The sequence below is a fragment of the Phalangium opilio genome, unplaced genomic scaffold (genome assembly GCF_054372755.1).
Source record: "Phalangium opilio isolate 3A_F unplaced genomic scaffold, DU_Popi_V2 ptg000082l_1, whole genome shotgun sequence".
NCBI classification, from domain to species: Eukaryota; Metazoa; Arthropoda; class Arachnida; order Opiliones; family Phalangiidae; genus Phalangium; species Phalangium opilio.
Genome location: NW_028324189.1, coordinates 17,543,153 through 17,682,946, shown reverse-complemented (window position 1 = coordinate 17,682,946; position 139,794 = coordinate 17,543,153). Strand labels below are relative to the sequence as shown.

General features: G+C 39.7%; 2 protein-coding genes, 61 non-coding genes and 1 pseudogene across 64 annotated transcripts in view; 61 read left to right on the top strand and 3 right to left on the bottom strand.

Annotated features, from left to right (window-relative positions):
- Window positions 1-28,231: 28,231 nt before the first annotated feature.
- LOC149653505 (uncharacterized) lies at window positions 28,232-32,153 on the bottom strand. The gene is made up of 2 exons (XM_089848986.1): window positions 28,445-32,153; window positions 28,232-28,368 (listed from the first exon to the last, which is right to left on the bottom strand). Exon 1 carries the CDS (start codon window positions 32,128-32,130, stop codon window positions 28,948-28,950), a length of 3,183 nt encoding a protein of 1,060 aa, XP_089705112.1. The 5' UTR covers window positions 32,131-32,153; the 3' UTR covers window positions 28,232-28,368; window positions 28,445-28,947.
- A 567-nt stretch (window positions 32,154-32,720) lies between these two features.
- Window positions 32,721-35,378, bottom strand: LOC149653504 (uncharacterized). Its single transcript, XM_089847003.1, has 4 exons — window positions 35,268-35,378; window positions 34,278-35,201; window positions 33,217-33,359; window positions 32,721-32,729 (listed from the first exon to the last, which is right to left on the bottom strand). Exons 2-4 carry the CDS (start codon window positions 35,083-35,085, stop codon window positions 32,721-32,723), a joined length of 960 nt encoding a protein of 319 aa, XP_089703129.1. The 5' UTR covers window positions 35,086-35,201; window positions 35,268-35,378.
- Window positions 35,379-58,598: 23,220 nt separating this feature from the next.
- TRNAP-CGG (transfer RNA proline (anticodon CGG)) lies at window positions 58,599-58,670 on the top strand. Its single transcript has one exon. It is a non-coding gene; the product is annotated as a tRNA-Pro (tRNA).
- An 89-nt stretch (window positions 58,671-58,759) lies between these two features.
- On the top strand, window positions 58,760-58,831 carry TRNAR-ACG (transfer RNA arginine (anticodon ACG)). The gene has a single exon. It is a non-coding gene; the product is annotated as a tRNA-Arg (tRNA).
- A 1,051-nt stretch (window positions 58,832-59,882) lies between these two features.
- On the top strand, window positions 59,883-59,955 carry TRNAP-AGG (transfer RNA proline (anticodon AGG)). Its single transcript has one exon. It is a non-coding gene; the product is annotated as a tRNA-Pro (tRNA).
- An 87-nt stretch (window positions 59,956-60,042) lies between these two features.
- Window positions 60,043-60,114, top strand: TRNAP-AGG (transfer RNA proline (anticodon AGG)). The gene has a single exon. It is a non-coding gene; the product is annotated as a tRNA-Pro (tRNA).
- Window positions 60,115-60,202: 88 nt separating this feature from the next.
- TRNAP-AGG (transfer RNA proline (anticodon AGG)) lies at window positions 60,203-60,274 on the top strand. The gene has a single exon. It is a non-coding gene; the product is annotated as a tRNA-Pro (tRNA).
- A 248-nt stretch (window positions 60,275-60,522) lies between these two features.
- On the top strand, window positions 60,523-60,595 carry TRNAP-CGG (transfer RNA proline (anticodon CGG)). Its single transcript has one exon. It is a non-coding gene; the product is annotated as a tRNA-Pro (tRNA).
- Window positions 60,596-60,682: 87 nt separating this feature from the next.
- TRNAP-AGG (transfer RNA proline (anticodon AGG)) lies at window positions 60,683-60,754 on the top strand. The gene has a single exon. It is a non-coding gene; the product is annotated as a tRNA-Pro (tRNA).
- Window positions 60,755-60,842: 88 nt separating this feature from the next.
- On the top strand, window positions 60,843-60,914 carry TRNAP-AGG (transfer RNA proline (anticodon AGG)). The gene has a single exon. It is a non-coding gene; the product is annotated as a tRNA-Pro (tRNA).
- Window positions 60,915-61,162: 248 nt separating this feature from the next.
- Window positions 61,163-61,235, top strand: TRNAP-CGG (transfer RNA proline (anticodon CGG)). The gene has a single exon. It is a non-coding gene; the product is annotated as a tRNA-Pro (tRNA).
- A 567-nt stretch (window positions 61,236-61,802) lies between these two features.
- Window positions 61,803-61,874, top strand: TRNAP-AGG (transfer RNA proline (anticodon AGG)). The gene has a single exon. It is a non-coding gene; the product is annotated as a tRNA-Pro (tRNA).
- Window positions 61,875-62,602: 728 nt separating this feature from the next.
- On the top strand, window positions 62,603-62,674 carry TRNAP-AGG (transfer RNA proline (anticodon AGG)). The gene has a single exon. It is a non-coding gene; the product is annotated as a tRNA-Pro (tRNA).
- Window positions 62,675-62,922: 248 nt separating this feature from the next.
- Window positions 62,923-62,994, top strand: TRNAP-CGG (transfer RNA proline (anticodon CGG)). Its single transcript has one exon. It is a non-coding gene; the product is annotated as a tRNA-Pro (tRNA).
- Window positions 62,995-63,563: 569 nt separating this feature from the next.
- TRNAP-AGG (transfer RNA proline (anticodon AGG)) lies at window positions 63,564-63,635 on the top strand. The gene has a single exon. It is a non-coding gene; the product is annotated as a tRNA-Pro (tRNA).
- Window positions 63,636-63,723: 88 nt separating this feature from the next.
- On the top strand, window positions 63,724-63,796 carry TRNAP-AGG (transfer RNA proline (anticodon AGG)). Its single transcript has one exon. It is a non-coding gene; the product is annotated as a tRNA-Pro (tRNA).
- An 87-nt stretch (window positions 63,797-63,883) lies between these two features.
- Window positions 63,884-63,955, top strand: TRNAP-AGG (transfer RNA proline (anticodon AGG)). Its single transcript has one exon. It is a non-coding gene; the product is annotated as a tRNA-Pro (tRNA).
- Window positions 63,956-64,043: 88 nt separating this feature from the next.
- Window positions 64,044-64,115, top strand: TRNAH-AUG (transfer RNA histidin (anticodon AUG)). Its single transcript has one exon. It is a non-coding gene; the product is annotated as a tRNA-His (tRNA).
- A 248-nt stretch (window positions 64,116-64,363) lies between these two features.
- On the top strand, window positions 64,364-64,435 carry TRNAY-AUA (transfer RNA tyrosine (anticodon AUA)). The gene has a single exon. It is a non-coding gene; the product is annotated as a tRNA-Tyr (tRNA).
- Window positions 64,436-64,683: 248 nt separating this feature from the next.
- Window positions 64,684-64,755, top strand: TRNAP-CGG (transfer RNA proline (anticodon CGG)). The gene has a single exon. It is a non-coding gene; the product is annotated as a tRNA-Pro (tRNA).
- Window positions 64,756-64,843: 88 nt separating this feature from the next.
- On the top strand, window positions 64,844-64,916 carry TRNAP-AGG (transfer RNA proline (anticodon AGG)). Its single transcript has one exon. It is a non-coding gene; the product is annotated as a tRNA-Pro (tRNA).
- Window positions 64,917-65,003: 87 nt separating this feature from the next.
- TRNAP-AGG (transfer RNA proline (anticodon AGG)) lies at window positions 65,004-65,076 on the top strand. The gene has a single exon. It is a non-coding gene; the product is annotated as a tRNA-Pro (tRNA).
- Window positions 65,077-65,163: 87 nt separating this feature from the next.
- TRNAH-AUG (transfer RNA histidin (anticodon AUG)) lies at window positions 65,164-65,235 on the top strand. Its single transcript has one exon. It is a non-coding gene; the product is annotated as a tRNA-His (tRNA).
- A 248-nt stretch (window positions 65,236-65,483) lies between these two features.
- On the top strand, window positions 65,484-65,555 carry TRNAP-AGG (transfer RNA proline (anticodon AGG)). Its single transcript has one exon. It is a non-coding gene; the product is annotated as a tRNA-Pro (tRNA).
- Window positions 65,556-65,963: 408 nt separating this feature from the next.
- Window positions 65,964-66,035, top strand: TRNAP-AGG (transfer RNA proline (anticodon AGG)). The gene has a single exon. It is a non-coding gene; the product is annotated as a tRNA-Pro (tRNA).
- A 248-nt stretch (window positions 66,036-66,283) lies between these two features.
- TRNAP-AGG (transfer RNA proline (anticodon AGG)) lies at window positions 66,284-66,355 on the top strand. The gene has a single exon. It is a non-coding gene; the product is annotated as a tRNA-Pro (tRNA).
- A 569-nt stretch (window positions 66,356-66,924) lies between these two features.
- Window positions 66,925-66,996, top strand: TRNAP-AGG (transfer RNA proline (anticodon AGG)). Its single transcript has one exon. It is a non-coding gene; the product is annotated as a tRNA-Pro (tRNA).
- Window positions 66,997-67,244: 248 nt separating this feature from the next.
- On the top strand, window positions 67,245-67,316 carry TRNAP-AGG (transfer RNA proline (anticodon AGG)). Its single transcript has one exon. It is a non-coding gene; the product is annotated as a tRNA-Pro (tRNA).
- A 568-nt stretch (window positions 67,317-67,884) lies between these two features.
- TRNAP-CGG (transfer RNA proline (anticodon CGG)) lies at window positions 67,885-67,956 on the top strand. The gene has a single exon. It is a non-coding gene; the product is annotated as a tRNA-Pro (tRNA).
- Window positions 67,957-68,522: 566 nt separating this feature from the next.
- On the top strand, window positions 68,523-68,594 carry TRNAP-AGG (transfer RNA proline (anticodon AGG)). Its single transcript has one exon. It is a non-coding gene; the product is annotated as a tRNA-Pro (tRNA).
- A 726-nt stretch (window positions 68,595-69,320) lies between these two features.
- On the top strand, window positions 69,321-69,392 carry TRNAP-AGG (transfer RNA proline (anticodon AGG)). The gene has a single exon. It is a non-coding gene; the product is annotated as a tRNA-Pro (tRNA).
- A 248-nt stretch (window positions 69,393-69,640) lies between these two features.
- On the top strand, window positions 69,641-69,712 carry TRNAP-AGG (transfer RNA proline (anticodon AGG)). The gene has a single exon. It is a non-coding gene; the product is annotated as a tRNA-Pro (tRNA).
- Window positions 69,713-70,438: 726 nt separating this feature from the next.
- Window positions 70,439-70,510, top strand: TRNAP-AGG (transfer RNA proline (anticodon AGG)). Its single transcript has one exon. It is a non-coding gene; the product is annotated as a tRNA-Pro (tRNA).
- A 248-nt stretch (window positions 70,511-70,758) lies between these two features.
- Window positions 70,759-70,830, top strand: TRNAP-AGG (transfer RNA proline (anticodon AGG)). The gene has a single exon. It is a non-coding gene; the product is annotated as a tRNA-Pro (tRNA).
- Window positions 70,831-71,078: 248 nt separating this feature from the next.
- Window positions 71,079-71,150, top strand: TRNAP-CGG (transfer RNA proline (anticodon CGG)). The gene has a single exon. It is a non-coding gene; the product is annotated as a tRNA-Pro (tRNA).
- A 569-nt stretch (window positions 71,151-71,719) lies between these two features.
- TRNAP-AGG (transfer RNA proline (anticodon AGG)) lies at window positions 71,720-71,791 on the top strand. The gene has a single exon. It is a non-coding gene; the product is annotated as a tRNA-Pro (tRNA).
- An 88-nt stretch (window positions 71,792-71,879) lies between these two features.
- Window positions 71,880-71,952, top strand: TRNAP-AGG (transfer RNA proline (anticodon AGG)). The gene has a single exon. It is a non-coding gene; the product is annotated as a tRNA-Pro (tRNA).
- Window positions 71,953-72,039: 87 nt separating this feature from the next.
- On the top strand, window positions 72,040-72,111 carry TRNAP-AGG (transfer RNA proline (anticodon AGG)). The gene has a single exon. It is a non-coding gene; the product is annotated as a tRNA-Pro (tRNA).
- Window positions 72,112-72,199: 88 nt separating this feature from the next.
- Window positions 72,200-72,271, top strand: TRNAH-AUG (transfer RNA histidin (anticodon AUG)). Its single transcript has one exon. It is a non-coding gene; the product is annotated as a tRNA-His (tRNA).
- Window positions 72,272-72,519: 248 nt separating this feature from the next.
- Window positions 72,520-72,591, top strand: TRNAP-AGG (transfer RNA proline (anticodon AGG)). Its single transcript has one exon. It is a non-coding gene; the product is annotated as a tRNA-Pro (tRNA).
- A 248-nt stretch (window positions 72,592-72,839) lies between these two features.
- On the top strand, window positions 72,840-72,911 carry TRNAP-CGG (transfer RNA proline (anticodon CGG)). The gene has a single exon. It is a non-coding gene; the product is annotated as a tRNA-Pro (tRNA).
- Window positions 72,912-72,999: 88 nt separating this feature from the next.
- On the top strand, window positions 73,000-73,072 carry TRNAP-AGG (transfer RNA proline (anticodon AGG)). The gene has a single exon. It is a non-coding gene; the product is annotated as a tRNA-Pro (tRNA).
- Window positions 73,073-73,159: 87 nt separating this feature from the next.
- TRNAP-AGG (transfer RNA proline (anticodon AGG)) lies at window positions 73,160-73,232 on the top strand. The gene has a single exon. It is a non-coding gene; the product is annotated as a tRNA-Pro (tRNA).
- Window positions 73,233-73,319: 87 nt separating this feature from the next.
- Window positions 73,320-73,391, top strand: TRNAH-AUG (transfer RNA histidin (anticodon AUG)). Its single transcript has one exon. It is a non-coding gene; the product is annotated as a tRNA-His (tRNA).
- Window positions 73,392-73,639: 248 nt separating this feature from the next.
- Window positions 73,640-73,711, top strand: TRNAP-AGG (transfer RNA proline (anticodon AGG)). Its single transcript has one exon. It is a non-coding gene; the product is annotated as a tRNA-Pro (tRNA).
- A 408-nt stretch (window positions 73,712-74,119) lies between these two features.
- TRNAP-AGG (transfer RNA proline (anticodon AGG)) lies at window positions 74,120-74,191 on the top strand. The gene has a single exon. It is a non-coding gene; the product is annotated as a tRNA-Pro (tRNA).
- Window positions 74,192-74,439: 248 nt separating this feature from the next.
- TRNAP-AGG (transfer RNA proline (anticodon AGG)) lies at window positions 74,440-74,511 on the top strand. The gene has a single exon. It is a non-coding gene; the product is annotated as a tRNA-Pro (tRNA).
- Window positions 74,512-75,080: 569 nt separating this feature from the next.
- Window positions 75,081-75,152, top strand: TRNAP-AGG (transfer RNA proline (anticodon AGG)). The gene has a single exon. It is a non-coding gene; the product is annotated as a tRNA-Pro (tRNA).
- Window positions 75,153-75,400: 248 nt separating this feature from the next.
- Window positions 75,401-75,472, top strand: TRNAP-AGG (transfer RNA proline (anticodon AGG)). The gene has a single exon. It is a non-coding gene; the product is annotated as a tRNA-Pro (tRNA).
- A 248-nt stretch (window positions 75,473-75,720) lies between these two features.
- Window positions 75,721-75,792, top strand: TRNAP-AGG (transfer RNA proline (anticodon AGG)). The gene has a single exon. It is a non-coding gene; the product is annotated as a tRNA-Pro (tRNA).
- A 248-nt stretch (window positions 75,793-76,040) lies between these two features.
- Window positions 76,041-76,112, top strand: TRNAP-CGG (transfer RNA proline (anticodon CGG)). The gene has a single exon. It is a non-coding gene; the product is annotated as a tRNA-Pro (tRNA).
- A 566-nt stretch (window positions 76,113-76,678) lies between these two features.
- Window positions 76,679-76,750, top strand: TRNAP-AGG (transfer RNA proline (anticodon AGG)). The gene has a single exon. It is a non-coding gene; the product is annotated as a tRNA-Pro (tRNA).
- Window positions 76,751-77,476: 726 nt separating this feature from the next.
- On the top strand, window positions 77,477-77,548 carry TRNAP-AGG (transfer RNA proline (anticodon AGG)). Its single transcript has one exon. It is a non-coding gene; the product is annotated as a tRNA-Pro (tRNA).
- Window positions 77,549-78,116: 568 nt separating this feature from the next.
- On the top strand, window positions 78,117-78,188 carry TRNAP-CGG (transfer RNA proline (anticodon CGG)). Its single transcript has one exon. It is a non-coding gene; the product is annotated as a tRNA-Pro (tRNA).
- Window positions 78,189-78,436: 248 nt separating this feature from the next.
- TRNAP-AGG (transfer RNA proline (anticodon AGG)) lies at window positions 78,437-78,508 on the top strand. Its single transcript has one exon. It is a non-coding gene; the product is annotated as a tRNA-Pro (tRNA).
- Window positions 78,509-78,756: 248 nt separating this feature from the next.
- Window positions 78,757-78,828, top strand: TRNAP-AGG (transfer RNA proline (anticodon AGG)). Its single transcript has one exon. It is a non-coding gene; the product is annotated as a tRNA-Pro (tRNA).
- A 569-nt stretch (window positions 78,829-79,397) lies between these two features.
- Window positions 79,398-79,469, top strand: TRNAP-AGG (transfer RNA proline (anticodon AGG)). The gene has a single exon. It is a non-coding gene; the product is annotated as a tRNA-Pro (tRNA).
- Window positions 79,470-80,037: 568 nt separating this feature from the next.
- TRNAP-CGG (transfer RNA proline (anticodon CGG)) lies at window positions 80,038-80,109 on the top strand. Its single transcript has one exon. It is a non-coding gene; the product is annotated as a tRNA-Pro (tRNA).
- Window positions 80,110-80,357: 248 nt separating this feature from the next.
- Window positions 80,358-80,429, top strand: TRNAP-AGG (transfer RNA proline (anticodon AGG)). Its single transcript has one exon. It is a non-coding gene; the product is annotated as a tRNA-Pro (tRNA).
- A 248-nt stretch (window positions 80,430-80,677) lies between these two features.
- On the top strand, window positions 80,678-80,749 carry TRNAP-AGG (transfer RNA proline (anticodon AGG)). Its single transcript has one exon. It is a non-coding gene; the product is annotated as a tRNA-Pro (tRNA).
- Window positions 80,750-81,320: 571 nt separating this feature from the next.
- Window positions 81,321-81,392, top strand: TRNAP-AGG (transfer RNA proline (anticodon AGG)). The gene has a single exon. It is a non-coding gene; the product is annotated as a tRNA-Pro (tRNA).
- Window positions 81,393-81,640: 248 nt separating this feature from the next.
- On the top strand, window positions 81,641-81,712 carry TRNAP-AGG (transfer RNA proline (anticodon AGG)). Its single transcript has one exon. It is a non-coding gene; the product is annotated as a tRNA-Pro (tRNA).
- Window positions 81,713-82,281: 569 nt separating this feature from the next.
- Window positions 82,282-82,353, top strand: TRNAP-AGG (transfer RNA proline (anticodon AGG)). The gene has a single exon. It is a non-coding gene; the product is annotated as a tRNA-Pro (tRNA).
- A 56,336-nt stretch (window positions 82,354-138,689) lies between these two features.
- Window positions 138,690-139,794, bottom strand: part of LOC149653442 (uncharacterized) — a 4,277-nt pseudogene continuing 3,172 nt past the window's right edge. Inside the window, exon 2 of the transcript XR_016371366.1 lies at window positions 138,690-139,794. This exon is cut by the window's right edge and continues 1,996 nt beyond it. The product of XR_016371366.1 is annotated as an uncharacterized LOC149653442 (transcript).

Here is a 139,794-nt window from a genome sequence, read left to right as displayed (position 1 = left end):
GACAGGGAAAATGTGATGGCTTGCTATGACTTTTTAGAAGCGTGTCATGACATATTTGAAGAAGGCCTGCTCTCTAAGGAACGAGTTTATAGCCTAGAGTCGCCACCCATAAGATCCATGTTAAATGGACTAAAGTATTTTGAAAATTGGGCGATTGAACGAATGACTGATAGTAAGAAAATGACAAATAACCCCAAGTTTCTTGCATGGCAATCATTTGAGCTTCTTCGAATATCTATTTATGGTTTCATTGACTACTTGCAAGATTTCACGACGCGCCATCCTTCAAAATACATTTATCCTCTTTGGTTAAACGGCTCTGCGGTAGAAACTCTTTTCAGCCAAATGAAACATGTAACAGCCGGAAAATTAACAAGTTTAAACTATAGCAACGCGCGACGAGCCTTATTGATTAAGGGGTGCAAAAAAACCTCTCAAAATGCAGACGCATCTTACCGCAAAGTTGGCTTTGATATTTGTGAAAAATAGGAATTGAATTTTCGTATCTCCTTTCATTCCCTTCATTCCCAATGTAGTTGCATTTTCAGAAAACTTTACAACTTTATAAAAATAATAAAGGTTTTAGAAAAGTTTTGAAAAACATTTCATTGTTCTCGACTTTTATTCAATCTTCAAATTAATTAATTTTCAAATCATCAGCAATATTTTCTATTTGACATATTTTCAAATTGCATTGTAAGAGTCGAAATAAGATAGTTCTTATTTTCTATTTAACAATATATTTAGGTATTTTAACTTTTAACATTCAGTTAAAATGATAAAAATATTAACTAATTTGTTGGTGTTATAACTTTTAACATTCAATAAAATTATAAGAACAGGAACTTATATAACCAAACTATATAACAACCATCAAAACGTCAACAACTATACTTGATCTATATACGTTTGTTGACAATTACACATTTTAAAATAGTACCATAAAATTTTAATGGTAACAAAAGTCTTTTAATTGTTTTTTTTTAATATGTCTCCCTGATCTTGATCTCGTTATTTCCTCTACATGTCCGTCGATAGTAAACCCAGAAGTTGATGGCGTTGGGCTTACTATGCCTTTGTTGCTGCACTCGCTTTCCCCTGCTATTAATCTATTTTTTGACATTTTTTCAGCTTCTATTAATTTGTTTGGCGTAGTTGAATCATTGTTTATGCTGTTAATTTGAGAGTAAGTTATCTTCAATGTCTCTTAATTTTCTAGGTGCTCTGAAAGAACTTGACTTGAATGGCCTAGTTGGGCTTATTATTTGAGTTTTGCTGCAGTCTGTCTTGATTTGGAAGATCAGGATCAAAGATGTTTTGTTTATGGCAGTTTTTATCTTCATAAGGACTTTTTTGTTTTTGAGACTTATTTTGTTTATCATATTTTTTTTTGTCTATCACATTTTGTTTGTTTATCTCATTTTTTTGTTAATCTCATTTTTTTTGTTAATCACAATTTTTTTCCTAATCACATTTTTTTTGTTAATCACAATTTTTTTCTTAATCAGTTTTTTCTTAGTCCCATACAGCATACACCGTAAATTTTGCCCTCCTACACCTCGATTACCCCTCCTTTTGTTTCTCTGACGTGTTGCACCTCTTATGAGGTCAGCCAACTTGGCGTGGACCAATTTCCTTTGAAATATTATTCTGAAGTCTTCCAACTGACTAGTTGTAAATCCATGTTCCCGAACTTCAGGAATTTCCAGCACTATTGCGTGAAATTGTGCTTTCAAAGATTCACCCTCTCTTACAATTTTTGTGGTCTCCTCTGCAAAAGTAAAGGTTTCAAAATCAGGGATATAAAAGCTTACCAAAAGGACAAAAATTACTTTGCAACGGACTGCCCCTGGGAAAATTTAACTGGCCGGTCGTGAAGAGGGGAATTCCGTCACAGGACGTTAGGTAGCCCTGATTTAATAAAGGGGGACCTTGTGACAACGTTAAGTCTTAAAAGAGGGGTTTCTAAGATAGGCCTAATTTAATAACTTCCTCCCGGTGGAATCTAATAAAAGAAATTATTCATACCTTCGGTTCATGTTGAAATCAGAAAAACGGATTTAATGAAACTTTATAAATTTTACAAAAAGAAAATTTCGCCGGAGTTTCCCGAGGGACGACTGCGCGCGTGAACAAAAACTATCGCGGGACGTGGTAGGGCTTCTACCCGAGGACGGCTCCGGCTGCTTGAAGTGACGACGATGAGAGAGAGAGAGAACCGTGGGTTTTACACGGGCTTATATACAAAAAAATCATAAAGAAGGGGGGGAGAAGGTAGAAGGAGGTGACGTAGACGACAGAGGAGCGGACATATTCCGGAGAATACGTCTGTCCCTCTGTCGTCTACAACGATTTCTGGACGAAACCGTTGCAAACGCCCCCTCGAAAAAAAAGAGAGATAGAAAAATGTAAGGTAGAAGAAGGGGTTTGCGTAACCCGTTATAACGAACAAAATATGTTTTTTTTTCATGTTGAAATTAAGTTCTAATACGCGACGCGTGTGTTGTATATGCCAAGCAGGCGGTCTTTTTGGACGAATTTTCTTGGACATAGTGATGATCGATGTAGTCCCTCAGCGTTGCAGGCGATGCATTTGTAGTGAGGGGGAGGTCGGGTTATCACGGGGAATCCCTGGGGAGTGACGGGATATAAGCGCACTAAATCTCCCTGTGAGATGTTTTCCCAAGTGACCGGGAACTATTCCCTATTCCGTGGCGGGGCGCGTTGATAAGGTTGCTCTTGTAAGAAGAGCTTGGCGTACTCGTCTAGTTCATATATGTTTTCTTGGGGAATCGGAATCGGAATCGGCCCGTAATCCATGAAGTTCGTTTCTAGTTGGGAAACGGTGGGTCGAGGTCGGATCCTAGGGAGAACTGGAACAATGGCGGCGGCTTCTGGATTGGCTTGGAGTTCGATGGGGTTTTCTTCCCTTGCGACGGCTGTTTCGACTTGAATTTCTTCCAGGGCGATGGCTGGTTGTTCCGTTTGAATGTTTTCTGGAGCTATAGCTGCGGCAACAGGGAGTAACAGTGGGATCTCTTCTTCGGCGTTGGTGGCAGGGAGCTCTAATGGAATTATTTCAGAGGCGACGGTTGGAAGTTCCAAGGGGATTTCGCTTCTCGCGACGTTAGTAGCTGCAGGAAGTTCCCGGGGGACGTTTTCCTCCATGGCGATGGTTAAGGCGGCAGCAAGCTCCCCTGGCATTCTCCTTCGGCGACGGCTGGTATGGTGGGAGGTTCTCTGGTTTCGTCTTCCGCTTCAGCGGCTGCGATTGTGTTTGCTATTCTGATTTCGATTGGGATTTCATCCATCTCTTCTTCCTCTGGAATTTCCGCACCGGCGGCTCCTGCTTCCATGTCCGGTGTCTCTTCGGGGTCCGGGTGCAGTATTATTACGTCCTGAGGGTGAGGTCGGGGATTTCCAGTGGCGTTGTTGTGTGAAATTTCTTGGTCAAAAGCCGTGGCGGCTGGTAGCGACACTACCTCGAAGTCTCTCACTAGGGGGTCCAATAGGAAGTCTTCTGGCGCTACGGTGTTGATTTTTTTTCTGGTCATTCTGGGTCCCGTGGCCCAATACAACGGTTTTTTCGGGCTAGCTCTTAAAATTAACTATCATTAGAAAATGAGAACAGAAATAATAAATAAGAATAAATTCCCAAAGGAAGAAGTTAATGTATGTGTCAGGATTCGCGATATTAGACGGCCGTTAGTACGGTACGACGTGGGTGAGCCAACCTGACCATTTCCCAAGTAGGTTTTGCTATCGGTACTCGTTTGAAGTTAAAGTCTTCTGGGAGGCTATTCTCTAAGGTCCTTTTGGAGGAATTTCGATCCGAATCTTTTCATTCGGAGTCAATTTCCCCGAATGAAAATAAAACGTATTCTGTAAGCACCTTATCCTAATCATACGGTTATAACCTCTCCGAATCATTCGGCGGCCCTAAGAGACGACCGAATCGGGCATTCGGAGTTTTTACCGCCTCTCTTCCCTCCATCAATCTTAGATTCGCGGAACTTTCGCCGGAGTTTTGGCTGCGGTTCATATTTTTATTTAGTATGGCTGCTTTGTTTTTTCAACTCAAGCTTCATCGTTTGCTTTGAACATGGTAATCGCATTGCTCGTCGCGATTTACGAGTTCAAAGGGTTTTTCGAGACTTAAAATCAAGCGTGGGCTAAATTTTAGGTTAAAGCGGGAAATGGCTTTAGGCCTTGGCGGGCCTTGGCGAAATCGACAAGGTAGAATGGTAGATCGACGGCTTTTTGGTAGATTTAAAGGTAAAAAAACGTCGTTGAATTTATCCTACATTTAAGGGATAATTTCGCGAGATCCAATTACTTAACAAAGATTTAATTGTTCATTTTAATATTTCTTCTACCGGGGCTTGTAAGTTTGAGCCACCTATTTTTGACCAATTGCATCAATTATTAATAATTGCTAGATTAAATTTGGTTATTCCGTTTAGCATCTATTTAAATTATTAAATTTTGGTAGGTGTGTAACCATTGATGGAGGGCTAATGATCTACATTAATGAATTTATCATAATCTCACGAGTTCCACACAATTGGATTATAATTTGCGATTAATTAAAGTTGTTATTCTAGGTTCTCATTGCCTCATATTTAACCCTACTAAAACTTGCGCTAAGTTTCATTCAAAATTCGACGTATATTAACTGTTGTTTAGCGTGTTCTTTAATACCATTTTAAAAGAATATTATGAAGCAATAAGCAATTTAAAAATAAATAATTTTTTATCAAAAATAAATAAATAAAAAAGGGAAAAAAAACACTTGTTTCTATCTTAAGAAAAGAAATCGAAAAAGAGAAAATTTGCTTTGTATTGAATGTGTTCCCAATACAAAGACCATTTCCCAAAATTTTCACTCCTTGGGAAAAACCAAAGTTTCCATCCCTTCAATTTGAAAGCGCGCCAAATAAAATTGTCCAATAAAGAAAAAGTGGGCGTCAAAAAGTACCACTTGGCTCAAGAGGAAGTGACGTCCATTTGGATTGAGAGAAAATTTTCGAAGTATCCGAATGACGATAAGGATTGGGGTTTGACAATACGGTTTGTTCGGTCCACTCCGAATGAGCCCGATCCGAATCATAAGGATTCGGAGTGATCCGAATGATTTTCGATTTTTAGAGAATAGCCTCCCTGGTACTAAATCGATGATTCCTTTTTGTAAATATTGGGATATCTCGTTTCGTGAGCGTAGCATTAGGCTCTTTGGTCCTGGGGGATAGTAGTATACGTCCATATCTACCTTGCCAGGCTGGGTAGTGTGGCGGTAGCATAACTCGCGAACCCATCCCTTCTTGAATGGTTTCTCGTAATTGGTCGGATTTTGTTCCTGAGTAGAAGATGATATAAGAGGGTTAACTTCCGCGCTACTTTGGGATTCGGATATTTCATGGACGGGAACTAAACGTTCAGGGTCAAGGAGATGAGTGGTTCAGGACTTGTTTCTCGACGTTGTGGTTCTCCTTCCGGATTCGTCGATAGTGAATGAAGTTTTGGAGTCTTTTTCTTTGGTCTTGTTGACGAACTTCCTGTTGTTGGAACTCTGGCTCGTTTTCTCCTCTTTTCTCTATCGGCAACCCGGTCTATCTCGTCTGATGATGAACTAAGTTGATCTCGAAGTTGAGCTGGAGGACGTCTTTCTCTTCTTTGGATAGGTTGATTTGGAATAATTAAGGGTTCTTTAGTAGTGGTACTACTTGATAATTTTCTTAATTGTTTCTTCTTTCGTCCCATGGAAGAAGATGTGGTCGTTGGGTGACTTCTCTTTCGGAGATCGGGGACCTCGGGTTCGTCCCTGGGCAGGAGGGGGTTGTAAACTTCCTTGTGGGAAATTAGGTACCTGTCCCGCGGATCTCTGTGTCTGTCCTACAGATACTGGATTATTTATGTTTTGCCTAATTGGGGCATTTGTTTATGTTACCGAGCTACTATGTGGTATGGTTCCATACGGAGGGGTATTAGGAACTGTAATTGGTATAGTAGACATTATCGGGTTATTAACTTGACTACTTGGGGCCCAATTATTTATAAATATCTTGGCCCTAGTATATGCTTTATCTGGAACTATTTCGACTCTAGGGTTTGGTTGACTAGTTTGTGGGGGTTCAGTTAAATTAATCAAATCAGGGGTACTCCGTCCATGTCTAGATTTATTTTTAATGGTCCCCTGGGGGTTGTAAATTTGACTTGCGCGTTTGAATAAGGCTAGGTTCCTAGCGCGTTTATCCGTCTTGTCTTCTACTTGATTTTGGATATTTAAAGGGGGATTTTCTATCCTTTCTTCCTGAGTATTTAAAAATCTACTTAAATCATAATTACTATCCCATAAGGGTTCATCATTTGGGTTAGACGCGTATGCCATATTCGTTTCGGTTAACCGAGAGGGACGTAAGATATTTCCGAACACGCGGTTAGGCCTGGCTTCCGGCCACGTGTATCCCGAATTTTCCGATTCACGGGAGGAAACCGAGGAAATGTCCGAGTCCGGGCTTTCGCGGTATAATTTTTTCTTCGGGCACGATTCGGGATGACTCATTAAAATTGTCAAAAATAATTATATTCGAAAAATTGTTCTATTCGAAAAATAATTTGATTTATCACGAGGTTTTATTCTAAAAATAAATAATACTAATCTAAATAAATAATATAATAAATAAATTCTATGATTCAAATCGATTTAAATTTAAACTTGGGAAGCACGCCCTCGAATGTTCTAGAAGAGAGGTTCCAAGATGGCGGGTATCTTACTCAAACTAGTACTAACCTGTAACGAAGCTCGCGAATCGGGCCCGACCACACCGTCGGAGAAGAAAAGCGACGGGACGGGAAAAACAATGACCGAGGGTTCAAAAAGACGGGCACGGCGCCATTTGCAACGGAATCCCCCGGGGAAAATTAAATTGGCCGGTCGTGAAAAAAGGGGATTCCGATACAGGACGTTAGGTAGCCCTGATTTAATTTAGGGGGACCTTGTGACAACGTTAAGTCTTAAAAAACGGGGTTTCTAAGGTAGGCCTAATTAAATAACTTCCTCCCGTTGGAATTTAATAAAGAAATTATCCATACCTTCGGCTCATGTTGAGAATCCAAAATTGAATTTAATATCTTTTTAAATCTTACAAAAAAGAAAACTTTCGCGAGAGTTCCCAAGGGACGACTGCGCGAGAACAAAAACTATCGCGAGATGCGAGGCAGGGCTTCTCCCCGAAAACGGCTTCCGGCGACTTGACGTGAAGAAACGAGGGGTTAGTCACTTGAATAATCAGGTGTACAAAACCGCAGAAATCGATTACTTGATTTCTAGAATTCTTTGAAAATCATCAGTAATCAAAATCATTTCTGCGGGTAATCAAAGGTAATCAGAAATCTCCGATAATCACTGGAAATCACGTGAAATCTTGAGAAAATTAGAAATAATCACATGATTTACTAGTAATCTTTTGTAATCACCTCGGTAATCACGCCTTTCGTGAAATAATCACGCATAATCAATGGAGGAATTCGAAAATCCAAAATAAAAATCATAATCAGTTGAAATAGAAATAATCACTGTATTCATCGAAATTCACGAGGAATCCAGTGGTAATCACGGCATTCACCAAATAATCACCGGAATTCATTGGATTTCAAACGGAAATCACAAGTAATCCGCGGCAATAACGGGAAATCAGTGTAATGATTATGGAAATCACCGAAAATAATCGTAATCACAGAAATCAAGGAATTCGTCCAGTAATCATAGGAATTCATATAAAAATTCAGAAATCAGTAATCAGGTGTACAAAATTTTGGCGAGTGACTAGCCCCTCTCGAGAAAGAAGAAGAGAGAGAGCGCGAACCGTGGGTTTACACGGGCTTATATTCATAAAAAAAGGGTGGGGGAGGGAAAAGTAGAAAGAAGAAGGAGGTGACGTAGACGACGAAAGGAGCGGACATATTCCGGAGAATATGTCTGTCCCGTTCGTCGTCTGCAACGGTTTCTGGGCTGCAGGATGCTGGCGATCCGGTGGCAGGCGAAAAGGGTGCTTACGATCCTGTGGCAGTCGAAATGAATGCTGGCTATCCGGTGGCAGGCGAAATGAATGCTGGCGATCCGGTGGCAGGCGGGGTGGGTGCTGGCGATCCGGTGGCAGGCGAAAAGGGTGCTGGTGATCCGGTGGCAGGCGAAATGAATGCTGGCGATCCGGTGGCAGGCGACATAGGTGCTGGCGATCCGGTGGCAGGCGAAATGGGTGCTGGCGATCCGGTGGCCGGCGAAATGAATGCTGGCGATCCGGTGGCAGGCGACATAGGTGCTGGCGATCCGGTGGCAGGCGACATAGGTGCTGGCGATCCGGTGGCAGGCGAAATGGATGCTGGCGATCCGGTGGCAGGCGAAATGGGTGCTGGCTATCCGTTGGCAGGCGAAATGAATGCTGGCGATCCTGTGGCAGGCAAAAAGGTTGCTGGCGATCCGGTGGCAGGCGAAATAGGTGCTGGCGATCCGGTGGCAGGCGAAATGAATGCTGGCGATCCGGTGGCAGGCGAAATGAATGCTGGCGATCCGGTGGCAGGCGAAATAGGTGCTGGCGATCCGGTGGCAGGCGAAATAGGTGCTGGCGATCCGGTGGCAGGCGAAATAGGTGCTGGCGATCCGGTGGCAGGCGAAATGAATGCTGGCGATCCGGTGGCAGGCGAAATGAATGCTGGCGATCCGGTGGCAGGCGAAATAGGTGCTGGCGATCCGGTGGCAGGCGAAATAGGTGCTGGCGATCCGGTGGCAGGCGAAATGGGTGCTGGCGATCCGGTGGCAGGCGAAATGGGTGCTGGCGATCCGGTGGCCGGCGAAATGAATGCTGGCGATCCGGTGGCAGGCGGGGTGGGTGCTGGCGATCCGGTGGCAGGCGAAAAGGGTGCTGGTGATCCGGTGGCAGGCGAAATGAATGCTGGCGATCCGGTGGCAGGCGACATAGGTGCTGGCGATCCGGTGGCAGGCGAAATGGGTGCTGGCGATCCGGTGGCCGGCGAAATGAATGCTGGCGATCCGGTGGCAGGCGACATAGGTGCTGGCGATCCGGTGGCAGGCGACATAGGTGCTGGCGATCCGGTGGCAGGCGAAATGGATGCTGGCGATCCGGTGGCAGGCGAAATGGGTGCTGGCTATCCGTTGGCAGGCGAAATGAATGCTGGCGATCCTGTGGCAGGCAAAAAGGTTGCTGGCGATCCGGTGGCAGGCGAAATAGGTGCTGGCGATCCGGTGGCAGGCGAAATGAATGCTGGCGATCCGGTGGCAGGCGAAATGAATGCTGGCGATCCGGTGGCAGGCGAAATAGGTGCTGGCGATCCGGTGGCAGGCGAAATAGGTGCTGGCGATCCGGTGGCAGGCGAAATAGGTGCTGGCGATCCGGTGGCAGGCGAAATAGGTGCTGGCGATCCGGTGGCAGGCGAAATGAATGCTGGCGATCCGGTGGCAGGCGAAATGAATGCTGGCGATCCGGTGGCAGGCGAAATAGGTGCTGGCGATCCGGTGGCAGGCGAAATGGGTGCTGGCGATCCGGTGGCAGGCGAAATGGGTGCTGGCGATCCGGTGGCAGGCGAAATGGGTGCTGGCGATCCGGTGGCCGGCGAAATGAATGCTGGCGATCCGGTGGCCGGCGAAATGAATGCTGGCGATCCGGTGGCAGGCGAAATGGGTGCTGGCGATCCGGTGGCAGGCGAAATGGGTGCTGGCGATCCTGTGGCAGGCGAAATGGGTGCTGGCGATCCGGTGGCAGGCGAAATGGATGCTGGCGATCCGGTGGCAGGCGAAATTAGATTTCGGGCGGAGCAGTCGCATGATTTTTAAGCTCCGTATACTTTAAAAAATAAAAATTAATAAAAAATTAACAAAGATAAAACGAGAAACGATTATTCAATCCGAATCTGAGTGAGATGGCTGAAAATCAGTGTGAATCGTGTGAGGAAGAATTAGCAATTGGAAAAGAATCAATAGATTGTAAAGGGTGCGGTGCGTCATTCCATGTGCAATGTACAAGTATTAAAACCCCGAAAATCTGCGAAAATTAGGATCCAAAAAGAATACTTGGGTCTGCGTGCAGTGTAAACAACAAGCTGTGGGAGTATCAGATAAAGATGGTGGCACGGCAAACACGGAAAATCGTGGTGAGTCTTCTCTACTTATGTCCAAGATCAATGAAATATGCCAGAAGCTTAATAAATTAGATGACATACAACTAAAGATGAAAGACTTTGAATGAAGTGTAGAATTTTGCTCAAATAAGATAGACGATTTTGTCAATCAATTGAAAGATGTACAGGAAAACCAAATTAGCCTAGAAAACGAGAATCAAATGTTAAAAAACAAAGTCATCGAAATAGACAAAAAATTAATGAATGTAGATTCTAAGCTAAACTTTTTAGAGCAAGATAAGTGAAAATCAAATATAGAAATTAATGGAATTCCTCAGACAATTAATGAAGACCTGAGTACATTGGTATCTGAAATAGGAAGAAAAATTGAAGTAGAGTTTAACAAAAAGTCTATAATAGACTGTTACAGAGTAATTAAGAAACTGAATCTAGAAAATAACAATAAAGCAACTCCGGGAAATATAGTAGTTAAATTTAAAAATGAAGATATATATAAGCAGCTTGGATTGTCGCCTTCAAAATTAAGGGTAAAGAAGGCTTGTACTTGAAAGCGCTCAGTAAATCCTGGCCAAAAAACCTTTCTATATTAAAGAACAACTATCAGGGCATAACAAAAAATTGTTGTATGAAGCTAAGATCTACCCGGCTAAAGAAAAAATTAAATATGTCTGGGCCTCTGCGGGTTGTATTTTTATGCGCAAGGATGACGGTATAAAAGCAACTAAGATAAGAAATCTACAGGACCTAGCTTAAAACTATGATATTTCTATTACATTTAAACTTTTGTTTCGTTTTTTAAGATTAAAAACCACATGTTTGATTTAATTAAAACTCTCAATAATAATATAAATAAAAAACCAAACCAATTAATATTAACAGATATTACAAGTTGTAGGACTACACTAAAAACAAAAGGCCTAAAAATAATGCATTTTAATATTAGAAGTATTGGTAAAAATTTCGATGAATTTTGTGTTTTTTATGATGAACTAAAAGTAGATTTAGACATAATAATTTGTTCTGAATGTTGGCTCAAGGGCACACAAATTGACCTCTATAGTTTAAATGGATACAATAGAATAAATACGACAGAATTTGTCAATCGCAGTGATGGCATAATGATATTTATTAAGAAAGGTTTACGGTTTAAATACTCAGAAATAAGGCTGAGTGAAACTAATTCCATAAAACTGGACGTAATGGATTCTACAAATATCGATAGAATAGTTTGTAACCTAATAGTGATTTATAGGTCTCCGAGTACTGATATGAGACCTTTCCTTTTGGCATTAGAGAATGAACTACGTGGATTATATCGAGAAAATTGTATAATTGTGGGGGATATAAACATAAATACCTTAGATGAGGAAATAAGTAGCGAATACGTCAATATTTTGTGTAATTACGGTTTTATACCATTCATATATAGCCCAACTAGAGGCAATTCATGTCTAGACCATATTTACCTTAAGAGATCTGAAGATATTAACTTAAATAGCACTTTTTCAATTATATTTGACACTTATATAACCGATCATAAGATAACGTTCCTAAACCTAGAGTTTTCTAACAAATGGAAACCTTACGATCCCAAGTTGGATGTGAAGAACTTTAAAAAAATAAACGAAGCAAAGCTGAAAATGTTACTGGGTTTTGAGGACTGGTCTGAAATAATGAACTGTGAGGATACTGACAAGGCTACTGATAGATTTATGGAGAATTTGAAATTCTATATTAATCTAGCTCAAATTACTATTCCCAGTAAGAATCCAAGTAACCACAAAGCACGGATTTTAAAACCCTGGATCACTCTAGGGTTATTTAACTGTATGAAAAAGCGCGATGACCTACAAAGACAATTACAAAAACAACCTTTCAATATAAATCTTAAAATTAAATGTAAAACATATAGAAACAAGTTAACGTTAATTCTGAGAAGAGTAAAGTCCGAATTCTATCAGAAAAAGTTAAATTCGGTTAAATCAGACGTGTCAAAAACCTGGAAAATAATAAATGAAATAACGTCTAAAACAATGAAAGATAATAATCAGCTCAATGATCTAAGTTTTAAAACATCGAACGGAACTATTATTGCAAAAGAGGAACCGGGGAAAATTGCATAAATGAATTCAATAGTTACTTTGCAAATATAGGTATAAGCATGGCCAATAAAATCAAAAACACAGATGAAAATTTTCAATGTCAGACTAAAACATAATTAGAGTCTATCTTCCTGGATCCAGTAACCCCAACAGAAACTGTGGGGTATATACATGATTTGAATAATAATGCCTCTCCGGGGTATGATGGTATTAGCGTTAAAATCCTGAAAAGTATAGGACCGTGTATAGCTACACCATTAACTTACCTATTAAACTTAAGTCTTTCACAGGGAAAATTTCCTCAAGTTTTAAAAACTGCCATAATAACCCCGATTTATAAAGCTGGGGATAAAGAGTTATTTACGAATTATAGACCAATATCTGTTCTTCCCCACATCTCTAAAATATTTGAGAAATGTATGAAATCTCGATTAATCAAATTCCTTAACCAACATAAAATAATTTCACCCAACCAATATGGGTTTCAGTCAGGGAAAAGTACCGAAGATGCCATTGGTAGCATAACAAAGTTTATAAATTGCAATTTGGACATTGATAAAAAAATTATCGCTGTATTTCTAGACCTAGCCAAAGCCTTCGACACCATTAGTCATGATATCTTATTAGATAAGCTTTATAAAATTGGTATACGTGGTATTGCTAATGACTGGTTTCAAAGCTTTTTAAAGAATCGTAAATCTGTTGTGAGGATCAATAATACTTATAGTACGCCAGAGTTAATCTTATGTGGGGTTCCACAAGGCACTATCCTAGGTCCCATTTTATTCTTAATTTACATTAATGAGTTATGTGAAATCAAATATTCAGATACATTGAACGCTTTTGCTGATGATACGGTTCTAATATACGTAGGTAATACCTGGTCTGAAGTATATGAAAAAGCTAACATTGGTTTAATAAAGGTTACAAACTGGTTAAACAAAAACTTACTAAACTTAAATGTAGAGAAAACTAAATTTATTCCGTTCTCGATGCCAAAAGGTATGGTTGCTCCAGAGTTACTGATTCATGCAAATAATAAATGTGCTGAAAACTTAACTAATCTATGTGATTGTAAAAAAATTGAAAGAGTAAATGTATTTAAATACCTGGGAATTTATATAGACTCTGAACTAAATTGGAAACCCCAAATCCAAAATCTAGTTAAAATATTAAGATATGCTCTGTATAAACTACGTTTGTTAACAACAGTTTTAAATGTGAAACTACTCCGCACGGTGTACTTCGCATTGATTCAGTCATTACTTACGTATGGCATTATTGGATGGGGAAGTGCTACAAAAACTTGCATAGATCCACTAGAAAAACTCCAAAATAGAATTCTGCGAACTCTCCTAAAAAAACCGTGGTTTTATATAATACTAAGTTGCTTTATACAGAATTTGATGTTTTGACGATAAGAGAATTATATATAAAAACTGTACTGGTAGACTTGTATAAATGTAGGAAAAATTATTCCATGTTATATACCCATGAGCACTGAACTAGAATGCAAGATTCTCTTAACTTCCAAATCCCCAAGTTTCGAAAGGCAAGCAGCCAACGAAATGTTACATTTCATGGGCCTAAAATATCTATTAATATCTATCAATTAAAGTTGAACATAATCTAAATCGATAAAAAGTGGAGATACAAAAATGGTTAAAAACAAAATATTCTATAATAGCTAATTGGTTTGGTTGGTAAATAACTTATTACATTTCGTTAAATGAAAAAAGGAAAAAAAAATATCCGTCCGAAAAATAACATGTTATAAGCATGTACGCCTTCTGCGCTCAAGCATTTTGCTTAAGCAGAACGTGGCGTATTGTACATTCCATATTGTAAATCCGATTGATAAAAGTACAAGCAAAAATAAAATAATAATAATAATAATAACACCAATCTGAAGTTATTGGCGCCTAACAAAACCATTTACTGGTCTTTCATTCATAACAAAAAGAAACCATCCTGCAATATTTGTTTCTACTTCATTATCATCTTTACTGTTAAGATATACGCGGCGATTATCTGGGGTTATGAGAAACATGTAGCCTCCTAATGGTAGGGCTTCCACCAAAGATTCTCGCAATTGCGGTTTTTCTAATCGCTTTCTATGAATCAAGCGCTTTATATAGCCTTAATTTACAAAACTTGTGAAAAGGGTGTTCTCTTGAAATAAAAAGAACAATAGCGAAGTTTAATATGATTTAGGAATAACGTTTCTTATAGCTACTTAACTTAAATTAATTTAAAATACTGATGTTTACGACAATTAATGTCAATTACATTTATTTAGTTGTTGAATAAAAACTCTTTCTTCCGAACGGCACCGGTCAAAGTTTGTAGAGTAATGAAGATTGCATCTGAAGTCAAAACACTATAGGCATTTCATAGTTAACATGAAGCGAGTAATTAAATCATGAAAACTCTAATAAAAGTTAGTTTTTATTAACGAAAAGTGAATAAAAACAGAGAAGGGAAGTCGATTTAGGATAACTCTATTTATCCGTAATAACAAGAATAAAATTGATATACCCATTAGGGAATGAAGATTCCCTACAATAGGATTTTTCAGTTTTTGCTATATTCCAATTAATTAAAACGGTGGTTATATCTTTAAAATTATTGATATCAGTGGTCTATTTATCTAGTACGAAGTTGAGATAATTTTGTAAAAATATTGCATTTTATTTTCAGAAATTTCGTCGTAAGATTTTGCGAAGCAAACAAACCCTTCTATTTTTGGACAAATGTACGTTTAAAATTTCAGGCGATATGTTTGAAATTTTAGTTAAATTTCACAAAAAAGTTTAAAATTAGCAAAAACTGAATCTCAATATAGTTTCGGTCTACGTTATAACACATAGCTCAAATCAATTTCAGAACATAGACATGCATTGGATGTGGAAAGATGGGCGTTACCATTACGGACAATTTAATACGTACTTTTATCCGAGTTATTTCCATTCCGTAAAGATCGTCATAGCTTCTTCGAAACCCGAACAGGAAATAAAAAAGGTGTCTCAACTTTTAGAAATGGATGGCAATGTAAGCTTAAAAACAAATTGGATGACTAATATCAATGATAGAAATATTCCCTTTGACATTTTAATTTAATTGTAGAGCGTATTTCTCTTGGTGGTTTCCATTTTCATCATTTCTTTTTGTTTGTCGCTAAGAAAATCCGTGCACTTGTATTTGTATAATTCAAAACGACGAAGACCAAAATTACCAAATGTTATCTCGAAAATCTTCACTAATTCTTTCGACAAAGTCTGGAACTTGATATCAACATTATTCTATGAACGTAAAGTATTGTTATTTAAAAATATTTATAGCCTCTGGAGAGATCAAACGCGAAATTTCATCGGTGTATTATTGGTGGAAAGCTTTTAGTAGAAACGAGATCGTAGGTTTTTGACAAAGTGGCGTAATCCGGTAGTTTAAAACTTTTTAAGCCATTTATGGCGTTATGCAAATAAGTAGAGTTTTTTGGGATTGAATCCCTTCAGTTACTTGAAAGCAAAACGCTTCTTCCTGTTCTTTCTTCGAGAGCTGACTAAGATCTAAACGTAAAAATTTAACATTGAAGCTCATTTCCTCCGAACGTCTCTCACTCCAACAAAAAAATTGTTCTATATTACCATGAAATAAGAAAATTACCATTTTGCAAACTAACTTCACAATATTTTTCAGCTTATCCGAGAGAAAAACAAGGCAAACCCTTTGAAGAAATAATTCTGGCAGTTTGGTTATTAGCCTCTACAGTTATCCTGGCATATGTTGGCGCCACCATGCGAGGTCAATTTTCAGAAGTAAACTACATAACCCTGGATAAGTTTACTGATATTTTTGCTAAAGATGGAACTGGACCGAAACTTCAAGGTTATATCACTGACCGATCATTTGAACACGGTTACTACCGGCAATGGGTGAAGATTTATACTATTTAAGTTCTCTCTTTTCCTTTATTTTTAATATTCGCTCTTTGGAACAGGTAAAGGAAAACCCCTTGCTTAAAGGGGTTCGAGATGCGATATTAATTCCTTTTAATAGCAAATGTATTGTGAAATTATTGAACGAAGAGCGTGGCGCCTGCCTCATCAAAGAAGGCGACTTAAAATCAAACATGGAAATGAAATCATTCATAGCTAACTATCGCAACAAATGGATTTACTCCGAGTCAATTCACATTAAAGAAGAACCACCGTACTCTGAATTCAGATAAATACCGCTTTCGAGTCAGAAGAACGACACCGCCAAGATGGAACTTCTTCGAAAAGTGTCAGTTCCGCTATTCTCAATTGATTCAGTTTTTTAAAAATGTATTAACCAATTTTCAGATTGTTATTTAACACGGAACACCGATTCTTTCGCTGGACGAAGCCTCAAGCAATCGCGATGTTGAACCTCATTACCTGGAAAAAACCCGAACCGAAAGTGAAGTCGTTAAACTTCAGCACCGTTTCACTGCCTTTCGCATTTTGGGTTAAGGGTATAGTCGTCTCTTGCGTCGTTGTGGGATTGGAGATTTTGTCAGCGTGCATGATGAAAATATGAGAAAAGTAGAAAATTAACCCTAGTACTCGGAATGATCAGTTCGTTAACCAACGCTAGCTGTTCTCAATTTCTATTAGTATGTGGGTTTTAAAAATTTTAAATACGCATTGTGTTGATAAATAGCAGAACTAAAGAGTTTCCTTGAGAAATTGACCATTCGATTTCCTTTCTCAAAAAATGTGAATTTGCATTACGTTTCTCAAAATACCTATAAGTAGAAAACATTTTCTCTGAAATTTATTTAGCCCCAAAGTATGCTGACGTAGTGCACAATATACATTGTTATCGGTACACGATGCGCGTTACCCCCTTGAACAATAAATTATGGATATATACCAATGCCTCCAATCAAGGGTCTCAGGATCCAACAATGCCATTCGTTTCTGTTAACATTTATTTTGAATTTTTGTTTTTCTACTTTTTAAAGTGGAATCGAAAGAATTTTGGTTTAGAATTTTGAGACAATTTGAATACTGCAGAACCGAAACGCATACGTGCGAGGAGATATATTGTCAGATTTGTAAGAAATATCAACCGAGCAATCACTTGTGTTATATCAGGTTATCAAAGACAAACCCCTGAAAGTTCCCTCAGTTAAGAAACCAAGACCTAATCAGCCTAACTTCTTGTACATTTCCTTAGATGTAGAATGTATACAAACGAAGGTATATCAGGAAACGTTAGGTGCCTATTAACACCAGGCTATCCTCCTTGTTTGCATAACTGTCTGTGAGCATTACGTAGAAGAAACATCCCTAAACTTTAGGTGTATTATTTGTAGTCAGTTTGGTAAGCGTAAACAACATTTTTCAGGTGGAAATCCTATATTATTATTTTTAGATTATTTAATGCAATTGCATGCCGTTAAGAACATCATCATACTGCTGCACTTTGGCAGTAACTATGATAATCAACTACTAATACGAGAAATCATTAATCGAGATGAGAAATTCGTTCCGTCTTAGAAAATAAACGGAACTTGAAATTGCTTAACTTGTTATTTCTGGATTCCTATAATTTCATCCCTGTAGCTTTAGCAAAGTTTCCCGCTACTTTTGGTATACCCAACGCAGCCAAGGGTATTTTCCACATTTTTTTTATGTAATAGAACACAATTTTGATGTTAATAATCAAAACGGAACCAACTTTGTTTTGGAAAGTAATCTGCCTTCTTAAAAAGTCATAGCTCCGAAGATAGTAAAGGTAAATGTTGCATCTTCTTGAACGAACTCAATTATTACTGTAAGAACGACACGGTTTTACTATTACTAGGATGCATAAAATTTCGTACATTACTCTTTAAAGTAACGGGTGTAGATCCATTTAATTGCCACTAAATTACTCTTACCGGTGTTTGCTCTTATGTATTTTGCATGAATTATCTTAAACCCGATACTATGGGTATCATAACGGTTAATTATTATAGCGAAAATCAGTCCATAGGAGCTATAGAATGTCTGGAGTGGACAGCACACAAACGAAATATATCTATGCAATTTTCCTTTAGAGGGAAAGAAACCAGAATACAAAAAAATAATGTAGACGGTTTTTGTGAGATCAAGCAGGAAATATTTGAGTACTGGGGCTGTTTTTATCACGGGTGAAAAATACATTTTTCTTTAAACAGAAACACTCCTTTACACGGAGACCCTGCCCAAACTTTTAACTATAGATATATTAGAAGCATGAACGTGTTAGCTAAATTAGAATCCCTCAATTATACAGTAAATGTCAAATGGGAGTGTGAATGGCAAAAGGAAAAAACAATGAAACCAGAAATGGTAGAGTTTTTAAAACATCATGCCATAAGGCAAAAAATAGTGAAAAGATTAGACCCCCGTGATTCATTCTTCGGTGGAAGATGTTGCGCAACAAAACTATATCGTAAAACAACAGGATCGGAGTGTATTCATTACGTCGATTTCACCAGTTTATACCCTTTCATCAAAAAACCTCCAAGATACCTATAGAACATCCCGAAACAGTATTAGACAACTTTCCTGACATATTTTCGTTTGATGGCCTTCTTTAATGCGACGTATTACCGGCCCGAAGCCTAATTCATCTCGTTTTTCCTGCTCGTATTAACGAGAAATTAACATTTCCACTATGTTACACATGTTGTAAAACCCAGTTTCAAGGTGATTGCGAACATGCTCCAGAACAAAGAGAATTGCGAGGTACATGGGTAGTAGACGAGTTATGTCATGCAGTAGAAAATGGTTACACAAAAACATGAATGTACGAGGCTTGGTCATACAAAGTGACACAGCACGACCCCAAAACAAAACAGGGAGGACTGTTTAAAGATTTTGTTAATACCTTTTTAGAGTATAAAACACTGGCAGACTGCCACACTCAAGAAGATAAAGAGAACTATATCAAAAATTTCAAAGACGTGGAGGGTGTAGAATTAGATATCACTAAAGTAGAGAAAAATGAAGATCTCAGATGCCTTAACAAATTTATGCTTAACTGTTTTTGGGGTAAATTCGGCCAAAAAACCAGACACACATCTACCGAAATAATCAAAGATGCTTGCCGACTATATGCATTAATACTAAATCCAGACTTGGAGGTCAAAAGTCTGTTAACAATAAATGAAAACACAGTACTAGTAAAACATGAAAATATTCTAGAAAACGAGATCATACACAAACATACAAACATAGTTATCGCTTGTTACACAACAGCTATGGCACGATTACAATTATTAAAGCACCTTGAATTAGTCGGTGACCTTTCTTTTTATTTTGACACGAATAGTTTAGTATACCTTTCACCAGATGGTACGCATTTGCTACACACTGGCGATTGTTTGGGGCAACTAAAAAATGAACTAGAACCTTATGGACAAGATTCGTATATTTCCGAATGGGCGAGTGCTGGACCCAATAACTATTCTTTGGACATTCTAGACCCTAATACGGGCGTAAAAACTAATATCATAAAAGTTAAAGGATTTTTCTTAAATCCTTTAACTGAAATTTATATAAATTTTGAATCAATGAAGAAACTAATAGGCGTAAACAATGAAGGTGAACCCCTAATGAATTCGGTTCAAGTCCCTATAAGCCCTCAAATAAGCCATCTACAAGATCACACACTGATCACGATCAATCAGACCAAAACATATCACGTCGTAGTCGATAAAGTTAGAATTCTACCTGCTTATAAAACTGCCACCTACGGTTATATTAAATAGAATCAATGACATTTTTTCACGTGAATTACTTGTTTATATTTTTGACACCCAGTATCAGTATTTTGATTAATATTTAAAGTATAATTTTTGGTAGTGCTTGAAGTATCTTTTTTAATAATATTTGCGTATTACAGCCATTAGCATATAACAATATTTAACGAATACGCAGCGTTTTTAGTAATACCTGTGCATTTTATCTGGACCTTTAAGCGTATTTCAGTAATTTTAGTCTGTTAAATTCTTATGAAAAATATTTTTTGTCTTTCGCATGAGAAGTTTAGTTTATTAACTAGCCTTATATTTGACACAAAACGTATCGTAACCATTATAATTTATGAGTACTAAAGGTACATGTTTATTTCAATTTATGTGCTGAATAATCATAATTAGTAATATAATATTGTTCTATTTTCTATGAAGGTATATGTCAATATATGTGCTTAATAATATTGTACTACGCTATTTTGACGTAAGAATTTGTATACATTTTGCATTTTAGTCCATTAGTATAAACATTAGTCTTGTAGTTATTGGTTTGTTATCAAAACCCGTGTACTTATTTTTAATGATGTTTTTAGTACTGATTCCGCATATTAACTGTAATCGTATATCAGTATTTTTGCGCGTATTAAAAATGTATATTTTTCAGTCATACCTATGAGGATTTTTAGTTTAATAACTACCTCGCTAATTAGACTTATTCGCCATGAGTTCAAGCCTAGGTAGGCTTAGCTTCTGGAGGGGCGCTACCCTGGTTTTCGAGGAGACGGTGGTTTCTCCATACATTCCGGATTCTGTGCGATACCGTAAGTAACTGACAGCTGCATATGCTTTTTCGCTGGCGTCGCAAAACACGTGGATCTCAACGTCTTGGACTGGATCATCTGCCTCCGCAAAATACCATCTGGGGATCTTGAGTTTCTGGAGATTGTCAGACGGACGATTTTAGAGTGCCATCTTTTAAGGAAGTAGGTGTTATTTACTTGCCAAGTACGGCACGCAGAGTTGCTATTGGTTCGTCCATATATTTAAGAGAGACGCCTGAAAACCAAGTTAAAGAGATAGATACTAGAGTTTTACGAAGCGACAGTCCTGTTAGAAATTCTCACGTGAAACGTTGCTGGTTAGATGTTTACATAGAAGGAGAACTTATATCTGTGGTATTGTTGTACAAATCTCTCTTAGGAAGTTTGAGAACTGTGTTTGAGGACTTTAACCCTTTGTTTGACATGAAATATGATTCTTCCATTCCAACAGTTGTAGTCGGAGATTTTAATATTAATTTCTTAAAAAGCAAAACGGCACTGAGCATGTTTTTTGATTCATTTGGGATAAGTCTTTTACCTGGTCTGGAACAAAAGTATTCGACTGACTATCATTGCCAATTAGATTTGGCTTTTGGTAATAAACTATTTCGAGACCAATACGAAGCTTGTTATAGAGAGACTTACTATTCTTACCACAAGGGCATATGTATTTTTAAAAATGAATAGTTTGATATGCAAAAGTGGATAGTAGCATTATGCAAAAGGTGGTGATACTATACTGATGTGCTTAAACCAATAGCTTAGGCTTGGGATCCTCGATAAAGAAACCCAAATTTGGCTTGGGATCCAGGATAAAGAAACCCAAATTTGGCTTGGGATCCAAGATAAAGAGACCCAAATTAGGCTTGGGATCCTAGGTAAAGAGACCCATTTTAGGACCACTTCTAGTGGGAGTTGATAGATGTGTGATGTCTACTATAGAAGCAGTTCGTTGACGTGGTATGACCCATCTCAAGGGAAAGTTCTGTAGTAAGTTGAAAATAAGGTATGTAATAGTGTCAAATTGGAAGGTTAACAATCATTGACGCGATCTATTTTGGCGAAGTACTCTATCAAATATCTGAACGCTTATCTTAGGCTAAATAAAACTTGAATGTAACCGCTATGTAAATCGTTAAAATGATTGTGTCTAATGCACATTCAAATGGTGGTTAAAATTATTTTAGTAATGACGAAACTGAAAGAGCAACAAATTAATGTCCAGTACTTATAATATTGTACAAGTGTCAAATAGGTCCATATGAAGATATTGTACTTAGGATCGTGGCATAGCAAAAGAAACGACCACATCTGGAGTCCCACGAAGAACAATCTATGAGAGGATGAATAAATAGCAACGGCATATACCTTTTTTAAACCTTTGTTGAGCCCAACTTGACGCCCAGAATCAAATATTTCTTGGGTTTGGAGTCTTAGTCTTTGCAATTTGGAACTTATGGTGCTAATATACTTATGCAACAGTTTTTGAACTAAGAGCAAATGCATCTTTCTATGAACTATGCGGCATGATAATTGCCTTCTTTTGGGCCAGCTAAGAACGTTTTAGCGTTTAGTCAGTCAAAATAAGTGTTACGTTCGAAGTCATTTATGGTTTTTTCCCATGTGGGTTTTCCCAGAACCTTTTTTCCCACATAAGCATGTTGGGTTTTTATGGTTCGAATTAAGTTTTATTTTACTACGGACTTGGGCCCAAGTGGTACGAAGGTCAGGTCACCAGCAAACCCAGAAACCTACACGCCTTCTATCTCAACGCCTCGCAGATCGCAAGCCGAGGAAACTTCCCTGCCGGTCACGAAATCTAATACGCGGCAACAGCTTTTAAGAGATCCACCAGAATTCCTAAGATACCCACACGCGAGTTGATTTAATTAACTTACAATACAAACAAATTAATTTAATTTGAACACCTACAAAGACGGTAAAATCATAAACTTGCTTGGTTACAGAAGTTTACTAGATACATTGTCCAGAGACTACGGTATTAACTTCGTTTGCTTTACAAATATCTCTTACGTTAAAACTGTTAATGTTTTATTTGATTTTAGACGTTTCGACGAGTAGAATCCCTAAAATAATTTTGTAAACCTTCTAATGCTAAAAATGCGACGTATTTTATAATTGTAGCGCTCCCCATTTTTAAACTGCCAATCTACCATTCGTGAATTTCGCGCCAAGAGTTTTCAGTTCAGTCCGCTAGGGGCTGCGTGATAGTTTACCTCTCTCAAGCCTCGGCGCGTATAAATAGACATGTGTTTAGTTCGAAGATTCAGTGCACCATTTACGATGCCATTTGTATTCGGCTTATGTTGAGTTTTACCACAAGTGACAAGTCTAATTTTTTGCGGATACGGAACTTAGTCTTTGCGATTCGGATCTAACACCATCAATTTACTTTCAAACTAGAAGTAAATGCAACTTAAACCTCTACTTAGGGTTACTGCCTACTGCCTTCTTTCGAACCTGAGCAACAAACATCGGTTGAACAATCATAGTAAGTGATAATTTTACTTTGTGTTTTGGTTTTTTTTCCTATATGGGTTTTCCCAGCACCTTCTTTCCCACGTGTGCTTATATTTTTCATTTCCCAGACCAGTGCCCAGACAGTCATTATTTATATATGTTATAAAGGTTGAGGAAGCCCTTTTAATTCCAATCTTAGGCCTTGGCGTGATTCATTATTGTAATTATAACAGTCATCTTGTATTTTGCATATATTTGGGGATCATGGTTACGGTTTAATTAAATGAAACCTAACAAGGCTAACAGACTAAGTGAATGGAAAAGCAGAAATAATGTTAATAGGGGGAATGCGTATAAAAATTATAATTTTGAGAGGAAGAGTTTAACAAGAACTCTAATACCCCTTGTGTTAAATAAGTTACAAATATAATAGATAATAACAAGGAACACTTTGACAGGAACATGGCTCTAATGCTGACCTTTGAGATCCTTATTACCTCTCCGTGTGACGTAGTCCAGGAGAGGTTCTGTAACGGCCGTGTCTGTGTGTGTGTCTGTGTGTCTGGGTGTCTGTCTGTGTGTCTGTCTGTCCGTTGTTACACCCACGTGACCGCGTTCGCAGTTTGCGTATCGGAGCAAACGTGTTCGCCATTTCCGAACTGCTTTCACAGTCACGGAAATGGCTCCTCTACTTGAGTTCTCACACCACCATCTTCTGGTCTTTTCCATCCCACACGAACACCAGTCTGTACTTACTGGCTTCTAATCACCCCACCATCTTCTGGTCTTCGTCCATTCCACTTGGACACCAGTCTGTACATACTGGCTTCTAATCACCACCATCTTCTGCTGGTCTTTGTCCATCCCACTTGGACACCAGTCTGTACATACTGGCTCCTAAACACCACCATCCACTGGTCTTCCGTCTACTCCACATAGACACCAATCTGTATCATTGGCTTCTAACACCACCATCCACTGGTCTTCCGTCTATTCCACATAGACACAAATCTGTATCATTGGCTTCTACTCCATTATCATCGTTTGGTTTTAGGATGTACGCGGTGATCAGCTAGGGTTACGAGAAACGTCTAGCCTCCCTAAGGTGGGATCGCCACCAAAGGTTTTCGCAATTGCGCTTTTTTCCTTACTATTATAATGGAAACGAATCGTATATATACCCCAAAATCTGAAGAAAGCGGGCAAGAGGGGTACCCTTCACTTTAAACGTCAATATTAGCAAAGTTTGAGATGATAATAGGTATAACTTTATTTTAAACGATTTAACTATTATTAATGTTAATTATTGAAGATTAAAATAATTAAAAATAATTATATTTATTTAATTATTAAAGATAAACCTCTCGTGCAAAGAGAGAGATTATCATTGCCTCCTATATCTACCAAGGCCCGTGCATGCGATATATTTCCTTCATTGCCTCCTATATCTTTCAAGGCCCGTGCATTGTGATATATTTCATTCATTGCCTCCTATATCTTTCAAGGCGCGTGCATTGTGATATATTTCATTCATTGCCTCCTTTATTTATCAAGGCCCGTGCATTGCGATATATTTTTCAAAACAACAACAAAAATGGGAAGCTCCTCTCAAAAACATAATAATTTCTTTTCTCTGTATATGAAATGAAAATATGGATAATATTGCGCTCCTTCTTTAACGGTATGAATCCTTGCCTGTCTATTAATATTTTACGTAGGAGTAATACGTTTTTAGCGAAGTCTAGAGAGGATAAACGTAAGCGAAATTGTTTCGAAAAAAAAATACTGCTTCCACTAATGGGTTTATACTCCTTGTTACTGTTGTATAGAGTAATCATGATAAAAGCTTAAAAAATACGAGAGGACAGACCTTTTTTATCCTCTTGTTTTATTCTTAATAAGAATATAAAACATCTATTTTTTTATGCTAAGATTGCTTTAATAAAATCCAAACGGTTAGGCATTGGTAAAAAAGACAAATGATATTTTTCAAATCTAATGAGATAACGCCCACCTAGTTGAAAATTGGCCTTTTTTATCCGCGGGAGCCATTCTTAATGAGAATTTCGATGCTAGTAGGTTGTCAATTAAACTACCGGTATATTATTGTTGTTGGAAATTGGATATTAAGTCAAATTAAGTGGTTGTAAAGAGCCAGCAGGTTTTTGCCACTTCTTTTTGTGAGTATTTGATTTTTGTATGTAAAATGGAGGAAGATAATGTTGAGAGTAAGGATGAAATGCTGAAGCGCAAAGCGCGGGAAAGGATGAGGGCAAAAAGGTCGACGTTTTCATTGGATACTTAAGTTTATATAATCTTCTCGACACGGAGAGGTAATATTTTGGTTTTCCCAACTTGTTTAATTCTTGTTTATTTTTATTTCGCTTATTTTTTTCTTTGAAAGCTATCGCTTCCATTACGTTGATGTAACGTTTTCGCCTTATATTTTGTTTATAGAACAAAACATCCGCCTTAATTGCAGTGGAATTATTTATCTCGCACTTTGGATAAACACCGTGGCCGGAACATGGCTCGAATGCTGAGGTTTGTAATGGTTTATAAAACCAATTTAATTTAATAATCGTTTATTTTTATTTCGCTCGTTTTCTGTGAATTCTATCGCATCAATAAATGTTGCATTTCATCTTATGTTTATTTCTTATAGAACCGAAACACCGCCTTAACAATACTTCAATATATACAAAGAAATAAATAACATAATACATTAAACTGTACAGTAAAAGTTAAATATAACCTAATTAAAACCATAAAACCCACAATACATATGGGAACAAAAGGTTCTTGAAAAACCATTAACAGAACAGTATTTATAATACTTCAACGTTTCTATCTATATACAACATTGAATAGTTATTTAACATTATATATTGGAACCTTCAGTATAATTTAACATTAAGCAAATTCGAACCATAAAAACCCACAGCGCATATGGGAAAAAAGGTTCTGGGAAAACCCATTTGGGATTATTAATATTGAAACACTTATTTTTAAATTATTGATTTTCCACTCTGACGTCTGAGCTATCCACGAATAAATTGATTAATAGCATTAACAAACGATGCAATGGATGTCAAATATTCATGTCATAATACAAGCTAATTCGAACCATAAAAACCCAGAGCGCATATGGGAAAAAAAGGCTCTGGGAAAACCCATTTGGGAAAAAACCATAATCACAGTTGAATTATTAATATTAAAACACTTATTTTTAAATTATTGATTTTCCACTCTGACGTCTGAGCTATCCACGAATAAATTGATTAATAGCATTAACAAACGATGCAATGGATGTCAAATATTCATGTCATAATACAAGCTAATTCGAGCCATAAAAACCCACAGCGCATGTGGGAAAAAAGGCTCTGGGAAAACCCATTTGGGAAAAAACCATAATCACAGTTGAATTATTAATATTAAAACACTTATTTTTAAATTATTGATTTTCCACTCTGACGTCTGAGCTATCCACGAATAAATTGATTAATAGCATTAACAAACTATGCAATGGATGTCAAATATTCATGTCATAATACAAGCTAATTCGAACCATAAAAACCCACAGCGCATATGGGAAAAAAGGTTCTGGGAAAACCCATTTGGGAAAAAACCATAATCACAATTGAATTATTAATATTAAAACACTTATTTTTAAATTATTGATTTTCCACTCTGACGTCTGAGCTATCCACGAATAAATTGATTAATAGCATTAACAAACGATGCAATGGATGTCAAATATTCATGTCATAATACAAGCTAATTCGAGCCATAAAAACCCACAGCGCATGTGGGAAAAAAGGCTCTGGGAAAACCCATTTGGGAAAAAACCATAATCACAGTTGAATTATTAATATTAAAACACTTATTTTTATATTGTGAGTTGATTTTTCACTCTGACGTCTAAGCTATCCACGAATAAATTTATTAATAGCATTATCGAACGATGCAATGGATGTCAAATATTCATGTCATAATACAAGCTAATTCGAGCCATAAAAACCCACAGCGCATGTGGGAAAAAAGGCTCTGGGAAAACCCATTTGGGAAAAAACCACAATCAAATTAGGACTATTAATATTAAAAACTTCTTCAGACTGTTTAAGGATGAATGTTTGGTGGATAGCGTCCGAAAGAAAGCAATAACCTAGTAGATGAGGCGTAATTCATAAAGTTTCGTTTTTTCGAAACTATTACATAAGTGTATTGGCGCTGTACGTTTCTGATAACAAAGACCAAGACGACTCCAGTTCCACAAAATAGGAAAACTCTGCCTCTTGGCGTTAAGTTTTTATCCTTTCTGTATTTCCACTGCTAGACCGCTATGCAGCCCGCCCTTGTATTGCTCTACTTGCTGCTCCCATAACATTGAACGTGCTAGAACTATAGTTCTAGTCGATAAATTGCGGCGCAGTCCAACTTCCGCTTTGAGCGTTGGCCAATTTTTGAGGACGCTGCAGTGTTACCAACGGCAGATAACGCCGCCAGGAACATTTTCAAAATCACCTCGGCCGCGTTTTGCCGAAAAAAGGGGATTTTCGACTAGGACTGTTGAATTGTCGCCGATTATTCAGTCATTTCCGCTTCGCCATACCTAAAACATTTTTAAAGTACGCTATACAAAATTGCTCCATTCTTCAAGAAAACTATGAAACTTGGTGCAACACTTACACTTTGTTCAGTGGTTCGCCTTTACATGAACCCACAGTTGCCGCTCCAGATCTCAGTCATCTGACGCAACCATTTTAACGTTTTCAGAGTTGTATTTCACCTTTATTAAGCCTAAGGATAAGCCTTGAGATATATTTGCCGACGTATTTTCTGAAGAACCACAATAAATCACCTCAACGATTATCCCCATTAACTAATTATCACTATCACATATCTTGTTTACAATTTCGTGACCTTGTCCTCCATGGTTACCCATGAACTAAACCAATGCTGTAGGGCATTCATGAACTACGCATGTCCTCTAGGGTATTCATTAACTACACAAATCCTCTAGGCTACTCATGAACTACGCCAATCCTCCAGGTTACTAATAAAATATACCATATTTTTAAATGGATTAATACCAAACTTATATGACCGTCAATTACAATAATGATACTTACCATTTTTTTTTTCAAATCTTGAAGTCAGATGTGGGTTCTTTAGTCAAGGATCCCAAGCCTTGTGTGGGTCTCTTAGTCAAGGATCCCAAGCCTTAAGTGGGTCTCTTAGTACAGGATCCCAAGCCTAATTTTAGGTTTCTTAGTACAGGATCCCAAGCCTAATTTTAGGTTTCTTAGTACAGGATCCCAAGCCTAATTTTAGGTTTCTTAGTACAGGATCCCAAGCCATATGTGGGTTTCTTAGCCAAGGATCCCAAGCCTATTTCTCGTAGTTTAGACCCTTAAAGCAACATGCGGCTCCATTGGCGCCCCTACCATGATGCCTAACCTTGTATATACATAATAATTTTACCTTGCCGTAGGTAGGTAACAATGAGACTTAATGCATTAGGGAGGATCTGAAAATTATCCTAACAAGCTAAATCCAATGTACAATAGAAAGGTCGTCAATAAGGGGCGCACTGGAGCTCCACCTTGCTTTAAATAAATTTTTCCATTTCAAACTATGTTCTTTTAAAAATGCAAATACCCTTGTGGTAAGAATAATAAGACTCTCTATAACATGCATCGTATCGGTCTCGAAAGAGTTGGTTACCAAATGCCAAATCTAATTGACAATGATAGTCAGTCGAATACTTTTGTTCTAGACCCGGCAAAAGAGATATTCCATGTGAATCAAAGAACATTCTCAGTGCCGTTTGGCTCTTTAAAAAGTTAATATTGAAATCTCCAACCACAACTGTTGGAATAGACGAATCATATTTCATGTCAAACAAAGGGTTAAAGTCCTCAAACACAGTTCTCAAACTTCCTAAGGGAGATTTGTACAACAACACCACAGATATAAGTTCTCCTTCTATGTAAACATCTAACCAGCAACGTTCCACGTGAGAATTTCTAACAGGAATGTCGCTTCGTAAAACTCTAGTATCTATCTCTTTAACTTCGTTTTCAGGCGTGTCTCTTAAATATATGGACGAACCAAAAGCAACTCTGCGTGCCGTACTTGGCAAGTAAATACCACCTACTTCCTTAAAAGATGGAACTCTAAAATCGTCCGTCTCTTTTTTCCACGTTTCAACAAAACATAACATTTGACTTTTCATAATTACATTGTCTGCTAAAACATCTTCTAAATGAGCATTTAAAGACTGCACGTTATGTACATAAATGTAAAGGGGATCATGCAAGAAAGGTAGTTCGATGCTTTTTGTGTCTCGCAACCTCTTAAGTTCCAATTCTACTAGGTTGTTTTTGGGTGAATTAGGAACTTTAAATTTTCCATCAATATATAAACCGGAAGCGGTTTTCGCTCTACTACAAGCCACATATAAATGCGCTCTTTCAATTTTTTTTGTAGCCTTACAATGAACCACTACCGAGGAGTAAGTATCACCCTGACTTTTATTTATCGTAATGGCCTCAGAAACAACCAAAGGCAATTGTTTCCTAGAAACTGAGGCATTATTTTGTCTCCATTTTCTATTAAACGACTTGATGACCTTTTCAACAGGCGTCCACGAAGCGTTAATATCACTATTCAAATATAAACCATGACATTTTTGCCTCAACATTTTCCCAACTTTGGGATCGTCAAACTCCATCCATACCCTGAACGGGATTTTATCCCCGACCCTATTTGTGCCGTACTCTATCTTTCTTAACCAACCTGTCGCGCCATTAGTTAGTCCGTCAGAGGTGTCAACATTGTTGGTCATCATATATCTCGCGCCACACGCAAGAGTCAATTGTTTGGGCAGACCATACGTATCAGACGTTGCTAACTTTTCAACTTGGGAAAGTATGTTATTTTTAACTTCACTACTAAGATCACCATTGACAACATCTACTGAAACCGAAACAGCCTTTTCCGTATTCATGTTTAAAAGCTTATTTTGATTGAATTGGTTTACTTCCGCGTTAGTGGCGAAAAGATGTATCGCTTCTTTTGGGGGTACACGCTGAGGCGTTACCTCCAGACTACTAAAGAAATCAATATCATTTTGAGTCATACTTCCCACAGCCATTCTATTTAAAGCTTCAGCAAATATTTTATCATCCCTCTGTCTCATAATTTCCTCAAGTTCGGCAAATTCAAATTGCTCCCATATTGGGTTACCAATTAACGACGCGTAAGGATTATCTTTCTCACTTTGACCTTGAAATGCGAAATAATCGCAAACTGGTCTCAATTGGTTAAAGTCTCCAACTAGAACGACAGACACACCACCAAAATAATCAGGACAACCCATAATCTCTTGTAACCTAGCGTTTACCCGATTAAACACTTTCGCTCCAACCATTGAAATTTCGTCAATTATTACTAGTTTTACTTGACCATAGAGTAACCTGCATTTATGAAGTGTTTCACTTTCCAATCTCGATATATTTCCGCCAAATTGGCTAACGGGTAAACTAAAAGTACTGTGCAAAGTTGCCCCACCTATGTTAAAGGCAGCCTTGCCAGTAGGTGCGCAACGGATTACTTTCGCTTCCGATGGATTACTCCCAGGTTGTTTGTTGTAAAACCTTGACACAGATTCAAATATAGCACTAATCAAAAGACTTTTCCCCACACCAGCGCCCCCTGTAACAAAGAGGCGCAACGGAGTTTCTTTGCTTTTTACATGATACAAAACATGGTAATATATCTCTCTTTGTTTTGAATTCAATTTTCTAAGAAGGGCGTTGTACTCAGAGTCATTAATTAAGGTAATTGACGGAGCAACAGTATTTTCGGCATTGCCATCAATAATTTCTCTATTAATATTTCCTACAGGTTCTTGAACCGTATTAATTAAAAAATCGGAATCATCCATAGCTAAAGATCTATCAACTTCATTTCTATGTTCTAATTCAGGCTGGATATTAGTAACATCCACTTGAATTTCTCCATTTTCAAAATCTGCTACAGCCTGTTCCACGGCTGCTTCGTCAATTTCACTGTGAAATTCTTTCCTAACTTCATTAATAGTTTCGCGACAAAGCTCATATTCTGATTTCATATCCTTTGTCAAAATATCATTACTTTCATCGCGCCAAGGCTTAAATAACATTAATTGTTCACGATAAAAGTTATCGGGATCTTTTTCTAAATTGAATCTTCTGTACCTAATAATTTTAGCACGGCCACGTTTCCTAATAAACCCTGATTCATCTTTAAGTTTCAGCCATTTACCACAAGCTTCAACTTCATTGCTCTCTCCCTCATCAACATGATCGTGGGCGGCTTTAGTCACTCTACGGGCTTTGGAATATTCGTACCAGGCACCAAATTGAGCTAACGTTATTGCCTCTAGTTCCTCTGGCCTTTGAACATAATGTTCTAGCATCCCAGAGGCAAAAACGTCATTACTGTCTGCTGGTAGTTCTTCAAGTTCAGATTGACTCTTAAGAATGTGTACACGATTTTCAGGGGCATTGGTGTTTATAAAAACACAGGCGCGACTGCACCTGGACACAGGAATTTGTAAACCACAGTAAGCCGCTTCCTGAGCGCTTACCTCGTGGGCATTCAAGAACTGATTAGCAATTAGTTTCAACTTCTGTTTTACTGTACATTTATCATTTTTTGCCTGTTTAGAAGCTTCGCGCAGAAGCAAAGACATCCCTCTTTGAGACTTTCCTATATATGATACAATATACATAACCAGTGCGTAAGCATCAAGAACGAATTGAATGTCCATATTCGCCTGCCAAAGACGCAAAGCGCACGGATTGTTAACATTTGAGAGATCAGTTTTAAGTTTTGGAGCATCTTTTATCCAAATCAAACCATGTTGGTGGGGCGAACCTCTTTGCTGTATTTCTACTCTAAAATAATAGTCTTCTATAACGCCAAGAGGACCTAATTTCTGTAGAGCCTTAAGCAAAGCCCGAAAACGATGGTCAAAATATCTAGCGCAAGTAACAGGATCATCCTGAATCAGTTTTGCCCTTTCAGAAAAACTTAAATTGCTAATATCATCGTTAGATAAACTCTCCAGCCCAGAGGTTAGTCTCAAAATATTCAGTAGCTCAGGCCATTTACTTTCGGCAGCCGAAAACGTTATGAAAAAGGTAGCCGTACCAAGCTGTCTAATCATACCCATCAATTCCTTTTGTCTGTGTTGCCAATAAGAAGGCGAGCTCTGTAGTCTTTCTAAAACCCTAAAACCATCATCCTGCTTAATTAAAGCATCAAGAGAACCTGCAGAAGCTAAAAGTCCAGCAGTATAATTCGACCCATCTGTTCTTTTAGTTTTCCTCATGCAAACCTGTATAGATTGACTAACTTTCAAGGTTTCTAATTTGACAAAAGAGTAAAACAATTTCGAAGGATTTTTAGCACAGCGCCTATCAATATTACGAAGCTCCCATTTAAAAATATCACCAAAACTTCCCTTAACCTTAAGGTTCATTTTTTGACCTACGTAAATGCTCGGGAATGACAATTCTTCCGCATCCTCGTCAAAGAGTAAAGACATTGGGGTTTGACCTTCACCGGGAGCAAACTTAACATGCATGGTATTATTTGGCAAAAAATTACTTAAAGAAACTAATAATGTATCTTGATTCCCAACTGTTAACGAACTACTTTCGTTAGGTTCATTCCACATATCATCGCTATCATTCTCTGCGTTTATTGGCGCTACTGGATTATCTCCTGAAACATCAACTTGATTTACCTGACGGTCATTTTCGTCAACAATAAATTCAAGTTCTTCAGGAATGGGGTCTAATATGTCATTCTTAACGGTAATTCCATGTTTAACATACAAAGGCGTTTTTACCAGAACGTTAAGGGCCTCTAAAATGACTTTGGGTCTCACAGTTTCGTACAAATAGGGTGTGTTATACTGCATTCTTCTCATAAACTCAATTTGAATAGTATCCGTGTCTCGAGGTAACCTGGGTAAAACCGAGGCGGTGGACTCTACATTTATAGGGACGTTAACCACATTTCCTTTAATACCACGTTGTTGGTCACACCCTAACCTTCGTATTTGCATGAATGGTATTCGTGGTGATATCATTCTTTCTTCTAAATTACTTATGTTACTTAATTGCGCAGGTATTTCAGGAAACACAAATCCATTTTCCCTTGAAAATTTTGGAATTTGCTTTCTCTTAACGCTTTTATTACAAGTACTACACAAAAATATTTCATCATTCAACTCTCTTTGTTCAATACCAGGGACTGACAAAAAATCTATGGACTTTACAATGGTGCCAGATGACTTAAAAAAAAGATTTGAACATCCTTCACACGGCCACGTTGGGCCGTCTTTAATGCTATCAAAATAGGTCTGCTCTATAACCGAGGGGTTTGCTCGCCTATCTGCGGCTGAAGATCTATTTCTAGAACGTTCAGACGTTCTAAAACCTATATCTTCACGCCTGGCAGCCTTAGCCGTCTGGTTTCTATCACGTTCAGTGTCTCTATACTCGGGATCTTGGCGTTTAGCCGCCTTAGCCATCTGGTTTCTATCACGTTCAGTGTCTCTATACTCGGGATCTTGGCGTTTAGCCGCCATACCTGCTTGGTTTCTATCACGTTCAGTGTCTCTATACTCGGGATCTTGGCGTTTAGCCGCCTTAGCCGCCTGATTTCTATAACGTTCAGTGTCTCTATACTCGGGATCTTGGCGTCTAGCCGCCATACCTGCTTGGTTTCTATCACGTTCAGTGTCTCTATACTCGGGATCTTGGCGTTTAGCCGCCTTAGCCGTCTGGTTTCTATCACGTTCAGTGTCTCTATACTCGGGATCCTGGCGTTTAGCCGCCTTAGCCGTCTGGTTTCTATCACGTTCAGTGTCTCTATACTCGGGATCTTGGCGTCTAGCCGCCATACCTGCTTGGTTTCTATCACGTTCAGTGTCTCTATACTCGGGATCTTGGCGTTTAGCCGCCTTAGCCGCCTGATTTCTATCACGTTCAGTGTCTCTATACTCGGGATCTTGGCGTTTAGCCGCCTTAGCCGCTTGGTCTCTATCACGTTCTTTATCTCTAAATTCGGGATCTTGGCGTTTAGCCGCCTTAGCCGCTTGGTTTCTATCACGTTCACTTTCCCTATACTTTGGATCTTGGCGTTCAGTAGCCTTACTTAACTGATTTCTTACACGTTCGCTTGATCTATACCATTCATCAGCCCTTTTTACTTTCTTGGTAAATATTCCACCCTGATTTTCAATTTCACAATTTGACTCATTCACTCGCTTTTTCCCCTTACCTAGCGACTCCCTCTTACTGCATTCTTCATTTTGTCTCAAGATTCTTAATCTTTCTAACGGATAGACATTACCATGGGACGTACAAGGTACTTGTTCATCGCTTTCGATGATTTCACTAATATTAGCATTAACATTTTGTACATTATTGGGTTCCTTATTAATAGATATGCCTACGCCTACAGTACTTTCAATAGAACATTTATTTAATGCATTATCTTTCGTACGATCATGGCCAACTGGCCTCGTGGTGGGACCAACATTTTGTGTGCTAGAACCTGCTCCCGAAAGAGACTTTTTTTCCGCGGCTAAAACTCTTCTCCTTTCATTTTCGCGTTTCCTAAATTCGGGATCTGACCTTTTTGCCCTCATTCTTTCCCTTGCCTTTCGTTTTCTGATTTCCTCTTTACTTACATTATTATCTTCCTCCATTTTATTATTCAGTTAAATACTCACAAAAATCCGCAAAAGCAATCCCCTTGCAAGACTCTGTAATTATTCGGTTAAAAACTCACAAAGCTCCGCAAAAGCAATCCCCTTGCAAGACTCTGTAACGTTTGAAATATTATTTTCCGAAGAAAGTTATTACAGAAGATTGAATTATGAACTACTACCTTCGAAATTCAAATAAAGAATGATAAAAGTGCGTAAAAAAGGTCTTTCACAAATAGGGAGCGTATAAACTAAACAGCATTTGTTTATATTTAAAAAATATTCTAAGATTGTCAAATTCTTTTTCGCCGTTGAATTTGTTTAACACCAGCTTGTACAAAAGGTCTCTTTCAAACTAGGGAATGATAAAAGTGCGTAAAAAAGGTCTTTCACAAATCGAGGGCGTATAAACTAAACAGCATTTGTTTATATTTAAAAAATATTCTTAGATTGTCAAATAATTTTTTCGCCGTTTCATTTTTTTAACACCAGCTTGTAAAAAAGGTCTCTTTCAAACTAGGGGTGGGGGGGGGGGCGTATGAAAAATCAGTTAAACATTATTCATAGAATAATTTCCATATATGGGGGTAGGAAAACGGTAACAGTTGACAAAGACTAATTGTATTTATCTTAAGTGGACAAGCAACGTTTCACTATTTTGTGGTTTTGAAAATGCATAGCTTGGCAACACTGTCACTTGTCCCGCGAATCGGCGTATGGGTTTTCCATCTTGAAGGAGAGAGGAATGGAGTGGAAACCCCCATACCTATAGCGTTGCCTATGTACCCCCACCTACGGCACCGTAGTCCTCCCAGCATTCTCAGCGGTTAGGTAGGGTCGTACTGGACAAAATTGTAAAGGGCGCTCCCTCTATCTATTGCCGAAAATATTATCCGTATTTTCATTTTAATAGAGCTATTTCAGTGGGAGAAAAATTTCGTCTGCTACGAAAATTGGGCCTGTCTTTGAGTGTAGGGCGGACATTTTGTGAGGGTTTTCTCTATGGGCAAATAGCATTGGTGACGTAGCCATTACCCCCATACCTATAGCGTTGCCTGTGTACCCCCACCTACGGCACCGTAGTCCTCCCAGCATCCTCAGCGGTTAGGTAGGGTCGTACTGGACAAAATTGTAAAGGGCGCTCCCTCTATCTATTGCCGAAAATATTATCCGTATTTCCATTTTAATAGAGCTATTTCAGTGGGGGGGGGGGAATTTCGTCTGCTACGAAAATTGGGCCTGCCTTTGAGTGTAGGGCGGACATTTTGTGAGGGTTTTCTCTATGGGCAAATAGCATTGGTGACGTAGCCATTACCCCCTCTGAAATAGCTCTATACAGAGAAAAAGAAATTATTATGGTTTTGAGAGGAGCTTCTCATTTTGGTTGTTGTTTAAAATATAACGCAATGCACGGGCCTAGATACATATAGCAGGCAATGAATAAAATATATCGCAATGCACGGGCCTTGATAGATAGAGGAGGCAATGTAGGAAACATAACGCAATGCACGGGCCTTGATAGATATAGGAGGCAATGATTTAACGACTTCGGTACTTGGGTTTATCTTTAATATTTAAATAAATATAATTATTTTTAATTATTTTAATCGCCAGTAAATAACTTTAAAAATAGTTAAATCGTTTAAAATAAAGTTGTTCATAATATCTTTCGAAACTTTGCTAATATTGACGTTTAAAGTGAAGGGTACCCTTCTTGCCCGCTTTCTTCAAATTTTGGGGTATATATACGTTTCGATTCCATTATAATAATAGATAAAAACGCATTCGCGTGAACCTTTGGTGGAAGCCCTGCCATTGGGAGGCTAGACGTTTCTCGTAACCCTAGCTGATCGCCGCGTATATCTTAAAACCAAATAATAGATAAAAACGCATTCGCGTGAACCGATGGTGGAAGCCCTGCCATTGGGAGGCTAGACGTTTCTCGTAACCCTAGCCGCTCGCCGCGTATATCTTGAAACCAAACGATGACCGGCGTCCATGTGGAATGGACAAAAGACCTGAAGATGGTGGTGCATAGAAGCTGGTGTCAATGTGGAATTGACGAAGAACAGAAGATGGTGGTGCATAGAAGCTGGTGTCAATGTGGAATTGACGAAGAACAGAAGATGGTGGTGCATAGAAGCTGGTGTCAATGTGGAATTGACGAAGAACAGAAGATGGTAGTGTATAGAAGCTGGTGTCAATGTGGAATTGACGAAGAACAGAAGATGGTGGTGCATAGAAGCTGGAGTCAAAGTGAAATTGACGAAGAACAGAAGTTGGTGGTGCTTGGAAGCAACACGTACAGACTTGTGTCCATGTGGGATGGACAAAGACTAGCAGATTGTGGTCCTTAGAAGCCAGTTAGTAAAGACTGGTGTTGGTAGATGAATGACCAAATTTCCGTGAACCGCGAACGCGTTCCGGAAATCGGGTATTTGTTTGCTCCGATTTGTAAATTGCGAACGCGGTCACGTGGGGTCTGACAGACAGACAGACACACAGACACACAGACAGACACACAGACACACAGACAGACAGACACGGCCGGTGTAATACCTCTCCGTGACATACGTCACTCGGAGAGGTAAAAATAGGTGCAAGAAACCCAAGGGACAACGGAGCCGCGTCTTGAATTTGATTGCCTTCCTTCCAAAATACTGGTCCGTTCCTAAAATCTTCAATATTTCGTCTAGGCATTTCTTGACGAGTCTCCGAAAACATTAGTGTTCTAAATAAAGCATTGAAAGAACAATATTTTGCCTCAATTAATGTGGAGCAGGGCATTGGAAATCACTTTTCTGTTGAGGTACTACCTCAGTGTTAAATATTATGAAAACACGAACCGGAATAAATACATTTTAAAGTTGTTTTTAACAACATATTTAACCCATTATAAAACTCATTGTAACTTCTTAAATTAATAAAAAAATTGCCTTTCATAAAAAAAGTCTTGAAAAGTAGAAGATAAGTGGTCAATAATACTTGGCTGAAGTAACGGATATCCAAATTTCAGTTTTTTAAACATTATTGTAAAACACCTATTATTTTTTAAAAATACTAATCTTCTTTTATTAGTTTCAATTTCATTCGAACTTAGAGGGCAGAATAGGTATAACCAGAGGTATAACTCTAAATTCTATTCTAAAGGGTATAAAAAATGTATACTCGAACAACCTTACACGTTACTAGCACAGTTTTTAAAATAATGCTCATAATTCGTGTTAAATTGCTTTTTTTCTCGCAAGTTAAATTTTTGGTGAAAAAAAGATGATACGTATTTTTTTTAAATAATTAATGATTTATATTGATAAAGTGAAGCGTGTTATGAGCTTTTGCAAAAAATGTGCTATTATCTATTTAACAAACATTTTTCAACATTTTTGGAAAATAATCATTTAAATTCATGTCCATATATATCGTAAAATTATGCTTGCAATACATTTATGCAAATTCACTCTAAGAAGATCAAGGGTTCATTGATTATGTCTAAATGAAAGGCAATTTGACCCACAATTGAACCCATTCCGAACCCAGACTAACATAAACTTAACAGTAACCGTTGACCTTTTTCAATTCAACAATTTACAAACTTAACTTGTTAGTACGCACAAGGCTAGGTGCCTTGTTGTTATTCATCCAGCACGAAAATTTGGAAAAATAGCTTTGGATGTTCCTATGTTTTAAACTGACTTGGTACAGGGATTATCGTCTTTTGCCATACTTTATCAATTAATTATTATAAAATACTTAGACTTAATTGCTATTGATGAAACATGCAAAAGACCCACCCTGAAGAGATACTTGTTAATTTGAAGTATTCTGAAACGTAAGTTCGATCTAGTTATTAAGTTATTCGTTGTGCTGGACCGCCAAAAACCCCATACTTTTTTCATGGGAAATTTTGTGATAACGGTTACTATTTTCTTTAACACGATCAGCCACTAGAATAAAACTTTTTGAGCTTTTAATATTGCTTCCATCGAAATAAATCTTAATTGTAAAAATTATCTTCTTCCTCACAAGAGATAACAGTTTAGCTTTAAATTATCATCTGCTCTCAGCTCTGCAATCTTCATTTTACCAGTGATTAAAATGTGCGGTAGGAATCAAACTTTGTCTCAATTAAGGATGTGGTTTTCATCATAGGCTGTCAAATTCTGTAAACAACTTTCCTGTTCGAACTATATTGCAGGTCTCGTAAATAAATTAACAAAAAGAGAAAACTTTATTTCGAATAACTGCCAGATGGTGCGACGATGGAGGACCAAGACTATTAGACTTTTCTTTAATCATTGAGACCCACACCGAACATCTCAGAACTTGTAGGACATATATTTATATAACAACTATATTAATATTTTTCTATGGCTTCGGAAAAGTTTAACATTTATGAACAACTACACCGTTTGCGGTACTTACAAATAGTTGATGTTTTCAAGTATGTCTCGAGGCACTTGTTTGTTTATGAGAAAATGAAAGTATTTTGGTTCGTACGATTCTTTTCCAATGTAAATTTTGCTTTTTGTTTTCATCATTGTGAATTGAACAATTGCGGCTAAGTCTGTCATAATGTGTTCTTTTTCAAGAAAGAGCGCAGAGATCCCCCTAGGAAATAGGTCTTCAACTAGGAAATAGGTCTTCAACTATGTAAAACAAAACTGTAGCATTTAAAACCAATCCATTTTGATCCATTCTTTTTTAAGTTGGGCGCTAAAAGACAAGTTTCTCTGTGTAAAAAGCATTAAAATTTACATACATTTAGTACATATTTGAAAATATTCAATAATGAGAGATCTATGTTTAGGAAATGATAATGTGGCGAAATATACTGAACCTCAATGGCCAGTTGCCACATTAGGGTTTTAACAAGGTTTATCATCGAGAAAACGAAGTGGCTCTATTCCTATTGTCAGCTAATTATACTGAGTAATAACTGTCATGATATCAAATTTCATGCTTAATTATGCAGCTACTATAAGTAAGCTTCAGTCTATAAAAGCCCTCAATAAAAATAGGTAAAGCTGAGATGCAAAGGTAGATATCATGAAAATGAACATAGCATTTTTTTAGTAAATGTTTTGGCTAGTATACGAAGTTTCACCATTCTTTGCTACTTCCAGAAGGTAATTTGTTACTGTAGGTCTAAATCTGCACGTACATACATTTGCTTACAGGCGTCGTCAGTCATGTGAAGTTGCAAGCATATACACATCTCTCCACGGATGCACCACGACGAATATTATAAGAGAGATTGTTACCTGCATAGAAATATGCATAACAGCATTTTCCGGAATCAATAAAGTAATGTTTTTCTGCTGACAAATATCGTCAATTGTGTCTATATATTTTTCATTTGATAGGAGAAAATCCGATTTCAAAGCACCAGAAAAGCATTTGGTCAAAACAGAGCTCCCAAGTAGCCATCCACAAAGCAGGAGCTTCGGTGATTTCAAATTCTCGAAACTATTTCCTAAGAAATCCGATAAGTATTATGGCAAATATAATGGTTGCAGTTGGTCGTTAAAGCAGAAATCCATCCTGGAAATCATTGTATTTATTACAAAATGACTTGGTTTGTAACAATACCTGACGTATCAATTAAAGTTCAACGGTTTACGTTTCGATTTTTAATGACACCTTTTTCAGTTATGGCGTTTCCCGCTAATAGTTTTGTTTCGGAAAAAGGTATTCAACGACGACACCATAGACAGAAGAACCATAGTTGATGCGATGAGACACCACGAGGACGTATCCAAACCATTGATAGATAAACGGGTGTCGTGTTCATTTACTGGGTTGACGCATGTTGCAATTCGGTTATCACCCATCATTATAGTTGGAGAAACGTGATAATGAAAAACATCTTTAGGTTTTAATGAATAACTTTCTAAAGACATGTCAATAACCTGAAAAACAGAGGTAGGCTATTATAACACTCGCATTCATGGAGAATTAACTGCCGAAAATGTTTTTAAGGGTTTAAAGTTGAACATCTCTTTAGTAGAAGAATTGTTTGGTTGTTTTACCAAGGTAAAGTGACGTTAAATTTCATTTTGTCTTATATAAACCATTGTTAATTTCCAGGTTTTAAGTATTTTTAGTACGAGAGTGGATAAATGTTTTAGCATTCTGAGTTCAACTGGGAACATGATAAAAATTTCTGATACTGAACCTTCAACTGGGGTGCGACGGACAGGGTGTGATACATAATTTTACTTTGATAACGGTAGACCTTCAAAAGTGTTTCCATGATTTTTGGAAGTGTTATAAATTTTAATCTAAAGTAAAAGGAAGCGCAAATATTGAATTTTTAAATATTTTTGACTATATAAGCAATAGCAATTAGTATTATTAACAACTGATATTGCTGTATTAATTTACGCACGTCACATTTCGAATATTACACAGGACATAAGCCGTATGAAAAAGCCTAAACCAATCGTTATGAGAGACAAGGCCATTTACAATAAGTGGTCCCAAATTCTGGAGACCCTGTAAAATGTTTATGCTGTCTTTAAACTTATTTACAATTTCATTATAAAAGTTTTGCTTCATCTCGTAACTAAGGAAGAATAAGACAGAATATTTATATTTATACTTACACCTATTGTTCCAAACTTAAATTCTAGTGTATTATTTCCTTTAAGCATCTTGCTTATAAATAAAAGTAGTTACTCAAGAACTGAATTTCAGAGTGAGAAAGACGAAGAAAACTATTTTGGTGAGAAGGTAGTTCAGACGTTGAAATATCTTTGATAATTATCAAATGTGGTAGGGTTAGTCCCCCTATTATCGGACGCTCCTATTATCGGACACATTTTTAAAAAGTTGTTTATAGAACTGCCGGGGAAAAAAGGAACATTGTAAGTTACCTAGTTTTAAAGAGGGTGTCGAAATCTGTATGTTGCATGTAAAAACAGAGAAGGGGCGCGATGTCAGAGGAGGAAAGCGCGAACGAACCAGATATCCAATTTTTTTGATTAATTAAAACTAATTGAGGGGCCGGAAAAATTCTTCCCCCATCTTTAAATCGTGCTTTGAGGTATATAAATAGAAGCCAATTATAAGTTATGTGTATGGCTATAAAGCCCGAATCTTTTTCTATAAATTGCTACTTTAACAGTTAGTTCTAGGTTTGTTTACATGAAAATACAACGCGAATCGTATCTAATGTAGAAAACCTATTATCGGACAGCTTTCAAACACGTTTTAAAGAGAAATATTTAACGTAGGCTTACAATAAGAGAGGGATTGTAAATATTTAATGCTTATAGCGGCTAGTGATGTTCAGAATGGTTCCAGAAGTGTCAGAGAAGTAACAATTTTCACGGGTCTTTTATTGTTAAAAAAATTGGTGTCCCAATTGAGGAACCCTTGTCCGATACAGAGATCCCAATGTCCGATCACGAAGACCCACTGTCCGATTCAGAGATCCCAGTGTCCGATAACAAAGACCCACTGTCCGATAACAAAGACCCACTGTCCGATACTGAGATCTCAGTGTCCGATAACAAAGACCCACTGTCCGATACTGAGATCTCAGTGTCCGGGCTAAAAAGACCCACTGTCCGATACTGAGATCTCAGTGTCCGGGCTACAAAGACCCACTGTCCGATTCTGAGATCCCAGTGTCCGAACCAGATGTATAGGCGTCCGATAAATGGAACATAGGTGTCCGAATTAACATCCAAATAGCCGATAATAGGGTACGATACTTGCCTTATAAAATCCATGATTGGGACAATATTACATCGTTCTTTTCGAATTATTTCTATACCATTAGGTGCAGAAACGTTCAAAATATATATTTCATAAACTTTCCAAAGGTTTTCTGTGATTTCCTTACATTTAACCATAATTTTTTAAAATGTGTCAGATATTAGGGGGACTAACCCTATTTGATTTTAAATATTTTTATCGGGGCTCTTATAAAAGCCGCTGTACACAACTAAAACCTTTTCCGATTGTAAAGATCCCTTTCAGATATTTTACTGGGTTTTTTTTCAAACATCTCTTTGTTTATTTTCCTTTGAAGTAAAATGGTTCTGTAATGATAGTAGCTTTTCGAAATGAGAAAATGTGTTGTTTGAAACCTTATTTACATGATAATGGTTTCTTTGCGTAATGAACTGCTAGATATGTTTTTAAAACACAAACTTTCGTGTTATTATCAGTAAGATTGGAAAGAACACAAATCGACAATTTAAATGGAACGAGCGAAAAAACCTGACCCTGAAGATGGTTACTTGCCAGTAAAGCCGAAGTTAATTTAGAGGTTTCTTTATAAGTGTGTATGCAAAGTAAACTTTAATAACGTTTACTTTGTTATAATGTAAAAAATGGTATTTATGGTTCTAGCAAGAAAAATGGTGTTATCATGTAGAAAACCGTTCTTTTACATGAAAGAAGTAGTTGTCAAAAAATTGTCTAATTAGTAGAACAATTTAACCACAGAATATTCTAGCTTGAGGTTATGTGAAAATATGTTAGGTTGAAAAATATTTTGTTTGATTTTTCAAAAATATTTTTCGACTAACGTTTTCATATCTCTCATGCTATTTTGATGGTGCAGAAAACGATTATTAACTTTATTTTCAATTTAAAAAAGTTATTTTGGTCCTATCACTCCTTCAAGTATATGAAAATGATGTTTTTAGGTTAATGTTTAAACAAACATGTCAGCATCTTTTTAAATCTCTGATAATCTTGTAATATTGTAACTATTGGTAACTATCATCAACATATTGTCACACTGGCATATTATATGAACTCAATTTTCAAAACAATCAAACTGTCAGATGGACAGAAAGCTATCCTCTAGCGGTGTTTATATAAAAACATTCAGTATGATTTCAAAAGTATCGTTATTCTAATAACAATATTTATTTCGTGCCTCCAAACCTAATTTCGTACATATTGTAAAGTTCGACTCCAATTGGATTGCAATAATTTGTATCCGAAAAAATATATTTATTTCTATAACGTCTCTGTTAATGCACGCCCAAAGTCCTGAGAATGTTACACCGGTCTATGAAGTATCCGTTCTGCTTCCATTTAGTCCATCCTCTTCTTTTGATTGCGGACACGAGTGAGCCCAAGAACCCTACTGACTTCACAGGGAAGCCCGCGCGTTCAACCGTCAACTCGATTGTAAATATACACGCGTGAATAAGCTAATCTGGACAGTGTACGGCGATTAAAAGGTGCTTCAGTCTATATTAGAGCGTGTGGAATTTGCTCTTGGCCGAGATCCACAAGAGAAAAGTGCCCCATTTCGAGTTTAAAGTATTAACTACGCTTTCAAAAAGGATTTAAGGCGTTTCAAACAATATATTTTCGTTAAGGCTTGCGGTATATCGAGCAAAATGCATCTTATAATATCCAAGACTAGCTTTTACAGACTATAAAATATAAGGGAAGCGTAACAGGCTTTGCTTGATATAAAACAGAAACCCCGAGCGAGGGTGTATCATGCTCATACAAGAAATTGTAGACCAGTGATAACAATCATTTAAGATTATTTATCTGTGAATGACAAATCTAGTTAGCTTCTATAGTCCTACTAAGGAACCAAATAGCTCTTCTAATAACAGCAGTTTGGGTGAAGCAGGAATGATTTGGGTTAAATTCTTCTGATTGGGGCAAATGAGATTGGGTGATATGGGGGGACACCGTTCTGCACTTTCATTTCGATAAAAGTTATTTTATTCTCTATTTAAATTTATATCATTAAGGCCACAGACGCGGTCTTTAAATTTATGATTCAAAAAGGTGAGCGGAATACTGTTAAAATACTATATCAGGCCTTTGAAATGATTCATTTCTTCAGTAAAGGCTCTATGAAACTGTGTGGATGCTTTACATTCACTGTTTTAGCCTCTTCAAAGTTAAAATTTCGCAAAAAAGACACTGCAAAAATTTCCTATTTTCTTTATTTACAGTATTTTTGCATGAAGAAACGTAGAACATGTAGCCTTCTTATTAAATCTCTAGTTTTAAGCCCTTGCGCTTTATATTAAGCCTATAAACGAGAAAAACTATTTGAGAGCCGCTTGGAAAGGAAAATTCATCTTAGAACTCTTCTTCTCTCTTTCTTTCAAATATCTCTTCCAGAGCAGCTATTCTTTCCCTCAGTCTTCTTTTTCTCCGAAATATTTCAGATTCCTTTTGTTCTCCAAATATCTGGCCTAGACTTAATTGATTTATTAACTCAAGAATTTGGATGTCGCGTATACCGTCGCAGTACAACTCAAACTAAAACAGTAACTCGCGCCTTTTCTTCTAGACACCATGCTTATTGAATTTGAGACACTCACCAAAATGGCTTTCAGACAAAATATATCAAAACTCCGAGGGAAATTGGTAAGTTATTACTTGAAAGGTCCGAATTGCTAAATGCCCTATTTCGAGGTATTAGGGTCGAAGTTCTGTAACGATAAAATTTAGCCATTTCCCTAAAACTGATATTTTATAACATTTCATGATCCCTTTAGTCATATTCCTATAATTGTATCTTTTTCTTGGAACCTTTCTGCGCGATTCTATTGCTGGTCAAAGATCGTCAGAAAGGAACCGACAACTTTAAATTCTCAAAGGCCACGAGAATTTACAAAGCAATTACCAACCCTTCCCAATCACGCTAAGCACCCCCCAAGTTTTTATCTGGTATTCCTCGAAACTCCTCGATCTTTATCTTTAAGAGCCCCACCTGAATATTTTTACCGAGAGTTACCAAAAACACAGGTCATTGTGTATATATTGTATATGTTATAGTGTGTGTATATATATTGCCCATCGTTAAGTTGTAAATAATATCTGTCATCCTTTGTGCGCGAATGAAAAGTATTGGCCCGCCGTATGGGTTCTCGAACGATAAAGATCGGAAGGTACATGTGCAGGAACGATGTCGCGGAACTAAAATATAAGGTAACGAACCTAAGGCGCCATGTCTATCAAAGGACTAAAAAGCCGAGAGTAGTTACTCCCTCGTGGGAAAGCCCTACCTCGAAGTTCATGGTTAAGGAAAAAGAAAGAACGTTAACCAGAGAGCAGAACCCGACCTTACCTACCCACTGAGAAGATGGTACCATGTTTACTCCGCGATAAAACTTAAATGTAGGTCGAATGCGAAAATCGCTAAGTCTTTTCGTCGGAGGTTAAAACTATAACCCTCACCCGCCAAAAAGGCTCGATAGCCTATACGGCTATTTCACAATTAAATTTATCCGTCGCGTTGGGCGCCCGCTTCCTGACGTCATCAAATGTTTATTAATTCCGCATAATTCGAGCCGGACGAGCGAAAACTCTTAACCCGGACTCCCGCGGTGCGGTGGTGTTTCGGACATCAGCCGCGCAAATGAACTACTCCCGCCAAAGGACACGTAACGTTGGCCGTATTTAATTATTTTGTTAAGAAGTTTTCTGTTTATTCCAATCTATTGCGCACGATATTTAATTATTTGTTTTGTATTGTTTTGTATTAGTTGAACTTATTACAAAGGTCATGACCAGGTTTAATTACTTTGCTACCGTTAATTAATTAGTATTTAGTAGTGATTAAACATTCTTTTGGTAACTCTCAATATTGTTTCTTATTATGAACCTATTCAAAATTCCCCTAGACAAACTGACCAAATCCTATTTATTTTAATTCTCCCCCTTTAACATGACCCGGACCAGCACTAATTTGTATAAACCTTTTTGTGGCGAAGTGTTATTTCCCAAATTCTCATATCTTTATTAATGATAACCCAAAAATCGCTACAGTTCAAAGGTCGTATGATCTGGAAAATTATGGTATAGGGATTGAAAAGATGCCTTCGATTATACCAAAAACCTCACGAATATTGTTTTTTGACAGTCATAACATGTAGGGTAACGATAAATTGCCTCCATGGTAACAGTATATAACCTTTACAAACCTGATATAATTTTCCTTTCACCTTTAAGGGAAGATTACAATATGATATTAATTTTAATATGATGATTAGATTGACACCTATACGGTAAATTTTTGGTTTTTAACAATGAAAATTTTAATATCTGAAACTTAATTTTTTTCTCTCACTAATCTTTTACTTGTTCTAAAGTCAATGTGTATAAATATAATTTTTATTAATTATAGAATTTACTAATCATTTTGCAAGTTTAACCTTTTCAGAGCTTTACTTTCAGACAGGCAGATAAGGTTAGACCTTTCTTTACTCAAAACCTGTAAATTTATTTTGAATTCGTAATCAAATTTTAATGAACAAACCTAAATTGTCTTCTAAACACGGTCGTAAATGGATCCACTTCCGCTTTGCTCGGAGATAATTCTAGGCACATATGCATTGATTATATAAGAAAGCATCTGAGTAAGGCTAATGATATTACAGGTGTGGAATGGCTGTCGTTACAGGCACGTTAGTATACGGATTAGGAGAAAACTTTTGACCATTGCCGCTTCCCTAGAACTTCTTCTCTGCCCAACATCCGTATTTTAAGGGCCGAGAGTAGCGCAGCGGGGATAAGGAAGCATAGTGTAAGAGGCTCAGATCTCTTACATTTAACTCGTACCGAACCCTATAGGCCTACCCAAATTCAATTTGGAAAACCCCGCTTCCTCCATAAATAGGACTTAACTAAAGCCGTAACACAATGGTAAGGCAAAGTCTAACTAACTCAGAGGAGTTTGTTGGCTTAAGTAAATATTATTTGTGCAAGCAATAGTCTCGACAAAAGTAGGTGGATCTTAGGGTATGCCCAAAGGAAGCCATGCGGGCTAGCACTTACGTTTTCCAAAAATTGATAATGACGCATCTAAAATTATTATATAAATTTTGAACTTGCACGAAAATATTTTTAAAAGGAACATATATAATAAATATACTAGCATTTAAATACTTAAAAATATGGATTGTTAAAAAAATCTATGAATTTTTATTTATTTTTTTTAATTTAATACGAAAACAAACTTTAGAATAAAGAAATAATTCATGAAATTAATCATTTAATCTACGTTGTTCTTTTCCATCCAGAATTTAAATCGAGAGATTTATGTTCCTTAAAAGATTAAACGCTGGTGTAAGTTTTGCAACTTTCCAGGCAGTTCAGTTATCGCTCCATAAACCTAGATAAAGTTCAAAGTGGAAGCATCCTTCGCTTTTCTTCCTATTTCTTTTCGAAAAAGATCTGGCTTCTGTCAGTTTTTTTAAAAAGATCCTTAGGAGCAGGAATGGATAGTGTTTATTTTTTTGTTTCAGTCTCTCACACGTGTTATTATCAAATTGACCAATTTTACGAAGCAATGTAAGGTTTTATTTCGTTATCGATAGATTTTATATTTTCCGAAAAGTTTAAACAAGTTGGGAAACCAAAATAAACCTCTCCGAGCCGAGACGAATTTACTTTCCAAACACCGGTCCGCCAGCCAATGAGACAAACCGGAAATAGATAGTTCTAATCGGCGAGATATTGCCATGATCATTTGTAAAGTTTAAAGCGTTTAATAATTTCCCGCGTATCCTCAATAATTCTAATGAGGACCTAATATCTATCACTTAAATGTGTATTTAACTTTCGGCTCACTCTGAACCGTTAACACCTTCTATAAGAGGACATGAAACAAAGTCAATTCTGGTTAAAATCTAGGTTATCTTATCTCATAGACCCAGTCGTTTCAACACGTATGGAGAGAGGAAATATTAACATCCTAATTCTACAGGGCCGGTAGGCCCTTGTAGATATGACTTGATACCCGTTTGTAATGCCAAACGAAAAATCACCTTTTTAGGGTTAGCGTTCCGTAGAAAAAGCATTACATTTTACCTGGTTTTTTAGGGAAATTGTCATAGCCGATACGGAAAAACTACAGCGAAGTTAGTTTTCAGAATACTTTCAAATTAACAAGCATTTACTAAATGAGAAACTTACCTGTTTAGTTTTTAAATAAATGAAGTCTAATTTTTGTAATTTAACTAATTAATTATGCCTCGAATTCCCTATTTCAGTAAGAAAGTTTATTTCATAGCAGACGACAGTAAGGCAACGCTTATTAATTTTTTGATATTTCATCCGAGATTTAACACCTTTATTTGGATTTTCTAATGAACTATAACGCCCTTAAAAACCAAAATTGTTTTTATCAGGTCCAATTTTCGTCGAAAAAAGTATAATTCAGGTAAATAACTACAGTTAATAGAGGTTTTAATATCGTTTGAAGTAATTTTTCGACGTTCGTTTTGGCCAAGGCTTAAGTTGAATTTTGGTAAGTCTGTGTAATACTCTTTATAGCGTCTTTCGTCCTTTAAGATTATAAAAAAAGCTGATTTCCAGCTCTGTTTTGGAATTTGATATAGTCTGCTTCGTTTCATGCTAGAAACATATCCTAAGTTCCTAACCCTAGCTTTACAAGACAAAAAGTGTTTTCGCTTGGCAGTTAAGACAGTGGTGTTTACGTAAGCGCAGTTAATTCAACATTTCCATATGAGGTATACAGGGTTTCATTATGTTTTAATTATATATTAATTTTATTTTGCCTATTCTCACTGAGCATTCATATGTTAGAACGCAATTTCGGATTTTTGTGGTCTCCCAAGTCTCCAAAACTGTAACTTTAACATTTAGGGCAAATTATTATAATAATCAAGAATATGTATAGATCATCAAGGGTATAAATAGGCAACCTAAGACCCATTTGATTTATGATGTAATAGATCATGTTAGGTTTAGATACAGGTTTAAGCTTATGTTAGGCTAGGTTGTTATGAGTGGCTAAATGTTCACCTGTTTTCGAAATTATCAAGCTTTATCAACTGAATATATTTCCCCTTTTCCAAAATTTTACTAAATTGGATTTGTTTTTACCCCTGATTATTGTTAATTATCTTGTTTATTGCCACAAATGTTCTAAAAAAATGGTATTTTAGCTTCTTTCTACCTACCTTAAAAAGAGGCGCTTTTTTAGCCATAATCAATGCACCCATGACCTTCTTAGAGGGAATTTACATAGGCTGATTGCAAGAATGATTTTACAGACAGCTTCTTAAATAGATTAGAGCACATTCCTTTTTTTGTAAAGTTTAACACACGTAACTTTCTCAACACACTTATTTAAGAAGTAAACAGTTCTATGAAATTAAATTGTTCATAATTTTACGATTTTGAAAAGGCTATTAAATTTAATTAATGCTCACTAATATCTCGTGCCATCATTATAAATAATGTATCAAAAATCAAAGATGATTTCGATTTATATTTTATTCAAAACCGCTAACTAATAGCATTTTTGGTTCCTTACATAATAGGGACGGGAAATGACATATTTAGCCTGTTAAGAGTTGACCACTGCCTTAAGACTGAAGTGACAGATATTATACAAAAACGTCTTTGTTTGGACCAAGACCGAAAAAACCAACGATATGAGTGAGGTTTATCAATTGACTGAAGTTTCAGATATTGAAATTTTGCTTTAAGTATTTTTTGTAGTTAATCCTTAATCACTATTTAATTCAATCAACTGATTTTACTCTTAATCGATCTATTGCCTCTAAATTTATTCAAAAAATTGCATATCTCCGCTTTTTCAAGAACAATACCATTTTCCGAAAACATTTTATCATCAAATTAATTAATTTGAAGGGATTTCGTATCGATGTTCCTTAACTTGTAAGCACCTTGACGGACATTGGATTAAATGTTAGTGGCTTGAGAAATTTTCAAGTTTGCACAAAAAAATGTTTTTTCAACGGTTACAGTTTGTTGAGAAGACTGATATTCGATAAAATATGATTAAGAGTAATTTATTTTGCTCGGACTAATAAAATAATGTCGTTTATCAAAGGAAAAGGAACAACTTTTGTCCCATGTGGTACCTTTTAGTAGGTAGCTCTCCTTTCATGGACGGGAAAAATATTTTATAAGCATAAAAATAACCAAAGGTTGTGTAAAGATTCCATAATAAGAAAATTTTCTCAGTACTGTACAACGTCATTTTATATTCTTTTCAGCGGAATTAATACATAAATCACTTCACTCTAAACGAGTTATGATAAAATTTTTTGCAATCATCCGTGCTTGCAGTGTATGGGTGCTCTTCTTAGAAATTCAGTAGAATATTTAAAATATTAGTTATTGATCCTTCTAAACGTACTCCCTTCAAAATAATTAATTTCATTGTAACATGGCTGCCAGAATCATTGGAGCTTCCACTCCTTGGTTCTGGCTGGGCATATCTAGCCTCCATGTTACAAGCCCCTCCCCCTTCCACAGTTGTAGTATAGAATAATTTAGAGTTTTTTCAATCAGTTGTACTATTGACGGTCGGCGAGAATAGTTCGCTCGGTTTTAAGTTAAAGTCTCCTAAGACGGAGCAAGTCAGTATTAACCAAGTTTGGTTACGGGATTGTTATCCCTTTTTTTTCGTCAATAAAGTAAAGAAGATTTGTCTTCTTATATTGGATATTAAACTGTAAGTTGTCTTTATTCATTTTTACGGCCCTCGGGAGAATCTCCCTATTTAGTTTTACTCTATAGAGGGTTACATAAAATGGCGCCCGAACAGGGACTCGACTAGATAAGACTAGGCCTTAAGCCTTGGTCAGTCCCGTAGAAAAATTGTTTATCATTGTCGGTATATCCGCCCCCCACGTGGTGTTAAGCCTTGGCTTCCACGATGGTAAATGATTAAAGATAATGAAATTAAATTAAATCTTAATTAATTTAAATAATAAATTAAAAATGAAATTATCCATGATATTAATTTATTGAATTTAGATAGCTTACTTATTTATTTTGTATAAACTTAACTTGTTTAACTTTTTTGATTATTGTAAAATTAAATTAAAATAAATAATGGCTTACTCGGAGAACAAACAACAATGGAGGTCGCCTCGAACATCAGAGGATGTGGAGGATGATTCTACTTTAAATAAAGGGGAAGATAATTCGAAGGAAGAACTGTTTGCCTCTACGGAAAATGATGGCGACACGCTAGCACCGCCAGAAACAGATGATCCTTTGGAGAATTTTAACAGGATTCTTCGCATTGAGGAAGAGAAGGACGAAGAAGATTGTGATTCGAGAAAGAGGTCTGCTGTCTCTTCAGTATTGAGATTTTCTCCCTATCAATTAATCCCGCATAAGAGCATTCCTGCCCCTAAGGGAAGTTCAACTCCCTCAAATTTCCCTCCTCAAACTGGGATTGATTCCCTTGTCCCTCCTAAATTAGCGTCCAAAAAAGATAAGCCTAAAGTTAGTTTTACAACCACATTACCTAATCCTAAAGTTTAATCAACCGGAACTCAAATGTCTCCACCTCGAAGAATCCCTCAACTAGGACCAGATACTACTGATGAGGAATTAAGATCCTTTATGTTACCCCTACTCCAAACCTTGGCTGATAATTCAACCACTCAGGCTAACGCCGTATAGCTCAGAATGTAGCAATTAATAAAGCTATAGATACTAGTTTGGATAATTAGTTAGGGATCTACCCTCATTAATAAATAGAAGTACAATTCCTCAGACGGGAAAAGTCCCTATCGAACCGCGAGAAAGGTTAGCTTTTATGGGCTCTTCTAGCGATAACGCCTCAGAGTTTTTAGCTGCTTTTGAGGAATATGCCAAATTTCACAAGCTATCAAATGAAGACAGGTTAGCGGCATTGCCTCTCCTATTAAGAGGGCATGCCTTGTATTGGTACAGGGATTTAATCCGTCAATATGACGATATTTGTAACGCAAACCCTGCCCATCCTCATTTAGCTTGGAAGACCTTTAAAAGGCACTTTAAGGCTCAGTTTAGAGACTCAGAAGCTGACTCTAAGCTTAAAATAGAGATTTCCCATAGGAGTCAGAAAGATAAGGAGTCGGTAGAGGATTTTTTCGGGGAAGTTATGAAGTTAAATTTAGGGATGACCCATCCTCTTTCCGAAAAGGAATTAGTTCCTTTTATTAAAAGTAATTTGAAAGATGAACTTAGAACTCCCCTCCTTTTCCTGCAATTTACTACAATGGAACAGTTAAGGAATTCCTGTAAAACAATTGAAAAGGATATTGAAGTTTGGAAAAAGAATGCCGAAAAAAGGGAAAAGAGGAGATCACCCCCCTAAACCTAAGTCCTCTTGCCCAGCTAACAGGGGCTCCGCCCATAGTCATTGTTCCCCCGGGCATTGTCAAAGCCCTTGTAATCCTCCTACTTCTCCTAAATGGGAATATCCCTTACAACCTTTAGACTCTAGAGCCAAAGCTAAGGTTAAAAACTCCAATCTTAGAGGTCAACGATTCTATACTAGATATAATAATCAGAGATCAAAATCTCCTGGTCGTCAATTGGCCTTGTCCTACCCCTCTACACGTATTATCACAAGTTATAATTGCCAAAAACCAGGTCATCTAGCACCCGACTGTCAAGAAAAAAAGATTAGCAAGTCGGGGGAAGCCCAGACGGGAGAGGTCCCTCGTGGTCCCTCTCCCGGTGCCCAATAAATTCCCCTACCATTAAGCGTGTCGCGTTCCCCCTGAGGATTGAATCCGTCAGGAAAGGTTCAGTTTATAAAAGGGTTACCATTCCCGTTACTTTTGAACACGCGACAGTTCACGCTAAGTTAGATAGTGGGGCCGACCCTCTTTTGTCAGCTTAGATCAGTGGCAAAAGATTTGTAAACATAGAAACTCTTCAGAATTACCTGAAGATGAACAATTGGATTGTGTAGTTTGGGGCGATGGCCGATATACATTTACAAAAGGTTCTCACGAACTAGAGTTTACTCTTAAGTCAAATGAAGGTGAGAAACAATTTAAATTTAAATTCTATATAGTTCCTTCCCTCAATAGTGACTTTATAATGGGTCAAGATTTCCTTGAAGAAAACAGGGTCAAATTAGATTTTGAATCGTCTCTATGTCTAGTGGGTAACTTAAAGACCCCTTTTTCTTTTCCTTCTGAAAAGGATCAAATAGATAAGGAGATTGTAGATAATATTAGGGAAGCGGTTTCCGCAGCCCCTATTTCTGATGAACAACGTCATCAATTAGAAACCCTTTTATTGAAATTTCCTGAGTTGTTTTCGGATAAAGTCGGAAGAACAGGACTAGTCTTCCATGAGATTCATACGGGAAATAGTCCGCCCATAAAATCTCAGCCTTATCGTGTTAATGACCAGAAAAGGAAAATCATTGAACAACATGTCAGGGAAATGTTAGATGACGGGATAATCAGACCCTCAGTATCTCCTTGGGCTTCGTCCGTAGTTTTAGTTGATCAAACAAAACGGGGTAAACCCTATAGGTTTTGTATAGATTACAGAAATCTAAACAGCGTTACCATTAAAGACCCTTATCCCTTACCTAATATAGAGGATATGTTAGCTAGAGTAGGAAGGCCAAAGTACATTACAACACTTGACCTTAAATCAGGGTACTGGCAAGTGGAAATGCACCCAAAAAGTAGGGAAAAAACAGCTTTCGTGACTCATATGGGAAAGTACGAATTTAATGTACTCCCTTTTGGGCTATGTAACGCCCCTAGCTCCTTTCAGCGCTTAATCGACGAGATTTTTAGAGATGCCGATTACTTCCAGTTAAAAGACTATTTAGATGATTTAATCTCGCTTAGCGAAGATTGGGATCAACACTTAACGTGTTTAGAATACGTCTTAAATAGATTAAAGGAAGCGGGTCTCGCGCTTCAGTTGAAGAAATGTCGGTTCGCCCAAAAAGAAGCTACCATATTTGGTCACATTGTAAATGAAAATGGAGTGCATATAGATCCTTCTAAGATAGAAGCCATTCAGAAATTCCCTCCTCCTAGAAATATTAAGGAAGTACAGAGATTTTTGGGGATGGCAGGGTGGCACAATAGGTTTATTAGCCACTATTCTCAAATAGTAGCCCCTATTAATAAACTTAAAAGAAAGGATCAAAAATTTATTTGGGGTTTCGAACAGCAACAAGCGTTCGAAAAAATTTAGGAAGCCATTTGTAAGGCTCATCAGTTAGCTTCCTTTAGAAGGGATTCCCCGTGCATTTTAACTACTGATGCTAGTGATGCAGGGTTAGGTGTCCTTCTTTCCCAAATTCAGGATAATATAGAAGTCCCTATAGCTTATACTAGCACAGGGCTAAAAGATGCAGAAACAAGGTACTCCACTAGCGAGAAAGGGTGTTTAGCCATATGTTGGGCGGTTAAGAAATTTAGGCCCTTTCTAGAAGGTCGTAAATTCACTGTCCTCACTGACCATCAGACTTTACAGTGGTTGTTTAATATTAGGGAACCTAATTCTCGTCTAGTTAAATGGGCAATGTACCTTCAGACCTTTGACTTTACAATTAAGCATAAAAAAGGAGTAGAAAATGTAGTGGCCGACGCTTAATCGAGAGCTCCGATAAACGTCCTTAGCATCAACCTTAGCTCTGCTACTTCTAATTCTACTAGTAATTTGGATCCAACTAGTAGTAGCACTAGTCAAAATTCTACCGGTAGTAGCAATTCAACTTCCTCTAGTGAGTCTGTTGAAGGTCGAATACGTCCTCCAGGTCCTAGAGCCTTATATTCAGTCTTTACCATAGAAGACGTAAGAAAGTCTCAGAGGGAAGACCCATTTGCTTCCCCTATTATTAATTCCTTGCAAGGACCTAACCCAGTTAGGAATAAAATGTTTGAGTTAAAAAATGATCTTCTTTATAGAAGACCTTACAGGAACCACCCTGAAAAGATTTATTTACCTCCTCGTTTAAGGCTAGAAGCCATGAGGTTATTACACGACCACCCGTTATCAGCTCATAGGGGCAAAGATAAGACCCTTAGTAAAGTGAGTTATAGATATTGGTGGCCCACTATAGTTAGTGATGTCCAAGACTATGTTAGAGGATGCTCCTTATGCCAACAATTAAAGGCTAGAAATAGGAAAAAGCCAGGGCTAATGCAACCCTCAGAAATAACAAGTCCTTGGGACCAGATTAGTGTCGACATAATGGGACCTTTCCCTTCCAGTAGACACCACTATAAGTATTTAATAGTCTTTGTCGAAAACATGACTAAATGTTGTGGAAATGATTCCACTAAAAACTATTACTGCTAAGACCTGTGTATAGGCTTTTAAGTCTATTATTACTAGGTGGGGAGCACCGAAAGCTATTCTTAGTGATAGAGAGGGTACAGTTTACTTCAAAACTTTGGCTGCAAACTTGCAGAGCATTTCGAATTAACCCAAAGTTTACCACTCCCTATACTCCTAAGGGAAACCCCACTGAAAGAGTCAATAGAGTAATAGGCGAGTTAATATCGTTTTATGTAGGGAATCACCATGATAGATGGGATGAATCCCTTGACCTTCTTCAATTCGCTATAAATTCCGCGACCCATGAAACCACGGGCAGATCCCCTTTCTTTCTGAATTTAGGGCGGGAGCCACGTCTCCCTTGGGATTTAGACATTGAAGAACCCATTCGGGACAATGATGACCCTAGTCGTAGTAAGGCTTTAAAGGTTCTTAAGGAACAATTAGCATTCAGTAATGAATTGTCTAATTTAGCTAAAGCTCACCAAATGAAGTATTATGACCTTCGTCATGACCCTCTAGAATTTGAGGTTGGAACTGTAGTATGGATGGAAACACATCCTTTATCAAGTACGACGGGTCAGCTTATGAAAAAGCTTAGTCCTTAATGGGCAGGTCCCTTTAAGATAGTTGCAAAACATTCCCCCGTTGTCTATGAGTTAGAGGATGCTAACTCAAGGCAGAATGTAGGGAAGGTTAATCTCGAACATCTGAAACTCTACTGGACAAACGTAGCTGTCTTCGACCAGGCCGGAAATGCCCCCACTTCTCAATCGGACGTTGCAGACGAAATTGAACCTAGTCCTTCTACGGATGGTGATAGAGTGCTCCACAAGCTTGTAGAGACTTCCTCAACCACGTCATCCGAATCATCATCATCTTCTACGTCACCGCCACCGCAGGACGGTCAGGAAACCAATCAACCGATTATTCCTGGTATTCCAGATGTCCCTCAAGCCTCGACATCAAGTATAGTAGAAGATCAAGCAGCGGATCAACCGATCCCTCCTGCAGTTCGGGATGATTCACATCGACCTACAGATTCTGATAGTGAACCGGGCATGGCCCTTTTTGAAGAACCTCCTCTCCTCCTTTTTACCTATCATGATATGAGGGCTTTTCAGCTCGATCATCCCTCAAACGATAGTCCGCCTTCTGCGGCAGGGGAGGCTTCCCCTTCTGATCATGAATCAGTCGTGGAAAATAAGCTACATACACCAACATCCAGTTTTTCAGAAGAAATTCGAACACCGGAAGACAACTCAACGTCTTCTGAACAATCAGTCACGGACCCGGCGTTACAGCATTCTCCCTCTTCTGGTTTTTCGGAGGCAATAGAACCTCCCGAACCGATTGCTAATCCATCGGAGGAAATATCAACCCCTGAACAAACTCCTCAACCGCAATCCCAATCACAGCGTGCGTCTGACAGTTCGTCTACCACGTTGTCAGAATCATTGAGAACTCCTCGTCTAAATAGGGCTAACCGACATTTACTTAGAACCTTTTAAATTGGGATGGAGACGAGAGGTATGTAAGAGGGCGACGGTTCAGCCCGGAGGTAATGAAGTAGATATCTACTATCGACCTCCTGATGATAAAAGGTTAAGGTCACCTTATGAGGTTCAAGTTTACCTTAACAATAATAACATAAAGAACCTAAAAAGGGAACATTTCTGTTTAACCCGAGAGCCCATCTCTGTTTTCCCTTGGGAATTTATTTCCCAAGCAACAAAGAGAAATTACTAATATATCTAATTTTAGATGACCAAAGGAGGAAGTCCCCTACCCACTACTTTGATCCTCCGTAAGGAGAGCCTAATATCACGGTAAAAGGGAAGCCTTTCGGGTATGAAAATTGAACAGAAGCTCATGCAGCACCAAAGAGGAAGAAATCAAATTTTCGTGAAAAACATTTTGTGAACGAACTTTAAAATAACTATACCCCTGCTAATGATTTTTAGGGTTCCTCGGGGTAACTCTAAACTGAAAAGAAAAAAAAAATCTATTCTATTTGTATATAAACAAAAGTTCCTAAAGGGGGGGATGTAACATGGCTGGCAGATTCCTTGGAGTTTCTACTCCTTGGATCTGGCAGGGTATATATGCCTCCATGTTACATGCTCCTCCTCCCTACTTCACGTTAGTGATTTAGTAGTTTTACTGTTGACGGTTGAAGATACTAGTTCTCTCCTTTTCTGAAATAAAGTCTTTTAGGACGGAGTTATTTTGTATTAACCAAGTTGGTTACGGGATCGTTATCCCTTTGTTATTTTTTCATCAATAAAGATAAGATTAATTCTTCTATTTTTGGATAATTAAAGTAAGTTGTCTTTATTTCTTTTTATGGCCCTCGGGAGTTTTTCTCCCTTAGTTAAATTATCATACAGAGGGTTACAATATAGTGACTAATTAAACGCAACTAACAACAAGGTAGGCCTACGAGATGAGCACGTTTCAGGGTCATACATGGTCCGTTGGTCTAGGGGTATGATACTCGCTTCGGGTGTGAGTGGTCCCGGATTCAAATCCCGGACGGACCCGAGTTTTTCCAGAAGTAATATAGTGACTATTTAAACTCAACTAACAACAAGGTAGGCCTACGAGATAAGCATGTTTCAGGGTCATACATGGTCCGTTGGTCTAGGGGTATGATACTCGCTTACGGTGCGAGTGGTCCCGGGTTCAAATCCCGGACGGACCCGAGTTTTGCAGAAGTAATTTAGCGACTATTTAAATGCAACTAATTAAATTGTAGGCCTACGAGTTAAGCATGTTTTTTATTTACACACATGGTCCGTTGGTACAGGGGAATGATACTCGCTTCGGGTGTGAGTGGTCCCGGGTTAAATCCCGGACGGATCCGAGTATTAGCAGAAGTAATATAGTGACTAATTAAACGCAACTAACAACAAGGTAGGCCTACGAGATGAGCATGTTTCAGGGTCATACATGGTCCGTAGGTCTAGGGGTATGATACTCGCTTAGGGTGCGAGTGGTCCCGGGTTCAAATCCCGGAAGGACCCGAGTTTTGCAGAAGTAATTTAGCGACTATATAAATGCAACTAATTAAATTGTAGGCCTACGAGCTGAGCATGTTTCATTGTCATACTTCGTCCGTTGGTCTAAGGGTATGATACTCGCTTAGGGTGTGAGTGGTCCCTGGTTCAAATCCCGGACGGATTCGAGTTTTTCCAGAAGTAATTTAGTGACGATTTAAATGCAACTAACAACAAGGTAGGCCTACGAGTTGAGCATGTTTTTTATTTACACACATGGTCCGTTGGTATAGGGGAATGATACTCGCTTCGGGTGTGAGTGGTCCCGGGTTAAATCCCGGACGGATCCGAGTTTTAGTAGAAGTAATTTAGTGACTATTTAAATGCAAGTAACTACAGGGTAGGCCTATGAGTTGAGCATGTTTTAGTTACACACATGGTCCGTTGGTATAGGGGTATGATACTCGCTTAGGGTGTGTGGTCCCGGGTTCAAATCCCGGACGGACCCGAGTTTTGCAGAAGTAATTTAGCGACTATTTAAATGCAACTAATTAAATTGTAGGCCTACGAGCTGAGCATGTTTCATTGTCATACTTCGTCCGTTGGTCTAAGGGTATGATACTCGCTTAGGGTGTGAGTGGTCCCTGGTTCAAATCCCGGACGGATTCGAGTTTTTCCAGAAGTAATATAGTGACTATTTAACGCAACTAACAACAAGGTAGGCCTACGAGATGAGCATGTTTCAGGGTCATACATGGTCCGTTGGTCTAAGGGTATGATACTCGCTTAGGGTGTGAGTGGTCCCGGGTTCAAATCCCGGACGGAGCCGAGTTTTGCAGAAGTAATTTAGCGACTATTTAAACGCAACTAACAACAAGGTAGGCCTACGAGATGAGCATGTTTCAGGGCCATACATGGTCCGTTGCTCTAGGGGTATGATAATCGCTTAGGGTGCGAGTGGTCCCGGGTTCAAATCCCGGACGGACCCGAGTTTTGCAGAAGTAATTTAGCGACTATTTAAACGCAACTAACAACAAGGTAGGCCTAGGAGATGAGCATGTTTCAGGGTCATACATGGTCCGTTGGTCTAGGGGTATGATACTCGCTTAGGGTGCGAGTGGTCCCGGGTTCAAATCCCGGAAGGACCCGAGTTTTGCAGAAGTAATTTAGCGACTATTTAAATGCAACTAATTAAATTGTAGGCCTACGAGCTGAGCATGTTTCATTGTCGTACTTCGTCCGTTGGTCTAAGGGTATGATACTCGCTTAGGGTGTGAGTGGTCCCGGGTTCAAATCCCGGACGGACTCGAGTTTTTCCAGAAGTAATATAGTGACTATTTAACGCAACTAACAACAAGGTAGGCCTACGAGATGAGCATGTATCAGGGTCATACATGGTCCGTTGGTCTAGGGGTATGATACTCGCTTCGGGTGTGAGTGGTCCCGGGTTCAAATCCCGGACGGAGCCGAGTTTTGCAGAAGTAATTTAGCGACTATTTAAACGCAACTAACAACAAGGTAGGCCTACGAGATGAGCATGTTTCAGGGCCATACATGGTCCGTTGCTCTAGGGGTATGATAATCGCTTAGGGTGCGAGTGGTCCCGGGTTCAAATCCCGGACGGACCCGAGTTTTGCAGAAGTAATTTAGCGACTATTTAAACGCAACTAACAACAAGGTAGGCCTAGGAGATGAGCATGTTTCAGGGTCATACATGGTCCGTTGGTCTAGGGGTATGATACTCGCTTAGGGTGCGAGTGGTCCCGGGTTCAAATCCCGGAAGGACCCGAGTTTTGCAGAAGTAATTTAGCGACTATTTAAATGCAACTAATTAAATTGTAGGCCTACGAGCTGAGCATGTTTCATTGTCGTACTTCGTCCGTTGGTCTAAGGGTATGATACTCGCTTAGGGTGTGAGTGGTCCCGGGTTCAAATCCCGGACGGACTCGAGTTTTTCCAGAAGTAATATAGTGACTATTTAACGCAACTAACAACAAGGTAGGCCTACGAGATGAGCATGTATCAGGGTCATACATGGTCCGTTGGTCTAGGGGTATGATACTCGCTTCGGGTGTGAGTGGTCCCGGGTTCAAATCCCGGACGGAGCCGAGTTTTGCAGAAGTAATTTAGCGACTATTTAAACGCAACTAACAACAAGGTAGGCCTACGAGATGAGCATGTATCAGGGTCATACATGGTCCGTTGGTCTAGGGGTATGATACTCGCTTCGGGTGTGAGTGGTCCCGGGTTAAAATCCTGGACGGACCCGAGTTTTGCAGAAGTAATTTAGCGACTATTTAAACGCAACTAACAACAAGGTAGGCCTAGGAGATGAGCATGTTTCAGTGTCATACATGGTCCGTTGGTCTAGGGGTATGATACTCGCGTAGGGTGCGAGTGGTCCCGGGTTCAAATCCCGGAAGGACCCGAGTTTTGCAGAAGTAATTTAGCGACTATTTAAATGCAACTAATTAAATTGTAGGCCTACGAGCTGAGCATGTTTCATTGTCGTACTTCTTCCGTTGGTCTAAGGGTATGATACTCGCTTAGGGTGTGAGTGGTCCCGGGTTCAAATCCCGGACGGACCCGAGTTTTGCAGAAGTAATTTAGCGACTATTTAAACGCAACTAACAACAAGGTAGGCCTAGGAGATGAGCATGTTTCAGGGTCATACATGGTCCGTTGGTCTAGGGGTATGATGCTCGCTTAGGGTGCGAGTGGTCCCGGGTTCAAATCCCGGAAGGACCCGAGTTTTGCAGAAGTAATTTAGCGACTATTTAAATGCAACTAATTAAATTATAGGCCTACGAGCTGAGCATGTTTCATTGTCGTACTTCGTCCGTTGGTCTAAGGGTATGATACTCGCTTAGGGTGTGAGTGGTCCCGGGTTCAAATACCGGACGGACTCGAGTTTTTCCAGAAGTAATATAGTGACTATTTAACGCAACTAACAACAAGGTAGGCCTACGAGATGAGCATGTATCAGGGTCATACATGGTCCGTTGGTCTAGGGGTATGATACTCGCTTCGGGTGTGAGTGGTCCCGGGTTAAAATCCTGGACGGACCCGAGTTTTGCAGAAGTAATTTAGCGACTATTTAAACGCAACTAACAACAAGGTAGGCCTAGGAGATGAGCATGTTTCAGGGTCATACATGGTCCGTTGGTCTAGGGGTATGATACTCGCGTAGGGTGCGAGTGGTCCCGGGTTCAAATCCCGGAAGGACCCGAGTTTTGCAGAAGTAATTTAGCGACTATTTAAATGCAACTAATTAAATTGTAGGCCTACGAGCTGAGCATGTTTCATTGTCGTACTTCTTCCGTTGGTCTAAGGGTATGATACTCGCTTAGGGTGTCAGTGGTCCCGGGTTCAAATCCCGGACGGACCCGAGTTTTGCAGAAGTAATTTAGCGACTATTTAAACGCAACTAACAACAAGGTAGGCCTAGGAGATGAGCATGTTTCAGGGTCATACATGGTCCGTTGGTCTAGGGGTATGATACTCGCTTAGGGTGCGAGTGGTCCCGGGTTCAAATCCCGGAAGGACCCGAGTTTTGCAGAAGTAATTTAGCGACTATTTAAATGCAACTAATTAAATTATAGGCCTACGAGCTGAGCATGTTTCATTGTCGTACTTCGTCCGTTGGTCTAAGGGTATGATACTCGCTTAGGGTGTGAGTGGTCCCGGGTTCAAATACCGGACGGACTCGAGTTTTTCCAGAAGTAATATAGTGACTATTTAACGCAACTAACAACAAGGTAGGCCTACGAGATGAGCATGTATCAGGGTCATACATGGTCCGTTGGTCTAGGGGTATGATACTCGCTTCGGGTGTGAGTGGTCCCGGGTTCAAATCCTGGACGGACCCGAGTTTTGCAGAAGTAATTTAGCGACTATTTAAACGCAACTAACAACAAGGTAGGCCTAGGAGATGAGCATGTTTCAGGGTCATACATGGTCCGTTGGTCTAGGGGTATGATACTCGCGTAGGGTGCGAGTGGTCCCGGGTTCAAATCCCGGAAGGACCCGAGTTTTGCAGAAGTAATTTAGCGACTATTTAAATGCAACTAATTAAATTGTAGGCCTACGAGCTGAGCATGTTTCATTGTCGTACTTCTTCCGTTGGTCTAAGGGTATGATACTCGCTTAGGGTGTCAGTGGTCCCGGGTTCAAATCCCGGACGGACCCGAGTTTTGCAGAAGTAATTTAGCGACTATTTAAATGCAACTAATTAAATTGTAGGCCTACGAGCTGAGCATGTTTCATTGTCATACTTCGTCCGTTGGTCTAAGGGTATGATACTCGCTTAGGGTGTGAGTGGTCCCTGGTTCAAATCCCGGACGGATTCGAGTTTTTCCAGAAGTAATTTAGTGACGATTTAAATGCAACTAACAACAAGGTAGGCCTACGAGATGAGCATGTTTCAGGGTCATACATGGTCCGTTGGTCTAGGGGTATGATACTCGCTTAGGGTGCGAGTGGTCCCGGGTTCAAATCCCGGACGGACTCGAGTTTTTCCAGAAGTAATATAGTGACTATTTAACGCAACTAACAACAAGGTAGGCCTACGAGATGAGCATGTTTCAGGGTCATACATGGTCCGTTGGTCTAAGGGTATGATACTCGCTTAGGGTGTGAGTGGTCCCGGGTTCAAATCCCGGACGGAGCCGAGTTTTGCAGAAGTAATTTAGCGACTATTTAAACGCAACTAACAACAAGGTAGGCCTACGAGATGAGCATGTTTCAGGGCCATACATGGTCCGTTGCTCTAGGGGTATGATACTCGCTTAGGGTGCGAGTGGTCCCGGGTTCAAATCCCGGACGGACCCGAGTTTTGCAGAAGTAATTTAGCGACTATTTAAACGCAACTAACAACAAGGTAGGCCTAGGAGATGAGCATGTTTCAGGGTCATACATGGTCCGTTGGTCTAGGGGTATGATACTCGCTTATGGTGCGAGTGGTCCCGGGTTCAAATCCCGGAAGGACCCGAGTTTTGCAGAAGTAATTTAGCGACTATTTAAATGCAACTAATTAAATTGTAGGCCTAGGAGCTGAGCATGTTTCATTGTCGTACTTCTTCCGTTGGTCTAAGGGTATGATACTCGCTTAGGGTGTGAGTGGTCCCGGGTTCAAATCCCGGACGGACCCGAGTTTTGCAGAAGTAATTTAGCGACTATTTAAACGCAACTAACAACAAGGTAGGCCTAGGAGATGAGCATGTTTCAGGGTCATACATGGTCCGTTGGTCTAGGGGTATGATACTCGCTTATAGTGCGAGTGGTCCCGGGTTCAAATCCCGGAAGGACCCGAGTTTTGCAGAAGTAATTTAGCGACTATTTAAATGCAACTAATTAAATTATAGGCCTACGAGCTGAGCATGTTTCATTGTCGTACTTCGTCCGTTGGTCTAAGGGTATGATACTCGCTTAGGGTGTGAGTGGTCCCGGGTTCAAATACCGGACGGACTCGAGTTTTTCCAGAAGTAATATAGTGACTATTTAACGCAACTAACAACAAGGTAGGCCTACGAGATGAGCATGTATCAGGGTCATACATGGTCCGTTGGTCTAGGGGTATGATACTCGCTTCGGGTGTGAGTGGTCCCGGGTTCAAATCCTGGACGGACCCGAGTTTTGCAGAAGTAATTTAGCGACTATTTAAACGCAACTAACAACAAGGTAGGCCTACGAGATGAGCATGTTTCAGGGTCATATATGGTCCGTTGGTCTAGGGGTATGATACTCGCTTAGGGTGCGAGTGGTCCCGGGTTCAAATCCCGGACGGAGCCGAGTTTTGCAGAAGTAATTTAGCGACTATTTAAACGCAACTAACAACAAGGTAGGCCTACGAGATGAGCATGTTTCAGGGCCATACATGGTCCGTTGCTCTAGGGGTATGATACTCGCTTAGGGTGCGAGTGGTCCCGGGTTCAAATCCCGGACGGAGCCGAGTTTTGCAGAAGTAATTTAGCGACTATTTAAACGCAACTAACAACAAGGTAGGCCTAGGAGATGAGCATGTTTCAGGGTCATACATGGTCCGTTGGTCTAGGGGTATGATACTCGCTTATGGTGCGAGTGGTCCCGGGTTCAAATCCCGGAAGGACCCGATTTTTGCAGAAGTAATTTAGCGACTATTTAAATGCAACTAATTAAATTGTAGGCCTACGAGCTGAGCATGTTTCATTGTCGTACTTCTTCCGTTGGTCTAAGGGTATGATACTCGCTTAGGGTGTGAGTGGTCCCGGGTTCAAATCCCGGACGGACCCGAGTTTTGCAGAAGTAATTTAGCGACTATTTAAACGCAACTAACAACAAGGTAGGCCTAGGAGATGAGCATGTTTCAGGGTCATACATGGTCCGTTGGTCTAGGGGTATGATACTCGCTTAGGGTGCGAGTGGTCCCGGGTTCAAATCCCGGAAGGACCCGAGTTTTGCAGAAGTAATTTAGCGACTATTTAAATGCAACTAATTAAATTTTAGGCCTACGAGCTGAGCATGTTTCATTGTCGTACTTCGTCCGTTGGTCACAGGGTATGATACTCGCTTAGGGTGTGAGTGGTCCCGGGTTCAAATACCGGACGGACTCGAGTTTTTCCAGAAGTAATATAGTGACTATTTAACGCAACTAACAACAAGGTAGGCCTACGAGATGAGCATGTATCAGGGTCATACATGGTCCGTTGGTCTAGGGGTATGATACTAGCTTCGGGTGTGAGTGGTCCCGGGTTCAAATCCTGGACGGACCCGAGTTTTGCAGAAGTAATTTAGCGACTATTTAAACGCAACTAACAACAAGGTAGGCCTACGAGATGAGCATGTTTCAGGGTCATACATGGTCCGTTGGTCTAGGGGTATGATACTCGCTTAGGGTGCGAGTGGTCCCGGGTTCAAATCCCGGACGGACCCGAGTTTTGCAGAAGTAATTTAGCGACTATTTAAATGCAACTAATTAAATTGTAGGCCTACGAGCTGAGCATGTTTCATTGTCATACTTCGTCCGTTGGTCTAGGGGTACGATACTCGCTTCGGGTGTGAGTGGTCCCGGGTTCAAATCCCGGACGGACCCGAGTTTTGCAGAAGTAATTTAGCGACTATTTAAACGCAACTAACAACAAGGTAGGCCTACGAGATGAGCATGTTTCAGGGTCATACATGGTCCGTTGGTCTAGGGGTATGATACTCGCTTAGGGTGCGAGTGGTCCCGGGTTCAAATCCCGGAAGGACCCGAGTTTTGCAGAAGTAATTTAGCGACTATTTAAATGCAACTAATTAAATTGTAGGCCTACGAGCTGAGCATGTTTCATTGTCGTACTTCGTCCGTTGGTCTAAGGGTATGATACTCGCTTAGGGTGTGAGTGGTCCCGGGTTCAAATCCCGGACGGATTCGAGTTTTTCCAGAAGTAATTTAGTGACGATTTAAATGCCACTAACAACAAGGTAGGCCTACGAGTTGAGCATGTTTTTTATTTACACACATGGTCCGTTGGTATAGGGGAATGATACTCGCTTCGGGTGTGAGCGGTCCCGGGTTAAATCCCGGACGGATCCGAGTTTTAGCAGAAGTAATTTAGTGACTATTTAAATGCAAGTAACTACAGGGTAGGCCTATGAGTTGAGTATGTTTTAGTTACACACATGGTCCGTTGGTATAGGGGTATGATACTCGCTTAGGGTGTGTGGTCCCGGGTTCAAATCCCGGACGGACCCGAGTTTTGCAGAAGTAATTTAGCGACTATTTAAACGCAACTAACAACAAGGTAGGCCTAGGAGATGAGCATGTTTCAGGGTCATACATGGTCCGTTGGTCTAGGGGTATGATACTCGCTTAGGGTGCGAGTGGTCCCGGGTTCAAATCCCGGAAGGACCCGAGTTTTGCAGAAGTAATTTAGCGACTATTTAAATGCAACTAATTAAATTGTAGGCCTACGTGCTGAGCATGTTTCATTGTCGTACTTCGTCCGTTGGTCTAAGGGTATGATACTCGCTTAGGGTGTGAGTGGTCCCGGGTTCAAATCCCGGACGGACTCGAGTTTGGCAGAAGTAATTTAGCGACTATTTAAACGCAACTAACAACAAGGTAGGCCTAGGAGATGAGCATGTTTCAGGGTCATACATGGTCCGTTGGTCTAGGGGTATGATACTCGCTTAGGGTGCGAGTGGTCCCGGGTTCAAATCCCGGAAGGACCCGAGTTTTGCAGAAGTAATTTAGCGACTATTTAAATGCAACTAATTAAATTGTAGGCCTACGAGCTGAGCATGTTTCATTGTCGTACTTCGTCCGTTGGTCTAAGGGTATGATACTCGCTTAGGGTGTGAGTGGTCCCGGGTTCAAATCCCGGACGGACCCGAGTTTGGCAGAAGTAATTTAGCGACTATTTAAACGCAACTAACAACAAGGTAGGCCTAAGAGATGAGCATGTTTCAGGGTCATACATGGTCCGTTGGTCTAGGGGTATGATACTCGCTTAGGGTGCGAGTGGTCCCGGGTTCATTTCCCGGAAGGACCCGAGTTTTGCAGAAGTAATTTAGCGACTATTTAAATGCAACTAATTAAATTGTAGGCCTACGAGCTGAGCATGTTTCATTGTCGTACTTCGTCCGTTGGTCTAAGGGTATGATACTCGCTTAGGGTGTGAGTGGTCCCGGGTTCAAATCCCGGACGGACTCGAGTTTTTCCAGAAGTAATATAGTGACTATTAAACGCAACTTACAACAAGGTAGGCCTACGAGATGAGCATGTTTCAGGGTCATACATGGTCCGTTGGTCTAGGGGTATGATACTCGCTTCGGGTGTGAGTGGTCCCGGGTTCAAATCCCGGACGGACCCGAGTTTTGCAGAAGTAATTTAGCGACTATTTAAATGCAACTAATTAAATTGTAGGCCTACGAGCTGAGCATGTTTCATTGTCATACTTCGTCCGTTGGTCTAGGGGTACGATACTCGCTTCGGGTGTGAGTGGTCCCGGGTTCAAATCCTGGACGGACCCGAGTTTTGCAGAAGTAATTTAGCGACAATTTAAACGCAATTAACAACAAGGTAGGCATACGAGATGAGCATGTTTCAGGGTCATACATGGTCCGTTGGTATAGGGGAATGATACTCGCTTCGGGTGTGAGCGGTCCCGGGTTAAATCCCGGACGGATCCGAGTTTTAGCAGAAGTAATTTAGTGACTATTTAAATGCAAGTAACTACAGGGTAGGCCTATGAGTTGAGTATGTTTTAGTTACACACATGGTCCGTTGGTATAGGGGTATGATACTCGCTTAGGGTGTGTGGTCCCGGGTTCAAATCCCGGACGGACCCGAGTTTTGCAGAAGTAATTTAGCGACTATTTAAACGCAACTAACAACAAGGTAGGCCTAGGAGATGAGCATGTTTCAGGGTCATACATGGTCCGTTGGTCTAGGGGTATGATACTCGCTTAGGGTGCGAGTGGTCCCGGGTTCAAATCCCGGAAGGACCCGAGTTTTGCAGAAGTAATTTAGCGACTATTTAAATGCAACTAATTAAATTGTAGGCCTACGTGCTGAGCATGTTTCATTGTCGTACTTCGTCCGTTGGTCTAAGGGTATGATACTCGCTTAGGGTGTGAGTGGTCCCGGGTTCAAATCCCGGACGGACTCGAGTTTGGCAGAAGTAATTTAGCGACTATTTAAACGCAACTAACAACAAGGTAGGCCTAGGAGATGAGCATGTTTCAGGGTCATACATGGTCCGTTGGTCTAGGGGTACGATACTCGCTTCGGGTGTGAGTGGTCCCGGGTTCAAATCCTGGACGGACCCGAGTTTTGCAGAAGTAATTTAGCGACAATTTAAACGCAATTAACAACAAGGTAGGCCTACGAGATGAGCATGTTTCAGGGTCATACATGGTCCGTTGGTATAGGGGAATGATACTCGCTTCGGGTGTGAGCGGTCCCGGGTTAAATCCCGGACGGATCCGAGTTTTAGCAGAAGTAATTTAGTGACTATTTAAATGCAAGTAACTACAGGGTAGGCCTATGAGTTGAGTATGTTTTAGTTACACACATGGTCCGTTGGTATAAGGGTATGATACTCGCTTAGGGTGTGTGGTCCCGGGTTCAAATCCCGGACGGACCCGAGTTTTGCAGAAGTAATTTAGCGACTATTTAAACGCAACTAACAACAAGGTAGGCCTAGGAGATGAGCATGTTTCAGGGTCATACATGGTCCGTTGGTCTAGGGGTATGATACTCGCTTAGGGTGCGAGTGGTCCCGGGTTCAAATCCCGGAAGGACCCGAGTTTTGCAGAAGTAATTTAGCGACTATTTAAATGCAACTAATTAAATTGTAGGCCTACGAGCTGAGCATGTTTCATTGTCGTACTTCTTCCGTTGGTCTAAGGGTATGATACTCGCTTAGGGTGTCAGTGGTCCCGGGTTCAAATCCCGGACGGACCCGAGTTTTGCAGAAGTAATTTAGCGACTATTTAAACGCAACTAACAACAAGGTAGGCCTAGGAGATGAGCATGTTTCAGGGTCATACATGGTCCGTTGGTCTAGGGGTATGATACTCGCTTAGGGTGCGAGTGGTCCCGGGTTCAAATCCCGGAAGGACCCGAGTTTTGCAGAAGTAATTTAGCGACTATTTAAATGCAACTAATTAAATTGTAGGCCTACGTGCTGAGCATGTTTCATTGTCGTACTTCGTCCGTTGGTCTAAGGGTATGATACTCGCTTAGGGTGTGAGTGGTCCCGGGTTCAAATCCCGGACGGACTCGAGTTTGGCAGAAGTAATTTAGCGACTATTTAAACGCAACTAACAACAAGGTAGGCCTAGGAGATGAGCATGTTTCAGGGTCATACATGGTCCGTTGGTCTAGGGGTACGATACTCGCTTCGGGTGTGAGTGGTCCCGGGTTCAAATCCTGGACGGACCCGAGTTTTGCAGAAGTAATTTAGCGACAATTTAAACGCAATTAACAACAAGGTAGGCCTACGAGATGAGCATGTTTCAGGGTCATACATGGTCCGTTGGTATAGGGGAATGATACTCGCTTCGGGTGTGAGCGGTCCCGGGTTAAATCCCGGACGGATCCGAGTTTTAGCAGAAGTAATTTAGTGACTATTTAAATGCAAGTAACTACAGGGTAGGCCTATGAGTTGAGTATGTTTTAGTTACACACATGGTCCGTTGGTATAAGGGTATGATACTCGCTTAGGGTGTGTGGTCCCGGGTTCAAATCCCGGACGGACCCGAGTTTTGCAGAAGTAATTTAGCGACTATTTAAACGCAACTAACAACAAGGTAGGCCTAGGAGATGAGCATGTTTCAGGGTCATACATGGTCCGTTGGTCTAGGGGTATGATACTCGCTTAGGGTGCGAGTGGTCCCGGGTTCAAATCCCGGAAGGACCCGAGTTTTGCAGAAGTAATTTAGCGACTATTTAAATGCAACTAATTAAATTGTAGGCCTACGAGCTGAGCATGTTTCATTGTCGTACTTCTTCCGTTGGTCTAAGGGTATGATACTCGCTTAGGGTGTCAGTGGTCCCGGGTTCAAATCCCGGACGGACCCGAGTTTTGCAGAAGTAATTTAGCGACTATTTAAACGCAACTAACAACAAGGTAGGCCTAGGAGATGAGCATGTTTCAGGGTCATACATGGTCCGTTGGTCTAGGGGTATGATACTCGCTTAGGGTGCGAGTGGTCCCGGGTTCAAATCCCGGAAGGACCCGAGTTTTGCAGAAGTAATTTAGCGACTATTTAAATGCAACTAATTAAATTATAGGCCTACGAGCTGAGCATGTTTCATTGTCGTACTTCGTCCGTTGGTCTAAGGGTATGATACTCGCTTAGGGTGTGAGTGGTCCCGGGTTCAAATACCGGACGGACTCGAGTTTTTCCAGAAGTAATATAGTGACTATTTAACGCAACTAACAACAAGGTAGGCCTACGAGATGAGCATGTATCAGGGTCATACATGGTCCGTTGGTCTAGGGGTATGATACTCGCTTCGGGTGTGAGTGGTCCCGGGTTCAAATCCTGGACGGACCCGAGTTTTGCAGAAGTAATTTAGCGACTATTTAAACGCAACTAACAACAAGGTAGGCCTAGGAGATGAGCATGTTTCAGGGTCATACATGGTCCGTTGGTCTAGGGGTATGATACTCGCGTAGGGTGCGAGTGGTCCCGGGTTCAAATCCCGGAAGGACCCGAGTTTTGCAGAAGTAATTTAGCGACTATTTAAATGCAACTAATTAAATTGTAGGCCTACGAGCTGAGCATGTTTCATTGTCGTACTTCTTCCGTTGGTCTAAGGGTATGATACTCGCTTAGGGTGTCAGTGGTCCCGGGTTCAAATCCCGGACGGACCCGAGTTTTGCAGAAGTAATTTAGCGACTATTTAAATGCAACTAATTAAATTGTAGGCCTACGAGCTGAGCATGTTTCATTGTCATACTTCGTCCGTTGGTCTAAGGGTATGATACTCGCTTAGGGTGTGAGTGGTCCCTGGTTCAAATCCCGGACGGATTCGAGTTTTTCCAGAAGTAATTTAGTGACGATTTAAATGCAACTAACAACAAGGTAGGCCTACGAGATGAGCATGTTTCAGGGTCATACATGGTCCGTTGGTCTAGGGGTATGATACTCGCTTAGGGTGCGAGTGGTCCCGGGTTCAAATCCCGGACGGACTCGAGTTTTTCCAGAAGTAATATAGTGACTATTTAACGCAACTAACAACAAGGTAGGCCTACGAGATGAGCATGTTTCAGGGTCATACATGGTCCGTTGGTCTAAGGGTATGATACTCGCTTAGGGTGTGAGTGGTCCCGGGTTCAAATCCCGGACGGAGCCGAGTTTTGCAGAAGTAATTTAGCGACTATTTAAACGCAACTAACAACAAGGTAGGCCTACGAGATGAGCATGTTTCAGGGCCATACATGGTCCGTTGCTCTAGGGGTATGATACTCGCTTAGGGTGCGAGTGGTCCCGGGTTCAAATCCCGGACGGACCCGAGTTTTGCAGAAGTAATTTAGCGACTATTTAAACGCAACTAACAACAAGGTAGGCCTAGGAGATGAGCATGTTTCAGGGTCATACATGGTCCGTTGGTCTAGGGGTATGATACTCGCTTATGGTGCGAGTGGTCCCGGGTTCAAATCCCGGAAGGACCCGAGTTTTGCAGAAGTAATTTAGCGACTATTTAAATGCAACTAATTAAATTGTAGGCCTAGGAGCTGAGCATGTTTCATTGTCGTACTTCTTCCGTTGGTCTAAGGGTATGATACTCGCTTAGGGTGTGAGTGGTCCCGGGTTCAAATCCCGGACGGACCCGAGTTTTGCAGAAGTAATTTAGCGACTATTTAAACGCAACTAACAACAAGGTAGGCCTAGGAGATGAGCATGTTTCAGGGTCATACATGGTCCGTTGGTCTAGGGGTATGATACTCGCTTAGGGTGCGAGTGGTCCCGGGTTCAAATCCCGGAAGGACCCGAGTTTTGCAGAAGTAATTTAGCGACTATTTAAATGCAACTAATTAAATTATAGGCCTACAAGCTGAGCATGTTTCATTGTCGTACTTCGTCCGTTGGTCTAAGGGTATGATACTCGCTTAGGGTGTGAGTGGTCCCGGGTTCAAATACCGGACGGACTCGAGTTTTTCCAGAAGTAATATAGTGACTATTTAACGCAACTAACAACAAGGTAGGCCTACGAGATGAGCATGTATCAGGGTCATACATGGTCCGTTGGTCTAGGGGTATGATACTCGCTTCGGGTGTGAGTGGTCCCGGGTTCAAATCCTGGACGGACCCGAGTTTTGCAGAAGTAATTTAGCGACTATTTAAACGCAACTAACAACAAGGTAGGCCTACGAGATGAGCATGTTTCAGGGTCATATATGGTCCGTTGGTCTAGGGGTATGATACTCGCTTAGGGTGCGAGTGGTCCCGGGTTCAAATCCCGGACGGAGCCGAGTTTTGCAGAAGTAATTTAGCGACTATTTAAACGCAACTAACAACAAGGTAGGCCTACGAGATGAGCATGTTTCAGGGCCATACATGGTCCGTTGCTCTAGGGGTATGATACTCGCTTAGGGTGCGAGTGGTCCCGGGTTCAAATCCCGGACGGAGCCGAGTTTTGCAGAAGTAATTTAGCGACTATTTAAACGCAACTAACAACAAGGTAGGCCTAGGAGATGAGCATGTTTCAGGGTCATACATGGTCCGTTGGTCTAGGGGTATGATACTCGCTTATGGTGCGAGTGGTCCCGGGTTCAAATCCCGGAAGGACCCGATTTTTGCAGAAGTAATTTAGCGACTATTTAAATGCAACTAATTAAATTGTAGGCCTACGAGCTGAGCATGTTTCATTGTCGTACTTCTTCCGTTGGTCTAAGGGTATGATACTCGCTTAGGGTGTGAGTGGTCCCGGGTTCAAATCCCGGACGGACCCGAGTTTTGCAGAAGTAATTTAGCGACTATTTAAACGCAACTAACAACAAGGTAGGCCTAGGAGATGAGCATGTTTCAGGGTCATACATGGTCCGTTGGTCTAGGGGTATGATACTCGCTTAGGGTGCGAGTGGTCCCGGGTTCAAATCCCGGAAGGACCCGAGTTTTGCAGAAGTAATTTAGCGACTATTTAAATGCAACTAATTAAATTTTAGGCCTACGAGCTGAGCATGTTTCATTGTCGTACTTCGTCCGTTGGTCACAGGGTATGATACTCGCTTAGGGTGTGAGTGGTCCCGGGTTCAAATACCGGACGGACTCGAGTTTTTCCAGAAGTAATATAGTGACTATTTAACGCAACTAACAACAAGGTAGGCCTACGAGATGAGCATGTATCAGGGTCATACATGGTCCGTTGGTCTAGGGGTATGATACTAGCTTCGGGTGTGAGTGGTCCCGGGTTCAAATCCTGGACGGACCCGAGTTTTGCAGAAGTAATTTAGCGACTATTTAAACGCAACTAACAACAAGGTAGGCCTACGAGATGAGCATGTTTCAGGGTCATACATGGTCCGTTGGTCTAGGGGTATGATACTCGCTTAGGGTGCGAGTGGTCCCGGGTTCAAATCCCGGACGGACCCGAGTTTTGCAGAAGTAATTTAGCGACTATTTAAATGCAACTAATTAAATTGTAGGCCTACGAGCTGAGCATGTTTCATTGTCATACTTCGTCCGTTGGTCTAGGGGTACGATACTCGCTTCGGGTGTGAGTGGTCCCGGGTTCAAATCCCGGACGGACCCGAGTTTTGCAGAAGTAATTTAGCGACTATTTAAACGCAACTAACAACAAGGTAGGCCTACGAGATGAGCATGTTTCAGGGTCATACATGGTCCGTTGGTCTAGGGGTATGATACTCGCTTAGGGTGCGAGTGGTCCCGGGTTCAAATCCCGGAAGGACCCGAGTTTTGCAGAAGTAATTTAGCGACTATTTAAATGCAACTAATTAAATTGTAGGCCTACGAGCTGAGCATGTTTCATTGTCGTACTTCGTCCGTTGGTCTAAGGGTATGATACTCGCTTAGGGTGTGAGTGGTCCCGGGTTCAAATCCCGGACGGATTCGAGTTTTTCCAGAAGTAATTTAGTGACGATTTAAATGCCACTAACAACAAGGTAGGCCTACGAGTTGAGCATGTTTTTTATTTACACACATGGTCCGTTGGTATAGGGGAATGATACTCGCTTCGGGTGTGAGCGGTCCCGGGTTAAATCCCGGACGGATCCGAGTTTTAGCAGAAGTAATTTAGTGACTATTTAAATGCAAGTAACTACAGGGTAGGCCTATGAGTTGAGTATGTTTTAGTTACACACATGGTCCGTTGGTATAGGGGTATGATACTCGCTTAGGGTGTGTGGTCCCGGGTTCAAATCCCGGACGGACCCGAGTTTTGCAGAAGTAATTTAGCGACTATTTAAACGCAACTAACAACAAGGTAGGCCTAGGAGATGAGCATGTTTCAGGGTCATACATGGTCCGTTGGTCTAGGGGTATGATACTCGCTTAGGGTGCGAGTGGTCCCGGGTTCAAATCCCGGAAGGACCCGAGTTTTGCAGAAGTAATTTAGCGACTATTTAAATGCAACTAATTAAATTGTAGGCCTACGTGCTGAGCATGTTTCATTGTCGTACTTCGTCCGTTGGTCTAAGGGTATGATACTCGCTTAGGGTGTGAGTGGTCCCGGGTTCAAATCCCGGACGGACTCGAGTTTGGCAGAAGTAATTTAGCGACTATTTAAACGCAACTAACAACAAGGTAGGCCTAGGAGATGAGCATGTTTCAGGGTCATACATGGTCCGTTGGTCTAGGGGTATGATACTCGCTTAGGGTGCGAGTGGTCCCGGGTTCAAATCCCGGAAGGACCCGAGTTTTGCAGAAGTAATTTAGCGACTATTTAAATGCAACTAATTAAATTGTAGGCCTACGAGCTGAGCATGTTTCATTGTCGTACTTCGTCCGTTGGTCTAAGGGTATGATACTCGCTTAGGGTGTGAGTGGTCCCGGGTTCAAATCCCGGACGGACCCGAGTTTGGCAGAAGTAATTTAGCGACTATTTAAACGCAACTAACAACAAGGTAGGCCTAAGAGATGAGCATGTTTCAGGGTCATACATGGTCCGTTGGTCTAGGGGTATGATACTCGCTTAGGGTGCGAGTGGTCCCGGGTTCAAATCCCGGAAGGACCCGAGTTTTGCAGAAGTAATTTAGCGACTATTTAAATGCAACTAATTAAATTGTAGGCCTACGAGCTGAGCATGTTTCATTGTCGTACTTCGTCCGTTGGTCTAAGGGTATGATACTCGCTTAGGGTGTGAGTGGTCCCGGGTTCAAATCCCGGACGGACTCGAGTTTTTCCAGAAGTAATATAGTGACTATTAAACGCAACTTACAACAAGGTAGGCCTACGAGATGAGCATGTTTCAGGGTCATACATGGTCCGTTGGTCTAGGGGTATGATACTCGCTTCGGGTGTGAGTGGTCCCGGGTTCAAATCCCGGACGGACCCGAGTTTTGCAGAAGTAATTTAGCGACTATTTAAATGCAACTAATTAAATTGTAGGCCTACGAGCTGAGCATGTTTCATTGTCATACTTCGTCCGTTGGTCTAGGGGTACGATACTCGCTTCGGGTGTGAGTGGTCCCGGGTTCAAATCCTGGACGGACCCGAGTTTTGCAGAAGTAATTTAGCGACAATTTAAACGCAATTAACAACAAGGTAGGCATACGAGATGAGCATGTTTCAGGGTCATACATGGTCCGTTGGTATAGGGGAATGATACTCGCTTCGGGTGTGAGCGGTCCCGGGTTAAATCCCGGACGGATCCGAGTTTTAGCAGAAGTAATTTAGTGACTATTTAAATGCAAGTAACTACAGGGTAGGCCTATGAGTTGAGTATGTTTTAGTTACACACATGGTCCGTTGGTATAGGGGTATGATACTCGCTTAGGGTGTGTGGTCCCGGGTTCAAATCCCGGACGGACCCGAGTTTTGCAGAAGTAATTTAGCGACTATTTAAACGCAACTAACAACAAGGTAGGCCTAGGAGATGAGCATGTTTCAGGGTCATACATGGTCCGTTGGTCTAGGGGTATGATACTCGCTTAGGGTGCGAGTGGTCCCGGGTTCAAATCCCGGAAGGACCCGAGTTTTGCAGAAGTAATTTAGCGACTATTTAAATGCAACTAATTAAATTGTAGGCCTACGTGCTGAGCATGTTTCATTGTCGTACTTCGTCCGTTGGTCTAAGGGTATGATACTCGCTTAGGGTGTGAGTGGTCCCGGGTTCAAATCCCGGACGGACTCGAGTTTGGCAGAAGTAATTTAGCGACTATTTAAACGCAACTAACAACAAGGTAGGCCTAGGAGATGAGCATGTTTCAGGGTCATACATGGTCCGTTGGTCTAGGGGTACGATACTCGCTTCGGGTGTGAGTGGTCCCGGGTTCAAATCCTGGACGGACCCGAGTTTTGCAGAAGTAATTTAGCGACAATTTAAACGCAATTAACAACAAGGTAGGCCTACGAGATGAGCATGTTTCAGGGTCATACATGGTCCGTTGGTATAGGGGAATGATACTCGCTTCGGGTGTGAGCGGTCCCGGGTTAAATCCCGGACGGATCCGAGTTTTAGCAGAAGTAATTTAGTGACTATTTAAATGCAAGTAACTACAGGGTAGGCCTATGAGTTGAGTATGTTTTAGTTACACACATGGTCCGTTGGTATAGGGGTATGATACTCGCTTAGGGTGTGTGGTCCCGGGTTCAAATCCCGGACGGACCCGAGTTTTGCAGAAGTAATTTAGCGACTATTTAAACGCAACTAACAACAAGGTAGGCCTAGGAGATGAGCATGTTTCAGGGTCATACATGGTCCGTTGGTCTAGGGGTATGATACTCGCTTAGGGTGCGAGTGGTCCCGGGTTCAAATCCCGGAAGGACCCGAGTTTTGCAGAAGTAATTTAGCGACTATTTAAATGCAACTAATTAAATTGTAGGCCTACGAGCTGAGCATGTTTCATTGTCGTACTTCGTCCGTTGGTCTAAGGGTATGATACTCGCTTAGGGTGTGAGTGGTCCCGGGTTCAAATCCCGGACGGACCCGAGTTTGGCAGAAGTAATTTAGCGACTATTTAAACGCAACTAACAACAAGGTAGGCCTAGGAGATGAGCATGTTTCAGGGTCATACATGGTCCGTTGGTCTGGGGGTATGATACTCGCTTAGGGTGCGAGTGGTCCCGGGTTCAAATCCCGGAAGGACCCGAGTTTTGCAGAAGTAATTTAGCGACTATTTAAATGCAACTAATTAAATTGTAGGCCTACGAGCTGAGCATGTTTCATTGTCGTACTTCGTCCGTTGGTCTAAGGGTATGATACTCGCTTAGGGTGTGAGTGGTCCCGGGTTCAAATCCCGGACGGACTCGAGTTTTTCCAGAAGTAATATAGTGACTATTAAACGCAACTTACAACAAGGTAGGCCTACGAGATGAGCATGTTTCAGGGTCATACATGGTCCGTTGGTCTAGGGGTATGATACTCGCTTCGGGTGTGAGTGGTCCCGGGTTCAAATTCCGGACGGACCCGAGTTTTGCAGAAGTAATTTAGCGACTATTTAAATGCAACTAATTAAATTGTAGGCCTACGAGCTGAGCATGTTTCATTGTCATACTTCGTCCGTTGGTCTAGGGGTACGATACTCGCTTCGGGTGTGAGTGGTCCCGGGTTCAAATCCTGGACGGACCCGAGTTTTGCAGAAGTAATTTAGCTACTATTTAAACGCAACTAACAACAAGGTAGGCCTACGAGATGAGCATGTTTCAGGGTCATACATGGTCCGTTGGTCTAGGGGTATGATACTCGCTTAGGGTGCGAGTGGTCCCGGGTTCAAATCCCGGACGGACCCGAGTTTTGCAGAAGTAATTTAGCGACTATTTAAATGCAACTAATTAAATTGTAGGCCTACGAGCTGAGCATGTTTCATTGTCATACTTCGTCCGTTGGTCTAGGGGTACGATACTCGCTTCGGGTGTGAGTGGTCCCGGGTTCAAATCCTAGACGGACCCGAGTTTTGCAGAAGTAATTTAGCGACTATTTAAAGGCAACTAACAACAAGGTAGGCCTACGAGATGAGCATGTTTCAGGGTCATACATGGTCCGTTGGTCTAGGGGTATGATACTCGCTTAGGGTGCGAGTGGTCCCGGGTTCAAATCCCGGACGGACCCGAGTTTTGCAGAAGTAATTTAGCGACTATTTAAATGCAACTAATTAAATTGTAGGCCTACGAGCTGAGCATGTTTCATTGTCATACTTCGTCCGTTGGTCTAAGGGTATGATACTCGCTTAGGGTGTGAGTGGTCCCTGGTTCAAATCCCGGACGGATTCGAGTTTTTCCAGAAGTAATTTAGTGACGATTTAAATGCAACTAACAACAAGGTAGGCCTACGAGTTGAGCATGTTTTTTATTTACACACATGGTCCGTTGGTATAGGGGAATGATACTCGCTTCGGGTGTGAGTGGTCCCGGGTTAAATCCCGGACGGATCCGAGTTTTAGCAGAAGTAATTTAGTGACTATTTAAATGCAAGTAACTACAGGGTAGGCCTATGAGTTGAGCATGTTTTAGTTACACACATGGTCCGTTGGTATAGGGGTATGATACTCGCTTAGGGTGTGTGGTCCCGGGTTCAAATCCTGGACGGACCCGAGTTTTGCAGAAGTAATTTAGCGACTATTTAAACGCAACTAACAACAAGGTAGGCCTACGAGATGAGCATGTTTCAGGGTCATACATGGTCCGTTGGTCTAGGGGTATGATACTCGCTTAGGGTGCGAGTGGTCCCGGGTTCAAATCCCGGACGGACCCGAGTTTTGCAGAAGTAATTTAGCGACTATTTAAATGCAACTAATTAAATTGTAGGCCTACGAGCTGAGCATGTTTCATTGTCGTACTTCGTCCGTTGGTCTAAGGGTATGATGCTCGCTTAGGGTGTGAGTGGTCCCGGGTTCAAATCCCGGACGGACCCGAGTTTGGCAGAAGTAATTTAGCGACTATTTAAACGCAACTAACAACAAGGTAGGCCTAGGAGATGAGCATGTTTCAGGGTCATACATGGTCCGTTGGTCTGGGGGTATGATACTCGCTTAGGGTGCGAGTGGTCCCGGGTTCAAATCCCGGAAGGACCCGAGTTTTGCAGAAGTAATTTAGCGACTATTTAAATGCAATTAATTAAATTGTAGGCCTACGAGCTGAGCATGTTTCATTGTCGTACTTCGTCCGTTGGTCTAAGGGTATGATACTCGCTTAGGGTGTGAGTGGTCCCGGGTTCAAATCCCGGACGGACTCGAGTTTTTCCAGAAGTAATATAGTGACTATTAAACGCAACTTACAACAAGGTAGGCCTACGAGATGAGCATGTTTCAGGGTCATACATGGTCCGTTGGTCTAGGGGTATGATACTCGCTTCGGGTGTGAGTGGTCCCGGGTTCAAATTCCGGACGGACCCGAGTTTTGCAGAAGTAATTTAGCGACTATTTAAATGCAACTAATTAAATTGTAGGCCTACGAGCTGAGCATGTTTCATTGTCATACTTCGTCCGTTGGTCTAGGGGTACGATACTCGCTTCGGGTGTGAGTGGTCCCGGGTTCAAATCCTGGACGGACCCGAGTTTTGCAGAAGTAATTTAGCTACTATTTAAACGCAACTAACAACAAGGTAGGCCTACGAGATGAGCATGTTTCAGGGTCATACATGGTCCGTTGGTCTAGGGGTATGATACTCGCTTAGGGTGCGAGTGGTCCCGGGTTCAAATCCCGGACGGACCCGAGTTTTGCAGAAGTAATTTAGCGACTATTTAAATGCAACTAATTAAATTGTAGGCCTACGAGCTGAGCATGTTTCATTGTCATACTTCGTCCGTTGGTCTAGGGGTACGATACTCGCTTCGGGTGTGAGTGGTCCCGGGTTCAAATCCTAGACGGACCCGAGTTTTGCAGAAGTAATTTAGCGACTATTTAAAGGCAACTAACAACAAGGTAGGCCTACGAGATGAGCATGTTTCAGGGTCATACATGGTCCGTTGGTCTAGGGGTATGATACTCGCTTAGGGTGCGAGTGGTCCCGGGTTCAAATCCCGGACGGACCCGAGTTTTGCAGAAGTAATTTAGCGACTATTTAAATGCAACTAATTAAATTGTAGGCCTACGAGCTGAGCATGTTTCATTGTCATACTTCGTCCGTTGGTCTAAGGGTATGATACTCGCTTAGGGTGTGAGTGGTCCCTGGTTCAAATCCCGGACGGATTCGAGTTTTTCCAGAAGTAATTTAGTGACGATTTAAATGCAACTAACAACAAGGTAGGCCTACGAGTTGAGCATGTTTTTTATTTACACACATGGTCCGTTGGTATAGGGGAATGATACTCGCTTCGGGTGTGAGTGGTCCCGGGTTAAATCCCGGACGGATCCGAGTTTTAGCAGAAGTAATTTAGTGACTATTTAAATGCAAGTAACTACAGGGTAGGCCTATGAGTTGAGCATGTTTTAGTTACACACATGGTCCGTTGGTATAGGGGTATGATACTCGCTTCGGGTGTGAGTGGTCCCGGGTTCAAATCCTGGACGGACCCGAGTTTTGCAGAAGTAATTTAGCTACTATTTAAACGCAACTAACAACAAGGTAGGCCTACGAGATGAGCATGTTTCAGGGTCATACATGGTCCGTTGGTCTAGGGGTATGATACTCGCTTAGGGTGCGAGTGGTCCCGGGTTCAAATCCCGGACGGACCCGAGTTTTGCAGAAGTAATTTAGCGACTATTTAAATGCAACTAATTAAATTGTAGGCCTACGAGCTGAGCATGTTTCATTGTCATACTTCGTCCGTTGGTCTAGGGGTACGATACTCGCTTCGGGTGTGAGTGGTCCCGGGTTCAAATCCTAGACGGACCCGAGTTTTGCAGAAGTAATTTAGCGACTATTTAAAGGCAACTAACAACAAGGTAGGCCTACGAGATGAGCATGTTTCAGGGTCATACATGGTCCGTTGGTCTAGGGGTATGATACTCGCTTAGGGTGCGAGTGGTCCCGGGTTCAAATCCCGGACGGACCCGAGTTTTGCAGAAGTAATTTAGCGACTATTTAAATGCAACTAATTAAATTGTAGGCCTACGAGCTGAGCATGTTTCATTGTCATACTTCGTCCGTTGGTCTAAGGGTATGATACTCGCTTAGGGTGTGAGTGGTCCCTGGTTCAAATCCCGGACGGATTCGAGTTTTTCCAGAAGTAATTTAGTGACGATTTAAATGCAACTAACAACAAGGTAGGCCTACGAGTTGAGCATGTTTTTTATTTACACACATGGTCCGTTGGTATAGGGGAATGATACTCGCTTCGGGTGTGAGTGGTCCCGGGTTAAATCCCGGACGGATCCGAGTTTTAGCAGAAGTAATTTAGTGACTATTTAAATGCAAGTAACTACAGGGTAGGCCTATGAGTTGAGCATGTTTTAGTTACACACATGGTCCGTTGGTATAGGGGTATGATACTCGCTTAGGGTGTGTGGTCCCGGGTTCAAATCCCGGACGGACCCGAGTTTTGCAGAAGTAATTTAGCGACTATTTAAACGCAACTAACAACAAGGTAGGCCTACGAGATGAGCATGTTTCAGGGTCATACATGGTCCGTTGGTCTAGGGGTATGATACTCGCTTAGGGTGCGAGTGGTCCCGGGTTCAAATCCCGGACGGACCCGAGTTTTGCAGAAGTAATTTAGCGACTATTTAAATGCAACTAATTAAATTGTAGGCCTACGAGCTGAGCATGTTTCATTGTCGTACTTCTTCCGTTGGTCTAAGGGTATGATACTCGCTTAGGGTGTGAGTGGTCCCGGGTTCAAATCCCGGACGGACCCGAGTTTTGCAGAAGTAATTTAGCGACTATTTAAACGCAACTAACAACAAGGTAGGCCTAGGAGATGAGCATGTTTCAGGGTCATACATGGTCCGTTGGTCTTGTTGTACATCTGAGCTTGTGGTGGTATCTTCAAATTTCTCACTGAATGATATAGCCTTTTTGACGTCATCTTTCAACTTCTTTTCACTTTGGCTCTTTTACTTGGTGGCTCTGGCGTCTCGAAAATAGTTGAGATAGTAGGCAACTTTTTGCTACCCGTCTTGGACTTTCTTTGACGTGATACGTGTAACGCTGGAATTTACATTCATGAAAATACTCGCAGATAAATGAAATAAATTCATTAATTCGAAATCTAACCCTTCAGTAAGCACCTGGTTGAGCCAAGTTGACCCGTACCAGGTTAAGTTTTCACTAGCTGGGCCCTTTTCCTAATTCGTCACGATACTATTATAATAACCGCGAAGAAAGCTATACATACACGAGAAAAGATAAGGTTGTCAAAGGTCTTCTTTATAGTGTTAGTATCATTGAACTTTATAACTTATATTGTCGGGAAAAACGATGTACGCGAGAAGACGCGGTCCGAAGGGAGATGAATAGAACGGAGAGGCCAACAAAACTTTGGCCTGGCGGTAAAGAAGCGTAGGGTTGACCTCCATGAAAGAAGAAACACCTGGATGCTAAGTAAGAAGAAAGAGAGTAGTTTTCGTTTTTGGACTAAGCAGAAAGACACGAGGCTTGGGAGGAAGAAGTTGACGATAACGCCATGGCTGGAACCCAAAAAGGATAAAAGAACAAAGTACTCGAGATCAAGTCACCCTCGGCCCTAACGTGTCCAAAAATAATACCGAACGCGTCGAGAAACGAAAGATAGACGTCATCCCCGTTCGAGTCCTAAAATAAGGTAGCCACCCCAGTACGGAACTATTACCGGTGTACGAGAACACCTCGCTGCCATCAATTAAATAATTGCGGGATGATTATAAGTGCCGTAACCAGAAGCTTCAACCACGGATACCATTAAGTGCGCGCCTCACCGGAGATTTGCTACTCGACGGTCCCAACATTCGGACCAGGAAAAACCTTAAGTACCCGGTACACCGTACCACCCCGTTACTCGGCTTATCTCTTTTAATTAGTAAAGAAAATAACAGACTGTAGTAGTAGCTAGATATTCTCGAGAATAGATTATTTGCCAATTGAGGGTAGACTAATAACTGTGCATGCTAATTATTTTATCGCGGTAACGTCTCATTTTAAAAGTGTGCATGTAAATAATTTTATCGCGGTAAAGTCCATTTTCTTTAAAAGTGTGCATGCAAATTGTTAAGAACGGAACATTGAATATTATTCTTTTGGCAACCTTAAATTAGGCGTCTTGGTTAATGGTAAACGGCTAGTAACTACAGACTTATTACTCTCTTTATGGTGCGCATTGACTATTAGTGCGTCTAGCTACAATTTAGCTTTGGTGTTATTTAACGTTAACATTCATTTTGGCAAACTAAGAATATTGTTGAGGTGAGACGAGACGATAGTGTTTACACTACAAACCAGTTGTGAATGTAGCTTTCAGAATATAGGGTAAACAGCTGAAGCGTAGACTTCATTTCCTGTTCTTTTCCCCATTGACTGATTTCCATGTGTCCAAGATTTATCCTTATTGGATGTAAAATGTCGTCTGCTTTACTGTACATTCGCTATGTTTTGAATACTGCTTCAATATTTCGTATATTTTTACTTCAAAAAAGTGAAATAATTCCATATCTAGGTAAATACGTTTGTAGTAGTAGACCTCTTGACACGGAGAGGTAATATTTTGGTTTTCCCAACTTGTCTATATCTAGATCTATCCCATCAACTTCTTTGTAATTCCTGACATATTTCTCTTTGTCCTCCTGTGTGACGCAATCGGCGAAGAAACCGCTAGCCAGGGTTTCATATTCGAGAAAGGCATTGACGTAGTCTTTAAAAAGACCACCCTGTTTAGTCTCGGTGTCGTATTGTGTGATCTTGTACGACCAAGTTGTTCACAACTGCTTTGCCTGATATTATTATCCCTAAAGTTGGTGATATCTTTGCACTTCGTGTTCGAAACGAGGCAAAAGCAGAAGTAGTCAGTTCTAACAGGATATATTGGAGACGTAGCGGGGCAAAACTGTAATGGTAAGTACTAATAGTCGCGTATAGTCTTCTTCTACCACGAACGAACTTCCTCGCGACGTCAAACCCTCCTAAACCTTAACCTCGGGTTTAGGCGACCATATTGGAAGAGGTCAGTTCGGGTCGTACGATTAAGATTATACCAATATTGACGACACGTCCCCGTAGCTACTTACCTCTCAGTATCCAGAAATAATAGAAGCGACATTGGGAATACCTACTCCGATAAGGGGGCTTAAAACTTGCGAATGACTTAATCTCCTCACCAGGTTACTGTAGCGAACGTTTTTGTTTAAAAAATTTGGATTAGTTCCTTTAAAAAATAATAACCAAGTGACTATTATTAAATAGTAAAACTTTAAGGATCACGCGATTGAAAACGTTGTTGTGATAAGTTTATTCTCAATGCCAAAAAAAATATATAAATTTTTTGAAAATAAGTCTAGTTTTTCGTTACGTTAAAATATTAATAATTAATATAATAATAATAATACGGTATATTTTTGCAAAAGAAAGAATTTATCAAATCAGTGTTATTTCTTTAATTAATAATTTGTAATACCATGTGACAATCATCGCTTCATTAAAATTCATAAAGAACGTTTTATATTTACGGATTATACGATATGGGCTGGCAGACCCCCCAAACACACCATTGTGGCTGACCTGGGGGTGTGGGAGACGTGGGGGTGGTTCTCCTTCATTTCCACGTAAAACTGCACAACAAATGATGATTTTAAACTTCAAATACACGTGAAAAAAATTAATAAATAAAGGTAAAACCGAGGGGGAAACCACTAAGAAAATTTTGTACACCTGATTTCAGATTTCAAATGACTTCAATTGAACTATCAAAGACTTCATTCGACTTCAAAGACTTCACTAACTGTATTTGATTTCAGATGACTTCAATAAAATTTATAAAGACTTCAAGGGACTTCAATACAATTTATAAAGACTTCAAGTGACTTCAATACAATTTATAAAGACTTCAAGTGACTTCAATACAATTTATGAAGACTTCAAGTGACTTCAATATAATTTAGAGACTTCAAGTGACTTCATTACATTTTATAGACTTCAAGTGACTTCATTACATTTTATAGACTTCAAGTGACTTCATTACATTTTATAGACTTCAAGTGACTTCATTACATTTTATAGACTTCAAGTGACTTCAATAAAATTTGTAAAGACTTCAAGTGACTTCAATAGAATTTGTAAAGACTTCAAGTGACTTCAACATAATTTAAAGACTTCAAGTGACTTCAATGGAATTTATAGACTAAAGCCGATTTCTATTTTTTTCTCAATTTAAATTGTAATAATTAAAAAATATCTATGTACTTCGCTATTAAGTACTAAGGTTCAGAGCAACCGAAAGCAATTATCTATGCAGAATTATATCAAGAATTAATTTACTATAAGAATGCCTAAGTCACTAGATTTTACGCTTCTACTCTTACGCCGGTGTTAGTGGACAAGTAAGCCCCACCCCTTTCATGTCCCTCATTGCTCTGCGCTTTCCTATTGGATCCCGCGGGGATAGGTCATACAGACGCGATTGACGTATTCCGAATAGAGAAAGAAAACGTCTAGCAAAGTAAGCAGAAAATGGAGGCTGCCAGCGGTGCTGAAACGGTTAGGGAATAGTTTTTAATTGCCATTAACAAGTTAGTTAAAGGTTTTGAACCTAACTTAATGGATTTTGAATACTTGTCTCTACGTGAAAATCGTTCGTTCTATAATTGTTTCTAAATCGAATCAAGTGTACTATACTTATGATTTCGTGAGTTCCAAAAACCAAACCAAGGCTTAACGAGAAGGTAAAAGAGATAGATGGTGGAAAACATAGAGTAAGATAAAATATTAAGTCCCGCCTTCTTTTCCAGCCTCCCCCCACCCATGAGGGGGGATTGTCGACTATCACGCGCGCACCGGACGCCTTTTTAGGCCTTCTTATAGTAAATTCCTTCTTGATTATATGGCGCAGATACAATGAGGGACATGAAAGGGGTGGGGCTTACTTGTCCACTAACACCGGCGTAAGAGTAGAAGCGTAAAATCTAGTGACTTAGGCATTCTTATAGTAAATTAATTCTTGCCCGGATAGTATACTGATCCATTTGATCGTCGCTTATGTCTCAAGAATTCTGCGACGTTTCACGCGGGAAAATATGATCACGTGATCGGCCGCTATTTACGGAAAGAAGTTTTTGTCGTGGCATAGCTAACTCAATCACGCCAGTGAGCGCTTGGGCAGTAGTTTTTGCAAGGGGTCGGTCATTCATGAAATCCCGTACGCTACCCGCGAAATCCAACTTAAAAAATCTCAAAAAAAAAAATCCGAAATCAATAAAGAAATAACAAAACAGTAAAGAAATCACAAAATCAGTAGAGAAATCACAAAATCAGTAAAGATACCACAAAATCAACAAAGAAATCACAAAATCAGTAACGAAATCGCGAAATCCATTACAAAATTCACGAAATCCAAACTGAAAAGAAATCACAAAATCCAACGAAATCAATTGAAATATCCCAAAATCTGCCGAAATCATGGAAAAAATCCGAGGAAATCACGGGAAAAATTGCAAAATCCGTTGGATTTTATCGAATTTTGAAATCAAAAAATCCGACGAAATCAAACGAAATCCGAAGAAATCAAATTTGGATTTCGAAATCCCGTACACTTTTTCCAAAACGTCCGACCCCTCAGGTTTTTGAAACTGATTATCGTCTGATTCATACTCGAATTCATAGTTCAGAGAACTAGAAGACACAATTTTTAAATTGGCTGCTTGTATGCTGTATTTCGAAGGATCCCAATTTAGTTAAATAGTAGTTTAAATTAAGCCAATTAAACTTCGCCACAAACAAAAATATATCGTTTTTACGAATATTCTTTGAAAACGGAATGATTAGCAGCCGACATTAAGTCCAAAAAGGAAAAAATTCTGGGGAGGAGTGTCTGGCACAAGAGTCTGGTAGCATTGCACCTACGAAAACGGCCGAAAATTGAGGGATCAAGACCAACCCCCCCCCCTGTTTGACTGGAAAATTTATAGGACATTGTCCACTGTAAAGTGCAGAAATAGTATCACATCTCCAAGGTCAGGCTATCAAAACTTCCAAAATTTTATTGGTCAAACTGTCCAGTGACCCCCTTAGTTTTCAACAAAATTATGGCACATTTTAAAATTCCAGTGTCCTGTGCTTATTTCCGGCCCTGATCAAGACTATTGAAAATAAAATTTGAAGAAAAGGAAATTTCCACTTATGAAAGACGGAATTTCAATAGACTTCAAGGGATTTTTCTACCACTTCATTTGACTTCAAGAGATTTCCAACGGACTTCGTATGACTTCTAAGAGACTTCAAGAGATTTCCGAGAGACTTCAAGAGATTTCCAAGAGACTTCAAGAGATTTCCAAGAGACTTCAAGAGATTTCCAAGAGACTTCAAGAGATTTCCAAGAGACTTAAAGAGATTTCAAAGGGACTTCGTATGACTTCTCTTGACTTCAGAGAGACTTCAAGAGATTTCAAAGGGATTTCGTATGACTTCAAGAGACTTCCGAGAGACTTCGACTGACTTCAAGCGATTTCCAAGGGACTTCGCATGACTTCAAGGGATTCTCTAGGGACTTCCTAAGACTTCCGAGATTTCAACTAAACTTTGCGATTTATAGAGACTTCAAAAACAATTTATGGACTTCAATTGTGATTTCAAAAATTTTGTACACCTGATTTCACAAGTGGTTTCCCCCTCGGGTAAAACAGAGATGCGTTGACTAGGTATAAATTAGTTGCATTTAGGGAAAATGTTTTACTTTCGCCTAAAATGGATTCCGTTTCTAGAACCATACGGGCCAACCGAAGAAGCAACTGGTCTTTCGTGTATCTAGAGTGTCGATAATATTCTAGGAAAATTTCCTCTGGTCTTTCGTTGGTGTGTCTAGAGTGTCGATAATATTCTAGGAAAATTTCATCAGGTTAATTAACAATTCGATAATAAAGACCATTTAGTTACCATACATCGACAGATCTAGATATTTGGGGTATTTACCCCTCGTGGCCAGGCGAGGCCGTTTCTTCGGCCTTGTTTCCGCGGGAGTAGGCTATTGAAATGATAATCAAGATCATTAATGAAATACACAAATTAGCCTATACGTAATGTGAGGTCCAGTTTAGGGTGTGCCCTTACCAAGAAGAAAATAAACGAAGCTTACCTTCACCACAGAAAGTTCTTCTTCGGAGGCTGCCTCAGGTGGCTCTTCATTTTGGGAATACGACTCCTCGCTGGCCCTTTCCTCTTTCATCACCAAGTTTTCCCGACCGAGAATTTCCGGTGGTGGGGCACTCGAGGTACTTGGTCTTGCTTGATTTTGGCAAACAAGTACCTTCTTCCCCATCACCCCACAATTTTAGCGCTCGGTGCATTCCACACCGTTGGCCTTGCAAGGGCATGATAGGCGGCCACTAGCGCGAGAACATATCGACCGACATTAACAACAGTTTTTGAACGGGTCCAAAGCGCCCGATCTCATTGCGATAGGAAATTCCTCCATCTCACTTTTTTAACGTCTTATCTCGGCAAATCTTCACTAAATTCGGACTAGATCTCCTCAAACCAAACATGCCAAAGAAGTGGGGTCATTATTGACAAGCCCCAGTATAATGAAAGTGTGACACGGGAATTCATCGCTAAAAGTCCCCTTTATGATCTTTTATAATTTATGATTATTTACCAGCTGAATAAAGGATTGCAAACGGGAGCTTCTACATTTAATGGTGGTACTTTATATTAAAATGTCAAGTTTTCAATACCAAGTAAAGGCTAATTTGTAGGGACGGTCATTTTAGGCTTTACCTACCCCGCCCCTTTTATGTACCCCCATAGAAGGTATAAACAGGAGCATACATTAAAATCGAGGGGCTACTCACTCATTGCAATGCATGTGCCTTTCATTATACTAAAAGGACTACACGCGTTCTTTATTGCTATGAAGTTCTAAAGTGACTGCGTGTAATTCGAAGGTAGTGTACTGGGAATATGAGAGTTATTTGTCCACCTCTAGAATGTTCAGTAACATAGCTTGGAATATTTACATTAATTTATGTTACTTTATTTTGTTCAGCTATCAACTACACTTCCTTAAACCAGCTGTTGACCGTTTCTGGGCTAAAACCCAAAGGAAACTTTTCAGTCCTTATCTGGACGAAAAGTCATTGTAGCTGGAGATGGAAGAATGGACAGCCCCGGGCACTCTGCATTGTTTTGCTCTTACACTTTGGCGGACACGGAAAAAAAAGAATTGTCTCCGTTATGGCCACAGATGTTAGACATGCGGAGGGCAAAAGTCCTAACATGGAACTTTTAGCATACAGAGCTGCTGCCCTAGACGTGTTGACCCTTGGCTCACAACTGAATGTCACAGTGGTGGAGGTTGTTACAGACGCACATTCGGGCATTTCAGGAGAGCTAAGTTAGTTCTAGTCTTCTAGACTAACCACTGTTGTGCCAATTTTTCCTTTACAAAAATTTCATCTTTTTTCAGGAAAAGAGGAGTCATGTTTCCCTGGAGTTAAAAACTCTTGGGATACTTGGAACGAGGGAAAAATTATTCTCATGAGATTAAATGATGTTTGCAATATTTTTCAGAATTTATATTGGCAGTTGGAATGTTATTGGAACTTCCAATAGATTGCACTTAAAAGCAAAGAGCACCGGGCTTTGGGCCATTGCGCTCCTCTTTTTGTGGTGCTCAATAAATTGCGAGGGCCAGGTGTTCTCCATGAAGGTAATTTAACAATTTTAAAAGATCGAGAAACATAATGCATTATAAAAAAACGCAGAATTTGTGGTTGACTTAACTCCAACCACTGCGATCACGAGCCCCTAACCGAGGAACAGAGAGAGAAGCATCCGTGGCCGGAAACCAACTCTCCCACGTTCATCAGACTAAGAAGTGAAGTTTTAAGGAAGTACCTTCTGAAAAACATGGGTTACTTCACAAACTTTAGGTATGTATCAGAACCTCGACATTACCATCATTCAGTAGTCCACAAATTTTTTTAACAGGCACACAGGCTTTCTCGAGAGCTTCCACAGTTTCGTGTTAATGTATGCACCAAAAAGAATCGCTTTCGGGTGAGGTTTTTTTTGAAATTAATGAGCTACACACTAATATGTGGCACAGTTACTGGGGCTACCAAATTAGGGTCAAGTTGGCCGCCATCGACCACAACCATCACTGTGACAGGCAGAGGGCATATACGAAAGATGGAAAACTAAAGTAAATATCTTTATTATTGTTATGTTCGTGGCAAAATAACATATCTCAGAGAGAAGGTATAAATTCGCCAGATTTCCAGCTTTATCTCCAGTGCAAACTTAGGTCCCGAGTTAATCCCCGTCTCTAAGTTACAACCAGCATCTCATTGGTTTTTGAAAACTCACGTCAGAAGACGACGCGAGAGGCAAAAATTACAGTCATATTTTCTGACTGAGGAGAGGCGAAATAGCCCGGCGCCTCCTTTTACGTCCCCCCATGTATTTTAAAAGGGGGACTGGGACTATGGCGCGCGAATACAAAGGCATCTTATACCTTCTCTATGAGATACTGATATAACTTCTTGGTTCTATACTCTTGCAAGCACTAGTTTCATTTTAAACAAAACTAAGTATTCTGGTTTACAGGAATACGCGTGCCTATAGCAAACGTACCAAGGCGTGGTATATCGTGCCCATTTACGAGAAAAAAAAATATTTATATATTCAAGAGCTAATGCTCTCCATTTTTGAGGAGAGGAAGAATTTCAAGGTAAAAACTGTCGTTTTTATATTCGGCAATGTAAGTGACGCGGTGTTATGCTTTGTAGGGTACTTTGAAACAAAAAGTAGAGCTGGAGGAAGGTCATCCATTGAGGATTTCCTTAACACGTGGAATGGTGCCAGGTCCTTCAAAGGAGGAATTACGGGAAAAGCATGTCTCCCGCTTTTAAGCAAATAAACCTTGTTCGGGCTGGGTTGTCACATAGCTTGATGTCAGGAAGACCAGAACAAGTATGTACTACAGGCCTTTGATATATATATTTTGTTCAAAGGTAGTATTTATATCACCCCTTTTCTTAAATTCTACATGTTTTGATACTATGGTTTTTTTTTTAAAAATTTCTATGAGGGTTGTCAACTGGATCTATTTTTTTCTATTTTCGCTGGCATGACCTATGTGCCCAATGGGATAAACTACAAACTGTTCAGAATGCCTCTTGCTAACTTCAAAAGTTGATGTTTCAGAAAGATAAGTGTCTCTAGAAATTATTTCCCTGTCTCTAGAAAAGTCGCTTCTCCTTGTTCAAGAATCTGCCATCAAATGTGCCTATACGCTTTACCCTAATGGTTGACTCTAGTACTTTTCATTGAAAAAGCACAAAGTTTTTCTTCGTGGTGGGGGCGGATTGGTATTTGTGTTGTTGGACACATTCCATGCTCGCGTATCGTAGGGTGATGACGTCTCTTTTCGGGGAATCCCTGGAGATCTCCACTGACCCTGGCTGCCGTCAGGGAGGGTTCTTTCCTCTCTTCTTTGGTGCCAGCTGGTGGATGAACTGCTGCATCCCAATTCTTAGGCACTTCCTTATTGTCTGAGGTTGAAATAACGCGTGAGAATGTCCCTTCAGGAGGTTCAACTTGAAAAGGTTCATCCGTAAAGACATTATCATCTAGTTTTTCTACATTAGGTTCATCAGTACGATCTTGTTGTACATCTGAGCTTGTGGTGGTATCTTCAAATTTCTCACTGAATGATATAGCCTTTTTGACGTCATCTTTCAACTTCTTTTCACTTTGGCTCTTTTACTTGGTGGCTCTGGCGTCTCGAAAATAGTTGAGATAGTAGGCAACTTTTTGCTACCCGTCTTGGACTTTCTTTGACGTGATACGTGTAACGCTGGAATTTACATTCATGAAAATACTCGCAGATAAATGAAATAAATTCATTAATTCGAAATCTAACCCTTCAGTAAGCACCTGGTTGAGCCAAGTTGACCCGTACCAGGTTAAGTTTTCACTAGCTGGGCCCTTTTCCTAATTCGTCACGATACTATTATAATAACCGCGAAGAAAGCTATACATACACGAGAAAAGATAAGGTTGTCAAAGGTCTTCTTTATAGTGTTAGTATCATTGAACTTTATAACTTATATTGTCGGGAAAAACGATGTACGCGAGAAGACGCGGTCCGAAGGGAGATGAATAGAACGGAGAGGCCAACAAAACTTTGGCCTGGCGGTAAAGAAGCGTAGGGTTGACCTCCATGAAAGAAGAAACACCTGGATGCTAAGTAAGAAGAAAGAGAGTAGTTTTCGTTTTTTGGACTAAGCAGAAAGACACGAGGCTTGGGAGGAAGAAGTTGACGATAACGCCATGGCTGGAACCCAAAAAGGATAAAAGAACAATGTACTCGTGTTCGAGATCAAGTCACCCTCGGCCCTAACGTGTCCAAAAATAATACCGAACGCGTCGAGAAACGAAAGATAGACGTCATCCCCGTTCGAGTCCTAAAATAAGGTAGCCACCCCAGTACGGAACTATTACCGGTGTACGAGAACACCTCGCTGCCATCAATTAAATAATTGCGGGATGATTATAAGTGCCGTAACCAGAAGCTTCAACCACGGATACCATTAAGTGCGCGCCTCACCGGAGATTTGCTACTCGACGGTCCCAACATTCGGACCAGGAAAAACCTTAAGTACCCGGTACACCGTACCACCCCGTTACTCGGGTTATCTCTTTTAATTAGTAAAGAAAATAACAGACTGTAGTAGTAGCTAGATATTCTCGAGAATAGATTATTTGCCAATTGAGGGTAGACTAATAACTGTGCATGCTAATTATTTTATCGCGGTAACGTCTCATTTTAAAAGTGTGCATGTAAATAATTTTATCGCGGTAAAGTCCATTTTCTTTAAAAGTGTGCATGCAAATTGTTAAGAACGGAACATTAAATATTATTCTTTTGGCAACCTTAAATTAGGCGTCTTGATATGCGTAAATTAACTTAGAAAAGACATTCCCCTAGACTAACGACCTACTTTGATATATTACAATTTACTTTAACCGCAAGCCCCAATAGTGAAAGCTTGGCGGGTACCCGGATTCATAACATTAAGGTAGCCACCCCAGTACAAAAGGAAATCGCTACAAATGGGGGTCCGTCCGGGATTTCTCAACTAATATTTATTTCATTTACTTACGTGCCTGACCCCTCAGTTGGGTTGATTTTTTTTAATCCTAACTACTCCTGGAAACGCTATAGTATTTAGCTCTTTGTTTTTATGAATAGTAAAAGTGATAAGCGGCATAAAGCTTATTGTGACCGTCTCAGAGCGGCACGGTTAGAAACTCGCAACTCCCGTAGACACACCCTTCCTGCCAATAAGGCCAAAAGGCGTAACGCAACTCTTAATCCAATACCTCTCCCCAATATGGCCAACAGTAATTGTTCTTCCCGATCTCCGTCACCCGTTAGAAACTCGTATGTCCCTGGCCTGCTGGGGCTTCCCGCAATTAACAATGTGGCACCCCCTATTGCAAGTACGAGTGTTAATAACTCGCAAGCCACTATCTTAAACCCAACCAATACCAATTCTTTCGCGCCAAATGTATCTTTAGGGTTAGGGAGCCCCGCTGGGTTATACCCCGCTCTCGGCCCAAGCGCGCCAACCACGATGCAAACCACTACCTCAGGCGGTAACCCAAGTTCCGCTCCCGTAGCTATCCCAGGGGATGTGCTCACACAAATACTTAGCCAATTGTCCTTTTTGTCCTCCCAGAACCAACAATTCGCGACTGTTCTAGCCAATATGCAAACCTCCGCCTCAAGCGTTTCCCCAGCCCAAAATTTGTCCGGTCAGAACATGGCAAACCTCGGGGTCTCTGTGCCTAGTAATGCGAATCCATTCAGTGCTCCTCATCCGCCTTCGTTGCCCGCCAACCCTAATCCATCCGTTAGTTCAGCCCTACCTGTTAGCGCCGCGCTGGCAAATATGTCTTCTACAATAATAACTGCCGGGCAAGGTTTTACCCCGCCTATTAACCAAACCCTTCCGCTGCCAACGCAGCCCTCTGCCGCCATGAGCATGGCTAGCAATTTTTCAGCGGCACTGCCTGCGGGCACGGGACCTACCCAACCACCTCTGTATTGTCCCCCGACAACACCGTTTATGTTTTCGAATCCTTTGCCAGCACCCACGTATGCCGGTAACCCCACAGATTCGGGCCCAAAAGAGTTTTTGCGGAGGATTAAACAAATGCGAGTTACTTACAATGTTCCCGAGTCCCTTTTTATGCAACAGTGGGTACCCACGTTTTTAACAGGGCCGGCTTTCGAATGGTTTTGTACTCAGAATGAAGCCAATCCTTTTACTGATTGCGAGTATTTTGAGAGAGCTCTTCGCTCGAGGTTTGAGCGAAAAGAAAATGATGAAAACATTAAGGGAAAGATAAGTGATAGAATTCAGAGGGGGCAGGAATCTGTCCATGAATACGCTGAGGCCGTATTGAAATTATGTAGCCACCTGGTTAACGAACCGTCTGAAGCGAAACAAATCAAGTATGTTTTCAGAAACATACGCGCAGATATTAAACCCTACTTAGAAACAAAAACGTACGCCACCCTTAGAGAGTTATTAGACGACGCCTCTGCTATAGAAAGATCCGTTAATAAACATAAACGCGCTTCCGGAGCACCTACCCCTTCAGCTACCCTAAGTAACCCCTCACAGGGAAATTTAAGGAACAATGGCGGAAATAATCAATGGCGCTCTAGGCCCACATTTCACCGCCCAAATCCTCCACCGACGCTTCCCTATCGCCCTTCGATGCCCTCTCAGGTTAATTTCAACACTCGGGCGGAAGCTAATGCTTCTAAATTTGTTAATCAAGCTCGAGTACCACCAACTTGTCACGAGTGTGGCAGAGCGGGACATATACGCCCAAATTTCCCAGAGCGAAGTAGCTCTAGGAATCCATTCCATAATAATCCACCCACGATGACTTCGGGAAACTTGAATCCAGCTGGTGGCCCAGGGTTCAGCCACCAGTCTGCTCAGCGCTCAACCATAGAGAGTCAGCGCAACCCGAACCCAAATCCATTCTTATAAATGCCGCCAATACCCACTCCGCTTTCCGTGAATCCCAGGATTTTTTGCATATTTATTTAGAAACCCTTCCATGCCTGGCCCTTATTGATGGAGGTTCCACGCACACCTTAATTCATAAAGATTTACAACCCGTTTTTGAAAGTTTAGGTTTTCCAACTTCCAATTCTTCCCTAGTTGCCCTTGATCAAGCAGACGGTAGTCTCTTGGCCACGCACGGTTCTGTCACGTTAACGTTTCATCTCCCCCGAAAACAAACAAAATGTCTCGGGAATAACATACCAATGTATTATAGGCAAAGACTTGTTGCGACAGGTGGGCATGCTAGTGGATTACAGTATGAATAGTTTTTCTTATCGGGACGCCTTGGATTCGAATTTTTATTTTCAAGGGATTACTTCTTTGAATCACGGCAGTGTTTGCCGCCTGGCCGCTGTTTCTCAGCTTATAAATGAGGATAAAATCCTTGAACGCCCCGCTAGTTTAATTGACGATGAAGGTATCACTAAAGCCCTCTCTACGGCAGCCTTACCAGCTGATCAAGCGCAGATTTTAGGGGATTTAGTTTCTCAATATAGAAGCATATTTTCCACGGTGCCAGGTAGAATTTCTAATATCGAACACTACTCAGATCTTACTGACAATAGGCCGATTTCTGTCCCTCCTTATCGGGTCTCTACCCCAAAACGGGTATTAATTGACGAAACCATTAACGAAATGTTAGAGCAGGATATCATAGAACCTTGTAACGGTCCTTGGGCCAGCCCCATTATAGTGATACCCAAAAAGGATGGGGGGTCTCGCTTATGCATCGATTATAGGAAGTTAAATGCGGTCACCCGAAGAGATGTCTACCCTTTACCCCGTATAGACGACATCCTCGAGTCGATCCATAAACCCAAATTTATCACCACCCTAGATATGCGGGCCGGATATTGGCAGGTGCCTCTCCACTGGGCCCATCGCGATATGGCAGCCTTCGTCACTCATAGAGGCCTATTTAGGCCTAAGGTCTTAATGTTTGGAATGACTAATGCGCCAGCTACATTCCAGAGAATGGTAAATTCTTTTTTCTTAGATCTCTCGGGGCAAGGTGTTCGCGCCTACCTTGACGATCTCATCATTGCATCGCCAGACTTTGACAGCCATATAAGTACGCTAGGGCAGGTCTTCGACCGTTTAATGAAGACTGGGCTCACAATTAAGGCCTCCAAAACCCAATTTTGCCAGACCGAATGCCAAATATTGGGACACATATTTTCGGAATCCGGAATTAAAGTGGATCCCGCGAAAACTGCTACCATTCGGGATTTCCCTGCCCCACGTAATATAAAACAATTGGGCAGATTCTTGGGAATGGCTTCCTACTACCGAAGATTCGTCGAAAAGTTTTCGAAGGTTGCCAGTCCCCTGAATCAGTTGCTAAAGAAGGACGTTAAATGGCAGTGATCAGACGAGCAAGACTTAGCTTTTAACATCTTGAAAGACAAGTTGGGTTCGGCTCCGATATTGTGTACCCCCGACTATAACCACCCCTTCATAATCCATACCGACGCGTCGAATGTAGGTTTGGGCGCCGTACTCAGTCAAAACATTAATGGGGAACGGCATGTTGTACAATACGCCAGTACCTCGCTTAATGCGGCAGAGAAAAACTACTCGGCCGTTGAACGCGAGGTCCTGGGGGTATTATTTGCCGTAGAGACATTCCGCCCCTACGTAGAGGGAACCAATTTCGAACTGTTTACAGACAACAGCGCCTTAAAATGGCTGCATAAAGCGCCGGACCCGACGACCAAATTTGCCAGATGGAACGCAAGACTGCAAGCGTTCGATTTTTCGATTTCCCATGTACCGGGTGTCAGTAACGTCGTGGCGGACGCTCTGTCCAGGATTCCCGAATCCCACGATCTCCCGGAGGTAGGTCATCTATCCGCAATAGGAACCATCGTAAAAACCCCGCGGTTAGTCCGATTCCATAACGATGAGTTAATAAGTGCCCAGAGAGCTGACTCCCAGTTGGGGCCGTTAATTGCGAAACGAACTACCTCAAGATAACTGCTTAAGATCTTGGGTGGAAGACACAGCTGTGCACTGTGATATCCGACACGACATACTCTATAAAGATACCGGCAAGATAGACCCCTACGGTTGGGACAATTTTAAAATTGTAGTTCCCCAATCCCTTCGAGCTAGGCTATTGCATTTAACTCACGATATCCCCTCAGCTGGGCACTTGGGGGTCAAAAAGACCACTAAACGACTGCAAAGCCAATACACCTGGGTAGGGATGACTCTAGATATCGTCAGGTATTGCAGGTCTTGTCACACATGTCAGTCTATAAAAGCGCCCAACCAGGCACCCCCCGGGCTTATGAAGCCCAGTGAGGTCACTAAACCTTGGTCGGTCATCTCTATCGATTTAAAAGGACCATTCCCCCGATCTAAACGAGGATTTAAATACATATTGGTTGTAACTGACTACTTAACTAAATGGGTGGAAATATTTCCTCTCAAGAAAGCCGCCACCAATCCCATAGTACGCCACTTAGTAGACGATGTCTTTGCGCGGTACGGTCTTCCAGACACCATAGCCTCGGATAATGGTAGCCAGTTTATAAGTAATTTGTTTGAAAGCGTCCTCGAGAAGTTGCTCATTAAGCACCGCTGCACGTCGGTCTATTCGCCGCAATCTAACCCAACCGAACGGTACAATAGAACAATTGGCATCATGATTGCGTCGTATATTGAGGGGGAACAGCAGGAATGGGACCGTGGCCTGCAACAATTTGCTATGGCCATGCGTTCGGCAGTACAGGAGTCCACTGGCTTCACCCCCTCCTTTTTAATGTTCGGACGCGAAATGCGCACAGCCGCCAGTCCCATAACCCCCCAAAATCCTGACTATTATGATAATGGGGAAACATCAAAAATTTATGGATTGACAATTCAGAACAGAATTCGGGATGCCCTCAAATCCGCTCAGGCTAATCTTCATAAAGCACAAGCCTCTCAGAAGGCGCAGTATGACCGGCACCACAGGGACTTTGAATTAGAGGAAGGAGAACTAGTTCTCTAAAGAACGCACTACCTGTCCAAAGCATCCGCGAATTTTTCTAGTAAGCTCGCCCCTAGATATGATGGTCCACTGCGAATTGCGCACAAATTATCCCCCTTAACCTATAAGTTGGAAACAATGAAAGGTCACCCTCTTAAAGGTACGGTACACATACGGGACTTAAAACCCTTCGTGTCCCGAACAAACCTTAGCTTGCAGGCGTCCGATTTGGCCATTGTTACTAGTGATCCCAAAATACACACTCCTAATAGTGAGGCGATTAGGCCTTTTGGGGGTTACAATTTGCGACCCCGCGCTTCATCTTCAAGAATGGCCAAATAGTAATGTCACAGCCTTCACCAGAGTTTTATGCAAGTTTTTTTTGTCTTTGGAGGTTCTCTAAGGCCCCGGGCAGTTACTGTTCAACCTGTTGGGGTCTCGCCCTAGGGTTATGGATGGTTGCGTAACGTAGTTATGTGACCCCCGACAATCCCCTTTTCATTAACTTTAAATATAGTTTTTTTTTGTTGTTGTTGTTCTCATGGGGACTTGAGAAATACGGCGGGGGAGAGTGTAACGCTGGAATTTACATTCATGAAAATAGGAATTTATATTCATGAAAATACTCGCAGATAAATAAAAATAAATTCATTAATTCGAAATCTAACCCTTCAGTAAGCACCTGGTTGAGCCATGTTGACCCGTACCAGGTTAAGTTTTCACTAGCTGGGCCCTTTTCCTAATTCGTCACGATACTATTATAATAACCGCGAAGAAAGCTATTCATACACGAGAAAAGATAAGGTTGTCAAAGGTCTTCTTTATAGTGTTAGTATCATTGAACTTTATAACTTATATTGTCGGGAAAAACGATGTATGCGAGAAGACGCGGTCCGAAGGGAGATGAATAGAATGGAGAGGTCAACAAAACTTTGGCCTGGCGGTAAAGAAGCGTAGGGTTGACCTCCATGAAAGAAGAAACACCTGGATGCTAAGTAAGAAGAAAGAGAGTAGTTTTCGTTTTTGGACTAAGCAGAAAGACACGAGGCTTGGGAGGAAGAAGTTGACGATAACGCCATGGCTGGAACCCAAAAGGATTAAAGGAACAAAGTACTCGTGTTCGAGATCAAGTCACCCTCGGCCCTAACGTGTCCAAAAATAATACCGAACGCGTCGAGAAACGAAAGATAGACGTCATCCCCGTTCGAGTCCTAAAATAAGGTAGCCACCCCAGTACGGAACTATTACCGGTGTACGAGAACACCTCGCTGCCATCAGTTAAATAATTGCGGGATGATTATAAGTGCCGTAACCAAAAGCTTCAACCACGGATACCATTAAGTGCGCGCCTCACCGGAGATTTGCTACTCGACGGTCCCAACATTCTAAAACAAAGCTTCAAAACTAAGATCAAGCACCACTCAAGATGCTTCAGAATGTCTTTGAACAAGCATAGGATCGCTGCGAGGAAGCTTTTTCTTCTTGGACCTCTTTGACAATTAATTATAATTTAAAACTATCGCTCCACTAAATCTTTGTTTTTTACCAACTGCAACTGGTATTATGATACTTTTCACCAACCCTTTTTAGTTAGTTTCTTAATCATGATTTTTCTATGCTTAATTTTTGGTTTTTGTAAAATATGTGATATTTCCAATAAATAAATTTTTGAACTAAAATTGCGTTTACATAATAAAGTGCTTTTGGCAGAAAAACAGGGGTTCTTCTGAACTTCCCCAAAATAGGCGTGCTTTAGGCTTTAGGGCCTATAATTTTGTTTAATTCTAAGATTTTTAACGTAATGTTTAAGCAATACGTTTATTCTTGGAAAGGGAGTGAAAGTTAAATTATTTTAACACACCTCTCATTAAATTTTCCAGACATTTGGGCCAGTAGATCCAAAGATATAGTGCATTAAGTTTTTAATTTACAATTATGACATTGGAAATTAATTTTTATTGAAATAATTATCCACTCTAAAAGCTTGAATCCTTTTTAATATAATAGAAACGATTGTATCACACCTCTCATTAAGATTTCAGGACATTTGGAACTGTAGATCTGAAGATATATTCAGTCTAAGCACTGAACCCATCATTTTGGCTATGAAAATAATTTTTTTTAAAAAAGGCTATCCAATCTAGAAGCTTGAATACTTTTAAGATTAATAAAATACGTCAAAACACACGTCTCATTAAAATTTCAGGTCATTTCGATCAATAGGACAGAGGATCTGGCCAAAAATCCTACCTCATCCCATAGAACTTAATGTTAATTTTCGCTGACTTCGAATTTCTCGCCAAGAATCCAAAAGTTGCCCTTTTAGGCCGATTGAACGGGCTTCTATAGCACGAGCAGCTTACGTCGTGATGCGCGTGATCGAGTGGGCTATGCTGAAAGTCAACCTTGAATATATCAATAAACATCGTCGTCTGCAGTAGAGAAATCTAACTTTCCTATTCGCTAGCCATTTGGCCAATAACGTCGTGTGTGCGAGTTTATCACGTGACTTTAAAAAATGGCGCGGCTGCTCTATTCAATTTTTGGGTCAATTAATTGGATTTTAATCGTAATTAGGGAAATTATAATTTTTTTTATCAATCATTTCTATATCTTCTAAACGAGGCCGTTAATTTGAGGCCTAATGTTAGGTACCCTGAACTTTTCCTTTAAGTTTCTGAAATTATCAGAGGTAAATATATTTAATTGCTCTCATTTCGACAGAACTGCGACTGTATATTCATTTAATATCATTTCTCATTTCTAATTATTTAAATTCAAAGGGCTCTATTAACTTCTGCAGGTGAAAACCATCGCTGTTTATTGGTCTTATAACATGCTTTCCTAATTTTCGACATACGAACATAGCTTGAGGTTGCGTTTTTTTAAAGACGTTTATAACACTATTTTATTTAATTAAATGATTTTAATTTTGGTTTATGTTAAGTATGTAACACACTTTAAGTCGCATAGAAGCAAAGGTAAACAAATACTGGGCTGCCTATTACACAACAAGGTTGGCCATTCTTGGTTATGAGAAATGTATCCTTTTCATATGCATTTATGTTTGGCCTGTTAGGAGTCCCAGGACTCCCAACTGAAGTAAAGATCAGTCGCATCCATCTTGAAGAATTTGTCCTTGTAAAATTCTTCTGTAATGCATGTCATGTTGAATCTTCATTCCCGATTCTCCGCTACATTTCCATGGTAGACACGTCACCTATTCTGCAAACTGGAGTTCTGCCTCGATATTTATTCTCTGAGCACTCAAAACATTTCCTAACGAAATCCAACCAAACATTTATTACTGAAAAGACACCCAAACATTTACTACCGAAAAGACACCCAAACATTATTTACCGAATTGACACAAAAACATTAATCAGCGAAAAGCCACCCACCCGGAAGCTACACAAAATATTTTTTCTTTAATAGCTTAAAACATTTACCACAGAAAAGCCACAGAAGAATTCAACCCAAAACGCAGACTTCACGCATTATACAATATTTGCAAAATTTTTATGTCGAAAATCCTTCCACTTTAGCAATCACAACTTGCTAATTATTCCAAATTCACAGACTTAACACTACCCTGCACACAAATCCAAAATTTCTACTTTCCAAAGCGCAATCCAAAACCTTTATTTCTAAGTTGGAACCCTATTGTCCTTTTAAAATCAAGACCCTACTGGCAATTAACTAATAAATAAATAAATTACTGAACGTAATTCTTAAAACCTCATTTCTATAATTTCAGAGTAAAACCATGCTATGGCTTGAACATCCTGTTTTTCTGATCGTAATGTTTTACTACTGAGCTAAGGTGATATAGATAAAATATATAATCGTTAGGCTTATTTGCTATTGTTTTGAACGTCACGTTTTTTGTCATAACTTTTGATTTTCAAAACCGATTTACAATTTGAAAGCAGTTTCGGATTCTACGTGAAGCATTATTTCGTAACGTCATTATCGGGGGCTTTACTTTTTCCGCTATGGCTAACGCCCTTTTATTAAGACCGCGTCATTTTTAATTTTCTAATAATTTTGAGAAATCAACCTATTTAGAAAGTCCTATTTTGTTACTCTAGCTCAAATAGGAACAAAATGGCAGCTAAATGAAAATGTCCAGAAACGTTTGTCCGGGACTGTACAATCAAACTAATTTAATTAAGTATTAATAGAATTAATTAATCAGGATGGAAGGTAAAATCCCAAATTTCGTTATTGGGCCCCTTCACTTCCGGTATTGATGGTTTGCAAATTGTTCATGTCCCAAACAATGCAAGTGCCGTAGTTTTGAAGTGCTAAATCCATTACATAATGGTAATATTTCTCTAGGAGTACTTGTTTTTGGTTTCCTTGAGGTTCTGGGCAGAACTGAATGAATCTTATGGTCGCAATTAGCGGGCGTTTTTGAAAAAAAACAGTGATAAACCCATTCTTAGGCACTTCCTTATTGTCTGAGGTTGAAATAACGCGTGAGAATGTCCCTTCAGGAGGTTCAACTTGAAAAGGTTCATCCGTAAAGACATTATCATCTAGTTTTTCTACATTAGGTTCATCTGTACGATCTTGTTGTACATCTGAGCTTGTGGTGGTATCTTCAAATTTCTCACTGAATGATATAGCCTTTTTGACGTCATCTTTCAACTTCTTTTCACTTTGGCTCTTTTACTTGGTGGCTCTGGCGTCTCGAAAATAGTTGAGATAGTAGGCAACTTTTTGCTACCCGTCTTGGACTTTCTTTGACGTGATACGTGTAACGCTGGAATTTACATTCATGAAAATACTCGCAGATAAATGAAATAAATTCATTAATTCGAAATCTAACCCTTCAGTAAGCACCTGGTTGAGCCAAGTTGACCCGTACCAGGTTAAGTTTTCACTAGCTGGGCCCTTTTCCTAATTCGTCACGATACTATTATAATAACCGCGAAGAAAGCTATACATACACGAGAAAAGATAAGGTTGTACTTCCTTAAAACTTCACTCCTTAGTCTGATGAACGTGGGAGAGTTGGTTTCCGGCCACGGATGCTTCTCTCTCTGTTCCTCGGTTAGGGGCTCGTGATCGCAGTGGTTGGAGTTAAGTCAACCACAAATTCTGCGTTTTTTTATAATGCATTATGTTTCTCGATCTTTTAAAATTGTTAAATTACCTTCATGGAGAACACCTGGCCCTCGCAATTTATTGAGCACCACAAAAAGAGGAGCGCAATGGCCCAAAGCCCGGTGCTCTTTGCTTTTAAGTGCAATCTATTGGAAGTTCCAATAACATTCCAACTGCCAATATAAATTCTGAAAAATATTGCAAACATCATTTAATCTCATGAGAATAATTTTTCCCTCGTTCCAAGTATCCCAAGAGTTTTTAACTCCAGGGAAACATGACTCCTCTTTTCCTGAAAAAAGATGAAATTTTTGTAAAGGAAAAATTGGCACAACAGTGGTTAGTCTAGAAGACTAGAACTAACTTAGCTCTCCTGAAATGCCCGAATGTGCGTCTGTAACAACCTCCACCACTGTGACATTCAGTTGTGAGCCAAGGGTCAACACGTCTAGGGCAGCAGCTCTGTATGCTAAAAGTTCCATGTTAGGACTTTTGCCCTCCGCATGTCTAACATCTGTGGCCATAACGGAGACAATTCTTTTTTTTCCGTGTCCGCCAAAGTGTAAGAGCAAAACAATGCAGAGTGCCCGGGGCTGTCCATTCTTCCATCTCCAGCTACAATGACTTTTCGTCCAGATAAGGACTGAAAAGTTTCCTTTGGGTTTTAGCCCAGAAACGGTCAACAGCTGGTTTAAGGAAGTGTAGTTGATTGCTGAACAAAATAAAGTAACATAAATTAATGTAAATATTCCAAGCTATGTTACTGAACATTCTAGAGGTGGACAAATAACTCTCATATTCCCAGTACACTACCTTCGAATTACACGCAGTCACTTTAGAACTTCATAGCAATAAAGAACGCGTGTAGTCCTTTTAGTATAATGAAAGGCACATGCATTGCAATGAGTGAGTAGCCCCTCGATTTTAATGTATGCTCCTGTTTATACCTTCTATGGGGGTACATAAAAGGGGCGGGGTAGGTAAAGCCTAAAATGACCGTCCCTACAAATTAGCCTTCACTTGGTATTGAAAACTTGACATTTTAATATAAAGTACCACCATTAAATGTAGAAGCTCCCGTTTGCAATCCTTTATTCAGCTGGTAAATAATCATAAATCATAAAAGATCATAAAGGGGACTTTTAGCGATGAATTCCCGTGTCACACTTTCATTATACTGGGGCTTGTCAATAATGACCCCACTTCTTTGGCATGTTTGGTTTGAGGAGATCTAGTCCGAATTTAGTGAAGATTTGCCGAGATAAGACGTTAAAAAAGTGAGATGGAGGAATTTCCTATCGCAATGAGATCGGGCGCTTTGGACCCGTTCAAAAACTGTTGTTAATGTCGGTCGATATGTTCTCGCGCTAGTGGCCGCCTATCATGCCCTTGCAGGGCCAACGGTGTGGAATGCACCGAGCGCTAAAATTGTGGGGTGATGGGGAAGAAGGTACTTGTTTGCCAAAATCAAGCAAGACCAAGTACCTCGAGTGCCCCACCACCGGAAATTCTCGGTCGGGAAAACTTGGTGATGGAAGAGGAAAGGGCCAGCGAGGAGTCGTATTCCCAAAATGAAGAGCCACCTGAGGCAGCCTCCGAAGAAGAACTTTCTGTGGTGAAGGTAAGCTTCGTTTATTTTCTTCTTGGTAAGGGCACACCCTAAACTGGACCTCACATTACGTATAGGCTAATTTGTGTATTTCATTAATGATCTTGATTATCATTTCAATAGCCTACTCCCGCGGAAACAAGGCCGAGGAAACGGCCTCGCCTGGCCACGAGGGGTAAATACCCCAAATATCTAGATCTGTCGATGTATGGTAACTAAATGGTCTTTATTATCGAATTGTTAATTAACCTGATGAAATTTTCCTAGAATATTATCGACACTCTAGACACACCAACGAAAGACCAGAGGAAATTTTCCTAGAATATTATCGACACTCTAGATACACGAAAGACCAGTTGCTTCTTCGGTTGGCCCGTATGGTTCTAGAAACGGAATCCATTTTAGGCGAAAGTAAAACATTTTCCCTAAATGCAACTAATTTATACCTAGTCAACGCATCTCTGTTTTACCTTTATTTATTAATTTTTTTCACGTGTATTTGAAGTTTAAAATCATCATTTGTTGTGCAGTTTTACGTGGAAATGAAGGAGAACCACCCCCACGTCTCCCACACCCCCAGGTCAGCCACAATGGTGTGTTTGGGGGGTCTGCCAGCCCATATCGTATAATCCGTAAATATAAAACGTTCTTTATGAATTTTAATGAAGCGATGATTGTCACATGGTATTACAAATTATTAATTAAAGAAATAACACTGATTTGATAAATTCTTTCTTTTGCAAAAATATACCGTATTATTATTATTATATTAATTATTAATATTTTAACGTAACGAAAAACTAGACTTATTTTCAAAAAATTTATATATTTTTTTGGCATTGAGAATAAACTTATCACAACAACGTTTTCAATCGCGTGATCCTTAAAGTTTTACTATTTAATATCTTCCCGGTAATTTGAAAAATATTTCTTTTCCCACTTTTAATGGTTTCTTTCTAACATTAAAAAATAATAAAAATTTTGTTAAATGGTTTATAATAATACTGTTAATAGTAAACGTCTTTTTGAAATAATACTTTAAGGACTTATAATATTTTTTTCTATACTAAATTCAGAGTAATTGAAAATAATTAAAAAATTAATAGTGAATTTTTTAATAATAGTCACTTGGTTATTATTTTTTAAAGGAACTAATCCAAATTTTTTAAACAAAAACGTTCGCTACAGTAACCTGGTGAGGAGATTAAGTCATTCGCAAGTTTTAAGCCCCCTTGTCGGAGTAGGTATTCCCAATGTCGCTTCTATTATTTCTGGATACTGAGAGGTAAGTAGCTACGGGGACGTGTCGTCAATATTGGTATAATCTTAATCGTACGACCCGAACTGACCTCTTCCAATATTTTCGCCTAAACCCGAGGTTAAGGTTTAGGAGGGTTTGACGTCGCGAGGAAGTTCGTTCGTGGTAGAAGAAGACTATACGCGACTATTAGTACTTACCATTACAGTTTTGCCCCGCTACGTCTCCAATATATCCTGTTAGAACTGACTACTTCTGCTTTTGCCTCGTTTCGAACACGAAGTGCAAAGATATCACCAACTTTAGGGATAATAATATCAGGCAAAGCAGTTGTGAACAACTTGGTCGTACAAGATCACACAATACGACACCGAGACTAAACAGGGTGGTCTTTTTAAAGACTACGTCAATGCCTTTCTCGAATATGAAACCCTGGCTAGCGGTTTCTTCGCCGATTGCGTCACACAGGAGGACAAAGAGAAATATGTCAGGAATTACAAAGAAGTTGATGGGATAGATCTAGATATAGACAAGTTGGGAAAACCAAAATATTACCTCTCCGTGTCAAGAGGTCTACTACTACAAACGTATTTACCTAGATATGGAATTATTTCACTTTTTTGAAGTAAAAATATACGAAATATTGAAGCAGTATTCAAAACATAGCGAATGTACAGTAAAGCAGACGACATTTTACATCCAATAAGGATAAATCTTGGACACATGGAAATCAGTCAATGGGGAAAAGAACAGGAAATGAAGTCTACGCTTCAGCTGTTTACCCTATATTCTGAAAGCTACATTCACAACTGGTTTGCAGTGTAAACACTATCGTCTCGTCTCACCTCAACAATATTCTTAGTTTGCCAAAATGAATGTTAACGTTAAATAACACCAAAGCTAAATTGTAGCTAGACGCACTAATAGTCAATGCGCACCATAAAGAGAGTAATAAGTCTGTAGTTACTAGCCGTTTACCATTAGCCCTTTTACTAACCTTATTATTATTATTTAAGAGTGTATTTAACTTTCGGCTCACTCTGAACCGTTGATGTCTGTTCATTTCAGACACGAAAATCAAAGCCAAAAGTTTACTTCACCTCAGGCCTCAATTATTTACTCTTTGTTTCACTAAGCCTATTGCGGATAATACTTGTTATACGCGCCTGAGTCTAGGTCTTAGTTTTCTTCATGAAATTACTAAACCAAGGATTATTCTATATACAGATGTAGTATAGCTTACGCAATATATAAACAGCCATTTCAAATAACAATATTAAAATAAATCTTTGGAATATCAAAATGAAACAGAGCTTTAAAGCTACAAAAGTACTAAATGCATCATAATTACGAAAAATACTTCCACATATTCACTTTATATTATGGAAAAAGGGAATATTAAGGTTCTGTATGATTTCTTAACACATCAACACAAGGCTAACTGCTAACGCGACGCACTAGTGTAACAATGGACGGACACACACAGACAAAAACATAGACTGCTTTTTAAATCTTTCCGTATTAATTTTGAGTTGAGAAACAAGATTATCTTTAATATTTAAATAAATATAATTATTTTTAATTATTTTAATCTTCTATTATTAACATTAATAATAGTTAAATCGTTTAAAATAAAGTTATACCTATTATCTTCTCAAACTTTTCTAATATTGACGTTTAAAGTGAAGGGTACCCCTCTTGCCCGCTTTCTTCAAATTTTGGGGTATATATACGATTCGTTTCCATTATAATAGTAAGGAAAAAGCGCAATTGCGAAAACCTTTGGTGGCCGATCCCACCTTAGGGAGGCTAGACGTTTCTCGTAACCCTAGCTGATCGCCGCGTATATCCTAAAACCAAACGATGATAATGGAGTAGAAGCCAATGATACAGATTGGTGTCTATGTGGAATAGACGGAAGACCAGTGGATGGTGGTGTTAGAAGCCAATGATACAGATTGGTGTCTATGTGGAATAGACGGAAGACCAGTGGATGGTGGTGTTGGAAGCCAATGATACAGATTGGTGTCTATATGGAATAGACGGAAGACCAGTGGATGGTGGTGTTAGAAGCCAATGATACAGATTGGTGTCTATGTGGAATAGACGGAAGACCAGTGGATGGTGGTGTTGGAAGCCAATGATACAGATTGGTGTCTATATGGAATAGACGGAAGACCAGTGGATGGTGGTGTTAGAAGCCAGTGTAAGTGCGGACTGGTGTCAATGTGGGATTGACAAAGAATAGAAGATGGTGTTGGTGGAAGCCAGAAAAGTACCAGACTGGTGTTCATATAGGATGGACGAAGACCAAACATGGTGGTGTGAGAACTCAAGTATAGAGTAGCCAACGGAGAGAAATACAATTTTCCAAATTTCTGTGAACTGTCAATGCGGTCCGGAAATTGGGAACACGTTTGCTCCGATACGCAAACTGCGAACGCGGTCACGTGGGTGTAACAACGGACAGACAGACACACACACACACACACACCCACACACACACAGACAGACAGACAGACAGACACGGCCGTTACAGAACCTCTCCTGGACTACGTCACACGGAGAGGTAAAAAAATTGAAAAGAACGAGGGGTTGAGATGCCTCAGTAAGCTTATGCTTAACTCGTTTTGGGGGAAATTTGGACAGAACACTAGACACGCCTCAACAGACATCATAAAAGACGCCAAGACTCTATATGAATTGATCCTTAACCCCGATAAAGAAGTAAAAGGTCTCCTGACTTTAAATGATAACACCATCTTAGTCAAATCCGAAGACCTTGCCGAAAATGAGATAGCTCATAAGCATACAAATGTGGTAATAGCGTGTTATACAACAACTATGGCGAGACTACATCTTTTAAAATATCTTGAGATGATAGATGACCTCTGTTTTTATATGGATACGGACAGCCTTATCTACCTCTCACAGATGGCGTCCCTATACTCCCTACGTGGGATTATCTTGGGGAATTAAACATGAACTAGAACCTTACGGAAAAGACGCGTATATTTGTGAGTTCGGAAGTGCTGGGGCTAAAAACTATTCCATGAACATTTACGATCCCGCAACTGATAAAATTACTAACATTATTAAAGTTATAGATTCTACTTAAACACATCCACAGAAAATTATGTTAATTTTGATATCATGAAAAAATTATTAGGGGTGAACAACCAAGGGAAACCAGAAATAACGATGTGCAGGTACCCATTGGACCACAAATACGACGCCTACCCAATCACACTTTAATTACGATAGAACAGACCAAAACATATCAGGTGGTCGTAGATAAAGTTCGCGTTTTCCCCGATTATACTACAGCACCTTATGGTTACATTAAATAATTTTAAATTTGTTAAATTGTATATACTTTAATTGATTGGGGGTTTGTCTGCAGACATTTTTATTAACACAAATTTTTCTTCATTGTTCTTGCGAAATAAATATTTCTCACTTTATATTATGGTCTTTATAAATTTATTCCTACCTTTAAGCTTACAAAAAGAAGAGAGAGAGAAAACGTAAAATTTAGGCTCCCCCGCCTTAACAGTGGCCGCCGTTGATACACATCAATTATCCAGAAATATTTTTGATCATGTATTTTGATGTAATTTATTCAGCAAAAAATGTGTTATGTATAAAGCTATACATATTCATTGTGTATCATGAAATTAAAAGATGAATTTACAAATACTTAAGAACTGAAAGAAAATATTGAAATTCCAAGTCTGAACTGACTTACAAAAATAAAATAGAGGAGGAGATAACAAATCTTATAGAAACTTATATATATTCGTTTAGTTGAAAATGTCCTTTTCAGATTCGGGTTGACTAGCATTTACTTCATTAACGGTATGCGATGATGTTTGGTCATCATAGTTTTTCGTGGTGTCATCTCGATTTACGTTGACGTCAATTTTTTCAAGTTCAATTGTATTAGGTGATTGAGGAGCAGTGCCTTGCGTGACTATAGAGACATTTATCTAAAAAGGTTAATCATATCTATTGTTGTCACGGTATTTAAGATCTAAAAGAATTAAAACTTTGGTTTACGGAGATATCCAACGTGATTTTATTAAAAACATTAAAATTTCCTTGAGACGTTTCTGGCCGCGGCTCGTCATTCAGTCTGTTGAACTTGATTTCGTTCATGTTAATATACTACTCTATTCTAGGTTATTTTTTAGACAATTTTTTAAGGGGAAGTATAACATTTGGTCGCTAGAGGGAATACCATAAGGGTGCCGCGTGTTTTTTTTTTTTTTTTTTTTTTATTATAATATTATTGACAATGTGTAATTATATTATTTATCTATTATTTTATATAAGTTTGTCCACATTCCAATTATTTTTAAGTACATAGCCTGCCTCCAAGTTAAAGTTATTTTTAAATTTCTTAATGTAGATACTTTCGGTAATTTTACGTTTATAGTAGTCTTTTTCTTTAGCTAAGATCGTTGTATTATCCCAATTAATTTGGTGTGTTATATTAAATTTTAAGTGCATGTACACAGCGTTAGTTTCTTTTTTATTTTTAACATTTCTTTTGTGTTCTTTAATTCTATCTATTAGTTTACGTTCTGTTTCACCAATATACATTTTTCCACATGTTTCACATGGGATTTTATATATCACACCAGCTGTACTTAGGGGTTCTGTTTTCTTATTATCTTTATTATTACCTTCCCATTTGACTAAGTTACTTTTTAAATCCTTAGCTTTTTTATTAATTATTCTAATATTAAACGGTCTAAGTTTCCTTTGTAATGTTTCGTTAAAACCTCTATAGTAAGGATATGTAAAAATCCACAAAGAAAACAATCCTATGAGACCTATTGTCGACATGTCAGGAGCAACAACTCGCAACCTATCGATTCACCTTGCAAAGATTTTTGATACTCTCGTAGACTCCAAAAACTGTCTTAAAAATTCATATGATTTTATTGATAGGTTAAATAACATTACTTTCGAGGACAATAGCCTTATGGTGAGCTTTGATGTAGTAAGCCTCTACCCAAACACCCCAGTTAAAGAAACCCTAACTGTAGTTAAAAAATTTATTAATAACTAAGAAAGATGAATTAATCCACGTTACCCCTCTAAGTATAGATAGTATACTTACTGCCACAGAAATTTGCTTAAGAAACAATGATTTTCAATTTAATGGCATAATATACAAACAAACTGATGGTCTCCCCATGGGATCAAATATATCCCCAGTATTAGCTAACCTTTTCATGATCTATTTTGAAAATAATTTCCTAGCTAATGACCCAAAATTTCCTAAGATCTGGTGGCGCTACGTAGATGACATTTTTTCCATATGGATAGGCAACATATCGGAACTAACTAATTTACTTGACCGGATTAACTCTAAACATCAAAAAATTAAATTTACTCTAGAAATAGAAAAAGAAAACAAACTTCCTTTCCTAGATATCCTAATCGATAGGTCAAAAAATCCCAAAAAACCAAATCATTCCTTATATCAAAAACCAACGCACTCGAAAAAGTTTCTTTATTACAATTCGTATCATGCATACCATATTAAAAATGGATTAGCTAAAAGCCTCAACTATAGGATCAATAAAATCTCAAATCAACCTTCTGCTGATCTGGAAAAGATTAAACGACAACTAAAAGATAGTGAATACCCCGGTAAAGTCATTAACAAATTTCTAAAAGTCAGTGATCCTGATAATTTAAAAACAATAAAGGAAGATAACCTTGAACCAGAAAAATGGTTTTTTCTACCTTACTATAGAGGTTTTAACGAAACATTACAAAGGAAACTTAGACCGTTTAATATTAGAATAATTAATAAAAAAGCTAAGGATTTAAAAAGTAACTTAGTCAAATGGGAAGGTAATAATAAAGATAATAAGAAAACAGAACCCCTAAGTACAGCTGGTGTGATATATAAAATCCCATGTGAAACATGTGGAAAAATGTATATTGGTGAAACAGAACGTAAACTAATAGATAGAATTAAAGAACACAAAAGAGATGTTAAAAATAAAAAAGAAACTAACGCTGTGTACATGCACTTAAAATTTAATATAACACACCAAATTAATTGGGATAATACAACGATCTTAGCTAAAGAAAAAGACTACTATAAACGTAAAATTACCGAAAGTATCTACATTAAGAAATTTAAAAATAACTTTAACTTGGAGGCAGGCTATGTACTTAAAAATAATTGGAATGTGGACAAACTTATAAAAAAAATAATAGATAAATAATATAATTACACATTGTCAATAATATTATAATAAAAAAAAAAAAAAAATAAAAAACACGCGGCACCCTTATGGTATTCCCTCTAGCGACCAAATGTTATACTTCCCCTTAAAAAGTTGTCTAAAAATAACCTAGAATAGAGTAGTATATTAACATGAACGAAATCAAGTTCAACTGACTGAATGACGAGCCGCGGCCCGAAACGTCTCAAGGAAATTTTAATGTTTTTAATAAAATCACGTTGGATATCTCCGTAAACCAAAGTTTTAATTCTTTTAGACATTTATCTCTTGAGACTATAACAAGTTGGGAAAACCAAAATATTACCTCTCCGTGTCAAGAAGATTATATAAACTTAAGTATCCAATAAAAACGTTATTATGTTTCTGAGTTGGGGTTTCCCATTTTTGTTGTTGTTTTGAAAAATATATCGCAATGCACGGGTCTTGATAGATATAGGAGGCAATGAATGAAATATATCACAATGGACAGGCCTTGTTAGATATAGGAGGCAATGAATGAAATATATCACAATGCACGGGCCTTGATAGATATAGGAGGCAATGAAGGAAATATATCGCATGCACGGGCCTTGGTAGATATAGGAGGCAATGATAATCTCACTCTTTGCACGAGAGGTTTATCTTTAATATTTAAATAAATATAATTATTTTTAATTATTTTAATCTTCAATAATTAACATTAATAATAGTTAAATCGTTTAAAATAAAGTTATCTTCTCAAACTTTGCTAATATTGACGTTTAAAGTGAAGGGTACCCCTCTTGCCCGCTTTTTTCAAATTTGGGGTATATATACGATTCGTTTCCATTATAATAGTAAGGAAAAAGCGCAATTGCGAAAACCTTTGGTGGCGATCCCACCTTAGAGAGGCTAGACGTTTCTCGTAACCCTAGCTGATCGCCGCGTATATCCTAAAACCAAACGATGATAATAGAGTAGAAGCCAATGATACAGATTGGTGTCTATGCGGAATAGACGGAAGACCAGTGGATGGTGGTGTTAGAAGCCAGTGTAAGTGCAGACTGGTGTCAATGTTGGGATTGACAAAGAACAGAAGATGGTGGTGATTAGAAGCCAGTAAGAACAGACTGGTGTCCGTGTGGGATGGACAAAGACCAGAAGATGGTGGTGTGAGAACTCGAGTAGAGGAGCCATTTCCGTGACTGTGAAAGTAGTTCGGAAATGGCGAACACGTTTGCTCCGATACGCAAACTGCGAACGCGGTCACGTGGGTGTAACAACAGACAGACAGACACACAGACAGACACACCCACACACACACAGACACACAGACAGACACACACACAGATACGGCCGTTACAGAACCTCTCCTGGACTACGTCACACGGAGAGGTAAAAAAGATAAATATTACAAAACGTTTTTTGGTTATCATGCTTGCAAATTTATAAAAATAAATTTCATGTTATTCGTGTTACCAGCTTTTTAAATTTATCCAGGGAAAATTGCCTTTCTATTGAATCTAAAATTGATTCATCAAATTCTACGATGTCATCGTCATCATCTTCCATGTGTTGTAAATATTTTTGCTGCGCAGAGCTTGTTGACTGAGATTGACTTTTTGAATAGATGATGTTGACTCGGTGGATGAGATAGCCTTCTTTTTTTACTATATGGTGCAGTTCGACTTTCATGTCTTTTGCCAGAAGCCACATTTATCTCACTGTTGGATTTATAATGACCCCATTCTTTGCAAACGAAGCACTAAACATCTTTTAAAGGCATTGAAGACGATATTTCTTTGAGTTAATTTTCTCCATATTGAGACTTGAAAATACGGAAAAGTAGAAGTTCAGTTAGTGGTTGCGCTTGCGTCTAGGTGAATCATTTTGTACGAAAGTGAATGCTTGCTCCAAAACCAACGAGGGTAATTGTCCCTTAGGTAAACAATGTTTCCACGGAACTAACAAGAACTTTGTGGTTGTACAAGGTTTTATTATTTACTTGTATATTGGCCAATGTCACGCCAATGCAAGACTCTACGTCTTCAACCGATTTGATGCTTTCATTTAGCCATTGAAAAGGCGCATCAGCCAAGTGTTCTCATAATTTTATAGGCATTCTTGAAAAATATCGATCGGTACGAATATGGTTTTCCCACGACCAACTTTCACTTTAACTACATAAGGTGGTTTTTACCTCTCCGTGTGACGTAGTCCAGGAGAGGTTCTGTAACGGCCGTGTCTGTGTGTGTGTGTGTGTGTGTGTATGTGTGTCTGTCTGTCTGTCTGTCTGTCTGTCCGTTGTCACACCCACGTGACCGCGTTCGCAGTTTGCGTATCGGAGCAAACGTGTTCGCCATTTCCGAACTGCTTTCACAGACACGGAAATGGCTCCTCTACTTGAGTTCTCACACCACCATCTTCTCGTCTTTGTCCATCCCACACGGACACCAGTCTGTACTTACTGGCTTCTAATCACCACCATCTTTTGGTCTTCGTCCATTCCACTTGGACACCAGTCTGTACATACTGGCTTCTAATCACCACCATCTTCTGGTCTTTATCCATCCCACTTGGACACCAGCTGTACGTACTGGCTTCTAATCACCACCATCTTCTGGTCTTTGTCCATCCCACTTGGACACCAGTCTGTACATACTGGCTTCTAAACACCACCAACCTTCTTCCGTCTATTCCACATAGACACCAATCTGTATCATTGGCTTCTACTCCATTATCATCGTTTGGTTTTAGGATATACGCGGCGATCAGCTAGGGTTACGAGAAACGTCTAGCCTCCCTAAGGTGGGATCGCCACCAAAGGTTTTCGCAATTGCGCTTTTTCCTTACTATTATAATGGAAACGAATAGTATATATACCCCAAAATCTGAAGGAAGCGGGCAGGAGGGGTACTTTTCACTTTAAACGTCAATATTAGCAAAGTATGAGATAATAATAGGTATAACTTTACTTTAAACGATGTAACTATTATTAATGTTAATTATTGAAGATTAAAATAATTAAAAATAATTATATTTATTTAAATATTAAAGATAAACCTCTCGTGCAAAGAGAGAGAGATTAAATCATTGCCTCCAATATCTACCAAGGCCCGTGAATGAGATATATTTCCTTCATTGCCTCCTATATCTATCAAGGCCCGTGCATTGTGATATATTTCATTCATTGCCTCCTATATCTATCAAGGCCCGTGCATTGTGATATATTTCATTCATTGCCTCCTATATATATCAAGGCCCGTGCATTGCGATATATTTTTCAAAACAACAACCAAAATGGGAAGCTCCTCTCAGAAACATAATAATTTCTTTTCTCTGTATATGAATTGAAAATATGGATAATATTGCGCTCCTTCTTTAATGGTATGAATCCTTGCCTGTCTATTAATATTTTACGTAGGAGTAATACGTTCGTTTTGTTTTGATGTGTAAAGTCATCCTACAGAACTATAATATTCCCTTTATCCATAACAGGAGCAGATGACAAAGGAGTCTCGGACGCTAGCTTCCATAATGTAGAGGGCAATGGGATCCGCGAACGTCACGATTATAAACCAAAATCATTACGCCAGTGCCACCTCTCGTAGGAAATTTGAGCTTTATTTTCCAACCAATAGCATGGCTGCAAAGTCTCGAAAGGAGATCTGGGAAATCGCGTCTGGAGCCTCTCTTTAACAATACGTATCGTCTGCTTATAATTAGCCTAGGTTTAACGAGTATTAGAGTTAAAAAATGGATTTCAACGGCTTTTTAATCTTTTTTAGACTAAAATTGATAATGAAAAGCCCAGCGAGTAACGTATGTACACTATTAAAAAACTAAAATGTGTTTTAGTGCCAATTTTTTCTAAATTTCTTCTTGAATTAAATGATAGCTACAAGAGGTTGGAAAAATAAATCACTCACGATCTTTTAAAACCAAAAAAGTAAGAGACAGCGATTTCGTTTCCAACCTCTTGTAGTGCTTAGTCAATTAATTCAAAAGAAATAAGGAATATTTTGACCCTAAAACACATATACATCTTAATGCTAACGGTTACAGCTGTTTGAATAAAGTAATTATTTTGTGTATATTTATGTCGCGATCGGATAAGACGAACCTCAGTAGCCACCGTTAGTCCGTTATTACAAAAACATTCCCAGCAGACTATGGTGCCAGATATAATCCACCAAAAGCATCGTCTCCTATAATGTCTGATAGCGCCTCTATGGCAAACGATACCGCTACAGCTGTGACGTACGCGGGTGCCATTGCCCTCTATATTGTGGGAGCTAGCGTCCGAGACTCCTTTGTCATCTGCTCCTGTCCATAATATAAAGTGAATATGTGGAAATATTTTTCGTAATTATGATGCATTTTGTAGTTTTGTAGCTTTAAAGCTCTGTTTCATTTAGATATTCGAAGGATAGTTTTTAATATTATTATTTGAAATGGCTGTTTATATATTACTTGAGCTATACTACATCTGTATATAGAATAATCCTTGATCTAATGAATTCGTGAAGAAGGCTAAGGTCTGGACTCTGTCGGGTAAATCAAGTATTATCCGCTATAGGCGTAGTGAACCAAAGAGTAAATAATTGAGACCTGAGGTGTAGTAAACTTTGGGTTTTGATGTTCGTGTCTGTAATGAAGGACATTAACGGTTCAGAGTGAGCCGAAAGTTAAATACACGTTTAAATAATCAGGTTTAAATTTTATAATAGAAGAAAGCATCATGGTAGAAATTAGGGTATCGTTCCTTTCAACCGAATTCCCAATGGACCGAAATCCCATTCGACCGAATATCCCGCAATGATTTTAGATTTCCAGCCCAATGGCTATATTCCCGATGGACCGAAATCCCAATCGTCCGAATATGCCCCTAAAAAATACATGAATATAACTTGAAACACTGTAGCCGTCAGCGATTCGGTGGTGTAGTGGATACGATGTTGGACTGCGAAGCGAAAGGTTGTTGGTTCGAATCTCCGAAAAGTATGTTAATAATATTAAAAGTAAATGTTTCGTGATACTAATTATAACGCTCACTTTCATTCCTTTCAAGGCAAGAGATATATAGAATTAATAAACAAATTGTGCTTAAAATCAAGTACAGCCTTAATGGTAGTTCCATCGATGTCTTTAAATTTTAAATTAAAATTTTAATATTTTGGTTTCGGGTGGGTTAGGTTAGGGTTAGGTTGGGTTAGGTTAGGTTAGGTTAGGTTAGGTTAGGTTAGGTTAGGTTAGGTTAGGTTAGCTTAGCTTAGCTTAGGTTAGGTTAGGTTAGGTTAGTTTAGGTTTGGTTTGGTTCCAATAATTCGTTGACACCTTTGCCAAAATGTGCTCCTTTTAATTAGCTACCACCTTTTCCAAAATATTCTCCCTTTAAATAGCTACCACCTTTTCCAAAACATTCTCCTATTAATTAGCTGCCACCTTTTCCAAAAGATTTTCCTATTAATTAGCTGCCACCTTTTTCAAAATATTCTCCTACTAATTAGCTGCAACCTTTTCCAAAACATTCTCCTACTAATTAGCTACCACATTTTCCAAAATATTCTCCTTTTAACTAGCTACCACCTTTTCCAAAATATTCTCCTTTTAATTAGCTACCACCTTTTCCAAAACATTCTCCTATTAATTAGCTGCCACCTTTTCCAAAATATTCTTCTATTAATTAGCTGCCACCTTTTCCAAAATATTCTTCTATTAATTAGCTGCCACCTTTTCCAAAATATTTTCCTATTAATTAGCTGCCACCTTTTCCAAAATATTTTCCTATTAATTAGCTGCAACCTTTTCCAAAATATTTTCCTATTAATTAGCTGCAACCTTTTCCAAAACATTCTCCTACTAATTAGCTGCCACATTTTCCAAAAGATTCTCCTTTTAATTAGCTACCACCTTTTCTAAAATATTCTCCTATTAATTAGCTGCCACCTTTTCCAAAAGATTTTCCTATTAATTAGCTTCCACCTTTTCCAAAATATTCTCCTATTAATTAGCTGCCACCTTTTCCAAAATATTCTCTAATTAATTATCTGACATCTTTTCCAAAATATTTCTATTATTGCTAATAAATTGTTCGTGGTAAGAGGCGGGCTTTTAATACTCATATAAATAATCTTTTTACCTCCAAACAAGGTTGGGTTGGGTTAGGTTAGGTTAGGTTACGTTTGGTTAGGTTAGGCTAGGGTAGGTTAGGTTAGGTTAGGCTAGGGTAGGTGAGGTTCGCCGTAATTAAAACGTAGTTAAAATAAGTGCAGTAATACATTTTCAACTCACATTTATTTTAGCAATAATAAGTTGTGAAATTAAAAATATATTTAATGCAAAACCACACAGTATGTCTTCTTCCAGTTCAATAGAATTTCGGTCCAATGGGACTATAATAAAATCGCACCTTTGGCTACGTTCGGTCGAATGGGACCCCCCAAAAAAACCCCTTCTGTCGAATGGGAATTCGGTTCAATGGGACCAAAGCGAAATTAGATCACAAAGAAAGGGCTAATCGTAATCGGGTTATAGCTTTGAAGTTTTATTCTTGTTATGGAGCGCATTGACTTCTTGACACGGAGAGGTAATATTTTGGTTTTCCCAACTTGTTCTGCTCTACAAGGAATATAGAATAAAATAAATAACCTTTTCGTTTCGATACTAAATTTTAACTTACGAAAATAATATATATTATTTTCTTATGATTTTAACCATTGCTCTTTTCTGGGGTGACTCTAATATTATTATGATAGAAATGAAAATTATTTACCGAATTAGGTAAGCCAAAATTTAGGAACCACAGTTTTTTTTGTACTTCCTAGTTGAAACTGATGAAAACTGAATCTGTGCAAAACAGGTACTGTTAACCTGTAGTCTGCTATCTTGTTTCTCTATAACCGGCGTCACTTTAATTCTTGAACTTGGTAGCACTATTTTTAAGACACAAACTTCTGGCAGCGCGAAACGCAAGTGTTTTGAGGGTACAGAATTTTCCTTTAGGTATATTATCTGAAGTCCATAACCCCCCTCGAAGTACTGAGAAGTAACGGTTTATACCCTGGCCGTCTTCAGTGTGGAAATTTTGTTCCAACCCCCCCCCCCTGTTTTCGGCTAGTTTTGGGGAAATATATTTCCCCCTTTCAAGTCAGGTTTGGCGCCAAAAATATTTCTGAGAGGGTAGTTTTTTCATGAACGGGGTGACGTGAGGTAGTATAGTGTGCTACCACGAAGCTAGGGGGAAAAACTGTGACGTCAATATTGGGTCCCGAATTTGTATTGCCCAAGCTGACGACGTCTCGCGACTGCCAATTGGTCGCCTGAAAATAAGGTAAGAGATAAGAGCATGTGACGTTACTACAAAGTTCGTGGTAACACAAAATTGTCCAATCGAAACGTTCCCTTCTCTGTCGTTTCCTCTTGCCACTAGTCTCTATCGCAAAAAAGTGATATACAAGGGGGAGTAGAATAAGGCTTGGCGTAAGAGTTCCTCAAGAGCTCCGATTTTTTCACGTACGTAAAATCTTAAATTTTGGATTTTTTATCAGTTTTCGGTTAATGTTACCTCTCGATTTTTTTAATATATTGCCCATATTCAGAAGACTAAATTAACTAAGTCATATAATATTCTTCATAAAAATTCAATGATCATAACTTAAACGACAAAAAAAGTTTTTTCGTCTTTTAAAAAAAAACTACCGGGTCCCTAGCCCTAATATCCACACTAGCCTCTGCGCCGCGTTGCGTTCTGGGGAACTTCCATTTTCACTTTTTACAACCTCTCAGACACGCCCTCTGTTCTTATAGGCTCCCTTGTGTTCGGGAAATTCAAAAGCCAAAAAGGAACACCCCTTTAGAGACACTTATTTCTCTTCTGACCGCCACTATCGCACGGCTCTCTCAGAGGCGAGAATTTTTGAGTTGGCGCTAGCGTCGCGGTGTTTGGCTGAATTAAGACCTGAAGAGGGTATGGGGGAAAGGTTGATTTTTGTACTCCAAGTGTGATGGACTCCTGATATTATTGAAAAAGTATTTTTTTATTTAAACCTACTCACTAATAGACACGTTTTATGACTTTTTGTAAAACCTTACGACTTAAATAATTAATCAAAAATGTCTTTATTAGAAAGAAGACTTACAAATTATTGATACAACTTGACTGAAGGATCAGATATTAAATTTTATTTTAAATTGAAACTTAAAGGCGTGCTTAAGAAAAAAACAACGTTCCATTGCCGTATTCCATTGAAATAACTTATTTTAATGTTAATCAATTCCAAAAATTTACTTATCTCGGCTTTCCGACCACAATTCCATTCCCCAAAAACAGTTTATCATTACATTAATTACTTTTGGCGTTGCGTTTTAAAAGGTTCCTAAAGACGTTACATCCACATTCGTGCCCGGCATGATTCGCATTGGAACTTTTTAATTATCCTAAAAACGATCGCGGCAAATTGAACAGGGACAGTAATATTTTCACTCGTGGTCATGCACAATGATGTAATATCAAGTGTACTTTAGGCAACCGTCATTCTGTTCTTTCTTATAGCTCAGGGCATGAATAAGTTCACTCCTCTATTGCTGTCTAGTTTCAATCAATGGGTAGAGACTAGATGATTTCGCACAACAAAATCTTATATACATTTGTTAATTCTTCGTACCACAAAAAGAAAAAAGAAATCGAACTTTTTGATATTTAGGTTTGAAATGAGTAAACTCATGATAGTAGTTATAACGAACAGAAAGTCAAGGGAATGACCCCGTTAGAGAGCCTAAAACTGAAAAAGGAAGGTTACTTCAAGTTAGCAGAGGGTTATGGTGGTGAAATTAGCAATCTGCAATTTTATTCGTTCAAATCTTAATTTTTCAAGAACAATTCAAGTGAGGAGGCCGCACTCTCGTAAGTTCCTCTCTCTTTAGAGTATGATCGAGTGGACTCCGCCTGGACCCTAAGTCCTCCCAGCATTCTAAGGTTTTTGATAAAGTTTTACTGTACAGAATCGAAAAGGATGGTCTCTCGGTCTTAAAAATAGAAATACAAAGGCGCATAGTTTTCGGTAGAGGCGTCACAAGGTATGTCTGGAAGAGTTTCAGTGCTGCAGGGTGTACATGATAATATTTCCACTCCATGTTACCTCATTTCTCCCTAGTCGTACTATAGTAGCGGATTTAGCTCTAGTTTGTTCATGGTTTGTTAGTATCGAAAAGGTTATATGGTGCTTGTAACCTTTCGGTCATAGCTGCTAAACAGACCGGCATTACAGTTTTTATTGAGTTAAAGATAATTTCGACACATTATCTCTCAAAAGTAATTAATGTAATGATAAAATGTTTGCGGGGGATGGAATTGTGGTCGAATAGCCGAGATAAGTAAATTTTTGAAATTGATTAAAAGTAAAATAAATTATTTCAACGGAAAACGGTAATGGAACGTTCTTTTTTCTTAAGCACGCCTTTAAGTTTCAATTTAAAATATAAATTAATATCTGAACCTTCAGTCAAGTGATAACCTTAGTCTTATCCATACTTTTTTAAGTCTTGATTCTAATCAAGACATTTTTGATTAGTATCTGTAACTTCAGTCTTAATTGTTTATTAACTTATTTTCATGTTAAATCTAGGGTTGATTTTAGCAGAAGATTATGACTTCTTATCCTGGGAAGTATTGGACTCTAACCATATTCGAAACCATCTCTGTTAGCCAACTTCTTATTAGGTTCGATCACCGCGCCACCTACGGCGCTTCTCTCATTTTGTGCTGGCAGGCTGATTTGCGCGCCAGCAGCGGGCAAGTAACGAAACTTTAAGGTGTGTCCTGTGGTTTGAGGTAACGAATCAGAAACGGTGACAAGAACAGCTGTTAGTAGAGTTTGCTAGAAATTCCGGTCAAACTAGTGTGGGGTCCTAGGCCCACGGATTGTAATGGATTTTCATAGAGTTCTAGCCAGACGGCTTTTCAACGATTGGCGCTGAAGAAGTTTTGAACACGCCCCACAGTTTGAGTGCCACAGCCTCTCGGCGTGGGATTTTTTCAGTAGATTAGATAGTTTTCCTAGAGGGGAGGAAACTTTCGACCCTCTTTTACGATTGCCATAGGCAATTTTGTCTAGCAGCGATGGTTACTATATAAAGCCTTAGTGTCAAATACTTCCCAGGATAAGAAGTCATTAGCTTCTGATTTTAGACATTATTTCATCGCGAATTCCCTCATACCATATAATAGGCCTTATTATTTAATTTCTGATGGAGGCTGACTAGAAATATACTGGATGTTTCCACGCTGATCATTTTTGAAGTCTGTTTCAAATGCCATTGTTTCACAAACTAATTTAAATACGAATCATATTTCTCTTAACTTTCACGTGTAACGTAAATGACTTTAAAGTATGTCACATTCCCATAGTCGCCCTGTGCAGGACAGGGTAGAGAGAGTCAGGGTTTGTTGGATTGATAAAAGTAGAGTCATTAAAATGGACCTCCAGCATGTGCTTGAGAGTCTCAGCTCCAGACTTAGTGTACACACCGTCCCGCAGCTTAATAGCATTAAGTCGATGTGTGCTGTCGTGCGCTAGAATCTTCATGACCCTAGCCGTAGCAGGGACATTGGAGACTTTCTCACAGAAGGTCCGCCAGGAGTCCTTCTTAGCAGCTCTAATGCCCCTGTTGTAGGTGTTAAGGGACTGCCTGTATCCAGCCCAGTCACCCGTGCGCTTGGCTTTGTTAAAGAGCCTGCGCGTATATTTACGAAGCCGGCTGAGATCCGCGTTCCACCAAGGGACAAGCCTCGAGCGGTTGATGGTCTTAAATGGGCAGTTCCGGTGGAATGACTCCATGATGGAGCACTGTAAATCACCAGCAGCCCTATCAAGATCCTTAGGTGAAGTAAGTTTAGGAGTGTGACCCCCTCCGTAGCGTAGGATTAGGTCTTCCCTATAGCTGGCCCAATTGGTCCGTTTTGGATTGCGTATCTCCGTCCCCGCCGGGACAGAGGTAGTCGCGACAGTGAAGCAGATGTGCTCATTAGACACATGCCAGTTAGACACGGAGGACACGAGGTTTTCCGTGACTAGCGTGAGGTCAATGACCTCCCTTCTATTAGAAGTAACAAAAGTAGGTTCATTGTTTTGATTAAGAATATAGAGTTTACATCCAACTAAATATTCTAGTAGATCATCACTTCTCCTGTTGCAGTCAGAACTGCCCCACGTGATGTGATGAGCATTGGCGTCACAGCCAATGATTAATTTGTCCCCTCTCTTTTCACATTGATTGACCAAATTGATCACCTCAATTGTCAGGAAAGAGTCCGCGTCGTGGGCAAGTATGCAGAGGCAACCGTGATAGTCAACTGGGCATGCCCAGTGGCAAGGACTAGCTTCACGGCCGCCGTGTCCTGGGACGTGTACAGCGGTAGAGAGATACAACAAAGATCCCTCCGAACCAGAATACACGCCCTAGGTCTAGCAGCAGTATGGTCATAAAATAGTGACCCCGCTGCGTCAAGACCGAGGATTTTGCCATGGCAAATCCACGGTTCTTGTATGAGGGCCAGATCAAGACCCTCTATCGCAAATCTCCTGCAAAGCACCGCAGAGGCCGCCTTACTATGATGCAGATTTATTTGAATTGCACGTAGCGTCCCATGGTCCTTAAGAGAGGGGTTCAGAAGGGACCTAGCTACACCTCATCGGTCCCGAGAGGGCTAGTGGCACTTCCCCCCCCCCCCGACAGGCAAGCTTCCAGTCCCAAGATCCTTCCCCTCATCGGGACCACTAGAACGCACATCGGCTGGATCCCGAAGGGTCCCATCCGATTCTTCCAGTAGGGTGGACTCATCCATGGAAGAACAAGCATCCGAATGAGCCACCCCCTCCCTCTCTGTGCCTAGAGCGACACCAGCGAGCTCCACAGCGAAATCCCCCATCTCGCTAGTCCCACCTCCTGCCGTAGACTCGGCTGCAGTGGTTTTGGTGGTTTCCGTGTGCTGTAGGAGTTTGAAGGAACCCTTGTCCACACCAGTGAAGCCCACGAAACCAGCATTCTTAATGGCGTCCAGCGAGGAGCCATCGATGGACAGTACCCAGTACCACTCGGCCCTGTCCGCGTATGTCCGAATGCATTTCCAATATTCGGTTGCAAAGCCATCGTTATGGGCCTATAGGCGCCGGAACAGCACCGCCGGCTCTTTGGTGATCTGGTCCCTGGTGCGGAACATTACCTTAAACGGCTAAAGGATTTCGCTAGCTCTCATTACTGAGAGCACCGCATCCCCCACCACCGAGTAGGCTATGTTCACCTTCAGCCATTGACCAGTGAACGTATCCTCACAGGAGTATACTAGGGCCCCGGCCGTCAGGCTAAAAATCGCAAGGCGCGGTAGATGGCTCCCCGAAGGTATCCCATCCAGCGCCCCTAGAATCGCCTTCTGGATTGGGCCCACGTCTTCCTCCGTGATAACCGCCTTCGGATGGCCTTTTTAACAATGGCCATCTTTTCTGCGCTGGCGGCGTCACTATCGGACTTAGCCTTTTTTGCCGCCGCCTGGGAGGTGCTGAGCGAGGGAGTCGATTCCTCCGTTCTAGGCCTCTTCAATTGGGTGCCACGTGCCACCGCACCCCCAGCGGGGGTGGAGGCCGTTTCAGACCCCGATTTGGCCTTATTCCGAGCAATCTGTCGTTTACGGCGACGTCGCACGAGTATCGCTGGATACAGGCCCTAGCGTAGTGGTATCAGTGTGGGTTAATATTAACCCTTAATGCACATTGACCCTTTTTAACAGCCGCAATAGTTCTGCCTTCCATGGCAGTAGGTGTTTTTTTGTTGTCGTTAGAAGGACATTAATTTCCTGTTTGTTGCAGGATTAATCTTGCAACATTTATGATAAAAAGCAAATTTTTCATTAACATTATTGTATTGATTTCTTACAAATTCTCATTTTTGTGATAATTTGAAATGAACCATTTGTTTAGTGGATGCCAGAGAATTCTTTAATTAAATTTCCATGAGTCTGGAAAATGTACTACAATTAATTTCCTCATTGATCTCGGGGTTTTTTTTATAAAATGTCCGAAAAATGTGGGCACTCTGATCTTTTCCACACTGTATAATGGAAGTTGAAAAAAACTACACAGCAGTCTTCCGTGACGTGAGTTTCAAGCAATTAATTTTAAAATTCTTACCACTCCCAAAGCAATATCAATTTTCGCTTATGCCAATCTCAAGGAGTGTTTAAGATCTTTTAAATAATTAAGTAGATTTGATTAGACTCCTTCCTTTTATGAACTACTTTGACCCTGAATGCCCATCGATTGAGCATGAATTTGATATATTGTCATTGTTACCAGTATTCACCACACTTTATTGTTAATGACCAAGGAGAGATAATTGGCTATATGATGGAATTATTGCGTCTTCTGAAAGGTCTTGACAGCATCAAGAAATAAAATTTGCAATCAGTTTTCGCATTCTCTTTTCAATCCAATGACCACATTCCATAAAATATTTGGCAGCGTTACTACCATTCTGAGTACGGAACATGTTTTCGGTGTGAAAGCTGGTAATTCGTGGAATGGGATTCTCGGTATGCTCCAGAGAATTGTCAGTCGTTGTGTAATTCGAAATTAGCGACCTGATTCTTCTGCCTGTAATAATACAATGATCGCTTTCCTAACACAGGAAGGAGATTTTACTTTAAATCCGTTGACCCTGTCCCAAAATCGTTTCAATTCCTTTTCTACTTTGCACCCGTTTATGTTTGTGAGAACGCAAATAATATTCGGAACAAATCAATCAAACGAAAATGATATTTATACAGTTATTGACAAATGGGTAAATGAACAATATTAATTTCAAAATAAATTTTAAAGGAAGTTGTCAGAGCTGATAACAGCACGAGCTGTCGTAGATTAGACAGTTTAATATTTTCCCTTTTTGTGGTCATGTCGCAGGTCATAATTCATTTTTGATTAATGTAGATGGTAGTGGTTCTCTGTGGTCTGACTCTCCTGGTTTACATGGCAGGGAAACTGTGGTTCAAATACGGAAAAGTGAAATCGGAACTTCCTCCCATGTTTTTGTTGCAATGCCTTCTGGGGACGAGTAAAATCTTCGCCCGTTTCAAAAGCGCTTCAAAATTTTAACCGGGGTCTTCTCTTAAGGTCCCCAAGGTTTAAAGTGCGGAGGAGTCAATCGGTTTCTTTCAGTCGTGTGGAGTCTGGCTTCTTTCCTAATATTGGTGTTCGTATCTTCAGAAATGACATCGCCGTTTTCGAACAAATTGAAAGCCCTAGCCTTCGACAACATAGACGATATATTTCATTTTCCGGATGCAGATCCTTTTTTGCCGAAAGGCAGTGCAGTTTCCAGTTTTATTCAGGTAATTTTTGAAAGTAATGGGGTTTATGAACATCATACGTTTAGTGTCTTAGAGGATGGAACCTTTTACTCCTCTCCCTTTAGACTATTAATAGGCGTTTCGTGTTATTAGGTGTTTCACTGCAAAAGTTCAAATTATCAATTGGAAAAGAAAATGTAATGACGCCGCTACCTTCTAAGCTAGTACAATATTTAAGATTAGGCTTAAAATACTAGAGATTACTTGTTCTTCAATGCTCTACACATGCAACCGAACTCTCTATTTTTAGCTTCCTGGCTTGATTTTATTACTATCGTTCGGTTTGGTATGTAAAACACCAAGTCCAATTGTCAACCAAAGCCTTGTAGTAGGGTAGACCGCTAACATTTTTGTTATGTTAAATAAATAAACCTGCTCGATATTGCCAGGTACCAATAATTTGGTAGCGTTTCAATTGAAAAAATAAGTTTTGTCAAGACATCTCTCCTTCAATGCCCTTCAAAGGTTTTAAGAATGATAAATCAATATGGACCCGTTTTTTAAATTTTTGTTTTAGGAAAATGGGTTAACTAGCCCCGCTTTTGCGGAAGTAACAAAGCGAGCTGACGCGAGCCCACATACGTGTTACCAGGAACAAAGTAACTTATTAAAAAATGAAAATATTCATGCGGGAATTGAAAGTCGAGAGATATTTGGCATCTTTCATGAGACCTTTCTGTGGAATGTTATCAAAGCCAGATACGCCAGACAGGAACTTGTAAAATGAAATTAAGCAAACCTCTAATGGCAGCCTATTGGGCGATGCATTTCAGCAGAAACATTTCGAAAACCCTGATTGAGACAATCAACAAAAGGTTAGTTCCTCCTTCTTAAGTGCTGCATTAATTACGATAGAGTTAAACTTCTCATTTGTCAGATTGCGTCAGCTGACTGAGGGGGATTGCTACGAGGATCTGAACCCATCTCACAAAGTGGAATCGCATCCTTGTCAGACAGTCGAAGAACCGGATGCTTTCGTCATAATGAACTTGAAAGCTTTTACGGCCATTTTTCGCGTCTGTATCGTTGGATTCTCGGCATCCTTCGTCACTCTCTTTTTCGAAATATACGTGAACACGTTGAAAGTCAACATTTATATATCTTAAAACATCTGCTTCGTCTTTGAAAGAAAGCTGACGATATCCGCAATTCATTAGTTTATTTCCAAATTCTTTAGAAAAGTACTTGCTACCTTTTCAATAATACTGATTTCATCCGGTAGAAATTGCGCAAAAGTTTAAATTTGTCATCATCATCCTGTTTTAAAAGTACGATATAGAGTACATATTAAATACATTAAAAATTTTTATTGTAACCGATAATAGAAACCACATTTCACAGTTCCACCTTGACCAGCACATAATACAGAACTTTTACACGCTTTAGTGTGCATAATGTTAAAATTAAAGTTAAATAATGTTAATCAACTTCTATTGCACTCAGACGTGTAGGGCTATAGCCTTGAACTATTATCAAATAACAAATATATGGGATATACAAGTGTTTCTAATTGAAGTTGTACTGATTGTAAATTTATTGCACAACAAAGAATAATTAACATTACAGACAAAAATCGGAATGAAATTGCAGAGCAAGAAATTTTGAAGAAAAAACGCCGTATCTTGAAAAACCGATATAAGAAGAAAATTTATTTTGAAAGACACATTTGCCTTGGAAAAGTTTCCGGGAAGAGATTACAACTTTTGTCCTGTCAAATCATAACTAAAATTTCAAATCCTGCGTTTAATAGGGCGGATTCACGGTTGAAGTAACTATTGGCTCATTTTGTATCGCACTTGGATTTAGAGTTGTGCTGTTTTTTTTAATCAAAAATGGATTATTTCTCTTTTTTAACAACAGCTTGTGACACGCCACAATATTTATTCGTGCCACAAATTAAATAAAAGTAACGCTCTTATTGAAAATTAAATTAAATGATGCGTATAGTTTATTCCCGGATATTTCCGTTTCCGTTCCTTATTCGTTTGCGAGGATAGATCCCTCCAAAAGAAATTCAACTCGTGTGAAATAAAAAATGCGCCGTGACCAAATCGTTAGTACTGATCAAGTTGAGAGCGAACCCAATTAGTCGCGTTAATATAACACTTGATTTCACTCCTAAATACACTGTTAAGATTCCATTGATTAATTGTAATGGACGTCGAAAAATGGTACACGGCAGTCTTTCTTCACGTGAGTTTCAAGCAATCATTTTAAAATTCTTGCCACTTCCCTATCAATATCAATTTTCGCTAATGCCAATATAAGTTGAGGGTTTTTATGCTCTTTCAAATATTTTAGTAGATTTTCGTTAGACTCGTTCTATTTATAATCACATTGGCTCTGAAGGCACATAGATTGTCTTTGTTACCAGTATTCACCACATATTATTGTGAACAACCAAGGAGAGATAACTGGCTATATGATAAAATTCCTTCGTGATCTAAAACGTTTTGACAATATCAAGTTATATAATTTGGAGTCAGTTTTCACGGTTTTTTTCAAATCTAATAACGACAACCCTCAATATAATTTGACAGATTTACTACCACCCTCGGTGCAGCACCAGTTTATGGTGTGAAAGTTGCTAAATCGTGGAACTGGTTTCTCGGTATGCTTCAGATTAATGTCAGTTATTGGAAATACGCGAACAGCTTCGTCTGTCCAAAGTAATACAATAAACGCTTTCCTAAAATAGGAAGAAGATTTTTCTTTATGTCAGAAGCGCATGGCATACGAAGTTATTTTCTAGACTCTTTGGTAGACCCGTCTTAAACGGAAAGAATTTCATTTGAGTCGGCACTAGCCACCTATGGGGGGGGGATACTGACAAAAACTGCATCGATTTATTAGGGTCTGGCGAGAATAAGGTGAACTATTTCTCGGATGTGACATATGCGTAAAAAATGTATGAGCCAATCACATTCTTTGTTGAAAATTCGTCTGCTATCTATACGTCGCCTTACTCAGTCTATCGGAACTTCGTAAAATGGGACTTCCAAGCTCGCCTTCGTAGCGTTCGGTCGTGTTTTCTGTCGCTGCTCGCACAACTTTTCTGGTTGTTTTCAGTTCTTTTCTCTTCTTCTTCCTCCCTTTTCTCCCCCTGGCCTTTCTTTTCCTCCCTTTCTTTCCCTATTCTCTCTCCCTCCCTTTCCTTTGGCTTCAGCCATGCCTGCGGCTGGCAAGAAGAAAAAACGAAAGAAAGCAGACGATGCCTCCCGGAATGATTCTAACGATGACTCGTCGTCGGACCAATATGAAGACGACACACCAGGTATGGACCAGGAGCGACCTGAACTCCACTTGGAACCACTTATTCTCCAACCCCAGACAACTAGAGGACAACCCCTCACCCCGGAAGACCGTAGAAAACCGCACTTGAGAACCTTCCATGATGTAAACTTTATCCAGCTTTGCAACCATCTCGAAAAATCCCTGGGAGAAGTGAAGGAATTGAAAGTCCTCCGCGGGGGGGCGTTGTTGGTAACCCCACATACGATGGATCAACTCAACGTACTCCGAACTTGGAACAACGTCCTCGGGGTTAGTTTCATGCCCAACCGGCCAGGCCCCCGCAGAGAACCCGGAATTAAAGGGGTAATAGCAGGAGTCCCTCATTCCCTCAATGACGATATTATTCTTCAAGCGCTACTGAAAACCAACAAGACCATTAATAGTGTTACCCGCTTAGGCCCAACCAGTCATATGTACCTCCTCCACTTCAACTCGGAGACCCTCCCAACGGAAGTCCGATTCTACTACCAGAACTATAAACTAAAACCGTACGAAAGACGTCCTATTTTCTGTAAGAATTGCAAACGTTGGGGCCATCCCGCCAAGTACTGCCGCGCCACATTTAGATGCAACACCTGCGGTGATTCACACGCGGATAAACAAGACTGCACAGCTCTCCCCCAGTGCGCCAACTGCAAGGAAACCCACCCAGCCAGAACACACAACTGCCCCAGACGTTTAACGGAAATAAAAGTCCTCCGGCTACAACAAACGGCCAATATCCCCAAACTAGAAGCTTATCGCCGCATCCAAGAAACAGAACTAACCTCTCCTCATGCCAACGCCGCCGAGCAGCCATACTCCAGACAACCCCCTCCCAGACTACGCCACGCTTCCGCCACCCCGCATTATCAACCAGCTACGAGCACCACCGATACTCTTATCCAGGCCTTGGCGGAGTTAACCCTCCATCTGACAAAACGCCCCACCTCAGTTGATGACATCGTCGCCCTGATCACTCTCACGATCAACCGATTGGAAAACAACACGCTTGCTGTGAGTGATATACGGAAACGTATTCCTACCCCCACCCTTGAGGATCTACAAGCCACTTTGCCGGCGGGCCGCTTTTAGGCCCGCCCTCGCTCCCCTAGCCTCACTCTCCACCCCATGGACGACTGACGAAACTGACGAACTAACCAGGACTGCTCGAGACCACCAGGGTTTTGGCTCCACTGGCATTTAAACCAGCCCCTGCAATCAGACGCCGCCCAACTCTCACGTACTTTGCTTCAAACCTATCAAACTGCACCTAGAATGCTTCCGGAATAGTTTCCCCAATTGTTCAAATTTTCTATAACATTATGTCACTCAATATATTTATTTTTATTTCAAAAAAAAAAAAAAAAAAAAAAAAAAAAAAAAAAAAGATACTACTCATTAATTTGTACTCCACGCCGGGCCAGCGGACCGCGGTCCCGATCGGCCCTGATTCTCAATAAAAAAAAAAAAAAAAAAACTTCGTAAAATTATATGGAAAATGGATTTGAAAAAGATTACAGACTATATCGAATTAGAAATAAAAAAGGAGTTACACGTCGCTTTTAATGAAAAAAGAACCCAGTGTCATTGATTTATTATTCAATCAGATTATTGGAGTATTTTTATAGAAAGTCTAGGCACGTGTGTCCACGAAGTTTAAGATGTACTTGAGTTCCTAAAATTTGGTACAGAATTAAGAGGTGAATTTAATTTCCAATTCGACGATTACAACAACACAGATTTGCAAGAACTCTTCAACTTTTACTTGTGTAGTGTTTACAGGTATGTTAAGCATTTATTCTATATGAAAAGGGGAGAAATTAAATCTGGTTCTTTTTAAGATTTGTTCATAGCGATAGAGTAGACGAATAAAACGAAAACATAGACTGTGATTTTGAAGATGACTTGATCTGTGATAAGGATAAAACTTCAACTAATGTAATGAAAGAGAAAGAAATAAAGGTCAACCCATCAAATTTTAAAGAAGAAAGCCTAAGTGGTAACTTGCTTAAGACCAAGACTCTTTCTAATAAGAGGTCTTCCAGCCCTGCGAACACGCTTTGTAGACGTTGTCGCAAAGAGAAGTAAACTGGATTCCATATCCTTCAATGTTGACCCAGCGTTAAGAATTCCAGAATCCAGAGACATAACTTCATTGCAAAGTTAGTCTCAAATACTATAAAAGCAAAGAATCCCGGCGCGACGGTGACCTTTGAGCGAGTCCTTGTTAATGACGACGGTGCCCGACATAAGTGTGATGCGGTTGTGGAGATGGCGACTAAGAAGGTTATTGTAGAAGTTGCAATTACATGGGACTCCACTGTCGCAAACTTGGACTCTATGTTCAATGCTAAATATAATAAGTATGCTAACTTCAAGGCACGGCTCGATCGTCATGAGCCCACTGAAATTGTTCCCGTCGTGCTAGGCGCCCGAGGGTTATTTGCTCTAAGTCTGTGTCACTATTACGTTCACTAGGTTACACTACCTCTCAATTAAGGTATTTAGCGGCTGGCACAATTAGAGGTAGTCTATGTCAATTTAACTTGAACGATTCGTTCAGAAGTATTATTTTATTACAATTAACGAATTGCGATTGCAATCAAACACACTGATTATTGGGACGGACGCCTTGGGCGCTACTACGTGAAATTTAAAATGAATGGATATTTTTGAAGGGAAAACGAGGCAGGCAATAAGGTTAAGATTCCTTAAAAATCAAAAGGCTCAGACCCATTGGTCGGTGATGCCCTTCAAATAGCCAAATGCCTCGTCATCTAATTAGTGAGGCGCATGAATGGATTAACAAGATTCCCACTGTCCCTATTCCCTCCCTACCACAGTTCATAACCTTGTCGTGGTGGTAGAGCTCTTGTCGGCTCCATCGCACGTGTCACCAAAACCAGCTTCTCTGGGGGCGGTGATGAGTTGACTTGTCTAATATGAACTAAAAATTCCATTAAAGTCCGAGCCAGGGAAGTAAAAGATATGGTGACCGGCAACCCAGAAAGTCCAAAGCCTGTGGGTTTATTAAAATAGGCTTTAACATTGTCACCGGTCGATTTACGACAAAATCCAGGCTACGGAGAATAAAGATATGGACCTTGATCGGGTTGGAGTGTGGTGCCTTTTGGTCCACACCCACTTGAGCTCCTCTTCCCTTGGTTTCGGAATAGGTGCTGTCCCACGTTCAGAGGAAGTGTGGTTTGTCCCTACGGAACGGGCGTGGGGAAACAGGCCTGGTCGATTCCATCTCCTAGGGAGTGAATAGCTTAGTTTCACTACCCTGTAAGGACGTAGCAAGTCCATGACATGTGAGCTAGGCACGTGGGGCATGGCACAGGAGAAGGTGGATCGGACCTCGGTCTGTTCAAAATGACTCCTGGACTAGGTACGTTGGCTAGCTAAATTATCTCCGCTTAGAAATCTTTCAGTTTAGTGTCGCTCCTAGATATGCCTGCTATCTACTATACAAGTACTTAGAATTGATTCTAGCATCAATGTTGCTGTTAGGTAACTTTGGCTTTTGTCTTTGCCTTGAAGCTTTGCTCGGCATTAGTTTTAATTTAATCAGCGTGTGTTTACCTCTGTCCGGCTGGACTGGGTAACCCGATGAACCTCCTTCGTGATAGTGATAGGGGCTGTCCCCCTTGAACGAGGAATTCCCAGTAAGAGCGAGTCATAAGCTCATGTTGATAACGTCCCGTTAATCGAAATGCTACATTCTATTTTCGCCTCTATCAAGAAAAGATTGCACTGCAATTTCCCTCTCCGTGCTTTAGAATTTCTTGGTCATAATTCAGTCTTCATTTGAAACGTCACCACCCCTTTCTACATTGTTGGCGCTACTTGTCCACCGGTTATGTATTACGTGTAATCATTTTAGTACTCATAAAGACCATTTCGGAAAACACACCCCAGTAGCAAAATCGACGTTGGACCGACGTAGTCGGTTCGAGGTCCTACCAACACTGATGTAAAAGCGTCGGTAAACTTTCATTTCGACCTTCGAAATGTCCTATCCGTTTAAGCGTCGGCCCGACTTCCGGTCATAGAAATTTTGACAGCACTTTAACCGACTCTAAAAAGTAAGTGTGTCCAGCTCTTACCTTATCAAACAAGAAGTCGGCTTTGTTATCTGGTTATGGTCGGATTATTAATCTAATTTCGGTCGGCTTTATCGACTGTTATTTATCGGATTTATGGCTTGTTTGTGGTCGGCTTTATGGCTCTTTTATGGTAGGCTTTACGACTTGATTATGGTAGGCTTTACGACTTGTTTATGGTCGGCTTTACGACTTGCTTATGGTCGGCTTTATGGATTGTTTATGGTTGGCTTTATGGATTGTTTATGGTCGGCTTTTGGCTTGTTTATGGTCGGATTTAAAGCTTATCTATGGTCGGCTTTATGGATTGTTTATGGTCGGCTTTTGGCTTGTTTATGGTCGGATTTAAAGCTTATTTATGGTCGGCTTTATGGACGGCTTTTGGCTTCTTTATGGTCGGATTTAAAGCTTATTTATGGTCGGCTTTAAGGGTTTTAGTTACTGTCTTCTAAAAACCACTTTCATCTGGTCTTTTGTCCATCCCACATGGACACCGGTGTGTACTTACTGGTTTCTACTCCTTCATTATCGTTTTGGTTAGCGATCGGCAAGGGTTACAAGAAACTTCTAGCCTCCCAATGGTGCAGTTTCCACCAAAGGTTCACGCAATTGTGCTGTTCTTATCCATTATTAAGATTCGAAACTTTATGTACCGATTTGAGTAAGACAACTATAGGCGTATGCTTCATTTCAAACGTCAATATTAGTCTAGTCTCTCAAGAATATTCAATAGTTATTTTTTAAACGATGTAACGCGCAATAAGGTTTATAATTATCGAAGAAAATATATAATATTAATCATATTTATTTTAATGTTTAAGATATTCTTAAACCGTTGATACACTAGCGCACTTTGATAAATACGCATTTTAGTTGGTAAGGAGTCGAGCAGCCAACATAATCCTTCATTACATTAACCGACTTAAAATGTAACTATCAGACTACTCTATTCTATTGTTCTAGAGGCCGACTGCAAAGCGGAGTTAGCAACTGAAGTTGGATAAGAGTCGGATTTCCGTTGTAAGTGCCAATTAGACCATAAACCGACGAATCTACCTCGAACCGACTCAAACGCGGAAGCTTGATTATAATGAAATTTGAAATGTTTAGTATTGATCGGTAGGTAGTCGGATATGCCGACCTCTCGACCCTAGTTGTTAATTTGATAAAAACCCATGTTAGCTGGTAAGGAGTTGAGCAGCCGACCTAATCATTCCTTACACCAACCGACTTAAAATGTAGCTGTCAGCCAACTCTGTTTGTTTGTTCTCCCGGCCGACTTCAAAGCGGAGCTGGTATCTGAAGTTGGATAAGAGGCGGTCTTTAGTCGTAAGTGCTGACTAGGCCATAAAGCGAAGAATCTACCTCGAGCCGACTGAAACGCGGAAGAAGCTTCATTACAACTAAATCTGAAATTTTCAGTGTGATCAGTAGGCCGTCGGATATGTCGACCTCTAGACCCATATTGTTATCTTTTATTTGATAGAGACGCGTGTCAGTTGGTAAGGAGTCGAGCAGCCGACCTAATCCTTCATTACATTAACCGACTTAAAATACAACTATCAGCCAACTCTAATTTATTGTTCTCACGGCCGACTGCAAAGCGGAGTTGGCAACTGAAGTTGGATAAGAGTCGGATTTTATTCGTAACTACCGACTAGACCATAAACCGACGAATCTACCTCGAACCAACTCGAACGCGGAACACTCGTGTTACTGGGGTTCATTCTCAATTTATGTTCCAAGTCAACATGATACGTATCTTTTCTTTTGATTCTTGACTGAATTATTTTCATTATCCCTGCTTTGCTTGCACTAATTAGCTTTCCCGTCTTTTCACACTCAAAAAAACATTTCTCAGCATCACTTTCTTCCATTTCGAACCAGTTCTTTAAAAACGTTCAAGTGAAAGTCATTTTAGACAAGCTTACTATGCTCACTGAAATGAGACTGCTTTAAAACCGACTTGGCAATAAAGGCGTTTGTACACGTCTATAAATTTTCAACGCGAAAAAAAACACAGGGACACGTGAGTCAACGACGCTTTATGCCCCGAGTTCCCAACATATACTGAAGAATCAAGTAGTAAAGGAAATAGAAGGTCATAAACATTTTTGTTTTATTAAAATCCGAGCTCGAAATTCTTTTAATTGTTATATTAAAAGGCTATATTGTTTGTATAAATCGCTGATGATAAAATTGAACTTATGACAGCGCCCCCTATTGCCAGATATTATTAGTTTAATAATATATGGTTGCTTATAAGGCCAAAATCTATCAAACGATACCAGAAACACATTTTTATGACAAATAATTATTGACATAATACTAATTTTATGTTAGATGACCGGCAGCCATCTTGATGACGTCATAATCGAAAATTCTCAAGTTTCTTGACCTGGCACCCGGTAGATTCGTGATCAGCAACCTCGAAAATATAAGAATCGATCAAAAAATCCTAGCCATACCAAATCCGACGGTTATACTCAAAACCAGCCTGTCTCCTGGACTAATATAAAAAAACTCTATTAACTGTAATTATTTACCTGAATTAATTTTTGAGATGAAAATTCGACCTGATAACAAAGTATTTGTTCTTAAGGGTGTTATAGATAATTAGCAAATCCAAATAAAGGTGTTCAAGCTCGGATGAAATACCAAAGTAATTAATTTTAGTTGCCTTACTGTCGTCTGCTATGAAATTTGGAATTTTCCACATAAAAGCAAACGTTTGAAATTTATCAACGTAACTTGTTAGCACGCCAAAAGCTAGGCCGTTCTAGTTATCAATGAGAACGAAAATGGGGAAATAAGTTTAACCGCGCTAGGAGGTTAGGCTAACTTCTGACCCAAAAGTAATTTTTTGACGTACTATCTTAATTAGTTAAATTACAAAAATTAGAATTCATTAATTAAAAAACAAAACAGGTAAGTTTCTCATTTAAGTAATGCTTGTTAATTTAGAAGCATTCCAAAAACTAACTTCGCTATAGTTTTTACGTATGGCCTGTCTCAATTTCCTTAAAAAATCGAAATTTTTAATGCTTTTTCTATGGGACGCTTACCCTAAAAACTGTGAATTTTCCTTTAACATTACGGAAGGGTGTCAAGTCATATCTACAAGGGCCTACCGGCCCTGTAGAATAAACGTCAATATTTTGGAATAGGCGTAACATTTTAGTGTTTTTATGAATTCTTACTAACCTAACCTAATCTTTGAAAAAGGCATATTAATTTGGAAAGTCAATGAATATAAACTTCAATATTTTCAAAAAGACGTAACATTTTAGTTTTTTATAAATTCTTACTAGCCTAACCTAATCTTTGCAAAAGGCATATTAATTTGGAAAGTCAATGAAGATAAACTTCAATATTTTGGAAAAGTCGTAACATTTTAGTTTTTTATAAAATATTACTAACCTAGCCTAATCTTTGGAAAAGGCATATTAATTTCGATAGTCAATGAAGATAAATTACAGTATTTTGGAAAAGGCGTAACATATTAGTTTTTTTATAAAATATTACTAGCCTAACCTAATCTTTGAAATGGCATATTAATTTGGAAAGTCAATGAAGATACACTTAAATATTTAGGAAAAGGTGTAACATTTTAGTGATTTTTATAAAATATTACTAACCTAACCTTTGGAAAAGGCATATTAATTTGAATAATCAATATTTTGGAAAAGGCGTAACATTTTAGTTTTTCTTATGAAATATTACTAACTTAACTCTAACCCAACCTTACCTTTAAGAGAACTCCCTCCCAAATACTGACGGCGCTTAACTTCCCTTACGAAAATATTCTATGAAATTTCTATACAATTGTATAGAATTCAATAGAGTACTCAAGGTGGTCTATTAAATCTCGGTATTTCTATAGAACTTTCTATAACATTTCTATATCTGTTCTTTATAGAAATTTTATAAAACTTACTATTAGTATTTTCTATTAGCTTTCTGTAAGTATTCTATAATATTCTATAGAAGGATGTAATATGAATTTTATAAAACATACTATATATATTTTCTATTCGTCTTATATAAGTATTCTATTACTATTCTATAGCACGAGGTAATATAAATTGTATAAAACTTACTACATTCATTTTCTATTCGTCTTATATACGTATTCTACTAACATTCTATAGAGGGAAGTAATATAAATTTTATAAAACTTACTACATGCATTTTCTATTCGTCTTATATAAGTATTCTTTTAACATTCTATAGAGGGAGGTAATATAAATTGTATAAAACATACTACATGCACTTTATATTAGTCTTATATAAGTAGTTTACTAACATTCTATAGAGGGAGGTAATATAAATATGAAACACACTGCATGCGTTTCATATTCGTCTTATATTCATTAGAAGGGGTAGCCCAAATTTTATAAATCATATAGGGCATGCATTTAATTATCATTCTATAAGCTAGTTGCCAATACTAATTTTCTAAAGAAGTATTTTATATACATTTTTAAAGCGACTTATACATGATCCACGGTTTTCTACAAGCCTTTATTTGAAACTCTACAATGCAGTTTATACTCTAATAACTGTTAATCACTTTAATTTTTGAAATTATATTCCTTTCATTAGGATTTAAAAATAGTGCGTGTACATAGTAATTCTTTAAGAGGATCTTAGTTTTTGGATTTATTTTTAATGCTATAAGGACATCTTGATATGTAATTGCCTAATTTAAACAGAATTAAGAACTAATCACATTCAATTAGGTTTGGAAGTTCAGCAACAAATTTTTTACCCACACCATTGCAACCAATATCAGACAAAATTACAATTTTTCCGATTATATCCGTTACTGGCATAGCCATTAATTGATTTGTTTTTTACTGCAATTAACCTTTTCCCTGACATATGACCGGTAATACATC

Excerpts from the sequence above, each read along its gene's own strand:
- LOC149653505 (XM_089848986.1), bottom strand. The coding sequence starts at position 32,130 with ATGGACATTCAATTCGTTCTTGATGCTTACGCACTGGTTATGTATATT.
- LOC149653504 (XM_089847003.1), bottom strand. The coding sequence starts at position 35,085 with ATGGAGGAAGATAATAATGTAAGTAAAGAGGAAATCAGAAAACGAAAG. Across the intron at positions 33,360-34,277 it reads ACGTGATAGAAACCAAGCAG|AGTCCACCGCCTCGGTTTTA; the intron begins GTATGGCGGCTA and ends CTATAAATGTAG.